The sequence below is a fragment of the Dromiciops gliroides genome, chromosome 1 (assembly GCF_019393635.1).
Source record: "Dromiciops gliroides isolate mDroGli1 chromosome 1, mDroGli1.pri, whole genome shotgun sequence".
Taxonomy (NCBI): Eukaryota; Metazoa; Chordata; class Mammalia; order Microbiotheria; family Microbiotheriidae; genus Dromiciops; species Dromiciops gliroides.
In genome coordinates this window covers 260757764-260901942 of record NC_057861.1, presented here as the reverse complement: position 1 = coordinate 260901942, position 144179 = coordinate 260757764, and the positions used below count along the sequence as shown (strand labels likewise).

At 36.7% G+C, this 144179-nt stretch overlaps 1 protein-coding gene across 3 annotated transcripts; it reads left to right on the top strand.

The window, feature by feature from the left end:
- Positions 1–38732: 38732 nt before the first annotated feature.
- Positions 38733–133192, top strand: RB1CC1 (RB1 inducible coiled-coil 1). 3 transcript variants are annotated; one of them, XM_043988219.1, is made up of 24 exons: positions 38733–39154; positions 65045–65168; positions 66688–66817; positions 68636–68762; positions 69045–69215; positions 72844–73046; positions 74095–74527; positions 84550–84720; positions 87677–87861; positions 88158–88344; positions 88428–88509; positions 94005–94066; positions 95071–95174; positions 95627–95753; positions 96021–97921; positions 106558–106723; positions 112179–112287; positions 112414–112654; positions 117659–117713; positions 118679–118726; positions 124220–124278; positions 126432–126559; positions 130779–130849; positions 131762–133192. In XM_043988219.1, the coding sequence occupies exons 3-24, from the start codon at positions 66747–66749 to the stop codon at positions 131837–131839; spliced, it is 4779 nt and encodes a 1592-aa protein (XP_043844154.1). In that variant the 5' UTR covers positions 38733–39154; positions 65045–65168; positions 66688–66746; the 3' UTR covers positions 131840–133192. The 3 variants fall into 3 exon arrangements, with proteins under 3 accessions (XP_043844154.1, XP_043844139.1, XP_043844146.1); XM_043988204.1 differs by having other exon boundaries at positions 126432–126568; XM_043988211.1 differs by lacking the exon at positions 38733–39154 and adding an exon at positions 64916–64934 and having other exon boundaries at positions 126432–126568.
- Positions 133193–144179: the final 10987 nt, after the last annotated feature.

Here is a 144179-nt window from a genome sequence, read left to right as displayed (position 1 = left end):
AAGGACCAAATGTGTCCTTAGGTTCACCTGATGATGGGTAAGCCCCAAAAACACACCTCTAAGGAAAAAGGTACCCACCTTGGAGGTTGTCTTGGGACCCCAGGAAGTCTAAATTAGGATAAAAGCTCCCATGAACCTCCCACAAGGAGATTAAGATGAGGAGATAATCTATTTTTTTTTAACCATAAATATAATTATTCTTCCCCCTATTCAAGACACTTATTTCCTTGGTATCTTCCTGTAGCCTCACAGTATTTTAATAAAATTTAGGAAACTGAGTCACTGAGTCTTGTAATTCTTTGGGATGCCTCAAGATCAATTTGATCAATTAAATCCATCTCCCACGTCAGTCTCATGGGAAACACACCTTCAGGGAGCAATATGTTTTGCATAACAACCCAAAGCCAACAGAGAAGGCTGGGGGAGACTGAGAAGAGGTAACACTTGATCAGAATGGAGGCTCCTTTCCTTTTTTTAACTGGTTTAGTTCTTCTTTCAACTAGTTTCAATCCTCAGGCAATTTGCAGCTCTGAGATCAGGCAAGGTCAGATCATAATCAGCTGCATTGAATACTTAGGTGTTTTGAAAAATTCTTACAACATAACCTGAGTTTATTATCTCCTTTCTATGACAATACATTCCTTTTTTAAACTGTTATGTAACATTTCTTGGAAGTAATATTCTTATTGAGTAACTAAGTAACTATAGGACTATATGTTTATTTCCTTTGTTTTGTTTTGTTTGCAGGGCAATGGGGGTTAAGTGACTTGCCCAGGGTCACACAGCTAGTAAGTGTCAAGTGTCTGAGGCTGGATTTGAACTCAGGTACTCCTGAATCCAGGGCTGATGCTTTATCCACTGCACCACCTAGCTGCCCCCTTTTTATTTCATTTGTAAAGAATAACAACAGAATGTGATTTTATTACAACTATGAGATCCTGTGGTTTCTTTAATTAGCATTTAGGCTCCTTGAAATTAGCATTATCAATGCCAAATACTTGTCATAAAATTTGAAAACTGAACAATCCAATATCATAAACATTTACCAGCGACTCAGGAATAAAGCATGCTTCTAGTGGCCTAATTTGGAACCACTAATGAAGAGGTAAAAGTTTGGGAAGGAGAACCTTTGGTAGAATCCTTTTCCCTTTGTCATGGAGGAAATTGGTGGTGGGGGTCCTTAGGTATTCCTCTGTAAAGAATTATACTCTCCTTCAAAGTCCAATTAGAATAAAATGGTCTTTTATTTGGGTGATAGAGAAAGTGACCAAGAAGGAAGTCAAAGACTTTGCCTCAAGGAGAGGAAATGGCTTAGAGATTTTTCTCCTTAAATGGAAGAAAAGCCAAAGCTTTTATAGAGGATAGATGGGGTGACCACCTGGCAATGGAAAGTTCCTTTTGGGGGTGGGGAAAGCTTGAATGAGGGGTGGGATGGGAAAGGCTTGAATGTAGGGTGGTGGCCTCTTGGTCCTGGGCAGTTCAGGTAGCAGCCACGCCTAATAGTCTTATCTCCCAGTGGGGTGGGAGAGGCTTGGATGAGGGATGTTGGTCCTGACTTCTGGAGCTATCTTTGTCCTGGGCAGCTGCTTATCTCCCCCTACTTCTTAGGTGAGTCTGTCCTTCAGTTTTGCTTTTCAAGGAAAAAACTTCTGAGTTAGCCCATACCCATATCACTTTTAAGGAAGGGAGGGAATAAAAAAAATAAACAAAATATCATTATTTTCATTTTTTTCTAGTTTCAGTCTTACATAGAGAGAAAAAAAACAAAGAATGAATAAACAGTAGTTCTTAAGATCTTACTCAGTGTCAAACACTATACCAAATACTGGGCACAGTATTAGTATTTAGTATCAGTCACTACATTCCCTGACCATGAAGAGCTTTTATTCTAATAGTGGGAGACCACACACAAAGGAGAATCATGTCTGGGGTAGGGTATTTTGGTTTGGACAACTTTGTTTCCTTGAATGTTCAACCAAGCTCCACAGTACCTGCTTCAGCCGATTTCATGACTGTTGGGACAAATTGTTCACATCCACTGGGGAAAGTCTTCACATGCTTGGCATAGACACCCCCCTAATTCACCGATGAGCTTGAGACCCCCCTCAGTTACCATGAACCTGGTTTAGCCCATTTGCCAAAATGACTTACTAAGGTGTGTCTGCTGCCCATTCGGCAGCTTCTTGGAGCCATGCAAGATTCTTTGGCTCACTAAGAAAGCAAATGGAATTCGGTTTTATGGTCAGAAGAAGCTATACAAGGACATTCTCAAGGTTTCTCTGAAGAAATTTGGAATTGAATGTGAGATGTAGATGACACTGCAAAGGACCACCCAGTGTGGTGTGCCTGCATCAATGAAGGTGCTGAGCAAAAGAGAATTGCAGTAGTTCAAAAGAAACATGAGTTGTGTAAATTTAGAGACATTTTCATTCCAAGTATTCATATGGATTATTTATGCCTGACCTGTGATAGAGCCTTCCAAGCTCATATTGGTCTGATCTATACCTTGAATTCAACAGAATGATGTCGTTTTAGTCCTCCTCAAGAACAAAGGACAACAACCAACCAATTTTAGTTGGAAAGAAACAAAGGCAGGGCAGCTAGGTGGCGCAGTGGATAGAGCACCGGCCCTGGAGTCAGGAGTACCTGAGTTCAAATCCGTCCTCAGACACTTAACACTTACTAGCTGTGTGACCCTGGGCAAGTCACTTAATCCCAATTGCCTCACAAAAAAAAAAAAAAAGAAACAAAGGTGCTGAATGGAGCCCTATAATGACACAATCTTTTCAGGACCAATGGCAGGATTGATTTGATTAAGGGTCAAGAACTAGAAGGGGAGGGGAAATGGAAGCTGATAGGTAGGAAGAACTTTTCTTCTCCACTGTAAGCTTCACATTTTTGATCCAGCCTAGCTTGTGAATAAGCGAGGAAGCTGAAAGAATACCCTGATCCTTCATCACGAGCTCCCAGAGCAAGTAGGTAAGTCACTGACTACGGTTCGTAGTCAGGACTTCATTAAACTATAAAACTTTAGAATTGTAGAGAGCAGCATGTAGGGTGGCAGTGGATAGAGCCTGGAGTCAGGAAGGACCCAGCTTTGTGAGCCCAGGAAGTCATTTAATTCCTCTTAGCCTCCTTTTCCTTATCTATAAAATGGAGATAATAAGAGCACGTATCATGCAGGGTTTTTTTATGAGGTTCAATTTATATAACAGGTACAAAAAAAAAAAAGATATAACAGGTACAACACTCTGCAAAACTCAAGGTGCAATATATATTTGTTGCTGTTCAGTCATTTAAATCCTGTCCTCTTAGTTGTGAATTCAAAGTTGTTCCTTTTTGTTTGTTTTGGTAAGAGTGAGTTTGCTTTCTGAGGACAGCCTAATAAAGGTACATATTTGGTACTGAATCCTGGCCAAGGCAACTGAATTAAAAAAAAAATGTGTAATGCAATTCTATATTTAATTTGCAGTGTTAGCTATAGAATAATGGAAAAGGGTACAGAGGGTGATCAGATAAAATTTCTACACTATGTATAAACTTTACCTTAACTAAACGGGAAATCTTGTTCTTCAGTCTTGTCTGACTCTTTGTGACCCCATTTGGAGTTTTCTTGGCAAAGATACTGGAGTGGTTTTAGTGTGGGATGGAATTAGGATCAAATTGTGAGTCGTCTCAAAAGAATTACAAGACTCAGTGACTCAGTTTCCTAAGTTTTATTGCAATACTGTGAGTGACCACAGGGAGAGAACCAGATAAGTGGAAAGGTATCTTTTGAATAGGGAAAGAAAAGACAATTACATTTATAGTGTGGATAAATTGATTATCAGTCTCATTATAATTAATCTCCACCTTAGGGAGGTACAGGGGAGGGCCTATTCTAATTTGGAGTTCCTAGAGGCATGAGCCAACCCCCGAGGTGGGTACCTTTTTCCATGGAGGTGTGTTTTGGGGGTTTATGCATCTTAAGGTGAATCTGGGAACAAATTTGGCCTTTTCTGTACATGTCACCTTTTGATTCCCATGTCTTCTTTCAAAATATTTTCGTTTATCAGTTTGAATTTGTATGCCCTGTATGTATATCATTGTTGTAGTTAAGGTCTCTATGACCTGCCTCTTTATGTTCTTGTTATGGGTGCTGATTTATGTGGGTAAGAGAATCTAGCATCCTGACTTGTAAGTTATCCATTAACTGGGCTCTGAATCCTTCTTAGAGCTAATATCTGAATTAGAGCTTGGGTCTTAGGTTTTTCTGTTAACCCCTTTTTTTGCTTCCCACATCAGTTTGCTGTTTCCTTCTCCAGCTCATTTTACAGATGAGGAAACTTGCCCAGGGTCACACAGAAAGTGTCTGAAGCCAGCACAGGGTCTGGAACCTAAGAGGTACTTAATAAATACTTGTACTTCATTTCCCACTCACTGGCTTCCTTGACTTCCATAACTCCAGGAACATCATGCTTTCCACTGGATAAGCTTATTACCAGAAAACCCATCATGGACATTAATCCAGTTTTATACTTAACATCTCAGAACCTTCAATTGCCTCTCCCCTCTGATTGGATTGGAGGGCTAGCTAGTTTCCATTCCATAATTAAATATCATGCCCCCTCAAATATCATGCCCCTAATCTTTGGCAACCCACCCTTCCAGCCCCACTCCTTGTCAGCTTCTTTTTGTTCACTGTCTTGCACATTTATATAGTAAATTGCCTGAAGGCAAGGACCATCTTTTTTCTTATTTGCATTTTGTTGTTGTTCAGCCCTGTCCAACTCTCTGTGACTCCATTTTGTGGGGGTTTCTTGGCAAAGATAATGGAGTGGTTTGCCATTTCCTTCTCCAACTCATTTCATAGATGGAGGAAATTAAGGCAAACAGGATTAAGTGACTTGTCCAGAGTCACAAAGGTAGGTGTCTAAACCCAGATTTGAATTCAGGAAGAAGTCTTCTGTCTCCAGGTCAAGCACTCTATTCACTACACCACTTAGCTGCCCCTGGTACCTAGCTGCTCTTTTTACAGATGAATAAACTGAGACCCAGGGAGGTAGTCTTTCTCAGAACACAGCAAAATAACATCCAAGCTTTGAAAGCAGATCCTCTATCACATCTCATGCTTTTCTCAATAAGGTACATTGTCTAGAAGTGTCAGAGTCTGTTACTCTGGATCCTAGTCTGGTGCTTTTTTTTCCCTCCCAAAAAAGGAATATCGTAGCTAGCATCTTATTTCATGTGGTTTCTCTTCTTTTGAGAACTATTTGTTCATGTCCTTTGACCAGTTATCTATTAGGGAATGGCAATCCATCTGTAACACATCATCTGACTGAGGAATAGGTCTAACCATGCCATTCTTTTCATAATGTCTTTTTTTTTTTTTTTGGTGGGGCAATGAGGATAAATGATTTGCCCAGAGTCTCACAGCTAGTAAGTGTCTGAGATCGGATTTTAACTCAGGTCCTCCTGAATTTAGGGCCGGTACTTTATCCACTGCACCACCTAGCTGCCCCCCACTAGCATCTTATTTCAAAGACTAATTGGGTGCTATTCTATAAAATGCATTTATGATTTATTGCCTGCATTAGACCACATTGTGAGAAATGATTGTAACTAATCAATAATTTGGGGGGAGATTCAGAGCTCTTCTAAAGTTCTTTAAAAGTTGCCTTTTCTTGAAGGACTTCACTGATAATGAGATTACATTGATTCTCCTCATCTTGGTCAGACCCCACCCAACCTTGCAAGGAATTTAATGTAAGGCAGGGAAGTCCATTATGTTCCACTTAAGCTAGGGTAGAAACAGATCCTTTTGTCTAGATAGTCAAGGCTAAGTAGAAATAATTTCTCTGTCCTTGGGGGTCACTCTCAGCCCCACCATTGAAAAGAATCTACATTCTTTGACCTGATAGCCTAAAGCCATGGGTGGTCTGGAATAAGGATGCTTTCCCTATCCAAGAGATACTCAGCCTTTCATTTTAATATAGCCCATGTCTGATCATGTTAACCAATTAATTTGATTACTATTTGATGGACCACCAGTTTTGAAGGGTATATAAACTGTGAGTCCATTGCCATGATTATCTTTGGTCTAAGAGGGACAGCCAAATGACCATCCTTTTCTTATCTAATTTGATTCCCACAACTACCATTCTGGGTAGATTCTATTATTGACCACATTTTGCAGATATAGACATTAAAGCAAACAGAGGTTAAATAACTTAACCTGGGTCACACAAATCAGTATTTCTAGCAGGATTCAAACTTCTGCAAGTCACATGATCTTTCCATAGCTTCTCCTAGCTGCCTCCAAGTTAACAAAATAAAAAACATGGGGAAAAAAACAACACTGTCTTCAGCAATTATGACTTTAAGAATTAAATAAATAGAAGATTGATTGGACATTTGGAGTTCTTACAGCATTGGGGACTTAAGACTGGATGGCATTTAGTGATTAATGAACCTACTGATCTTTTCATTTTCTTTACCCTGAATTCCTATGTAAAGGTGATTTTATATATATTATACATACATACATATATATATACCTACACACACACACATATGTGTATATAACAGTGCATCTGTGTGCCCCAGAAGAAAATTTTGGTCCACTAGACTAATTTCAATGGATAAGCATTTATTCAGCATTCACTACCTCTTATGTGGCAGCACTATGCTTAAGTACTTTTAAAATATCTCATTTGATCCTCATAACAATCCTGGAAAGTAAGTACTATTATTATTTTTCACATTTTATAGCTGAGGAACCTGAGGCAACAGAGGTTAAGTGACTTACCCAGTGTCACACAGCTATTAAGTGTCTTTGATACTGTCGGTCATGAGGACAGGTAAAATTATGTTAAAATTTGGTTGCCTTGAGAAGTTCATCAGTATTGTACAACAATTTCACAATGGCATGCTTGCCCAGGTTCTGGATGATGGGCAATGCTCTCGTGCTTTCCCAGTCAACAATGGAATGAAAAAAGGCTGTGTGCGCTTGCTGCATTTTAGCACGATGTTTTCAGCCATGTTGTCAAATGCTTTCAATGAAGACAAACACGGCATCAAGGTCAGCTACCTCACTGATGGTAACTCTTCAACTTATAAAGGCTATAAGCCAAGAATAAAGTGGAGGGAGTGTTTCTGCATGATTTTTTGTTTGCAGATGATGGTGCACTCTATGTAGCCTCTGAAGCTGAGATGTAACAAAGTATGGCCTAATTCTCTGCTTCTTGTGATAATTTTGGCCTAACAATTAATACCAAGAAAATACAGGTTCTCCATCAGCTAGAACCACATCATCTATAGGTGGAACCATCAGTTACACCAAATGGTGTTTCGAATCCTGTGGATAAGTTCACTTATGCCAAGGCAGCATACTTTCCAGGAATGTATGCATTGATGATGAGGTTGATACACACATTGCCAGAGCTAGCTAAGTACTTGGGAGTCTCCAAAGGAACGTGTGAGAGAGAAGTGGTATTAGACTGACTCCCAAACTGAAGGTCTACAGAGTCGTTGTGCTGACCTACTTGTTGCATGCCTATGAAACATAGACAGTACACTGGCACCATGCCAGGAAACTGAATCGCTTCCATTTGAATTGTCTTAGGAAGATTCTGAAGATCACCTGTTATATGACTCTCTTGAGTTAAACTGCCAAGCATTCAAACTCTAGTGCAGAGAGCACAACTCTGATGGGCTGGCCACATTGTTCAACTGCCAAATGTAGTCTTATGGAGTTATGGAGAACTCATAGAAGGCAAGTGGTCAGAAAAAGTGACATAAGGACACTTTCAAGGTCTCTATTAAGAACTTTGGAATTGATTGCATGACATGGGAGACACTGGCATAGGACTGCTCAGCATGGCGTGCCCTCATCAGAGAAGGTACTGTGCTCTATGGGCAAAGCAGAATTGGAGTAGTTCAAAAGAAATGCCAGATGTGCAAATTTTGAGAATCCACCCCAAATGTTCACATGAACTATCTGTGTCTGACCTGTGGCAGAACATCCCAAGCTCTGATCATCCACAGTTGGACACATTGTAACTTGACTCTAACTGAATTTGAGCAGAGGTCTTCCTGACTCCAGGCCTAGCACTCTATCCTGGAATGTTCTTCCTCAACTCTGCCTATAAACTGAGTTTTCCTTTAAGTCTGTACTAAATGGGAAGCTTTCCCTAAGCCCTATTAATTCTATGTCTTCACTCTTATCTCTTGTATATAGCTTGTTTTGTATACATTTGTCTAGATGTTGTCTCTCCCATTAGATTGTAAATTCCTTTAAGGGCAGGGACTGTCTTTTGACTCTTTTTTTTTTTTATCCCCAGTGCTTAGCACAGTACCTGACACATAGTAGGTACTTAATAAATGTTTACTGATTGTATCACTGTATCACCCAGCAGTCACATTAAGGTAGCTAGGTGGCACAGAGGATGGAGCGCTGGACCTGGAATCACAAAGGTTCCTGAGTTCAACTCCATCCTCAGATATTAGCTGTGTGACTCTGTGCAAGTCTGTCTCTGTTGCCTCATCTGTAAAATGGAGATAACAATTGTACCTGCAACCCAAGGTAATGGTGTGGGTGACATGAGATAATGATTGTAAAGCACAAAACACAATGTAAACACAATGTTGACTATTATTATTATTTTTTGTTTTTGTTTTTTTGTTGTTTTTTTGTTGTTTTTTTTTTTTTTGCAGGGCAATGGAGTTTAAGTGACTTGCCCAGGGTCACACAGCTAGTAAGTGTCTGAGGCTGGGTTTGAACTCAGGTCCTCCTGAATCCAAGGCTAGTGCCTTATACATTGTGCCACCTAGCTGCCCCCAACTATTATTATTATTATTACTGGAGTCAGGAAGACAGTTCAAATCCATCCTCTCACACTTATTGGTTATGTGATCTAGGCAAGTCACTTAATCTCTGTCTGCCTCAGTCTCCTCAAGTGTAAAATGGGAATAATAACACCTACCTCCAGGGGTTCTTGTCAGCATCAAACAAAATATTTGTAAAGCCTTATCACATATTTGGCATATAGTTAGCCCTATATAAATGTTTAGCTCATAGTAATAATACTACTAATAATAGTAGTAATAGCAGCAGCAGTAGTAGTAGTAGATAATGACTTAGAGATTGAGTAGGGAAGTAGAAGAAATTTTCCATGAAGCAATATATCTAGTCACCTGCACTGATAAATTCATCTATCCTTAAAGTTCAAATACATCAGTGAATCATTTAAGTGTAATATATATATAATAAAGCACGTTTCATTAGTTCTAGTTTTCACTTTAAGGAGTTATTTTGGGGGTTTATCCCCAAGGAAAAGGCAGCTTTAATTACTACTGTCCTTTATACTTTGAGTTCTGTAAAATAAGGTCTTGAGCCAATGCTTGGCTTGCAGAAATTTTTTTTGAGGGGGTGAGGCAATTGGGGTTAAGTGACTTGCCCAGGGTCACACAGCTAGTAAATGTCAAGTGTCTGAGGCAGGATTTGATCTCAGGTCCTCCTGAATCCAGGGGTGGTGCTCTATCCACCGCATCACCTAGCTGCCCCTGCAGAAAATATTCTAAGGTAGGAATAATTTAGTTTCAAAAGGCAGAGCCAAATATTCTTTAAGTATTTGAGTCATCTATATATTCCTACCTAAAACTTTTCCAAACCAGAATTGTCAAGGAAAATTTTATAATTGTATAAGACCATAATTTCCCAATGTCTTTTTTTTTAATCTATCCTTTTGTACAAGTGATAACTGTGGTTCAAGAATACAAAAAACACTTAGTAGATAAAGGATTGCAAGTTATAAACTTAAAATATGATTTAATTTCAGCAATAATATTATCTCCTTTGCTTTTACAACTACAAAAGAATTAGCCTACTGAAATATCTCATTTAGTGAGTTACTATTCCCAGATGCTCTCAAAATATAGTTCCACAGAGAAATGTCAAGTATGATTACCTTATTTTTCATTGGAATGGAAACCCAATTTATTGATAGAGGGTCAGTCTCAGAATCAGAGACCTGTGTTTTAATCCTATGACAAAATACAGTTGTGTGACCCTAAAGCAAGTAATAAGCTCTCATATAAAGATTGTAAAGTCCATTGATGGCAGGAATGATTTATTTTGGTTTTGTTGTTGTTGTTACTGTTGTCATTTTAACTTGAGAGCCTGGTAGGAAGGAAGAATAATTTCTTTATATGAATGTATCCTATACTTAGACAACTTGGTCCTAGTATTTACTAGGTTACTGTTGGGGAAGGACTTGTTAACTGCTCCTCACTAAGGTCTTTCTTTGAAAGGGAAATATGATTCTTTTAGAGAAATGGTCTGAAGAACCAGCTTAAAAATTTCCCAAAGCAAATGTTAACATTATTTGTGACCGTTTGCTTGGTCTTTCAAGTTGACTATTGAAGGAATCCATTCCCTTTTTGACTGTTTCCAGGGTTGGTAAAAGGTGAAAGTGGGAAATAATTACTTAGCTGGGTATCTGAAATAATTTTAGCAGTTAAAATTTGTTGCAACCCTGAAACAGTCATTTATTTCTAGTCTGCCTCTTAAAATAAAGTCAGTTTGTGGGGCAGCTGGGTGGCACAGTGTATAAAAGCACCAGACCTGGATTCAGGAGAACCTGAGTTCAAATCTGGCCTCAGATATCTGACACTAGCTGTGTGACCCTGGGCAAGTCACAACCCCCATTGCCCTGAAAAAAAAAATAGTTCAATGTGCTTTGTATTATGTAGTCACTTAGTTGATCAAATATCAAGAAAACAAGTTCTGACAAGTCTCTTAGGAAATATTTGTCTTGGAAATCATCTTTCTTGTAGATTACTCTGCCTGTACTAATGTAGAAAAATATCTTTGGAAGAAAATACTTTTTGAACATAGTTCTAGCAGAATAAGAACATTATTTTTTCTGAGTCAGAAATATTTTCAGGCTTTATCTAACTTCCAAGTGGTGATACGGAAAATAGTTTATTTTGGAATAATATAATGGATATTATATATGGAATATAATGGATAGAACAGGACTTTTCCCCATTGTTTTTTGGCTGCTTACATTTTTTGGAGGGAGCGCCCTCTGGTGAAAATATAGTATTGCATGAATTTCCATGTAGCATTTTGGATAATGAAACTGCAAAGTTTTTCTCATAGACCAATCACAAGATTCAGAGCTGGAAGGTAATTTAAGAGGTCATCTATCCCAGAACTAAGGCTAGATTGGAATATCCAGGACATGGTTTAAGAGCATCAAAATTTAGAAGAGGTAATAATCACACTTCAACTATATAGAAACTATAGAGCTTAGCAAGCTAGTTAGCAAGAATAATTAGGTAAAATAGGAAACTTACAAGTTGAGGCTTCCTTCTCATGTCCAGTGAAATCCTCATTAGTCTAGTCTAGTCCTGCTATCTATAGTCTCTATTCCCTCTTCCCTAGCAGCATCTTGGAGTTATCTATAGGTAGGTCTGTACTACCACCCCTCTGATTCCTCACCCTCATTTGAATTGAGACAGTATTTCATGTCTGTTTGCTCAATAGTTATAGTACTTATCCAGTCCAACCACTGCATTGACCACTTCTGAAGTAGATTATTCTGATAGCAAGAGCTGGAAATTTCCATGGGCTGGCTCAAATGGAAGTTTTTAGGGGGACCCCTACCAGTCTCCCTTCTTGGGACACCAGCAGCAAAAGATGGAGTGCTCTTGGTCAGAGGAAGGCTTTGCTCCTCTTCTCACCTGAGACTAGAGATCAACAGGGCTTTGGAACCGATAGAAGTCACACCACCTACCCCATACTCCTTATCCTCAGGTATTACAGCAGAAGGGGAGGTTGAAGGAAATTGAAGAGTGGAGGATGACTAGAAGGTTGCATTTATGGGTGATTTGGAAGGATGATGACATCCTCAGAAATAGGCACTTTGGAAGATGGTAGGGTTTGGGTGTGGGAAAAGATAATGAGTTGTCTTAACTCACAAAGCTGTTGTGAAAAAAATACTTTTAAAAACCTTAAACCACTATACAAATATTATTACATGTGCTTCCAAAATATATAACTATTAATTTAACAGTCAAGAAACACTAACCATGACCATTTGAAAAGGAACCTTGATATATTCTGGCTATTTCTATGCCAGGGAGAAAATTAGTTGAAAACACAAGATCTTGGTCAAATTATTTACTACCGAGAAGCTACCTTAAAGTGGTGGCTGAGTTAAAAAAAAAATTGGTTGTTTTTCCTGTCCTCACCATTAATTCACATTTTAAAAAAAGGAATGAAAAGTAAAATTCTCTATCTCAGGGATATATGACAATTAATGAGATAATATGTACAGTACCTGATTCCTTCATGCAAATGATTAATTATAGCACTGTTTTAAGTATATTCATAATGCTAAGGATAATGGTAACAGATTGACAAATATATGAAGTTTAATATCTATTAGGTTAATTGACTGAAAGATTTCTGCTAAAATATGCCTGAATAATTTGGAGACATTTGTGGAAATTCTCTGCTAATTAAAGAAATGGCATATATTAGAATACAACTTAATACAAATGTGACTAGACTTGAACAAAATATGAGGCCTGAAAAATCTATCATTTCTATTAGTAAACAAGGAGATATAGCCTATTTACAGATTTTTCAAAATATACACAGAAACATTCTAGATGTAATAACACAATTAAATATAGTTATTAAAGATTTCTTCAACTCCTACTGTGTGCAAGGCACAGTTTGTTTTAGTGATTTATATGTGTGTCATTTTCCCACTAGATTTGAGCTGTGTAAGAGTCATCCCCCTTCCCCATGTATCTCTTTTTCTCTCTTTCTCTCTCTCTCACTCACTCACACACACACAGACAACTTAATAACCTTTAATAATAACCTTATTATCCCCCATTTTACATATGAGAGACTGAGGCAAACAGTATTAAGTGACTTGCCAGAGGCAGCTAGGTGGTGCAGTGGATAAAGCACCAGCCCTTAATTCAGGAGGAACTGAGTTCAAATGTGGCCTCAGACACTTGACACTTACTAGCTATGTGACCCTGGGCAAGTCACTTAACCCTCATTGCCCTGGGGGAAAAAAGTGACTTGCCCAGGGTCACACAGCTAGGAAGTGTTTGAGGTCACAATTTTCCCCCAATTTATACACTGCACCACCTAATGCTTAGTTGCTCTGGCAAAATAAAAACAAAATTTTTATCTTTGTAGTTTTTCTTGTGAGCTGCTACCCATTTATCTAGGGTGGGACTTAGACAATGAATGGGGCAGCTAGGTGGTGTAGTGCATAGAGTACTGGCCTTGGAGTTGAGGACCTGAGTTCAAATCTTACCTCAGATACTTACTAGCTCTGTGACCTGCTTTATATCCCAGTTGTCTTAAGACATCCAGGGCCATCTGCACTCATCCTGATATATATCTCGTCACCACTTAAATCAATTCAGTGCAAGTCATGACATCACTGGGATATCATGGTCCTCTTTGAGAACAAGGGACAAACAAGAACTTGCCTTTCCAGCCTGGTAAAACCTCCTATGTCTTGTGCTTTTTAAAGAATCCATATACACATTCATATAATGAAGTATTAGAGGAGGACTTACTGAAGTTCCACTAATACTACTTTTACCAAAACTGAAGATACATATTATCTACATGCAAAGTATATGTAATCATTCATGCCTTCATAATGTCAATGTGAAAAAAATTCTCTATATTTAGACCATGCAGTCATCTTGAGTGAGAGGTTTTAATTCCCCACATTTATTTAAATATAGTTATGGTTACATCATTAAATGTCACTACTCTAAAATGATATAGTAATAGTTTCCATGCCAAGAAGAGACACCAGTGTACAATTAAAACTAAAAACATAGTACTTCCTGGCATGTTAGCATGCATGACATTACATAGGCAAAAAACCAAATCCTTGTTTAAGTTTGAGAATCTATTTTTCACTCAAAGAATTATTTTCCAATTAATTCTATTATTCTCCCTAACAGGTTCTACCTTTTTGTTGTTTTTCTGTAATATAAGCAAACCTCTCTGGTTCTCTTGTGGCTCCAAAGAAAGAAAGAAATCTATTTTTTTCTAAACAAGTCTTTTTCATATTCTGATTATCCTTCACCTGGTGGAAGCTTTTCAGAACAGAGAACATAAAGAACCTTCTGCAGAGCATGATGGGACTTGCTGCAGCCAAAGCCTAGAAGCCCTTTCATAGTGAGCTTTCCCACTGGGCTGAAACAGTATTCAATGTAAACAGGCATGATGAGGAATATTTAGCAACTAGAGCACAATGAAATCCCAGCCTTAAAAGGAACCACATAAGTTATGGTGTACTAAATTCACCAGTTGTTTCTCTTGTTATTCGTTGCTATGTTTATTGATTTTTGGGGGGAAGAAATATAACCCAGAACTAAGGTAGTAAATGGTATTAGTGTAGATTAGGAAACTTTCAGTCCTTTATTCCTGACTTTCTTCAGTCAACAAGCATTTGTTTGAGCTCTTACTATATGTTTAAAGGCGCTATGCTAAGCACTGAGAATACAAAGAAAAGCAGAACACAACTTCTGCCCTCAAGGAGTTAACATTTTAATGGGGAAGACTCCATACAAACAACCACGTACATATGAGATATATACACAGTGTAAATGTCAAGTAAACTCCATAGGAAGGCTCTAGCATTCAGGGGGCTAGGAAAGGCTTCTGACGGAAGGTGGGTTTTGAGCTCAGTCTTCTGGGAAGCCAAGGAAGAACATGTCTGGCATGGGGTGGGGGTGGAAAGCAGGGAGGTCAAACAGAAAAAAAACCAAACCTGTAGCTTCAGAGCTATGTTGGAGGAATTGCAAAGAGGCCAAGATTGATGGAGTATGTGGAGGGGTGGAAAAATTGGAAAGATGGGACTCTTAATTCTTAAGGTACCGGATCTACATTTAGCCTAGGTTCGTCATAAATGAAATGTATCAAAGATGATTAATGGCATTTGTAAAATGAATTTGTTGATTTGGTTTGCTTTACTGTACTTTACTGGGAAGGAGGAATAAGGGTATAGTGGTATGATTTGGGGAAAAAAGAGCATCAATTAAAAACAAATTTTTTAGACATACAGAAGGGAGTTCAGAAGGGAACACAGACATACATGCAGGACCATTTTTGTATAATCATGGTAAATTATGCCTATGCATCAATCTATAGATAGATAAGACAACCCGTACTAATAGATTCACAAGAAGATATACAATCCTTTTTGTACACAGAAATGATTGTTGATGTTTGTTAAATTTGTAATTTTTTAAACTATCAAAAATAGTGAACTTTCTGGGCATCGTTATTCCCAGTAATTACATCTCTTTGGGGGAAAACCTTTTATAGACCAAATTTGCCTAGCCCAAACAGAAAAAGTAGACTAGATTAGCTTCCAGTGTGTTACTGAGAACTGACTCTTTCTGCTTTTCCAATCCCACACAATCTAGTTTTTTGTTTTTGTTGTTTAGTGAGGCAATTGGGGTTAAGTGACTTGCCCAGGGTCACACAGCTAGTAAGTGTCAAGTGTCTGAGGTGGGATTTGAACTCAGGTACTCCTGAATCCAGGGCCGGTGTACCACCTAGCTGCCCCCTTGTAATTCATTCTTTCAGTTTTGTCCTCCTCTCTCCTTACCCTGTCCCTCCTCAAAAGTCTGTTTTGCATATATTCTTCCCTCTTTGAACAAATTCAGATGAGAGTGAAGTTCCTGTTACCCGACCTCCCATTTCCCCCTTTACTGTAAAAGCTTTTCCTTTTGCACCTCTTTTATATGAGATGATTTTCCCCATTCTTCCTCTCCCTTCTCCCAGTACCTCCCTCTTACCATCCATTTCTTTTTTGAGGTCATCCCAAAATAATCAATTTATTCCCATGATCTAGTTCTATGTGTAGTAGGGGATAGGTTTAATTGATCAAATTGATCGTGAGGTGTCCCAAAGAATTACAAGACTCAATGACTCAGTTTCCTAAGTTTTATTAAAATACTGTGAGGCCACAGGAAGAATTACCCAGGAGAAATGTGCCTCCAGTAGGGGGAAGAAAGATGGTTATATTTATAGTGAGAAAAGTAGGTTACCTCTTCATTATCTTAATCTCCTCCTTAAGGAGGTACATGGGAGGTCTTATCCTAATTTGGACTTCCTAGGGTCCTAAAACAACCTCCAAGGTGGGTACCTTTTTCCTTGGAGGTGTGTTTTTGGGGTTTACACATCATAAGGTGAACCAGACACATTTGGTCCTTTCTGCACATGTTCCTAAAGACATGCTTAAACTTGTCAGACCCAGAGGGTCTCTGTTTTTGATATCTCTTTAAGATCCGGTTTCTAGGTGTCCTATCATCTAGGAATATTAATGGCTATTAATGGTTAATGGTCCCTGGTTACTGTGTGTTGATGGTGAGGGTTGATAGGGACAAACCCTCTTGGTTACTGTAAGAACACAAACCTTAGTTTCTCTGTTCACCCTTTTAGGTACTATTGATCTTAGGTTATCTGTTTTATTTTACTTTTGCTTTTCTTTTTTGATCTTAGGTTATCTATTAACCCCTTTTAGCTACAATTGATAGGTTATCTGTTAACCCTTAGGTCTTTGGACTCAGATCTTAGGTTGTCTTTTAATCCTTTTTAGCCTCCTCCATCATATATAGAATTTTTCTAACTGCCCTCATAATGATAAAGTTTTTAGAAGTTACATATGTCATCTTTCCATACAAGAATATAAGTTTAACTTTTACTGAGTCCCTTGTAATTTCTCTTTACTGTTTTCTTTGTTATACTTCTCTTGAGTCATATTTGAAAGTTAAATGTTCTATTCATCTGGTTTTTTGTTTTGTTTTTTTAGACTAGGAATTCTCTTTTTGTTAAATATCCTTTTTTCCCCCCTGAAGGATTATACTAAGTTTGCTGTAATTTTAGCTCCTTTGCCTTCTGAAATAGGATATTCTAAGCCCTCGGATCCTTTAATGTAGAAGCTGCTAAATCTTGTTTTATCCTGACTGTGGCTACATGATAATTGAATTGTTTCTTTCTGGGTGCTTGAATTATTTTCTCTTTGACCTAGAAGTTCTGGATTTGGGTTATAGTATTCCTGGGAGTTTTCATTTTGGTATCTCTTTCAGGATATGATTATTGGATTCTTTTGTGAGAAAATAATTATTAATAATGGATTTCTTGGAGGACCCAGGGATGTTTCATAGTGCTTTCCTCTCCCACCCCCATCCCCACCCCAAAGTCCAGTTCTCAAGAAAAAAAAATCTTATTTGGGACAAACCAAAGAGAACAAAAGAAATGGAGATATGGAATAGACTCATCTATCTCAGTGAATGACTGATGGAATCAAACCACAACTAGATAACGGACTTTGCCTTAAGCAATTTGAACTGGCTCTTTTTCCTGATGTCATCTGTAGAGTTCATTTTAATGTGGACCACCTTCAAATCATTTCATCCAATGGAATTGAATGATCCTAACCAATTCACTTTGATCAATGCATAATGACCCACCTCTATCTAAAGAGAATAAAAATCCCTGAAAGAGGCCAGGAGCTCTCTTGACTTGGTTCTCTGACTTCTAGGTCTTCTGGGTCTTTGAGTGCTTTTCTCTTGCTCATGCTAACTGCCATGCTGAAGCTCTCTCCCTGCTTTCTCTACCACTGGATATGAGACCATGAGAAGTTAGGGAAACACGTGGTCAATTCTTTACTGGCATATATTCTCTTCTCCCTCTATTCTACTTACTTGGTGATTTCATTAGCTCCCAAGGATTCAAATACCATTTCTGCTGATTCTCAGATCTATCTTGCCCCATTCTCTCTGCTGACCTTCAATCTCACATGACCAACAGCCTTTCAGACATCTCACACTAATTGTTGAGTAGACATCTTAAATTCAATATGTCTAAAACAAAACTCATTATCATCCCCCGATAAACCCTACATCACTCCTGCCTTCTGTATTACCACTGTAAAAGGCAACACCATCCTCCCCATCCCTTGGACTTGCCTAGGAGTTATCCTCAACTCCCCACTATCTCTAATGCCCCATTACAATCTGTTGTCATGGTCTGTGCATATCCATGTATGATGTTCCTTTCCTTCCTGACACTGCTACCACTCTAGTGAATGCCCTCATCACCATCATATCTCATAGCTTGAATACTGCAATAGCCTGCTGCTAGATCTGTTTGCCTCAAGTTTCCCCCCTCTAATTCATCCTCTATTCAGCCATCAAAGTTGATTTTGTTAAAGTATAGGTCTGATCATGTCACCTCCCTACTCAATAAAGTCTAGTGATTGAGGCATAGGAGAACAATGCTAGGTGTCATTGCTTTCAAAGTTCACCCAAATTACTATTTGACAATCTGTTATTCTGTGGTTGAAAGCTATCAGTAATAATTAGTTGTTTTGGATTTTTAGTACTTTCTCATAATGAGATTTTTTTTTATTTGAGACTATAAATAGTGATAAGTGGGTATGATAAGTGATAAGTGGGTATGGTCTGAAGTAGGTCAAACTTAATACTTAATAATCTTTACAAACATGATAGGATCATTATCAAGATCCATAGCATTTTTAAAAGTGTAAAGAATCTGACTCACAGTGACCCCTAGTGTTATTTTTAAAGAATGCTATTTTTATTTCTCAAAACTTGGATACAGCAGATCTATTTTCAAATTGACCTTTACCGTGTTGGACTACAGTTATACAGTAGTTCAGGAAGAATCTCCTGGTGAAACTAGTTAGAGTTCCCAATTGTAGCCAGTCATCCCACTGCCCTCATTAGGATAACTGGTTTTGGGACAAGAAAACCCTTTGAGAAAAGATTGATAGAAACTTCATCCCTTTGAGGGTAAGAAGAGAATTTCATCACTTTAAGCACTTACAATCAAGTTTAACTTAAGTAACTAAATGATTTTTTTAAAGTATTGTTAATAGTTATTGAATTTTATTCACTTCAACTTTCTGTGATATATTTACAAATCAAACATACACTTTTAAGTGATGTAATCATCCAATAGTATTCCAAATACTTCTATCCTGTTTGTACCTTTCTCCAGTTAGGAAATTAGAAACAACAGTATCAAACAGGAAGGCAAATTTAATGGATAGAGATCTAGAGTTAGAGAGACATGGGTTCCTTTTGCCTGATTTTTATTAGCTATTGACCCTGGGACAATGACTTAAGTGTCTCTTAGCACCCCAGAAAACTTTCTAATACTATTAAGAACAATTGTTGATCTGTATTGGCCAAAATAATTTTCTCCCTTGGAGTTCGTTATACTTATGAAATCACAAGTCTTAGACACTGAAAAAAGTAATTAATTGCTCACATTTCTATAGCACTATGACTAGCAAAATGCTTTCTACTTCACAACTCTAAGGGAAGAATGTAAACATTATTTTCATTTTCACTTACTCAAGGTCACTCAGCTAGTAGTAACTAAAATAAAATATCATGATTCTTAAGTCTAGGGCACACAGTAGACACTCAGTAGATACTTGCTGAATTGATCAGTGAAGGGGTTGCCAATAAACATTGAATAACAACAAAACACTTGGCAGTGCAGTAAAAACAATGCATAAATAAAAATCAGTAGTAATCTGTTGTGAACCAATTTGTAAAAATTCCAATTGTCACAATATCAGCTATTATCTCAAAGCCATATGAAAAGTAGAAGGTAAAAAAATTCAGAGCTCATAAGTGGCTAAGTTAGTTGATGTGAGTTAGTTTAAAATGTATTCTATCAGGACCTATTTTTGACATCCATGGAAAAAATGGTGATATAATAATTTTAAAATTAATATCTATTGATGTTGACATCCCAGATAGAAAACAATTCTTAAAAACTGGCATTCTCCTTACTAGCTGTGTGACCCAGGGCAAGTCACTTAACCCTCATTGCCCTGAAAAAAAAACAAAGAACAAAAAAAACCCAAACAAAATGGTATTCTCATGTAATAATAAGGAACGAATCTGAGGAAAACTCATTTTGCACCTTAGGACATTTAATTCTGGACATGTTAGTATCAGCACAAACAACTGTAAAGTGTAATGTACCATATAGAATCTATAATTAAATCTCTATCTTGCCCAGTGGGCACAGAATCTAGCAATGTGGTTTTCTAAACTTCGGAATCCCTGAATTGACAGCGATTTGTTTTTATGACTGGTTTATATGATCCTTAAATAGGGAATGGCTGCAGGAAGGCTTTGACACCAGTTTACCTCAGTTGCTCAACAGATGCCTGAAATTTTATAAATCGTAAATATTAACATAACAGGAAAAAAGTATGCATAGTCTTCTGTTTGAGGAGTTGTGGTATAGTGGAAAAAGTATTAGGAGACAAAAGAAAAAGTTAGGAAAGACAGGCCCAAATCCTGCCTCCTGCCTCAGATACTTCCCTGCCTGAGGACTATGAATGTTGCTTCTCTGAATTTCAGTTTCCTCTTGGGAACAATACCTATCTGTAAAACATTTGGTAAACTTGATCTAAATGACAACACCTGGGGCAAACCTAGTAATGACCTCCTTTAAGATTAGGATTCTTAACCTGGGATTTGTGAATTTGCCTAAACTTTTTTTTATAACCTTTACAATGTATTCCGTTTGCTATATATAAAACCAATGAAATCCAGTAGGAAGAGATCATCTATCCAAAATAACTAAAGAAGCTATGGAATCAAGATTCATCATACAGGACTTTATGAATCAACAGTCATTGTGATAAGTGCCTCTTTTTGTATCCCTAGCACTTATCATAATGACTGGCACATTACTATGCACTTAATAAATATATAACCTGGATATAAAAGATCATATCATGAAGTCAAATGATCGAGCATTAATTTAATACTTACTAGGTGCCAGGCATTGTGTAAAGTCTGATTACAAAAACTGGCATACTAAAAGACAGTTTCTGCCCTCAAGAAGCTTACATTCTAATGGGAGAAGACAAAACAAGAAGATGAAAAGTTGGGAAGCTGGGAAGGAGCTGTCCAGAGAGTCCTGAGTGGAGCTAGAAGAAGAGTGAATGGGGTGAATATGACTAGCTTGGGTATTTCCTTAAAATAGAGGTTTTAGAGGAACTTACCAATCAAGAAGGAGCCATAGGAATGGAAACATCTTTTAGGGTGAACTGCTGGACATGGTGGTAAAAGCATCTGATCTTTAGCACACTGTAGGGTATATCTTTTACTTTTGTGTGTGTGTGTGTGAGGCAATGAGGGTTAAGTGACTTGCCCAGGGTCACACAGCTAGTGTCAAGTGTCTGAGGCTGGATTTGAACTCAGGTCTCCCTGTATCCAAGGCCAGTGTTTTATCCACTGCACCACCTAGCTGCCCAGGGTATGTCTTTTATCACACCATTCTTCCTAGGCACACAATTTTTAAAAATGAGGAACAAGGAAGAAATTACCTTTTGGATCTATAGTTAGGGGAATGTGTTACAACAGAATAATGCAAGATAAACTAAACTTGATTATATGTACAAACAAATAATGTAATAAAAATTAGAGGGAAAATAGGCAACTAAGGGGAAAATCTTTGTAACCAGGTTTCCTCTGTTAAAGGTCACGCAAGCTATGTATATCACACATAGGCACTGGACTCAGTATGGGTTTGTTTTGCCACCTTTTCCCTCTCTTTCTCTGAGTGGCTCCTTTCCTCTCTGCCTCCCTCTCCCTCCAATCTTTTTTGGGACATCCCTTTTACCTCTGCACCCCCCCCCCCATGCATTTATTTCATGGGGCTTGGTAGTATGGAGGGATCCTACACTCTCTCATTGCTCCCTTTGTCCTGCCAACCCATTTCTTCTTCCTCTTTTTGGTTTTTATGAATATATTTATATGGAAGGAATTAAGAAAAAATTGATTTCCTCCTCTCCTTTCACTTCCCCTCATCTTGTCTGCCCTACCCCTCCTCAATGAACCTCAGCTTCCCAGAACACTTGTATATTGTTTGTTTGAGGTTCCTGCTACCGTAACACAATATTTAATTGAACATACAAATGTTTGCTGGGTGTGTTCACTGTAAATTGTATTTAATCTGGGTGTTTTTGTTGTTTTGGGGGTTGTTTGGGGAGTATTTTATTTTTGTATTGTTTTTAAATATAAAAAAGCATGTGTCGAATATATATGAACTGATTCAAATTTATAAAAGAAATTTGTCATTTGTCAAAGGGTATGAACAAGTAGTTTTCTAATTTTCCCACTTAATAGTATTTTATTTTTTCCAGTTACATGTAAAGATAGTTTTCAACATTCGTTTTTTAAGATTTTGAGTTCCAAATTTTTCTTCCTCCCACTTCCCCAAGACACCAAGCAATCTGATATACATTATATATGTACAATCATGTTAAACACTGAACAAGTAGATTTTATCATAAAAGTATTTTATTACTTTGCAGTTACATGTAAAGACAGTTTTTTTGTTTTTGTTTTTGTATTTTTAGTGAGCCAATTGGGGTTAAGTGACTTGCCCAGGGTCACTCAGCTAGTGTTAAGTGTCTGATGCCCGATTTGAACTCAGGTACTCCGACTCCAGGGCCGGTGCTCTATCCACTGCGCCATCTAGCTGCCCCATAAAGACAGTTTTGAACATTTGTTTTCATAAGATTTTTAGTTCCAAATTTTTCTCCCTCCCTTCCCTCCACCCCCAAGACAGAAAGCAATCTGATATAAGTTATATATGGATAATCACATTAAACATATTTATGCATTAGTCATGGTGTGAAAGAAGAATCAGAACAAAAGGGAAAAACAGAAACAGTATGGTTCAATCTGAATTCAGAATCCATAGTTCTTTTCTGGATGTGGAGAACATTTTCCATCATGAGTTCTTTGGAATTGTCTTAGATCATTGTATTGCTGAGAAGAGCTAAGTCTATCACAAATGATCATAACACAATGTTGCTGTTACTATATACAATTGAACAAGTAATTTTCAAAGGAAGAAATGTAAGCTAATTGAAAGAAATGCTCTAAACAACTAATGATTAAAGAAATGCAAATTAAAGCCAACTTTAAGGTTCACAACTATCTATCTGGCAAAGATGACAAAAAGAAAAGAAATATTGGAGGGACTGAAAGAAAACATGTATACCTCCACTGTTGGTGAAGCTGTAAATTGGTCCATCCATTCTGGAAAGCAATTAGGAATTATGTCCAAAAAGTTAGGAAACAGTGCATATCCTTTGATCCAACTAGACTATGCCCCAAAACAGTCAAAGAAAGAGGAAAGGCATTGATCTATATATACAAAAATATTTAAACCAGCTTTTCTTTATGGTAGCCCCAAACTAGAAACTGTTAGGAAGTGGTTAAACAAATTGTGATATATGAATGTAATGGAATATTACTATGTGATTAGAAATGGACAATTTCATAGGAAATCACAGACCTCTGTGAAGTAATACAGAGTAAAGAGTAGAACTAGAAGAATAATTTCTACATTGATGACAATATGATAGAGAAAAACAACTTAGAAAGAATTTAGAATTTTTAATAACACAGTGATAAATCAAGAATCCAAAAAAATAAAGATTAAATGATATCATTTACCTACTAGGAGACAGATAATTGAGCTTAAAATGCAGAAAGACACACACATTTTTGGACATGAGTGATTTGAGAATGTGTTTGCCATATAACTATGTGTGGTGGGCTTTCTTGTTTCTTATTCTTTTTTTAAACTTGTTCAGTTGAGGGAAAGGGGGGGATGTGTGGGAAGGCAAATTATTTTTTAAAGGATATTTATGTTATGATATACCATGTTTATTTCAAAACAACTGTGCATTGGTATTGCTCTGAATTAAGAGGCAGGCACCAAAAAACCCCACTTACAAAGTAGAACAGTGAAAATACTTTGCATTATCTTCTAACTAATTTAAAAAAAAAGCATTTCAATGCACTGCTGTGCGGACTTGCTATTGATATTACTGTTGTTGGTAGTGAATGGGAAATTGTTGGTTTTGTTGTTTTGTTGTTTTAATGTATTATGTACAAAGGATTTAAAATGGACACCATTTGTATTGTAAATTATTGAATCACTAAAACATTCAAAGACATGTATCCAAGGAAGATTTAAGGGAATAAAACAATTGACAAAAAAAAAGGTTAAAGAATGCTTTAAAAAGCTAGAACATGTATTTATATGCTGTCTTCATGTCGTGTCTTTTTCTGCAGAGCCTAAATTTGTTTTAAGTATTTTGGTACTTTGACTGGGCATGCTGGATGCTGCCCAGACTTTTATGTTTGGTCTGAAGAGCTGCCAGCAAGGCTCCCCACAAATGGGTGGGGCTGATGGTGGGATGAGTAAGAAAAGGAGTTGCCTAAACTGACTTGTCTAGGGAAATTCTTACCTCCACCCCTGCCCCAAGACTTTAAAAGCCTTGAAATGGAGAGGGCTCCAAAGAAATGGGTTCAAGCATCAGGTCCCTTTTTCCATTTTCAAACTGGAAATTTTAAAAAATTATGGTCATATGTGAAAACTCCATCCAGTGCCAACAACCTATCTTTGTCAAGTTGCTAGGGTATTAAGAGATTGTGTCTTGCTTATAGGCACACAGGAGATATGTGTTGAAAACAGATCTTGAACCAGGTCTTCTGAAGTTCAAGACTATCCCTCCATCCACTTTGCCATAGCCTCCCGTAATACTCATCCTTGGGTTTAATCATTCTTTATCTGTAGAAACACTCAGTGTAGTGACAGATCAGGGTAAATAATGTAAACAATGTCTCATTCATTTTCTGATTCAATTAGCCTCTCCCAGCTGCTGAACATCACCACACCCAAACTTTATTTAGTAGCTGAGTCAAGAACAAATTAGGTCAGTTGGCTTGGTTGTAAACATAACACCCCAGTTATTTTCACATCTTCTGTTTAACCAGCTTGCTATCAATAGTTAATTAATAAATATTAAGTGCCTTTTATGTGCCAGGCACTATGCTAAGATACAAAAAGAGACAGAAGACAGTCCTTGCCCTCAAAGATCTAATCTAATCAGGGAGACAACAAGCAAACAAATGTGTACAAATTGTTGTTAAAGCTGCTAGGTTGTGCAGTGGATAAAGAGCCAGGCCTGAAGGCAGGAAGACTCATCTTCCTGAGTTCAAATCTGGCCTTGGAGACTTACTTGCTATGTGACCCTGGGAAGTCACTTAATCCAGCTTGACTCAATTTCCTTATCTGTAAAATGAGCTGGAGAAGGAAATGGCAAACTACTTCAGTATCTCTGCTAAGAAAAACCAAATGGAGTCATGAAGAGTCAGACACAACTAAAAAATGACTGATATAAAGTATGCAGGATAAATGGTTGGAACAATTCATAGATTCACCAACAGTGCCTTAATGTATCTATCTTTCTAATTTGCTGGGCATAGATTGAAACCTCAAGAGTTGCTTTGAATTCCATTTCTCTTATTAGTGATTTGTTGCAATAATATGATTACTACTTAGTGTACAATTCTTCTTTTGAGAAAATGGTTTTTATGATTTGATCATGTATCTATTGTAGAATGGTTCTTGATCTTAAATGCTTAGTGTTAGTTACTTATAAATCTTGAATAGTAATACAATTTGGTTTAAATATTTTTCTCTTATTTGATATTTTCTCTTTTTATTCTATTGGAGGGAAGCAATAAAAATTGTCTTATTTGGTCCTTTAATTTTTTTTATTATTAATTAGAAAGTTATCAGCAAATACACACATTTCCATATACAAAGGCCAGAAAATGAAAACTGTACTTAAAACTACTATATACAGCTTGTCCCTTTAAATATAAATTAAATGAAACGTGGTGGTAATAATATTGACTAGTCTGTTTATATTCCCCTCTAAATCCCATTGTGGTCTTCTATGTAAAATGTTTCAATGACCTTTCCCATGTCCCAACCCCTCCCCCACCCCCTTTTCCTTTTCCTTGATCTCAGGGGAAAACTCCTGGGGTTTCAAGAAAAGTTCCTTGACCTCCCCAGACAACTTCTGGGGTAACCGGGGCCCATAATACTCCCATAACAAATACTATACTCCCACATTCTCTTCCCCTTGTCAGAAAGGCCCTCTCAGACAGGTGTGTGTGTGTATATGATCATTCATGAGTGGTCCAATGTTGGGGGTGGGGGAGATAAGAGAAAAGGAGAAGGAAGTTTACTCCTGCTGGTGCTTTTTTTCTACTCAGTTAACCCATGGGGTTAAGGTTGGGGGGAAGGGAATGAAAACATTCTATATTATTAACAAAGTTTGGAGACAAAGATGAGTACCGTCTTTATAAAGTGTTAACTTTGAGATGTCTCTAGGGTGTCCTGTTTGAAATATACAATAGGCATTTGGTGATGAGGGACTGAAACTCTGATACTGGGATCTGATATACAAACTTGTAGAAAAATGGTAATTAAATCTATGACGTCACCGAGAGAAAGAAGAGTTGAGAACCCTGTCACAAAGCTTGGGAGAAAACACACTTAGGGGACATGATATAGACAAATGATAAATTGGCTAAGGATGTTGAGGATTGGTCAACCAAGTAAGAGATCTAGGAAAAAGTATCAAGGAGGAGAAGGTAGTCAGCAATGTTAAATGCAGTACAGATGTTAAAAGAAACTGAGAAAAGATAATAGTAATAACATTTGGCAAAAAGAAACCACTGGTAACTTTGGAGAATGTGGTATCAATTGAGTGAGGTTGAAAGCTAGAATTGCAAAGGATTGAGTAAAAAGACAAGAAGTGAACACAATGGGTATAGACAGCTTTTTAAAAAATGTGTAACAAAGAGCTGATCTTCTTACAAAGTACCATCACTTATTAATTCCTGGTATGTCTACCTCCCAGGCTTCTATATATCATGTTAGGAGGAGAAATACCTGCTATATATAGAGAGAAGGCTAGTTTCTTCTAAGAATTTTTCTGAGGAAGAGGAATGATGTAATTAACTGGAAAAGAGAATAAGAATACAGCCTCTATCTTCGAGGAACTTAAAATGAAGGTTGGAAAAGGGAGGCTGTAGAATAAAATTTGTAGATAAGTAAATGTAGGATGACAGATTTAGAATTGGAAGAGACTTTAAAGCCCATCTAGACTAGATGAGGAATCAGGTTCAAAGAATTTACTTCCCTCTTTGAACTACTTACCCATTTCCATCGGGTGAATGTGTGGGAATTCAAAAGCTGGTTTCTCCTGCTCCAACTAAAACACACTTTCCTACATCAACACTATCCTTAACAAGTCATAATATGTCGAAAGCTCAGTGTCCTCATTTATAAAATGAGCTAGTTGAAGCAGATGATTTATAAAGTTCCCTACAGTTCTAATAATCTGTTACTACTGAAATACTAATGATGATCATTTCCTTGGAAAATAAATTTAATGTCATTAGTTTAGGCAATCCAAAAAAGACTGTACTTATTTTTATGACAAGTTCAATGTCCTATAAAAAAACCGTAATTTGTCATCCCTACTAACTTGGCTTATTTCAAGTTAGGATTGTTTTCAGCGCGAGCTGAAAGTGCCTTTTAGAATTTGCTGCCTTTATGGGCTTTCTACTTATTTGTTTTATATAGATTTAACTTTGGAATTAGTCAATTTTCCTAAACACAATAGAAATCAATTTTTAAAAAGATGCCATTGCTATAGAAAAGACTGAACTAGTGCCAACACACTTGACAAATTTAATAGAGCACTTTAAAGTTTATTAGCTTTAAAAATCCTGAAGGGAACTCTCAACTCTGTTAACCTCACGCAGAGAAACAGCTGCTTGTGAAACAAAAAATGAAGGAAATATTCTATGGGTTTGGAGATCTCTGAGAAGAGTATTAAACTTATGTCTTATTAATTAACAAAGAAGGGGACTTTTCTATTAGGATAAATAGTTTGGGTAAAGCAAGAAATTGGAGGCATTGAGAAAATAAGTTAGCACAATTACAACAGTTTTTTTCCACTAAATACATATTCTGATGTCTTACATGGAAGTTATCTTGGGTTCTCAAAGGCCACACCATTAGCTTGGCCAATAAGCAAATTTTTTTCATTGGCATCTAATGGAGATGGCCTAGTAAAACAGAAACAGGGACACAATCTATATCCATAAAGGGAATACCAATACTGAATTACATTTTTTTTTTTGGTGGGGCAATGAGGGTCAAGTGACTTGGCCAGGGTCACACAGCTAGTAAGTGTCAAGTGTCTGAGACCAGATTTGAACTCAGGTCCTCCTGAATCCAGGGCCGGTGCTTTATCCATTGCACCACCTAGCTGCCCCCAATTACATATATATATATTTTTTTTTTTTTAATTATTACTATTGCAGGGCAATGAGGGCTAAGTGACTTGCTCAGAGTGACACAGCTAGTTTCAAGTGTCAGGCTGGATTTGAACTCAGTTCCTCCTGAATACAAGGCCCGTGCTTCATCCATTGTGCCACCCAGCTGCCTCTGAATTACATATCCTTAAAGTAATTTAAGGTTATGCACTGGCTGTCTGCCAGTTCTGGAATGCTCGACCTCCTCACTTCTTCCTCTTAGACTTCTTGGTTTACCTCAAAACTCAGCTCAAGCACCATCTTCCAAAGGAGGTCTGTGTCTGCTTTATGTGTCTTGTAATTTGTTTCCATTGGTAAAATGTAGTTATCACCCTGAGGGTAGGGATTCTTTTTGTTTTTGTATGCCAGTGCTTCACACAGTGCTTGGTACACAGTAGACATTTAATGTTTGTTGATGACTTAAGTATTTTATGCGTAATACATTTTTTTCTTTTGATTTTACTATGTTGATTGGGGGGTGGGGTCAAATTATTAGCTAGAATGGAGGCATCAGTGAGTTTGGAAAAAAGGAATTTTTTGTCTAATATTTAACAAACATACCATAATGTGGGTATTGGTAACCTTATTTTTACTTTTCTTTGTGTCAGTTATATAGATCATTGTCTTTCTTACAATATAAATTACATGTACAAATGTCGAAGTCCCTTTAATTTTTTTATTGAAATGTTTTAACACTACCAACATTTTCCAGTGTTTTGCTCCTCCCCTTTATAACAAAGCAGAGACACTGTGGAGTGAGGGGGGTGGGAGAATAGGTCAGCAAAACTAACCAACACGTTAAAGTCTGACATTACATGCAAGCTCTCTTTCTTGACAGGGGAAAGGCCAAGGTAGTCTCTCTTTATACTATTCAAGGAATTTTGTATGAAATATTGATTTATACATGGGAGACATTGCCATATTTCAAGGTAGTGTTTTACATTTGTCCAATCAAGGTCTTGAAGTCGACAAATACAGTAGGGTTCGTTGTATACTCTTTTTCAACCAACTGTGATGATTTGGCCTACTGTGGACTATCTCTGAAAGGGTAACTAATACCCACATCAAGGATGCCTTGACGTATGTGTAGATCATACCTATAAAAAAGTCATGCGAATGGAGTAATAGGCATACTTATTATTGCTCTTCCACTTCATCTATAAAGACTGGAGATCTGAAATGTTAGGATGCAATTGTGGTCACTTTACTAACCTTTTACAAAAATCTTTGCAGATATGGGAAAACTTAGATAAAGGTTTACAGAATGAAGTAAAAAGCAAAAGAAAAAACCCCACATAACTACAATAATGTAAATATAAAGAACCATAAGATGCAACTGAACACTTTAATTATTATTACCAAGCTTCATCCCAGAGAAGAGTTGAGAATATGCACCTTTCTCCCTCCATTGCAGACTTAGGGGACAATGAGTGTGGAATATTGAATACGTTGACAGACATGTATTGAATGTATTGACTGGTTAGAGTGCTGGTTGGCTTTGCTGGCTAATTTTTTTGAAATATGGGATTCCAAGAGGCTCAGGTGAGGAAGGCATGCTTTCCAGGAATGGGGGACAGACAATGTGAAGACATGGAGGTAGGAGACACACATAACATGTGTGGCACTGGCTGGAACAGCAGAGTATGGGGAAGGAAGCAAAGTACTATAACAAGATGGGAAAGCTAGGTTGGAGTCATGTTGTGAAGGGCTTTAAAAGTGAAGTCAAGTACTATACTTTCAACATTTTTTGTATCCATCAGTGTCTATCACGGTCCTCCTTAATTCTAGCGCTTTCTTTTTGCTTACTACCTCCAGCTTATCTTGTATAGATCTTGTTTGTACAAAGTTGTTTGCATGTTGTCCTCCCAATTAGAGTATGAGATCCTTGAATTCAAGTATTAGGGTTTTTCTTTGCCTTACTTTGTATCCTTAGCACTTACCATAGTATCTGGCAAATAGTAAGTACTAAGAGCTCGTCCTGATGCCAAGTCCTGTGCCCCAGCATACACAAAGTTGATTTTCAAGACATCGTGGTGAATGAACAAGACTAGGGTTAGAATAACGACTTCACATGGAATATAATGCAAACTGTTTGCATTATAGAACCACTCAGCCTCAGGTGGCTTCTCTAAAAAATGAGTATATCTACAGTATTTACCTTAAAAAGCTATTCTGGGGTCAGCTAGATGGGGCAGTGGATAAAGCATCAGCCCTGGATTCAGGAGGACCTGAGTTCAAATTTGACCTGAGACATTTGACACTTACTAGCTGTGTGACCTTGGGAAAGTCACTTAACCCTCACTGCCCCCACCAAAAAAACAAATAAAGCTATTCTAAGCATTTAACAAACCTTAAAGCACTTATGAGTAGAAATAATAATAATAATCTCTTTGACCCTGTTTCCTAATCAGTGAAAACCTGTAGGACCTACCTCACTGGTTTGCTGTCAAAGAGATTACTATTATTTCTACTCATATATATATAACTTAGCTTAACTGATGAAAGCTGCCATTATAATTAGCTTCCATTGAGAATAAAGCAGGAACTAATAAAAGCTCCATAAGATAACCAATAAAGGCAGCTAGGTGGTACAATGCATATTGTTCCTGTCTTTGGAGTAGAGAAAACTCATTTTTCTGAGTTCAATCTAGCCTCAGATACTTCCTAGCTATGGGATCCTGGGCAATTCACTTAACCCTGCTTGCCTCAATTTCTTCATATGTAAAATTGGCTGGAGAACGAAATGGCAAACCACTTCAGTATCTTGGCCCAGAAAATCCCAAATGGGGTCACAAGAGACACAACTGAACAAAACCACACACACCAAAAAACACCCAAAAACCTGAAGGCAGTGCTATCAGTGCCTATGGGAGACAGAGGGAAGTTTTATATGTTCTGATATTTAGAAGTCTCATAGATAAAAAGAAGTAAAATAAGACTTCCTAATGTGGTAAAGTGTCAGAAAAAAGAATAAGCATTTCTACAGTGCTTAGCATGTGCCAAGCACTTTTATTTTTTTATTTTTACAAATACTATCTCTTTTAATCCTTGTGTTATGATTATCCCCATTTTACACTTATGGAAACTGATGAAAGTTAAGTAATTTGTTCAGTTACATGTCAACACAGTTACTAAGTACCTGCAGCAGATTTAAACTCAAATCTTCCTGAAGGCACCACCAAATGTCAGAGGAAACTGGGAAACAGGGTTTGCATGATTGTTGGTGCTGATTTTACCAGACACCAAGTATTCTGGTTCAGTGATCTCAGATTATTTATCCACAGGCCTCATCCTCACAATCTTTCTTAATTTATGAATCACCTTTCTTTTTAAGACTATCAAATTATCTAGACTCGGATTAAAGATGTTTCAATGATTTTAAAATGATGTGCACATGTCAACTCTATACAAAGTGCATGGTTAATTAAACAAGGCATCAACATTTATGGTATTTATGGTATGCCTTAAGTATGTGCAGAGTTCTAAGTGCTATGTAGGAAATATAAAAGAAATAGAGGATAAAATTCTTGCCTTTGAGTTAACAATGTAATCAGAAAAAAATTTTAACTGTTATCTACCACAATTATGCCATAATATTAGTCTATCAACCTGATAACTCCATATGCGTAAATATGTTTTTTGAAGATTGTAGCTTTTTCCCCTTTTAAAGTAAGCATAGCCTTGGTAACACAGTATTAAAAATAACAAAATGAAAACATCTATATTTTTTCTGTTAGTTTTGGCATTTAAAAATTTAATCCTACCTTTTTTGTTCAGGTGTGTTTTGTTTTTCAAGAAGTAAAAAACCAAAACAAAAAACCAAAACAAACCAAAATCCATTGCATTAAGAATTATTTAACAATAAACTGCTCGGGTTTGGCATTCAATGGTAACTCACTACTACTAATATAGGTACCATATAAATGTCTAAGCAAATAGTACACTTCAATCTCCATTCAGATTCCAAAGTATATATTTTTTCCTGGATGAAGAGAGCATTTTCCATCATGAGTCTTTTGGCATTGTCTTGGATCATTCTATTGCTGAGAAGAGCTAAGTCTATCACAATTAATAATCACACAATATAGTTGTTATTGTGTACAATGTTCTCCTGATTCTGCTCACTTTCCTTGGCATCAGCTCATGTTAACTCTTTCCAGGTTTTTCTGAGAGCATCTTGCTCATAATTTCTTCTAGCATAATAGTGTTCCATCACATTCATATACCATGACTTGTTTAGCCATTGCCCAATTGATGGGCATCCCCTGAATTTCCAATTCTTTGCCACCACAAAAAGAGCAGCTATAAAAATTTTTGTTCATGTGGGTCCCTTTTTTAAGATCTCTTTGGGATACAGATCTAGTTATACTTTATCTTAACTGAAAGTTTTTGAACAAGTAGGGACATAGTCCAAACATGTTTCGAGGTTATTTTGGCAGCTGTGCAGAGGATGGGTTGGGGTTGAGTTTAGAAATTTCAGTATATAAAAGAAAGAATAATGAAGGTCTGAACCAGAGAGATGGCTTTAAGTGGAGAAAGCGATGCAATAAGATTTGACAAATGAGTGTATATGGGGGATGAAGGAGAAGGAATAAAGGTTGACGGAGGTTAAGAACTTGGGTGACTAAGAAGATACGGTATCTGAAAGAAAAAAAGGGAAGCCTGCAGGAGGGGCAGATTTAATTATATGACTTTTTATGTTTAGATTATAATGCAGAATATCTAATCAGTTTTATTTTTCCTCTTTGGGATATTCCCATATTTCATATTCATCCGTCCAAATTGTATGAAACTTGGTAGATGGGAAAATTTAGTCCAGCCTTTAGTTTATCAATACAAGATCAGATAGTTTCAAGGCAGCTTAGAAGTTCCCAGATGCCATTAGCCCTACTCATTTGGAATTCTCTGGCTTAGGAATGCATATCTTTTATAACTACATACACATAATGATACATTTTAATATACTTCAAACAGTAAGATCTGAATTTTTAACCTAACATGCAGTCACAAATTTTCTAAAAATCCTTTGTTGTTTTAAAAAGCAGTATTTTCATTAATCTTGTTATAACATTGCTATTCTACCTAATGGCAGGGCAAGACTAGAATGTTTTGCCATGGACTATTCAATAAGTCCTGTTTAGGGGAAGCCAAATATTCTTTACTATACAGAGTATGATCATCTCCATCCACTTTTAGGAGTACTATACAGTGTTTTAATTAGGCTGAAGGTGTTTTTTTTTTTTAATGCTATAGAGAATTACTTCCTAGGAATATATTATTAAAATGTTTAGATATTTCACACACAAAAAGGAATAATAGCATACCTTCTTTTTACTTCTTCCACTGAATAAGTGAAAACACGAAAAAAAAAAGGACATAGCTGGTGTCTCAGTTTGATGTTTAAATCTTTTGGGAGACAGTCAACAATTGTCTTTTTGATGGTGTGACTGGAAATTTGTGATGCTTCTCAGCTCACCAGATTCAATACTTTAAATGAACTTTGAAAATAGCCATTTGTAAGTTATTATCATTAATTATAGCTATATGTGGCATGTATTATACCAACAAAGTATGGTTGTTGGAAGCTCTGAAACTATTAGTTTAGTGATTTCATTAATGTCATATAGCAACCTCTAAATGACACATGACTACATTTAACAGCTTAAAATAGCTGTGAGCATTAAAATAAAGTCACAACACACCTTGTTTCTAGTAAAATGTGAGGAATTTTTATTGATTCTTTGAAGATATATTTATACAATCTACACTGTTTAAGGATTAGAATGGTACTAGTAAAGAAACTTGGAGCAAAGATTCTAAGACTGAATGAATAGGTTGAAAGATAGTTCACACCCAGCAGTTGTGCAAGCATAGATTGTTTTTGAACTTGGTAGCCTTGTTCTGGATTTGAAAGGACAAATCTGTCACAAACATTGTATTGCAATGATTTGGTTCATGAAAATTGTTTATCACTAAACATTAATTATTAGATTTCACTGATGAATGTCTATTACGCATTGTATTAAAATCATAGCTAAATTTTCTCTTTAAAAATTACATCAGTATTCTTCACACAGTAAATGCTTAATATTTACTGTACTTAATACGTGCTGAACCATATAATGACACATAGTGGTAGAGTACTAGTAAATTTTCAATGGCTTCCCATTATAAGTTTGGAGAATGATCACATGTATGATATTAAACCTGGTTCTAAGTGTAAATACTGAAGTCAAAGATGTTTCATCACAATTACTGGGTTTGTGGAAAGGTTCTGGATCGATCATAGCCCTTGAAAGTACAATATGGCACTTATATCTATCTCTATTCCCTTCCAAAAGAGCCATCTTTTATAACAAAAAATAGGAGAAAAAAAGTTAAGCAAAACAAAGCAAGGTATCAGTAAAATTTGACATTACAGACAGTGTTCGATATCCTGTCTCTCCCGCCGCCGTGATAAAGAAGGAAGGAAGGTACATCTTCGTCTCTTCTTTGAAGTTAAGCTTGTTTATGCTAATTTATCAGAATTCAGTTTTGATTGTTTTGCTATTATTTGGAAGTATAATACTGTTACAAGTAAATCTTGGAAAAATCCTTAATGTGGGATGGGAAATTAAAATAATCATTGCCACATATAACATTTTAAGGTTTGTACTTTGCACATATTATTTGACCCTCACAATAACTCTGGGAGGTAGGTATTATACCTATTTTTATAGGAGTGCAAACAAACTTAGAAAGGTCAGATGACTTTGACTATTAACATAACTAGCAAGTAGAAAAGGCAAGATGTGAATCAATTCTTTATAAATCCAATATTCAATCTGCTAGAAGATAATGCCTGCTTCTTAATAGGGAGTGTGATAGATGGGGCAGTTGCACTGAATAGATTTTACTCTAAAGACTAGTGATTTTCTGCTTACCATTTCCATCTCTATCCAAACAAGACTTGTCTGAGTAGTTTGTCATATTTCTAACAAAAATCTTTATTTTCTTCAGATTCTGAGCCAAAGCTTTCTTTTTAATCCTAACCTTTATTTCCTGGCATGCCCTTTTGCAATATTTCAATCTTTTCTTCTGCTTTCAATTGTGTTCTTTCTGACATCTTTGTAAGCAAGTGACATCTGAATGCTTAGGGTCTGGATAGAGTGCTGGACCTCAAATTAGGAATACCTGAGTTTAAATACTGATTGACATTTACTTACTGAGTGACTTTGGGCAAATCACTTAACCTGCTTGTAAAATGGGAATAACAGCGCCTACTTCCAGAGTTGTTGTGAGGATCAACCTAGATAATATACATATGCATATATGTATAAATATATAAAATGCTAGCTATTATTTTTGTAGCTTCATCCATTCACCGGACCCAATCAGTTTGAACACTGCACCACTTGTGACAGATTTGAAGATGATTATTCGTGGTAGATACAGACAAAAATTTTCACTGGGCATTCCCCTTTTCTGAATTCAATCAGGTAGTCTCACACTTATTTTTATCAAATTAAACATAAAATTTGCTCTTTATTGACCTTTCATCCAATGCCTTTTCAAGACACTGCATAAATTCTCCAACTCCTCACTTGCCTCTTTTTGAGTCTATTACTCTGCATGTAAGTACATTTGAATAATTCACAACATTTGACCTTGGAGTCTGTTTTAGCTTTAGCACTGTAATTACAGGTAAGAGAAAATCTCAACTTTTGATGAAGCACAACCCTATCCAGGTTCTTATGTACTTTCTTTTGAGGACTAAGTATAAAGATTATATACAATAGCCTTTAATCATTTGATGTCTTTTTTTGTTTGGGTTTTTTTTTTTTTGGTGAGGCAATTGGGATTAAGTGACTTGGCCAGGGTCACACAGCTAGTAAATGTCAAGTGTCTGAGGCCACATTTGAATTCAGATCCTCCTGACTCCAGGGGCCAGTGCTCTATCCACTGTGCCACCTAGCTGCCCCTGCTGTCTTTTTTAGTGAGGCTTCAAGAGGTTGAAATGACAGTGAAAGGTCTGGAGACCAAGTTTTTATCAGTCAGTTTTTGTCAATTAATAGCAGCTCAAGTAGTTGCACTTGATTAAAATAATTCTAAAAATACCCCAAAAAAGATAGTCATAGATGAAAAATCTTATTTTAAAAGCTGGCAGACCAGTTAGCTAGGTGGAACAGTGGATAGAGCACTGGTCCCTGGATTCAGGAGGACCTGAGTTCAAATCAGGCCGCAGATACTTGACACTTACTAGCTGTGTGACCCTAGGCAAGTCACTTAACCCCAATTGCCACACCAAAAAAACCCCAAAACAAAACAAAAAAACCTGTCAGACCCAAAGTTTTGAACTCCAACTTGGACAGTCCTAACACTCCAGTGCAAACAATACAGTGGAGCTGTGGTGGAAGCCTAAAATATGTTCCTACAAATACTGGTTAAGAATAAATGTTTAGAGGGGCAGCTAGGTGGCACAGTGGATAGAGCACCAACCCTGGAGTCAGGAGGATCTGAGTTCAAATGTGGACTCAGACACTTGACATTTACTAGCTGTGTGACCCTGGCCAAGTCACTTAACCCCAAATGCCCCCCCCCCAATAAATGTTTAGTAATCGCAAATTTTCTGTAAGTTGATTACTATTTTCTACACGCTTATCAAACCTATATGCAATTAAATATAAAGATTGCTGGATTATAGGATCACAAATTTAAGAGCTAGAAGACACCATAAATAATTCTGTAGTACAACTCTCCCATTTTATACTTGAGGAAATTGAGGGCTGGAGAAATTAAGGGACTTGTCCAAAGTCACACTGGTACTAAATAGCAAGAACTTGGATTTGTACCTGTCTTCTGACTCCAATTCTGGCTGGTTTTTCCACTCCACCAATACTTAAATGCTTTATGACCTCACCAAACATGACCCAGATCTCTGAAAACTCTCTCCTTGTAGCCAACTGAACATCTCCACTGGGAGATCACCTTTATACCTGGCTGAGGTCACTACCCTCTTTCTTTCTTTCTTTTTTTTTGCGGGGCAATTGGGGTCAAGTGACCTGCCCAGGGTCACACAGCCAGTAAGTGTTAAGTGTCTGAGGCTGGATTTGAACTCAGGTACTCCTGAATCCAGGGCCGGTGCTCTATCCACTGCACCATCTAGCTGCCCCACACTACCCTCTTTCAAAAAGGCTTCATTTAGTGCTTAGCACAGAACCTTAATTGTGTTTAATAACTTAATTGGAAAGGAATTTGGCCAAGTCCCACTACCACCAATTCCTTTAGTTTGGTGATAATAGAATATCCTTATAATGCCAAATGGGTAAAGTTATGTTCATTAATCAACTTATTCATTCATCAAGCATTTAATATGTGCAGGGCACACACACATACTCCTTATTCTCTCTCTTTTGGTAATAATTAAAACTGCTCCTCTTGCAACCAAGTGAACATCTCCAGCTGGAGATCACCATTAAGACAGGTGATATTTAGATGAGGTGTTATCCTATTTCAAAAAGTCTCAGTTTAGTGCATAGCCTACTACTTAATGACATTTAATTTAAAAAAAATCAGAACTGAATTTGGCGACCTCCAAAAATAAATTTACTTCCTTTGGCGAAAAAGGATATCCCTATAATGTCAAACGGACAAATTATGCTCACTAAATAATTAATTCCTTTTTTTTCAGGGCAATGAGGGTTAAGTGACTTGCCCAGGTTCACACAGCTAGTTAAGTGTCAAGTGTCTGAGATCGGATTTGAACTCAGGTACTCCTGACTCCAGGGCTGGAGCTTTATCCGCTGCGCCACCTAGCTGCCCCCTAAATAATTAATTCTTATTATTAATTTGTGCAAGGTAATGAGTAACACTTTTTAGGGAAGAATCGGTCTCTTAACTTCAAGGACTGCTCGGTCTCAGATCCTGCCACATCTAAGTCCCCCCTTCCCCCCAGTTCCTCAAGCCCGGGGCCTTCCTTTCCCCAAGGTGCCTAGGATTAGAGGTTTACCAATTTTAAAGGTCTCAATCCCTGGGTGGTGGAGATCAGGGGAGTGGGCGGCCGGCCTGCTGGGAGGTCCAGGAGGAGCATGAGGAGTAAAGGGCGAGGAGGGGCGGCGGAGATCCAGGAGTTGGGATCTCTCCCTCACCTAGGGCTGATCTCAAAGCGGGAGGGGACAGGCCCAATCGACCGTCCCCACCATGAAGGTCAAATGCACCAGGTAGAACGACCCCGCCATAGGCGTGGCTCAGGCCCCCGCCGTGAGTCCCAATGGCAGTGCCCGGGAGTTGCGGGGTGGGCAGAAACCAGCCTGGGCCCGAGGTTTTACGGCGGTTGGGAGGCGGAGTCACCCCGTTTAGCGTCGGCCTCGTCAACTTCCGACCATGCGCGATGACACCTTCTAACCTCTCTGGGTTTCCGATGCCCGTCTCTATGGTGTTACTCACAACCCCCTCCCCCCGTCTTAGCCCGATCAGCCCTTTCCCAGCTTGCACCGCGGCGGAAGAGACATACTCGACAATAACAAACCGAACCCCGGCTGTGGCGGCGACCAGGGCCCAGCGGTGCCCCCGACCTGAGAAGCCGCCTCAGCCACAGGGCTCTGAGCGAGCCCCGACTGTGCCGTCTGTCGGTTGCGCTTGTTCTAGACGAGGAGCTGGAGGGCCTGGCAGCGCACCGCAGGCTGTCCTCAGTGGCCTGAACCCCTCCCCGCCCGGAGCCCGGCGGGGCCCGGGGGGAGCCGCCGCCGCTTGTGTCGGTTAGCAGCGCCGAATGGGCGGTTTGGAGCCGCCGCCGAAGGACTAGGCGGCGGCGGAAGATGGTTCCGGGGGCCGCCGGGGCTGCCCGCGGAGGAGGAGGCGCTGCCGCCGGGTAAGAGGGCGCCTCTGCCGCCGACCGCCTTCCCCCCTCAGCGGGGCAGCTGCTGCCGCCGCCGCCGGGGCTGCTCGTCCCTGAAGCAGAGCACAGTCGGGGGAGGGGGCGCGCACTGGGGTCCCGGGGTCCCCGCCGTGCAGCCTCCCACCCCCGGGGGGGGGGCAGGATCCCTAGGGCAAGGGACGGGGGTGTTGCTTGGACCCTCATCTGGCTGCTGGGCTTGGGCAACCCGAACCGAGCACTGGCCGCCCTGGAAACAAAAGCGGTGAAGTCGTGAATTTTGGGAGGAGCCGGGGTTGTCTGATGCCTTACGGGACAAAGCTGACATTAGGGTTCTCGAAGCTGCCTTGTCTGTGGATCCCCCTTCCCCCAACTCTGCCACTCGGGAGGAGACGGCAAAGTTGTGGGGAAAAGGAACGGATGGCAGGGGAGACCCTCCCTGGTAGAAAGACCTCCCACTCCTTCCTCCCCTATGGGTGGGGAACTGAGGGAATGATGTTTTCATCCTGTAGGAAATGCAAAGTTGATCGGTCCGGGCTGAATGAAGCCCTGCTTGGGCTGTTGGGAGAGACAGCCGAGTCTTTGTCCCCTTGGAGTGAGAGGGTCGGTATAAAGTTACTTCTAGGAATGACTCAGCCACTCCGCACATTTCCACCTGCCCCCACTAGTACTTTTTTTTTTTTGAGGGATGGGGGAAGGTTGGAGTGGATATTGGGTGTTTTCACAACTTATCTGGTAGATGCTTAACTTAATATGAGAGATGACAGTCTTTTAAGGGTGAGCAATCTCCTTTCTTCCACTTTTTTTTGGGTGTCTATGCAATGTTTGCAGTTTACAATTTCGTAATCTGTGTTATTTCCCTTCATGACTCTTACAAGTGTAGTTATGTCAACCGAAGTCCGATAGGCCTCGGTGTCAGGGGGTAATGTGCCTGCTCTTGATAGTCATGCTGCCTCTTCATATGCTGCGAGTGGTAATGTTTTGTTCAACTTGACCGTCTAGCGTGCACTGATTTCATATTAAAAAGTGGCTGGCTGGCTGGCTGTCAATAAGTGCTGCTCCTATTTACTCTTTTCTAGGTTTTCACCTGTAGCTAACCGTCACATTGTTTTCATAAATAGATACAGAAGACTGATTAATATTGAGATTTAGAAAAGTTTTTAAAATATAAATTATATCAAGTAACTTAAATTGTATTTAATAATTATAACAAGCATTCTAAAAATGACAAGAGACTGTTGATGCATCAGTCCACTAAATGCACCATTGCCTAAGGATTAGAGATTCCCCCCCCCCCACATGTTGTAATGGAATAAACACGTATAAGCAAGTTCTCTTTGTATTTTTATTTTTTGCTTTTGTGTATAATGGATTAGGCTAGCTTTTCTCCTAATAAAGGTCTTGAACAAAGTAGATAAAAAATTCTTAGTTGATTTTATTAAACATATTAGGGGAAAATAGGTTTATGTACTTTGTATTTTAGAGATGTTTGGAACTTAGTATTTGGGGTATTGACTTAAAGATTTAGTTTTCAGTGATTTTAGCAAATTTATGTTTTAAAATCTATAGTCGAATTTGTTGTATTTGGCTCTCCAACTATGTATGTTTAAGCAGTATTTCAAAAAATGTAGCATGGAAAAATCTATGTACTACTTTGCTGAGTTGTAAGAAAAAAAATATAAGCTAACAAACAAGGGGGATCAGAACGCATGACAGCATTTTGAACTTTTGAATCTGATTTTCTAAAAGGGCAAGGAACACAAAACCTTTGTTTCTGAATCCCTACTTCATGGCCTAACATGCAAGCTTTGCATAAAGAACTGGATTTGAAGTCAGAAAATCCTGATTAGAGTCCCCATCCTGCCCACTTACTTGCAAAGTACAAATTACCTTTTTGGGCCTCAGTTTTCTTATCTGTAAAATGACATGGCCCTAAGGTTCCTTCTAGGTCTAAATCTCTGATCCTATGAACTTTAACATAAATTCATAAGTTGATAAAGCATGGGCCCTGGATTCAAGGAGTACCTGAGTTCAAATCCAGCCTCAGACACTTGACACTTATTAGCTGTGTGACCTGGGCAAGTCACATAACCCTCATTTCCCTGCAAAAAAAAGAAAGAGCATTTTAGGCATGAGCCAGAGAAAATGTCCTGTGAGGACACTATTTGAAGAGTACTTGTGTATAGGCAATAAGGTGTCAAAAGACTGGAAAGGTAAGAGAAAGCTAGGTTATGAAGGGCTTTGAATTATTACGGGAATTTTTTATTTCTTTTTTGATTATTTGGGACCCAGGGCCATTCCTCCTGACCAAAACATGTCCCATGGGACATGAAAATTTACTTAGAGGTTTAAATGTTCCTTAGGTAATAAGCCAAATTAAGAATCTCAGTTGCCCCTGATTCCTTTGTAGTATGTAAAACCTTCTCCACCTGCCTATTTTCTGAGTCCTCTAAATGTAATTTAGTCTGTAATCTGATTTAGTTTGCCTTTAGAGTTTGCCTAGGTTTGTTTCCTTAGAGGATGTATAAAATTATGACTTTAAATTCATTTAGCTTTTATTGAAGGAAGTATGGGATCATGGATCTATCTTTAACTTTTATGGCCTAAGAAGAATGTATGAGATTGCAATATGCAAATGAATTATTTCTGTCACTGACATAATTTTGCCTATTAGAACCCTAGGATCAGGTTTTCTCTGAGGCCTGAACCTATGCATGAAGGTAATAATAAAATCTGTTTTTACCTCTGAGGTAATTTGTGTTGTGGTAAATATATATTTGGCATCAGTTACCCACCCATGAACTTAGAGAGGAGATTCTCCTATAAAAGAATGCTAAACCCATGGTTTTGTATTTGATCTTAGAGGCAATAGGGAGCCACTGGAGTTTATTGGGGGTTGGTTGACCTTATTGGACCTGTGCTTTTTTTAGGAAAGTCATTTTAGTAGCTTAGTAGAGAGGGTGGATTGGAGTGGGGAGAGATTTGAGGTAGACATACCCACCAAGCTGGCTATTGAAATAATGAAGAAATGAGGTGAGGACCTACACTGGAGTGATAGCCTTGTCAGGGGAAAAAGGAGGGTTTATTTGAAATATGCTGCAAAAGGTAAAGTGGGCTTTGACAACAACTTGGATGTGGGGGGTGAGAAATGGCAAAGATTTGAGGCTGAAACCCTAACATTGTGAGCCTGAGGGACTCAGAGGATGGTGTTGCCCTCAGTAGTAATTGGAGAGGGTGAAGGTTTAGAGGAAAATGAAATAAATTTTGTACTTAATGTATTTAAGATGTCTATTGACCTTCCAGTTTGAGATAAAGGCAGTTAAGAGATATGAGATTGGAGCTGGATTGGTAGATTATATTCTGTTCTGTTTGCATAAGAAAACGACATTAGGATGACTGAACAAGGCATTAAGTGATAAATACCTTAAGAATGGTATGATTGTAGTGTTGGATTGTCTTTGAAGGAATTAAGGGAGCTTTGTTTGTGGCCCTTAAGCTATGACTTGAATAGGTAGAATTTTGATTGAGAAGAGGTTAGGGAGGACTTTATGGGTGAAAGGAGTACCACTTTTAAAGCCTCCTGAGGCTTCTTCTGTGGGCAAAGCTATGTGCTAGGTGCTGAGGGAGATAAAAAGGTGACTAAAACACCTCAGCCTTTAGTCATCTTGGAGGCATGTTCAGGGACTAGTGAGTAACCTAGCCCAGGGCTTCTTAAATATTCCACTCAAGACCCCTTTTTGCCTGAGAAAATTTTATGAGACCCTGGGTATATTGATATATAAAATAGGCATACATAGCCTGTTACTGTAGCCAACTTTTTTTGCCACCCCCACATTCTGTTAAAGTTTAGGAAGCATCAAGTATGTATTGTTGGAAAAGTAGTTTGGGGTCATGTTGCAGGAGGGCATAGACTATTCGGTTGAGCTCTTTTCTACTTCATTCCAAGGATCAAGGAGCACACTAAAAATTTCAAATAGATCTGGGTCAGAGTGATCCCGATTTAATTATTTTGAGATTTTTTATATTGTTTTCATGTGTGTGTGTGTGTGTGTGTGTGTGTGTATGTATGAAACAGATACACACACATAGCTGCTGTTCAGTCATTTTTCTTTTTTTTTTTTGCAGGGCAATGGAGGTTAAGTGACTTGCCCAGGGTCACACAGCTAGTGTCAAGTCCAGTCATTTTTCATTCAGGTTCAATTTGTTTTTCATTTATTTCATGATCCCTTTAATATTAAGATTGTATGTCCATTTACAGTGTATTGTGGAATATAATATAATCTGCATTTCGATAGGCAGAATATGATGAGTATTCTAGAGCCCTCTGCATGAGGCCTGTATTCCCTTTGCCCTGCTTTAAAAGATATGGATAATGAGGTTCAGTTCAGTTTTTTTAGTCTTGTTCAACTCTTTGTGACCCCTTTTGGGATTTTCTTGATAAAGATACTGGAGTAGTTTGCCATTTCCTTATCCAGCCCATTTTACAGATGAGGATACTGAGGCAAACAGGTTTAAGTGACTTGCTCTTGCTTACACTAGATTTGAACTCAGGGACATGAGTCTCCTGACTCCAAACCAGGCACTCTTTATCAACTGGGCCACTTAACTGCCCATACTACATACAATATGATACAAATTGTGCCAAGTACTGAGCTAAGCCCTGGTTGTTGAGTTAAGTCCTATGGCTACAAATAAGAAAAAGAGAAACTGAAAAGGGGAGGTACCTGGAGAGGATGGTACCTGAGGCAGGGTCCTGTTAATATTGGAGTCCCAAGAGAATCCAAAGAATGCAGTTGGTAAGAATTGGCTAGCTCCTGAGTTCTCTTTAAAGCTTTTAAGCTTTGAGAGGAGTTTTGTGTTCTGCCTTCCAGCTCTAATCAGAGGACCACTGGCAAATAAGGATTCTCATAAGATGTGAGTTAACAAAGCTGATCTTAGTTTGCTGATGGCAGAATCCATAGTATAACTGGTGGGAAATGAAGAGTTGACTGGGCTTTTGAGTCCTTTTAAATATAGCTTCTATCATTGTTATTGTTACCACAAAAAGTATTGCTCTAAATACTTTTATGTATGCAGGAATTTTTTTGTTACTGACCTCCTTGGGTTATATACTAGTAGCAGTGGATTTTCTGGAGTAAGAGTACGAGTAGACATTTTTGTCATTCTCTTTGCATAATTTTGAATTGGCTTTCCAGAATGGTTGGATCAACTAAAATTGTACCAAAACCTTTCCAAAATTTATTTTTTCCATTTTGTCATCTTTCCCAGTTTGATGGTTGTAAGATGAAACTTTAGGGTTTGTTTTGATTTTTATTTCTCTCACAATTAGTAATTTGGAGTAGTCTTTCTTATGGGTGCCAATAGTTCACAGTTCTTTTGAGAAGTGGTCATATTGTTTTTTTTCAATCAGCAAAAACTCACCTTAATACTATCACTCCCACCCTATAACCTTCATCTCTTTTAATCAGTTAAGAAAGAAAGAAAAACAACCCCTGTTACAAACATATATAGTCAAGCAAAATAAATTTCTGGTTTGGCCATGTCCAAAAAATATGTCTGTTTCATTGTTTACTCTGAGTCTTTCACCTCTGTATTAGGAGTTAAGTAGTATGTTACATTTTTATTCCTCTAGAGTCATGGTTAGTTTTTACTCTGATTATTGTTCTTAAGTCTTTTTCAAAGTTGTTTGTCTTTATAATATCATTGTCAATATTATTTATGTTGCTTACTTCACTCCCATACAAATCTTCCCAGGTTTCTCTGAACTATGTCCTTCGTTTCTTAGAGCACAATAGTATTATATACATTTATATACCATAACTTGTTCATCCATTCCTTAATTGGTGGGAACCTCCTCATTTAACAATTCTTTACTGCTACTGAAAGAGCTTTGAATATTTTTGTACATCTTTTGATTTTATTTAGGACTAATTACCCCTTACACCTAGTTATTCACCCTGGTTTAGGTGCCAATTAAAGAAATAGTCTTTCTAAAACACTGTTTATATCTGAAATGTTAAATTTCTGCAAATCTAATTAAGGATGTAATATAAAAATCAGGCACAATTTTGGGCTTGAAGAACTGACATTGCAGACAATACTGACTTAAATACTTAATAAGTGAATAAGTAAATCATTTAACCTCTCTGAACTGTGGTTTCTTTTTAAATCTCAAGAATTGAATCTACACAACTACACAGACCTTTGGCGGTAGAATGAGATAAAGAAAGAACATTGAATTTTGCATCAAAGGATCTTAGTTTGAATTTTCACTCTGCTGTCTTAGACCATGAAAAAAATCTCTAAACTTCCCCTACACCTTAATTTGAAGGGGTTGCATAGACCTCTAATGCCCTTGCTAACTTTAAATCCTTTGAGCCTGTGGTGAAGGTTGATGCCAAGTCATCAATGCCCTTAAGTACTTTGATTATCAGAATTAAAGGACGACAAGTTATTCTTAGTCATAGCCAACTTGAGCAATTGACCTGAGAAAACTACTGTTAGTCTGATATATTTTTTTTTGTATTGGGCTTTTTATACTTTTTCCAATCACTGTAAAACGTAGTCACCAACTAGTTCCTCAGATTATCACAAATGTTATAAGAATCAAATTAGTTACATTTCTCATTTTTTAAAAAAAATATTTTTATGCCCTAAACTTAATAAATGCCAAAGAAATGACCATTTACATATACAAGGTAGAACACAAAGAAACTGAATATTTCCTACCATGTTTTTAGACTGTAAAAAAAATTAACTTAATCTGTAAATTTCTAACTGTGTGCTATATGAAAAATTATATCTATATGAAAATTATAACAATAAGAAAAATTATAAGTTAAGAATTATGATTGGGCCATAAGTCCCTTCATGGTTGCCATTCAAATGTAAAAATATTTCAACTTACTGGTGGGCCTAATCTGTGGATTTTGACTGGCTGGCTATCTGACTGCTATTAATATAATATGGGCCATTTATAAAATCCCACGCTGCCTCTCAGACTGATAAGGAAAAAAGGATTAAAATGCCTCTTTTAATTAAAGCAAATATGGGGTTTATTTATAAAAATAAATAAGAGATAAGGGTAAAGAAATGCAAAGTTATACAACCATTTTTTTTCCTTCACTCCAGCTCCCCTGTCTCACTTTCACTGCTCTGCTCCTTTCTTCTAACTCCAAGCCTTCTTCACTTTATTGACCCCCTACCCCGAAAAGCCCTTTAGCATCCTTGTACCTCTGTCATCTCTCTTCCTTCTTGCTAGCTTTCTCCAACTCTTGTCAGCCATGGTGATGAACCCTGAAAAGCCCCTTACTCCATACTCTGTGAACCCCCTTGTGCTTCTCTCACCGACCCCCTTTTAGCATCTCTCACTCCATACTGTTGCGAACCCCCTGGCATCTCTAGCGTCTCTTTTCTCACTGACCTCCCTCCTGGCATCTCTACCTCTCTGGTTATATCCTCAAATCTCCCCTCAAACCTTGGGCTCCCTGCGTACCACACCCAGGGCTTGAGAGACCCATGTCCCCTGCTGCACACCTGTACTGGCAGGGCAAGCCCAGGATCTCCATCAGCCTGGCCTTTGTTTCCTAAGGCCCACAGGGCTTCTCAGCTCAGCCACTGAAGCTGAGGGGGAGGGGTAGCTCTGCTTACACAGAGAAAAACCCTGAGGGCCTAAGGCTTTTTTTTTTTTTCCAGGGCAATGGGGGTTAAGTGACTTGCTGCCAGGGTCACATAGCTAGTAAGTGTCAAGTGTCAGAGGCCGGATTTGAACTCAGGGGTCCTTCTGAATCCAGGGCTGGTGATTTATCCACTGTGCCACCTAGCTGCCCCCTTGCCTATACATTTTTTTTTTTTTTTTGCGTGGGGCAATGGGGATCAAGTGACTTGCCCAGGGTCACACAGCCAGTAAGTGTCAAGTGTCCGAGGCCGGACCTGAACTCAGGTACTCCTGAATCCAGGGCCAGTGTTTTATCCACTGCGCCACCCAGCTGCCCCTTGCCTATACTTCTTTTTGTTTGTTTGTTTGTTTTTTTTGTTTTTTAGTGAGGCAATTGGGGTTAAGTGACTTGCCCAGGGTCACACAGCCAGTAAGTGTTAAGTGTCTGAGGCCGGATTTGAACTCAGGTACTCCTGACTCCAGGGCCGGTGCTCTATCCACTATGCCATCTAGCTGCCCCGCCTATACTTCTTAATGAACTTCCTATTAAAAAGTTTCAATGACTCCTTTTCTTTCCTTCATTCCCATTTTACCTAGTCAGGCCATACAGATCCACTCAGTGGTCAAAGTTTAAGTCTAAAATTATATGTTTCATTCATTACCTTGAGTCCATTATTTCTCTCTCAGGAGGTGGGCATACTTCCTTAGGACCTCTGGAGACCTGGTTGTTGTTTTGATCAGAGTTCTTAATTTGATACTATTTACAGTGTTGTCAGTATGTGAATTATTCTTCTGGTTCTGCCCACTTCAGTCTGTATCAGTTCATAATACCCAAGATTCTCTGAAACCATATTTTGTTATTTTGTATAAGAATTTTTTTATATATCTATGTGCCACAATTTATTCAGCTATTCCCCAATTGATGGGCACTTCTTTCTTCCCTCTTTACATTTATTTGCATTTTTTCCTTTTAATTTCCCTTTGAGAATCAGGAAGTTTATTATGCTTTGGACTTTTCCATTCCACTTATCTTTCCTCTAAACCTCCTTTCTCCTTATTCCCCACCCACTTCACTGCTAATACTAATGCATTTCTGTATTAAATTCTTCAGGTTTTGCCTGTCTTTGTGTACATCCTTTTATTTGGTTCAGAGTACAGTAAGGTCTATCAGATAATCAGCTTCCTTCAACCCTTTCTCCATTCCATATTCTTATGTACCCCATTTATGAGATAGTAAGTTCTACCCCCTTCTACAAGTATATTCCTTATTTTCTTGTTCAGTTATTCAGTACAGTTCTTTGTAATTCCATATGGTTTTTTCTTGGCAAAGATACTGGAGTGATTTGCCATTTTCTTCTCTAGTGGATTAAGGCAAACAGGTTAGTGACTTGCCCAGGATCACACAGCTAATGTGTAAGGCTCCATTTGAACTCAGGTCTTCCTGACTCCAGGGCCAGCTCTCTATCGACTGAGCACCTAACTGCCACATATTCCTAATATCCTCACTTATTTTTCCTCTTCCTAAAATCTTCATAACAAAATCAGTCCACATCTAGATCCTCTGTTTTTCTTATTTTATTCCCACAGTGCCTGTTAAAAAGCAGTAAGGTTCTGAAGGGACATTTGTTTCTTCTCTTCCTACTAGAATGTCAACCTTTGATTGTCATATAGCCCCTTCCCAATTTCCCAAATTTCCCTTTGTGGGTTCCTCTATAGTCTTTTGATTGTATTTCAGGGTTTTCTACTCAGCTTTGATCTTTTCATCAAGAATATTTTGAATTCCCCTATTCTCTTAAACACTTTTTCACCCCCTTACTTAGAATTTTGCAGTTATTCTAGGTTGTAAGTCTTCCCCTTGCCCCATTTTGTAATATTCCAAGATTGCTTTTATAATAGAAGTTACCAGGTCTTCTGTGATACTGATGGTGGATCCTTTAGTACTGGAATTCTTTCTGGTTCCTTATAGTATTCTATTGACATGGAAGCTTTGTATTTTGCTATGACTTTTCTGGAAATTTTCTATTCTATTTTTACTTTGTCCTTTGGTTATAATATATGGACAGTTTTCATTTTTGATTTTAGGTTTTGGGGGGTTGTTTTTAAAATCATAGTTTTCAGGAAGTTTGAACCATAAATTATTCCTCATCTCTCAGGTAATAATAGCAGCTTACATTTTCTTCTATTTTTCAGTCTTTCGATTTTGTCCTAAATATTTCTTAATGTTTCATGGAGTCTTTGATTTGTTATAGTCTAATTTTCAGGGAGTCTGTTACTTGGGTATTTTGGTTAAATTTCTTGCCTAATTTCCTCCAGGTGTTCATGTAGTCCTTGTAAAAAACAAAATTGGGGCAGGTGAGGAGGGGGAGTCTCTGTAGTTGTTATGGAGATACTTTATCCTTCCATGTTGGATTTAATTCCTTAAAATAGTTGTGGGGGGAGCAGTGAGGGTTAAGTGACTTGCCCAGGGTCACACAGCTAGTGTCAAGTGTCTGAGGCCAGATTTGAACTCAGGTCCTTCTGACTCCAGGGCTGGTGCTGTATCCTAGTTGTTGTCTTCTTTAGCATTTCTCCTTTCAGTCAAACTTTGATCCTTGCTGAGCTTTTGTACTGTATTTGGGGGGGGGGGCAGGGTAGTTAGGGTTAAGTGACTTGCCCAGGGTCACACAGCTAGTAAGTGTCTAGTGTCTGAGGTTAGATTTGAACTCAGGTCCTCCTGAATCCAGGGCCAGTGCTTAATCCACTGCACCACCTAGCTGCCCCTTTGCTGAGCTTTTGAATGTGGTATTTGGTCCTGCTTATTTAACTGGGTTACTTCAAGAGTCAGAGGTATCAAACACTGCCAGTGCAGCCCCCCAGTGACTGCCAGATCAGAATAAAATGTAACTGGCAAGTTCTGAGCAAAATAAAATACAGTCAAACATAGATAATGTTAATATGTGATTTTCTAAGTCAATATATGGCCCACAGATTCCTTATGTATGGTTTAATGGCCTGGTTTCTATTAAAATTTTTGACACTTTGTACTATTCTATACATCCTGGGGTTATTTGCTTTGCCCGTTCCCCCATCTTTGAGGTACAGAATGCTTTTTCTAGGGAATCTTCTGCTCTTGTTGCCTGTAGATACAGAACCTTGAAGCCTGCAGTTTCTGGTCTTGCTGTTTGGTCGCTGTCTTATTTGCCTGAATTGGGCAGGACATGTGATGAACTAATTTGCTGTTCTGAGTTGCAAAACATCATTTAACTGTAGTTTTTGGACTTCATTATTTAGCTTAAGTTTTTTTTTTCCCCGCTAATTGATTTTTATTGGAGTAGTTGTATGGATGAAGATCTTCAAGTTAGACTAGTTTGGAATATGGAATGCATGAATGGGGCATAATGTGTAATAAGTCAGGAAACATATGCCAAAGCTAAATTGTGCAGAGTTTTAAATGCCAAGCTGAGTTCTATTTTATCCAAGAGGCAATAATGAAGTACTACAAGTTTTCCAGAAGGGGACTGTTAATGGGCCACATTGTCTGCTTGGGACAAGCTTTGTCCTTGACACATTCAGGGCTTCCTATATACTCTGCAAATAAGGTAACTCAAAAAGACAAATTCAAGGGACCCATTAGCATTCCTTAACATTAGTGATAATGTCTGATCCATCCTTCAAAAATATTTTTATTGACAATGTTTTTTATGGTTTTATTGTTTTTATATCACTTTCAAGAGGCATCCCTTAATAACAAAGGTGTGGGGGGGGTGTTGTTTGTATTTTTGTTTGTTTTAGAGAAGAGGGGAAAGAGGAAAAATTAATGGGAATTTTTTTTTTTACTGGAAATGTAATGCCCCACACCTATGGATTCCAAACTCTGCTAAGGGATGTACAGACATCTTCTCTTATCTCCTTAGGCCCCATTCCTTTTTCTTTTCTTTTCTTTTCTTTTCTTTTTTTTTTTTGGTGAGGCAATGGGGTTAAGTAACTTGCCCAGGGTCACACAGCTAGTAAGTGTTAAATGTCTGAGGTAGTATTTGAACTCAAGTCCTCCTGAGTCCAGGGCCAGTGCTCTATCCACTGCGCCACCTAGCTGTTCCAGTCCCATTCCTTTTTGCCCCTTACCTCCTGTATGCCTTCGAGAAAGTCACTTAACTTCAGTGCCTTCCTTCCTTGACATGGGGCTAGGGACATATCAAGGAATTAAGGGACTATTTAAAGTTTAAACTGGCCAACTAGATATCTGGAGGGATACACCTAACAAGTAGGGGGACATTGAATTCTTCTGACTTTCCTGCTAAAGTCAGTTGGGCGTGGCTACTGCCTGAGCCAGGAGACATAACTCCAGAGGTCAGGAATATCATTCCAAAAGAAAAATCCCCCTGACTCACAGGAATCTTTCCACACCCCACCCCCAAAAGGAACTTTGTATTGTCAGGTGGTCACCCTCTACTCTATAAAAGCTTTGGCTTCACTTAATTCATAGAGAAAGATGTCTCTAAGTCATCTCCTCCCCTTGAGACTGTCTTTGACTTCCCACTTTCTCTAGCACCCAAATAAAAGACCATAATTCTTTACAGAGGAATACCTAAGAACTCCCCTGTGACATTCCGCATATATGAGGGGTTAGACTAGATGACCTAAATGCCCTTGGAACATATGATTCTGTGATCCTAAGAAATTGAAGTTGGTTTTGACTTTGACAGTGAGATAGCATTCAAGACAGCCTTATTTATGCTACCTCCCGCTGCCCCATGGGGTGGGATCTGGCAGAAACAAAGATTCACAAAAAGGAACTAGGTGTATTTGGAAAGTAGATTTGCTCTTGATTGTGAAGATCAAGAGGAAGGACTTTATCCAATAAGAATCATAGAGAGGTGACTGACATTATGAGTGGTGAAATTAAATCTGACAGTGATGTTCCAGATGGCCTGCATAGAATAAAGATAGAGTCAGGGAGATTGGGAGGTGGTTTTTATAATCTAGACCTGAATTAGTATGTCTTGTGGAAAGGAAGAAATGGATTATGAAAGGCAAATTTGTAGGATTTGGTTAGGTGATTTGATCCTAGTACAGAAATCATAAAACCTGTACAGGAGCTTTTGGGGGTAATTAGTAAAAGTCTACTTTAAACAGAGTACTTTCCTATCCATTACCTTGTTGGGTTTTACAGCAGAACCAAAACTCAGGTTTTAGGGCTTTTGGCATCCCCTTAAAAATCTTTTTTATTATGAATTTAACAAACATCAACAAATAAACATTTCCATATACAAATAATAGAGTATTACATGAAACCACAAAGCTATAATGTAAAGTTTATTTTAAAGAAATAAAGATTAAATTTAAGATTGTTGAGCAATGTTGCCCTGCTTAAATGTGTTCTCTTTTCAATGTTCTGTTCATTTCTTAAATTTTGTTTCATTGACATCCTTTTATTTTTGTATCATTATAATACTCTCTCATTGTGGCAGCTGGTAACTCGGTGGACCTGAGTTCAGACACTTACTAGATGTTTTACCCTGGGCAATTCACTTAATCTCTTTACCTCAGTTTCCTCATCTGTAAAATGAGGATAATAATAGCACCTACCTCGAAGGGTTTCTAGGGGATCAAATGAAATAATATTTGTAAAAAGCACTTGGCACATAATCTGTGCTATATAAACGCCTACTTTAACCCTTCCCCTTCTGAATAAAAGTCCTTCCAAGAAAAAAGCAGAATAAATTCATACATTGGCCGTATCTGAAAATGTCTCATTTTAGTCTCACAATTCAGTTCACTTTACTTAAAGCATTTTTCAGAATAAGAGTTGGAAGCACCTTAAAGAGCATCTAGTACTTTTATAATCCCTTCCAGAGCAGACCCAACAAATTGTCTTTAGTTCTTTGCTTGAGGACTACTATCTCCCAAATCTGTCACAAAATTTTTTTTCTTGGTATGTATTAATCACAAAATTAAAATGAGCATTCCAATATACAGAAAACTAAAAATGGATACTTTTGTTAATTTAAGTTTGGGTGGTTTATATTCTTACTGTTTGTCTTTTTATTTCCTCTTAGTTGTGAATTTCATCATGTTCCTTTTATATTTCCATTTCAGTAAGAGTAAGTTTGCTTTCTGAGGACAGCCTAATAAAGGTGACTATTTGGTTCATGAACTTGGGCCATGGTAACTTAAGAATCAAAGGAAAATGTGACACCTATATTTGGTTTGCAGTGATAGTTGTAGAATAATTGAAAAGGGCATAGATGGTGATCAGACATGGTTTCTATACAATATATAAACCTTAACTAAATGTGAGATCCTGTTTGGTTTGTCTGACTCTTTGTGACCCCATTTGGGGTTTTCTTGGCAAAGATACTGGAGTGGTTTGCTGTTTCCCTCTCATTTTGCAGATAAGGAAACTGAGGCAAACAAGGTTAAGTGATTTGCCATGGGGCACACAGTAAGTGTCTGAAGCCATAGTTAAACTAAGGAAGATGAGTCTTCCTGACCTGAGACTTTGTACACTGTGCCACCTACCTGTCTTTAGGCAATCCTTATAGTGTGGATATACTGCTGCCATGTGGACTGAATCCTATCAATCTTTTGGGGGGGGGGCGGGCAGTGAAGGTTAAGTGACTTGCCCAGGGTCACACAGCTAGTAATGGTTAAGTGTCTGAATCCAGATTTGAACTCAGGTCCTCCTGACTCTCAAGGGCTGGTGCTCTATCCACTGCACCACCTAGCTGCGGCACCACCCCCCCACCCCCCAAGCAAACCCAATCTTTACTATCACAATTGACTGTAGAGAATACAAAGTCCAGCTGTTTTGGAAATTTTCTTCCGTGAATGTGTCTTTTTTATTTTTATAAGTAAGTTTTTATTTTATCATTGATTATGGGGAGCCAATGTGAGCAGTGTTGAGTAGGTAGAACCAATAAAGCTGAGTTCTAAGGGATGAATGACAAGAGTTGAGAATGACTCTTACCTTGAGAACCTGGCTAATTGGAGGCATGGTTACACTTGGCAGAAATAGGGAAATTAGGTTAAGGGTTGAGTTGGGGGGGGGGGAATAATGAATTGTTTAGAATTGTTGAATTTGAGTTGCCTATGGTACATCCAGATAGAGATGTTTGAGAAGTAGTTGAACTTGTGGGTCTCTAGTTCTGGTTAGAAATGGATTTTATATATAAATTATACATAGAATTAGGAATTGCTTGCATAGAGGTAATAGAATCAGTAGTTGTTGTTGAGATCACAGGGTAGAGTATGTAGGGAAACAAGAAGGGCCCCGGACAGAATTTACCTACACATAGGAGATGGGATATAGGTGATAAACCTGGAATGGTTCAGCCCAACATGATGGAAATAAACCATGACAGAGGAGAAACTGAAAATGTGGCCTTCCATGAAGCATCATCGTATTTTTTGAAGGCTATAGTTGATTGAATTGGTAGTTGATGGTGTCTTTCAGTAGCCTCTTGATTTTTTTTTTTCTTTTTCATTAGGTTCTCTCCAAGTCTCCTGAAAAATAACTGGGTTCCTTTAAAATCGTTTTAACTCTACCTTAGATTTCTTCTCTGAATTCCTAATTAGTACAGCTTTTCTTGATTTCTGCATCTTAACTGTCATTTCCACTTCCTTTTAATAAAGATTGGGTAATGTAGTGATAGAATCAAATGTGGTAGTTCTGTTATCAATAATGGAAAAAATTCCTCTTGATACACTGACATATTGGTTTTATGTTGTGTCTTTGTTGTCTCTCAAATTTCATACATAAGGGCTCTTGGAGTGATCAGAATTAGCTGAGCATGCCAGACTAAAGTCTCATTTTTCCCTTCTACTGCTTTTAGCTATGAGGTATTATACTATTTATTGTCTCGTGTTTTCCTTCCTCAAGAAAAAGCACAACCAAGGTGGTTGTGTACACCTATAAATCCCTGCCAGAAGACAGGCTGAGAAGGTTGATTTCTTGAGTTCAGAAACTAAGTGTCAATATGGTGAACTCCTTCTGGAAAGGAAGTCCACAAAGTTGCTTAGGGAAGGGTTATCAGAAATGGCGCAGGTCAAAGCAGCTCTGCTTATCAGTAGTGTGAATTACATCCATCCAGACACAAATAGGGACATCCAAATTCTTAGAAAAATAATTAAAAAAAATTAAAGCATAAAAAAGAAAGATTGAATTCAACAAACATTAAGTCTCTACTATGTAAACTGCAGGCCTCAGGGTATAAAAAAGAAAAAGTGAAAAACAGTCCCTTCCCTTAAAGAGTTTACATTTTTACTGTGTGGGGAGTGATAACTCCATGTAAATTGTATACATGTGATAATTTGGGGAGGCTGGAGAGAGGGTTAAGTAAGGTGAAAGTAGTGGGATTAGGAGGTGGCTCCTGAGTTTAGCATTGAAGGGGGAAGTTAAATCTAAGATTCAGGTGAAAAAAGGAGTGCTGGGTACTTCATGAGTTTCTGTAATATAGTCTAGGAAGTTATATCTAGGAAGCTTGGAAAGGTGGTCTGGATCCCAGATTGTGAAGATATTTTAATACCAACATAAAAAAGTTTGTATTTCATCCTAAAGTTAATTAGGAGCCATTTTAATCAGTATACTCCTACCAATTCTTTTCTCTCTTTTATGGCTAACTCTTTGAGGAAGCCATTTATTAATCCTTGCCTGCACTTCCTTTCTCCTTATTCTGCTCTGAGTTTTGACTTCTGACCTGTTATTCAACTGAAACTGCCCAGTTTTTTAATTGCCAAATATATTGGGCTTTTTTTATCCTCCTGTGGCTTTTTGGGCTTTCCACCTTGACACACTGTATACTAATTCCCCTAAAATTCTGTCAGATTTAAAAATTCCTATTCTAAGTTATGAATGTTCACCTATCATTTTTTCTATGGCGTTTTTTCTCACCTATCATTTTCATCAAAGAAATGAAAATCTTTTTTTCTTTAGATATCTTCCTTTTGCCTTTTATTATTAAATTTAGCATTCATATTCATTCCTGCTTTCCAAAGTTTCCAAATTTTACCATTTGAGAGCAATGGGGCAGAATATTTCTCATAGGACCACAATCTTTATCATTACTGTCCTTATTTGCTCTTGTGTTATTTATTTTCAATTTGTGCCCTCTGTCAATTTTATGAAACACAAAAACATGTCCTTTTCCCAAAAATGAAAAAGGTAAATTCTAAGAAAGAATCTGTAATTTATTTGATGTTTTATGCCTTAGAAATAGTAGTGATATTTGTTTGAATTTTGGATTGGTATGACAGTCCCACATGTATTGGCCTATACTTTGAATTATTTTTCTGTCCTTACATGTGGGCCTGTCATAGCAAGAATGAGGGACAACAGATGGAAAGCTTAGATACTATAGTGGGCCTAAGAAAATGTTTTTTTTTTGTTTGTTTTTTTAAATAGGAGTAGCATGTTATGAACAAGAATTGCACAGGATAAGAAATAACACCTAGGTTGTGATCATGAATCCATGGAAGAATTGAAATAGAAGATTAAGATTACAAAACCAAGTTTTGTTTATATTATCTGCATTTTGGTTAATAACTTCAGTCTTGAGATCTTTCCAGATTAGTAAGAAGAAAATTAGATAACCAAAACCAGCGGGTTATATCTGTATTACTGATTAATAAGAAGTAATAGCTTGCTGAAGTACAAATGGGGAGAGATAATTTATAGGAGAGCTCTAACTAGTGTTAGCAGACTATGCTTCTGATAGGAGGGCCAGGATTTTTTATTTTTTTGGTGAGGCAATTGGGGTTAAGTGACTTGCCCAGGGTTACACAGCTAGTAAGTATGGGCCAGGCTTTTGAGAGAGGATTTTAAGAATTCTTTTAAGATGGAGCTAAAAGTTCCATAGGTTGAGGGGATTATGGTAAGACTGAAGTTATAATTTAGAGGCTAATCCTATCATACTGCGCCCGCACGCTGCCCCCGGCCCCCCCCCCCCCCCCCCCGTGGGGCTTTGAAATCCACATTCTGCAAAAAATAATAGTAATATATGGATTCATCTTACCAGTCCAAGAATCTATGGATGGACCCCCAGAGACCCTCAGATAGATTAGGTGGAAATCAAAGTACAGGCTTTTCAGGAGACCAGCAGGATAGGAGAAATGACACTAGGTAAAACAGCAGGGGGAAAATTACCTCAGGCAGAACCTACAGCAGAGGAGGTCTTTAGTCACTTGGCAAAAGACAGACAGGCTAAACTCAGGTGTCCCTTGAAGGAGGACCTAGTTTTGGCCACTATATTCAGTCAGTACTAGTCATGTTCTGCCCATGCCATTCAGTTGTGGAGATTTACTGGAGCTCAGCTTTGTGCCACCCTCTTCTCTCACTATTATTATTTTCCCTGGTTAATGAAATGAGCAAACCAAAGAAAACTTTGCATACCAGGAGGAAATTCTTTGAATTGAGAGAAGTCCATAGGACAAACCTATAGAATAGTGACTACAAATAGTCCAGCAAAGTCTGGGGGGGGGGGCCCTAGCAACAGGGATTTGTAAGAGTACCTGGAACAGATGAAACAAGAAATGTATAATGTAAAGGCTAAAGAAGAAAGAGTAGCCAAGGAAAATTAACATCTTAAAACAGACAACGAAAAGCCTCACCCAAGAACTGAATGACCTGAAAATGAAAATGAGTTAGACAAAAAGAAAAATTTTAAGGATCCCTGGAAAAAAGCCATGGACAAACAAAATAGATTCTAGACATCATATTTCTTTTTCTTTTCTTTCCTTTGGAGGCAATCAGGGTTAAGTGATTTGCCTAGGGTCACACAACTGGATATCTCATTTCAAGAAATCATGAATGAAAACCATCCAGACATTTGAACACTTGGCCAAAGTAAGCATAAAATCTGTTGTTGGTTTTTTTGTCCTTGTTTTCAAAGATCATGATATAGGAAGGTGATGTCATGACTGGCAGTGAATTGAATTTTGGGGGAGGGGTGAGGCAATTAGGGTTAAGTGACTTGCCCAGGGTCACACAGCTAGTAAGTGTTGTGTCTGAGGCTGGATTTGAACTCAGGTCCTCCTGAATCCAGGGCCTGTGCTTTATCCACTGTGGCACCTAGCTGCCCCAGTGAACTGAATTTAAGTGAAGGAGGGCCTCTCAACTTTCAGAGTCAGTGCTCTATCCACTTTGCTATCTAGCTGCCCCATATAATCTAATGAACACATCCTGAAAGAAGCTCCCACTATGAAAATTCTTAGGAACTTCATAGTGTGACAGTTGGAGTGATGCCCCCTGCTGGAGAGATACTGTAGGAAAGCTCTGCCATGAGGAGAAGAGAAGGCGTCTTGAGGGCAAGCCATGTGGCTTGGAAGGTGTCAGTTCCTTGGCGACAGGAAGTGACGTTTGCTCATGGGTACTGTCGATCAAAGCTACCAGCCAATAAGCTTGTTGTGGGTAGACGGGATGTTTCCAGTTTTCACCGGAGGCTTGTGGGACTAAGAAGGGGTGGTGCTCTCTCTCTTCAGGACCTCATGGGGAGTGGAGCAAAAATGCTGGCTCCCTGAGATAGATAGGCCCCTTTCTCTCTCCTCACCAAATTCTTAAGCTCCCTAATACATGCTTAAAAGTCTAAACTCTTGCTAAAGCTTCTAATTTATTGATGATTTTTAGACAAACTAGCTAGAATTTTAGCCACATTACAGACAACAACTATTCGTATGGTGTCCACGAAGTATTCAGATGGCAACAATAGCCAAATCCAGAGCTTTCATGTTAAAGAATACTTCAAGCAGCAATAAAGTCCAGGGGCGGCTAGGTGGCGCAGTGGATAAGGCACCAGCCCTGGAGTCAGGAGTACCTGAGTTCAAATCCGACCTCAGACACAACACTTACTAGCTGTGTGACCCTGGGCAAGTCACTTAACCCCAATTGCCTCACCAAAAAAAAAAAAAAAAAGAAAGTCCAAGTACCAAGGATTACATAAGACTTAGCAGCTAATGCGTTAGTATAGAGGAGAACTTGAAATACAGTATTTCAAAAGGAGAGATAAACGTTTACAACCAAAAAAATAACCTACAGGTTATTGACAAAATTAAATATAATTTAGGGTGGGAGAACTTTTAATTGAATAGGAGATTTCTAAGAATTCTTATTTAAAAGATGATAACTGAGTAGATATTTTGAAAGAAATGCAGGCACAAAGAGAAGCACAGAAAGGTTCACATAATTATTTATTGAAAAAGAATTGGCATGGCTTGTTTATAGGGGAGAGGGGAAAATATAAGTCTTATGAACCCTAATATCTTTGACTCACTCAGAGGAAGTTAAAAATGACAGTCTGAAGGTGACTTGTGTTTTAATGGTTTTAGAAGACAAAGATGGGAGGGGCAAAAGACTTGTGGAGGTAAAGGGGCAGAAATCACTAATAAGAGGTTCATAAGATGAATACTATACAATCATGGGGGGAAGGGGAATTGTGCCCTCCATTTTCTTCCCTTTTGTGTGACTTGGAAAAAGGAAAAGGGAACACATTTAATCCCCATCCCATACTCCCTCAAAGACAGATTTTAGTATAGCACTATATCAAAATTGAAAAGGAGATATGAGGGGACAGAGACTAAGGAGGCACAGAGGGGAGAGATTCTAGCAGAGAGGTCAGGATAAGTAAGGGAATAAGTTAAGAAAGCAAACTCAAAACTTGGAAAGAAGAATTGGTAAGGATAAGAGAAAAACAACATACAACATTGCTTACCTGATACTGATCTTATTAGAATATTTATTAAGGGGCAGCTAGGTGGCTCAGTGGATAGAATCCCTGGTCTGGAGTCAGGAAGACCTGAATTCATCTCTGGCCTCAGACACTTAAACTCTGTGACCCCAGGTAAGTCACTTAACTTCTTTGCCTCGATTTCCCCATTTGTAAAATGAACTGGAGAAGGAACTAGCAAACTACTCTAAATCTTTGCCAAGAAAACCCCAAACTGGGGTCGTAAAGAGTAGGACATGACTGAAAAAGAAGACTGAATGACAACAAACATTTAGCCAGGAACTGTGCTAAGCACTGAAAAGGCCATTAAGAAAGACAATTCCTATCAAAACAATCTGGTTCTGGCTAAGAAATAGAGAGGTAGATCAGTGGAATAGAATAGATAGAAATTACACTATAGTAAATGATTCTAGTAATCTAGTATATGATAAACCCAAAGATCCAAGCTTTTGGAACAAAAACTCATTATCTGACAAAAATTGCTGGGAAACCTGAAAAACAGTATGGCAGAAACTAGGTATAGACCAACATCTCACACTGTATACTAAAATAAGGTTCAAAATGGGTACATGATTTATACATAAATGTAAAATAGATCATTTTGATTATATAAAGTTAAAGAGCTTTTGCACAAACAAAACTAATGTAACCAAGATTACAAGGAAAGTAAAAAAACTGGGAAAGAATTTTTGAAACATATCTTTGATAAAGGCCTCATTTCTCAAACATAGAGAACTGCTTCAAATTTGTAAAAATACAAGTCATTCCTTAATTGATAGTCAAAGGATATGAACAGGCAGTTTTCAGACAAAGAAATCAAAGCTATCTATAATCATGTGAAAAAATGCTCTAGATCATTATTGATCAGAGAAATGCAAATTAAAACAACTCTGGGGTATCACCACACACCTATCAGAATGGCAAATAACAAAAACAGAAATTATTGGATGTTGGAGGGCATGTGGGAAAGCTGGGACGCCAATCCATTGTTGAAGTTGTGAAAAGATTCAGCTGTTCTGGAGAGCAATTTGGAACTATGCCCAAAGGGCTATAGAATCATGCATATCCTTTGATCATCAATACCACTGGTAGGTTTATATCCCGAAGACATCCCCCAAAAGAGAAAAAGACCTATTTTTACAAAAAAAAAATTATAGCAGCTCTTTGTGTGGTGGCTAAGAATTGGAAAGGAATGCTCATCAATTGGCTAAACAAACTGTTATATGATGGCGATGGAATATTATTATGCTATAAGAAATGAAAAGCAAGATGATTTCAGAAAGGCCTGTAAAGTCATGTATGAAATGATGTGAAATGAGCAGAACCAAGAGAACATTGTACACAGAGACAGCAATATTGTTTGATGAAGATCTGTGAACGACTTGACCATTCACAACAATACAAGCATCCAAGACAATCCCCAAAGGACTATTGATAAACATACTATCCACCTCCAAAGAAAGAACTGATATTGATATAACAGACTGAAGCATGCTATTTTTCACTTTTTTCTTTTAATCAAGTTTCCTTGTGCAGAATGACAAATATGGTAATGTTTTGCATGATCATACATGTATAACACATTTCTGATTGCTGCCTCAGGGGAAGGAAGGGGAGGGAAAGAAGGATAAAAATTGGAACCCAAAATTATAAATAAAGTTTATTATTAAAAGGAAAAAAGACAGTTCCTACCCTTTAGGAGCTTACAGTCTAACGGGGGTTAGAAAATACCCAAAAGGAAGCTTAAAAGCTGAGGGGTAAGGGCACCAGCAGGTACCAGTGAGGATATCTCTTTCCCTGACGTTCAAATCATGCAGAGCTGAAGATGGAAAGTAGAGAGTTACCTGGAGAGTCCCGATCCAGCCCTCTATGAAGAATAACTTTAGTAGAAGTTTATTGTTCTACCCTCCAGCCCTCCAAACAGAGAGGAGAGGAAGCTGAGGCACTTTGTAAAGTATTGAATATCCAAAGCATAGTCATGTTCCTTAGAGTTAAAACCAAGCATAGTTGTAGATGGAAAGTGGAGAGTTAGCAGTTTTTAGTGAAATTCCCTTTCTTTTACCACCTCTTTTTAAGGGTGGGAATCAAAGAGGACTTTTTCCTTCCTGGAGGGAAACTCACAGTCATAATTGCGTATGTTAAGGGGATGAATTCATACAATAAACAGAAGAGGTTAGCAGAATGTATTAAAAGGAAGACTCCAATAATCTGTTTATAAGAAAAAGAAATAAAATACAAACATTCAAATACAGTTATTTAGTGAAAGAATGTATAAAAGAACATTTTAGAGGAAGATTGTATCCTATTTCAGATCTAGACAAATCTTAGCAAAGTAGTTAAGAACCTGAATTTAACAAAATTAGAGATGATAACACTCTGGTAATTACTGAATTACTCTCAGCAGTGCATGGTACTTTTACAAAAATGGACCAAATACAAAGGGCTAAAAGATAGCACAAAAATTTAAAAAGAAGAAATGCTAAATACATATAAAATTTTATAATTTGTTCTTTGATCCACCTGTTACTTAGTTTCTAATTACTCTTTCTTTAAGGGTATTTATTGAAGGCAGTTAGTTGGCACAGCGGGGCTTCTTAAACTTTTTCCACTAATTATTCCTTTTTGCCTAAGAAATTTTTAACATAACTCCAGGTATATAGGTATAAAATAAGTATACATAACCTTTTCCTATTGTGAAATTTTTCATGACCCTCACATTCAGTTATTCAACCCTCATATGAGTTCTTGACCCACAGTTTAAGAAGGTAGGGCACAGAGGATAGAGCAATAGGCTTGAAGTCAGGAAGACCCCTGAGTTAATTCTTCTACAGATACTCACTAGCTTTGGTACCCTGGACTTCCTGTCAGCCCTAGGTTCTTAAGGTTCAAGAGATGATATTTGTCAAGTACCCTACAAAATAATGAGTAAAATAAAAATAGCTAAAATGACTTAAAAAAGAACCAAATTACTTCAAAGATGAAAAAACTCATAATATTTGAAGAGGAAATAAAGAAAATTATCAATCTATTTTAACCAATTATGTTAACAGAACTGATAACTTAGAGGCAATGGATGAATACTTCTAAATATATTAATACCAATATTAGCATATTAAAAAGAAAATCCAATCAATATTCTTTTTTTGTTCTTCCCATTTACATTGCTATAGTCCTTGTGTGTTTTCTTTGCTTTGTCTTAGTCCGTTTAAGTCTTCTCTGTGATTATCATATTTGTTATTTCTTACAGCATAGCAATATTCCATTACGTTTAAGTAGCACAATTTGTTTATCCATTCTCCAGTCAATGGACATCTACTTTGTTTCTATTTCTTTGCTACCAGAAACATTGTTGCTCTATAAACATCTTGGTGTATTTGAAGGCTTACTTTTTGGAAAAGTCATTTAACCTCTGCCTCAGTTTTCTCAGATACAAAATGAGTATAAAAAATAACACCCCCCCAGAATTTTTGTGAGGATCAAATAAGATAATATTTCTAAAGTGGTATATCTAGACTTGTAATGTAAAATGCTAGCTGTTGTTGGTTTTGTTATTATTAGTGACATGGTCAGATTAGATCACTTTGGCAGCTGAATGATGGAGAGAATGGAGTGGGGAGAGACCTTGGGCAGGAAGACCAACTAGCAAGCTTTTATAATAGACTCAAGGGTAAGGTGATGACTTTACTGGGGAGGTGACAACATTAGAGGAGAGAAGAGAGAATTCTGTTAGAGGTGTTATGAAGGTAAAACTGACAGGCTTTGGCACCATGTTAGAAATGGGGAGGCAAGGGTATATAGTCTGAGTGAAGAGTCAAGAGTGGTGACTGGGATGATGGTGTGAACATAAAGGAGGAGACGTTATTAAGTGATGGTGATAAAAAGGGAGACTGTAGAGGTGCTGATTGGAATCAAGTAGTATTCTTATTCAACCATAACCATTATGGTCATAAGGATATAAGTAAAATTATAACCAGTCCTGAAAAAGGTGATTGTGTCTTTAGATACTGTGATACTGTGTTTTTAGGTGGAGCAGGTGTCACTAAGAGCTAGAAGATTGGGGGAGTGGGCAGTTTTCTTGTATTTCTTGCATTATGGTGTTCAGATGTTCTTTTGGGGGACCTATGATTTTTTTTTTTGTGAGGCAATTGGGGTTAAGTGACTTACCCAGGGTTACACAGCTTGTAAATGTTAAGTGTCTGAGGTTGGACTTGAACTCAGGTCCTCCTGAATCCAGGGCTGGTGCTCTATCCACTGTGCTACCTAGCTGGCCCAGGGACCTATGATTCTGAACACTGGCTAGTGCATCCTGTCTTCAAGATTAATATGTGTGCTTGCATAGAGATCGTATTTTTTTGCTTCTTATTCAGTATTGACCCTTCTGTGTATTTGCAATTTTCTTTGGAGACATTTACCACTGTGGACTCAACTTTTCCTCTTTCTGCTGTGTAGGCCATAAATTCTTCTTTTACAGTTCTTATTTCTCTACTGTTGTGTACTCTTGGGAGACTACTGGGTTCTTTTAATCATCAGATATTGATTATTCATAATATTCAGGTGTTTGGACTCATTTAGTTGCTCTGGAGTTAGTATTGCCTTTTGTTATTACTGTCTTCCCTATTGGTTTATCTTCTTGTGCTCAAGATTTTTCACTGTTTTCTTCCTTCTGAGAACTTTGGTAATTAAACTCCCTTTTTTTCTTTATTTTCCCCATATTAATCATTTTCTCACTCTTCCTTTGATGATAGTTCTCCTTTGTTGAACTAAAAAGCTGTCTCAAAATGCCACCTCTGACGGAGAATTCACTTTTCACTTGCCTTTATCTCTTCCCCACATAAGTTCTGGGAGGACAAAACTGGGCTCAGTTGGATTCCAGTCCTCTTTCTTTCAGGCCTGATGGAGCTACACGCACATTCTGTTACCTTTTCCCTCTGTTTCTTAGGTCTCTGACAGCACACATTTTGCCTCCAGCGAGAGCATACTTCTTTTGCTTTCCTATACTTCCACTTCCTCCTCAGAAGGGGTTAAGCAAAGTTGAGTTGTTATTTATTGCCACAGAATAGTGGGATGAGAGCAAGGCTAGGGGATGTGCTGATGTAGACTATATAGCAGCAGTAAGTGAACTGCTGAATGGATCCTATAAGTTAGCCTACTCTGCTAGAGAGGCAGCTTGTTGGTGATAGGATGCTGAATGATTGCATTTATTGAGTTCTTGACTCATTAAGGTTCTTGTTTTCTTAGACTGGATGCACCTGCAATTGCTTAACTCTTGCCCATAGAGATGTTTGAGAGGTCATGAGGATCAGAAAAAATGTTTAGTCCTCCTTGTTTGTCATGTGACCTGGAAGTCTCTGGTGACTTACAAGTATTACAGGTGTCTTTGCCTAACATAGTAACTGGAAAATTCTTAAAAACTGATTTACATTAGGTAAGGAGCTGTGATGACTAGCTTGCCCCCTAGAATCTTCTACAGAGATATGGACATTGGGCATATGTGGTGTTTCTTAATAAATGAACCAAAAATATTTTCTTTTCTAGGTCACCAGATTTCATTTTGAACAGTAATGTCATTCTCTTGCCAATATCAAGCAAAGGAAGCGTACACCAGTTTTTAGTCTCTTACAGTTAAGAAACGTGGTAGCCCCTTTAATAGTGCCTGAAGGTAAGTCTAAATTTTAATTTTATACATAGTATTTGGTTGGCATATAAATAGATTTTTTTGTTTTATTTATCTTAGTTTATCTTTAACTTAGAGACATTTATGATAGATTAAATTCAACGAGGCCAGGAGCTGCTTTATTTTCTTCCCATTCCTAGACCCTACATAATGCTTTGCAACTGACTCTGTTTAGTGAATTTTTAAAAACTAAGTTGTTAAATATTTTACTTGCTGTAATAGAAACATCATTATTATTATACTTAGAGCTGGATTAAAGTTATATGTTCCACTGGGTTGTTTTTTTTAATAGTTACAAGGAAACCTTGTTTAAAAAAGGTTTAATTTCCCACCACTGTATTCATTCCCCTTTACTCTCTCTTGAGAAACAAAGGGATGACATAAACTAATCTATACTTTAGGGAAATTGTTATTAATTCCTTAACAGTCCTAGAGGGGTCCCTTCTTGAACCTAGAGAAGACCAAGCTATTAGTTTGATTTATATTACTTCTAGGCACAACACTAAGTTCTGGGGATATTTTTAAAATATTTTTTTAAATGGTAGTTAAACACAGCCTCTTCCCTCAAGGAGCTTGTATTCTAATAACTTGATAAATACAAGATCTATGCAGAATAAATGGTCATCTCTGAGAAGACATTAGCCGTAGAATGTGAAAGGATAGACTCTTGTAAAATATGGTACTTAAGCTAAGACTTGAAGGGACCCCAGGAGATGGAAATGAGGAAACAGCATTTCAGAGATGGTAAAATGAACAGAGATATATGCAGTATCCTGATATAGGCACTGCAGGTAGACTGATATAACAGTATCATAGAATGTGTAGAGGAAAGATGGCAAAGGTCAGGATTATGAGGAACTTTAAATGACAAAGAAATGAGATTTTATTTGATCCTAAAGGTAATAGAAAACTATTGAAGCTCACTGAGTAAGAGTATTTGTATATATGGTATATAGTGAAAATATAGTAAAAATTCATGCTGCTGTGTTACTTTATTTTCCACATAACAGTTTGCCTTTCTGGCTGTATGACTACCATGTTCTAAACTTTTGTGTTAAATAGTTCAGTATTAATCACCTTGGGGTGTGTGTGTGTATGTGTGTGTGTGTGTGTGTGTGTGTGTGTGTAGATATGCTCTAATAATATGTTTTTTCTCAGTGACTGTGATATATGTATAGTTTTATTTTTTTGGAAATATGGCTAATATGGGAATGCGTTTCACATGCTTTCACATGTACAATTGCTTACTTTTATATTGCTTTCTCAGTGGGTTTGGGGAGAAGGTGGGAGGGAGAGAGAATTTGGGACTCTAAAGTTACAAAGAAAAGAATATTAAAAATAAATGTAAAATTAAAATGCTTCTTAAAAACTACTTAAAATCACTTAGGTGTCAAATTCAATGGCCTTTTCTCAGTCCTCATTCTCCTTGATTTCTCTATAGTCTTTAACATGGTTGATGGCTGCTATATATTAAAATTAGTCCCTGTTTCTAAATTCTTTTTAGTTCTTAAATGACCATATCAGAGGGAGAGACATAAACTCCTAGAATCCAGAGAAATCATCATGAAGTTATATGTATTTTTGGTCAACACTGGAACCACCCTGACATTTGACACTGAACTTGCAGTGCAAACGTGAGAATATTTTACTGACAGAATTCTGCGTGTGTGTATGTGTATGTAATAATAAAAGAAAATAGTAGGTTATACATAAATGCTTATTCCCTTCTTTTACCTTTCTCTTAGTGTTCCCCCTCCCCCCAATCCCATTATTGAATAAGAGTATGCTTGGCAGGTATGAAACCATTCGTTTTGTTTTTTTTAAATAAGTTTAGCACCTAAAGTTTCCAAATCACATTTTGATGAAGTATGATAAATTTTGCTTATGGTTTGTGAATGCTTTATTTTAATGCTTCAAAAAGATGTAATTTCATTACAGTTTCTTAAAACTTTAGAAGATGGCTTCATGAGTTGCTGCTATGGCCAAAAAAATTTTAACACCTGCTACCAAACAATATGGTCATGAGTATACTGTATCTACCTAGCCTGATACTTGTAAAGTTGATATTCAGTTTATTATTGGACCCAACTACTGTTTCTATTTTGGGCAGACCTATAAGTGCCTATTTGTAGGTACTTCAAGAATTCATTACCGCATTGATTCCAAAAAGAATTGAGTTCACTGAAAGGAAAGGTATGATCCAGTAGCCTAAACTTCTATACAGGAATTTAGTACAGGAAAAATGGGAGGGTCACCAGAAGTAAATTATTAAGACATTAGAAAACATTTATGGTGATGAGAAAGGAGAGAGTTGTATCAAGAGACTTGTAGATGTACAGGGAACCAACCAACTTAAATTTTAAAAAGAGCTGTACAGAGGATGGAAATGCTAATAGGCATGAATACAAAAATGGGAAATGGTCCAAAAGATGAGGATTGTGAGATGAACTGATAGCAAGGAAACATACAGGAGTAAAAAAAATTTTTTTAAAAAGCTATAGTAGGGGAACTAGGAGGTTTGAGATTGAGATGTCTGGGATAATCATAAACAGTCCGTATGGAGCAGAGATACCCAATTCCTATTTTGTTTTTTCTGCCAAGGAGATTAGAAAGGTGTAATCAGAAATGATTAATGGTGAGTTTAATAACTCGACACATAAGACTATTCTCATTTGACTGTTCTTTTTACCTAGTCCAGATATAACCTAATTCAGATGCACTATATCTTAGGATATTGGAAAAACCCAAACCTTTAGATAATGCTAAGCCATTGTTTGTGATATTTGAAAGATCATGAGGAATTTGAAAGATTCTAAAGGACTGGAAAAGGACAAACATGGAGGATTAGGGGAAGAGCTGGCATGTTAGAACCTAGAGGAGCCCAGATTGAGAGAGACAGGCTACAGATTCAGTATTATAGAATCTATTTAATGAATAGAATCTTGAAAAAAATTAGATTGGTTAAATTTTAGGTTGTTTATGAAATTCCTCCCCCCCCCCAAAAAAAAAAAAGCCAAAAGGATTGAATTTTTGAGAAATCGACTACAGAGTAGGTTTGGAGTTGTTCATTTCCTGAGTGCCCCCAAATTAAAGCTGGCTTAATTGTCATAGACCATTGGAATCAGTTTTGTGGTATATTACAATTTACACCAGACTTTGAGGAGATCTTGTTATCTTAAAGTAAATAGTTCTTTGTTGTTAAATTTAAAAAGATGTGATTGCTTCATGAGTTCAAGATTTTTACTGAAGATAAATTTTTACTTGTCAGTGTGTATGTAGTAACTTGTAATTGTTATAATATGATTTGTACTTTTCTGAGACTTTACAGTTTAATAAAACTTACCCTAACTTGAATTCTGGCATAAATCACTTTACATTTTATAAACTTTATTTGTGAAAGATAAACCTCTGTCATTGAGGCAACTATGAAATAACTGTTATTTTTTTCTTAGTGTGGCAGACCTTAAACATGCAATCCAAAGCAAATATAAGATTGCAATTCACCAGCAGGTACTGGTAGTAAATGGAGGAGAATGTATGGCCTCAGATCGAAGAGTATGCACTTACAGTGCTGGGACAGTAAGTATATACCTGTGTTCTATTATACATTTCATTTGAGAAGAAAACACATTAGAATCTAAAAATTCTTAGACTTGGATCCTAGATTATTTTGAGGCGAATAAAAGATATTTTTGTGGCAGTATAGGGAGTTTGGAAGAAATAAAACCAAAAGAAATACTTTATGAAGTATCCATATGCTAGTAAACCATTTGGTTAGCAGTCATACAATCATAATTTTAAAGTTGGGCAGGACTGTGAATAATGTATTTGAACTTTAATATTATATTGTTTTAAATACAGGACACAAATCCAATTTTTCTGTTTAACAAAGAAATGATCTTATGTGACCGGCCGCCTGCTATTCCCAAAACAACATTTTCAGCAGAAAATGACATGGAATTAAAAGTTGAAGAATCTCTTATGATGCCTGCAGTTTTTCATACGGTAGCTTCAAGGACACAGCTTGCAGTGGTAAGTTGTACACAAATACCTTTCGAGCTTTCTAAATAGTTTCTACTTTTTGTATCTACTAAAACTTTTATTTTTAAAAAATATTAGAATCTTTTATTTCTACATTACTTAGATTTCTCCCTATAACCCTTCCCCTTCTTAGAGAACCTTCCCACTTAACAAAGATTTTTGTTTAAGAAAAGAAAAAAGAAGAAAAAATTAGCAAAACTGATCAGTACACCAAAAAAACCTGAAAATACATGCAGTGTTCCACACTCATATACTCCCCAACTCTGCAAAAGAGTGGGCCCCAAGTTGCTTTTTCCTGTCTCTTCTTTAGGGCCATACTTAGTTTTTGCAGTTTTACAACACTCATTTATGTGGTAGTTCTTTCCATATTCATTATTGTAATCATTGTGTATATGTAGATTTCTTGTGAGGCTTCACTTTGTATCAGTTTGCTTCTTTCCATGCTTCTCTGTATTTATCATAAATTCATCACTTTTTACAGCCCAGTCATAATCTATTAAATTCATGTAACATAGTTAGCTTAGTCACTCCCTAATTGATCGACATCTACTTTGTTTCTAATTCTCTGCTACCACAAAAAGCATGGGTATTTTCTTTTTATCCCAATCACCTGTTTTCTCTTTTGGATGGACCAATCCAGATTTCCACTGCCAATAATTATTTCTGTTGTGCAGGACATAAACTCTACTATTTTGTTCCCTTTAAACTTCTTTCAGGGTTTTTATTTCTCTTAAACCTTTTGAGAAAATTTGCTGATATTCAGTTCTCTCTTGGGAAACCGCAGAGTTCTCTGTTTCATCTGGAGTTTTTATTTAGAGATATTTGAAGTCATTTAAATGTCTTGGTACCATTTTCCCCTATGTCAGTATCTTGCCTGTCAATTTATTCTATTTGTGATCTAGTTTTTTAACTGAGCTATCTTCTTCCTGAGATCTTTGGTTTATTTTTGGTCTTTTTATATTTTTATATCTTTGGTTTATTTTGGTCTTTTTCCCTCATTCTCCTACCTTTCATTTCCTGACTCATTTTTCTTTGATGATGAGTCCCCCAAAAGTTGTACTAGAGGATGTGTCTCTTCATCCTCCCACTTTTCCCCAAGTGTCTTCTAGGGGAATGGAGCTAACTCCATCTCAGTTCTAGTCAGTCCCTTTTCCTTCATGCTTAGTACACAGTGGTGTCCTGACCTAGTTCTCTTTGTTCTTAATTTGCTGGCTAAGCACTGATGCCCCAGGCAGAACATGCTTTTGCCTTCCTCTGCCTCCCCCTCTTATGAAAGTGGGTGGTGGAGTTCAGGTCTACTGTGTCTTGCCGCACGATGGTAGAGTGAGGGCAGGGCCAGGGTGTGCTGGTAGAGACTATAGCATGCAGGGAAATTAGTGAGTATATCCTAGAGCACAAGCTAGTGGGCCAGGTTATACATCATATGTGGACTCATGACATCACCTCTGTAGGCTTTTTTTTCCTTCTTTTTTTTTGGGGGGGGGCAGTGAGGGTTAAGTGACTTACCCAGGGTCACACAGCTTGTGTCAAGTATCTGAGGCCGGATTTGAACTCAGGTCCTCCAAAATCCAGTGCCAGTGCTCTATCCACTCTGCCACCTAGCTGCCCCCACCTCTGTAGGCTTTTTGGTATTTTTGACCAGTAAAGATAGCTGGAATTGCTCATAAATTATATAGTATTTTCTTTAGGGAGTTTTTTAGAATTAATTTGAGAATTGGAAAAGATGTAGGACTCTACATCTTGTCTTTGTAGATTTTTTAAAAAATCAGTGACCTTTTCGGGGTGTATATCTGTAGTGCTGATAGTAATTAGAGATAAATTATTATGCCATTGTAGACCCCCCCCTTCCTTTCATGCTCCTTCAACATTAATTCTCTAATTCTCTGATACTGTTAGAGAGTCTTAACCTGCGATTTTGCTTTTTAATAATTTGATAATTATTTCAATGTATCTTTTGTAATTCTATGTATTTTATGTTAGGTATTTAAAAATATTTTTTTCTGGGAAAATAGACTTTACTAAACTGCTAAAAAGGGTCTGTAATATGAAAAGAATTAAGAGTACTTATTAAAAGTTGCCAACTATTTATATTGAAAGAGGTTTTCACACCTGGAGTTCCCTTCACTTGATGAAATGAAATAACAGGTCCAGAGCCTTACCTCTTATGTGTGTGAGAGAGATATACACACACACATAAACATACATATACACATACTTAGTTTTTATGTTTCAGTATATTAGTAGTTCTGTGAAGGAATCATGTGGGCTTACATAAAATAATTTTAAAATGAAGATAATGTGTAAAGAATTATAGTTTATGTTAATCAATGCAAGGATGCTTAACTGAAAAAATGCCATGAATAAAATATTTTGACTGTGGATCTGGAGTTATTTGCTTTTTGTAGTCATGAGGACTAATTTAGTATTCTAGGATTATGGAGTGAGTGAATGAAGCATTTATTAAGCTCTTACTATATGCAAAGCATTGTTGTAAGTGTTGAGGATACAAATAGTAAAGTCTGCTTTTAAGGAGCTCACATTCTAACAAGGCATGGAAGGTTTCAGCTGGAGATCATATGGATAAGCCCCTTGGTCCTTAGAATATACTAGTAAAGCAGATATTAATGCCTTATGCCATTTCTATTGATAAAATGATAGCAGTTTGTGATGAACTATTTGACATTACCAAGGACTTTGGTGACAAGAACTTTCTTTTTTAGGTCTTCACTAGTTATGGCTGTTTCACCTGCAGGAACAATTGCCAGGCTACATCTCCTTAGGGTTTGCTTCCCAAGATAATGATTAAGGGCACTGGGCTAGAAGTATTGCTTTGTTCAAGGTCCTGGGTTCAGAGATTTAGGCTGTCTTAGGGGTCACATATCAAGAGCAGGAGGGAATGTCAGTCTCAACATCCTTCTTTACAGATGAGGAAACTGAGACCCAGGGAAATTAAATGACTTACCCAAGATGACACAAGCACCAAACATTAAAGATTATTTGAATTTATCCTAATACTGGTGCTCTTTCCAAAATTGTAAGGACATTCACATTCTGTATGTATTTTTTGTTGCAGCTTTCTTAAAAAAGAATCATAGGGGGCAGTTAGGTGGCACAGCGGATAAAGCACCAGCCCTGGATTCAGGACACCTGAGTTCAAATCCTGCCTCAGACGATTGACCCTGGGCAAGTCGCTTAACCCTCATGGCCCTGGGCGCCCCCCCCAATTTAATTTATTTATTTATTCATTTATTTTTTTGGGGGTGGGGGGCAAGGCAATTGGGGTTAAATGACTTGCCCAGGGTCACACAGCTAGTACGTGTCAAGTGTCTGAGATCATATTTGAACTCAGGTACTCCTGAATCCAGGGCCGGTGCTCTCTCCACTGTGCCACCTAGCTGCCCCCAAAATTATAGTTTTTAAGAAGTTTGTTTTGACTTATCCATTCTGAAGCCTCAAGAAAAACACATTCACAGCTCCTGTTTTAGTTGCCAGAAGGGAAATGACTACCATTGATCATTGCCTTCTAAGATCTCCTATCATTTCCTTATCTACTTGGGTAGTAGTAGGTCATTTCTAAAACTGATTTGATCAATATTTATATTCATTTTTTTCCACATAGGAAATGCATGAGGTTGCCAAGAAACTTTGTTCCTTTTGTGAAGGTCTGGTCCATGATGAACATCTGCAACATCAAGGCTGGGCTGCAATAATGGCCAATTTAGAGGATTGTACATTATCTTACCAAAAACTGCTTTCCAAGTTTGAAAGTGCTTATTCAAATTATCTACAGTCCATAGAAGATATCAAGTTGAAGCTTACACAGTATGTCTGCTATTAATACCTGTAGAATTGAACTAAGTCACACAGTTTTTATTTCGTAATTTTTGTAATTAAATTTAATTACTTGAATTTTTTCTTTTGTAGTACTTGTGCCAAGTAAAGTTTCTTAGGTGATTAAAAATGTTTCGATGGTCTGTTTTTTCAGAATTTTAAGAAACATTCCCACAGTTATCCTGAGAAATAAGATAAATAATATGCACATCTTAAAAGTCGATGCTTACTTATGTAACTGTAGCATACTTTTTTTTCTTAACCTTTCCCTTCTCAACTGAAAGGAAGAAAAAGCTTTTATTTAAGAAGTTTAATAAAAAGAAGCACTTCTTGCCCACTGATTCAACATGCAGAAATATGTCAACATTTTAAGAAATTTTTTTTCTGATAGTTTAAAAAGCAAGATTTTTTTTCTCATTAAGTAGTTCTACCACAAGTAAATTTGGTAGTGATATAAAGTTATTCTTGGGCGGGTTTCTTCCATAATTAAACTGTTTGAGAACACAAAAGTGGAAGATTGTTGGCTAATGAAATGAGTAGTATAAAAGTGACAGCTATCTGTCTTCTTAAAAAACAATCTTTTCAAGTACTAAATTTTAAGCCTGATAACACATATCAGTCTATGCTATATATGTAATTATATGGCAGTTATATAGAAGCTGAAATTTTGTAAGTGAAATAATATTTTAAATAGGATGAAGTGGCTCTTATTTAAGATATCTTGTAGTGAATCTTATCTAGAATATATAATCTCCCATTTTATTAGTTTTTGTGTTGGGTATTATTAATCTGGATTTTCTTAAAGTGGGTTTCCTTAATATCAGATTTAATTAGTCTGGTGACTAATAGTCTACTTTACTATACTGTACTAATTATTTTTCCATTTACCAAATCAGAATGTCTGTTGCATAAAGACATATGTGACTTTAAAGTCATCTAATATTTTTTTTCCAGTGAATTCACTTAGGTATTCACCCCTATTTGAATTAGTGCATTTTTGTGTCTTTTCTTGTTACTGACAATTCACTTATATTTTAAGTTTAGGAACTGCGGTTTCAGTAATGGCCAAGATTCCACTTTTGGAGTGCCTAACAAGACATAGCTACAGGGAATGTTTGGGAAGACTTGATTCTTCTCCTGAACATGAAGGAAAAGAAACAGAGAACAACGAGACTGAAAAATCATCAGAATTGGTGCTTTATCCTGATATGCCTCGGGGGACTAACAAATCTTTGTTAGCCTCATATTGCAAGTCAGTGGAACATTCAGCCCTGGACAACACAGATCCTGAAAATGGCAAAGAAATTAGGGAATCTTGTCAGAGCACTATCCAGGAAGAAGAAATTTCAGTAGAACCTAAAGAGAGTGATTTGCCTTCTTTCAATGTTTCTTTATTAGACTGGATAAATGTTCAAGATAGACCTAATGATGTGGAATCTTTGGTCAGGAAGTGCTTTGATTCTATGAACAGGGTAAGTAATCTTTTTGTTACCTGTACATAATAAAATTATTGCTAATTGTAGTCCTACTGCTTCAAGGAAAGCAAAAATATCAACAATTACAAAAATGTTAAAAATTGCATTTTAATCACAAAATACTACACTGTTTTAATCTCACTATCATTTTAATAGTATATAACTTTTAAACCCTATTCCCCTTTTTCATTTATCTTCATGTAAATTTCAGGTACTAATTAATTTTGATAAAACATGAAGATTATGAGGGGGGGGAAAAAGGAAAATTACTTTTTGGAATACTGCTATTTTACTTTGGAGCTGTGGAATCTGAGACCACTGCTTTCTGACACACACTGAGGATTGGGCTGGCTCTTTCTTACTTACTGCCACTTATAGACCAAGCAACCTCTCCTTTTTTTTAAGTTTACTTTTTATATACTTATTTCCATTTAATTCCGTGAGAAAGCAGGAAGCCTAAAGTAATTGGATCACAATTTTCCTCTCTGTCTCTTCTTTTTCTTGAATCTTTCTCTCCACATTCACACATTGGCATCAACATTCATATCCTTTCAATTTTTTTTTTTTAGTGAGGCAGTTGGGGTTAAGTGACTTGCCCAGGGTCACACAGCTAGTAAGTGTTAAGTGTCTGAGGCCGGATTTGAACTCAGGTACTCTCGACTCCAGAGCCGGTGCTCTATCCACTGCCCCTCCTTTCAATTTCTGAACCGAGGTTTATTCTTCTTCCCTTCCCCCACTCCTCCAGTCCAGCTTCCTTCTACTTCTTTGTTGTTGAATAAATACCACTGATGAAATTTCTCAACTGGGCCCATGTTGCATAGTAGTACTCTTATCCTTCACTGATTGACTTTTTACCACGTTCCCCAAAAGAAGCATTCCAAAATGTTTCTTCTCTCTCTAGGCCTACTAGGCCTCATTTGCCTTATACTCACTACTCCCTCCTCAACATATAAATTGACCTCCTACTTTATTGAGAAAGTCAAGGTCATCTCCTGTCAGCTCTTTCATCTTCACTAGTCTATCCCTCATCTTTATTTATGTTACCCCTTTTCTTTTCTCCAGTATCCAGGGAAGATCTGTCCCTCATCAAGGTAAACTCCTCAACTTTTTCTCTTGATCCCATTCTTTCCTGTTTCTTGCAGGAGCTTATACCTTTGATCATTGCCTCAATCCCTCTAATTTTTGAACTGTCTATTGGCTCTTTCCTTGTTCTTTCCTTTATCCTTTGGAAACCTTTATTTTATTTTGTCATCCCTTCATGATTTTGTCCTATGTCTTCCATCCAACTCAATTCCTTTTGAGATTGAGAAAATAAGGGGCAGCTAGGTGGTGCAGTGGATAAAGCACCAGCCATGGATTCAGGAGTACCTGAGTTCAAATCCGGCCTCAGACACTTGACACTTACTAGCTGTGTGACCCTGGGTAAGTCACTTAACCCTCATTGCCCTGCAAAAAAAAAAAAAGAGATTGAGAGAATAGAACATCTCTATACTTAAGAAAAGGAAAGTGAATTGAAAGGAGGGCAGAGGAGGAAAAATGAAAAGATCAGCAGGAAATTGAGGAGAAAGGTAGGGAAGCTGGAATAGAGTGAAGAGGGGACCTCTTCCAGATGGACTGACCCATCCAACTCAATTCCAAAGAAGAATTCTTCCTAGAAAGAATTTTCTGTGCTCACTGCTTCTACATTTTTTTTTTAAGTCACTCACTTCATAATCCTTTACCTTAATCTTTTACTTAATCTTTTTTTAAGTTACTCACTTCATAATCCTTTACCTTAACCTTTACTTTAATCAGGTTAGAAATCCTTTTTCTATCCTGAAACTATTTTCTCCAAGATTACCCAGGATCTCATAGTTGCCCAGTTGAATGGACTTTTTTCTGTCCTCATTCTACAACATCCCTTCTCCTTGATGTTCTTTTGACATCAGTGACACTGCAGCTTATCCTTACTTATCTATGTCTCTATGAGATTTGTCCTCTTTCCTTACTTTATACTTAATTACTATCTTTATACATAAGACAACTAAATCCATTTGCAACTTTTTCTTCCAAATGTCAGTCCCTCATGACCAGCTGAATAATAAGCAATTATACCTGAATGAATGTACAGTATCAGACTTTATATCTCTTAAATATAATTTTTATCTCTTTTCCTAATCTGTCCTTCCTCTAGACTTCCTTATTTCTAATGTGGATATTAGAATCCTTTTAAGCATTCAGGTTCGTTAACTTTAGTGTCTTGGCTTAACAAGAAATCAACAAGAAGTCAATTCTGGTTCTTATTAACTGGGAAGAACTGGTCGCTGAAGTGGAAGTGATGGGTACTTTTGCAAATAAGGGGCTCCTTTTTTCAGGAAAAAAAATATAGGTCCCATGGCATTCAAAAGGGATGATAAACCCAAATAAGGTGGGAAACTTGAAAATTGAAAAATGAAAATATAATTGGAAACAATTAGAGTGAAAAGTGAAGTCTGGAAGCACAGTATGCATCAACCAACTTAAATATAGAAATGATAGTACAGAAAGTGTAAGGAAAAGCATGTAACAGAAGATTTATGTATTAAAGTATGTTTCAGTCTTGGGAGAATAGTGCTATGAATGTAACTCAGAATGGGTTCTACATCTTCCCTCTGAATGATCACCTGACCATACCCTTGGGGATATTCAGCTTTAGAATTCCTACCTTGGGGTTGGAGTTACCCTTATTAGAGAGTGCTCCTCATGTTCTTCTGTACATAGGCTGTCCTCAGCCATGCTTCAATATATCTTGATCATTTTCCCCAAAGTCCCTTCCCTCTTATTCCTCCCCGCTTCCAGTTTTAGAATCACAAATCAATACTACCATTGATAGTTGAAAGAGTATATCTGGACTCACTATCCCCATGGCTTCCCAGAGCATAATTTCCTTGCCAGGCCATAAATATTTGGACTTCTCCATTCAAATGTAAGCTTCTTGAGCACAGAAATTTTTTCACTTTATATCTCACATAGTTAACTGCTTTATAGATAGCAGGCACGTAAATGTCTTTTCATTCAATTTATTCAGCACCAAATGGCAAGAAAAGTATAGAATAAAAGATTTACTTTTAAGTTATTTTGAGCAAAACCAGATAGCATCTCTGAATATGGTGAACATAGTGATGATACTTGACAGGTGAGGGAAGATAGAATTACTACTTTTTTCTCTACGAATCCCCTGTTCCCACACCATTTGGCAGAAGACCTGTGGCATTTTCTGTGAGCTAATTCTTATCCCCTACTTTGATACACTGATATCCCCTGAAGCTACACCCTACAACACTACTTCCCTGGCTACTGCCACTAGGTAGTTGTCTGTCCACTGACTACTTTCTGCTTAGACCTGCACACTTCCCACTATGCCAGTCAGCTGCTACCTCCATGTTCCAGGAATAGAGTGCTGTCTTTGATCCAGGAAAACTGTCAGTTCTGGGTCTTGGGCTATACTGTCTTGTGCTGGGCCAAGCATTGATGCTCCTGTGCTGGGACCTGACTCTGTCCTTTTATATAGAATGTTTCTGCTGACCTGTGCTTGTCAGAGGCACTTGGGTACTGTGGCTAGACTCTATCATCCTGTCCTGGGAGCCAGGGTGCTCAAGTCCATAGAGTCACTGTCTGCCTGGTGTGTCATAGTTAAAGAGGTCAAGAATGGCCATATAGGATAGTTCATTCCCTCAGAGCTTGATTTCCTGTTGAAATCAGTGGTTATCTTCAATGTAGGATATTTTTGCTCCCAGTTGGCACCTACTGGAGGGACCCAGGAGGTGCTTGGCATCTCAAACTGCCACCATGAGTAGAAATGTCCTGATTTGCAATCTCAGTCATCCTTCACCTTAAAAAACATTAATATATTTTAGTTTTACATCACAAAAATTTCTCCCAATATTTCTTCTTCTCTCCTCCAATAGCCATGCCATATAACAACAACAACAACAAAAATGTTTTATAAAGTAATGGTTTAAAAAAGGCAGAAAAACAAATCTGACCACTTCATTGAAAAAGTCTAAAACATAAGTCTTCTCCTATGCTTATGGTATACTTACAGACCTCATCCTTCTGTAAAGGAGTGGGATGGGCAGCCCTCACTTTTTAGTCACTTTGAATTTCACCTTTGCTTTCTATCTTGCATCCTCCTTCTATACACTTATCCATCCACTACCCTAATTCAGACCTTTATCTTGCCTAGAGTTTTGCTGTAGCTTTGTATTTGGCCACTGACATAATTCTTTCTACAATCCACAGAACTCTCAAAATGTTATTCTTTTTTTTTTCTTTTTCTTTTTTTTTTTTTTTGTGGGGCAGTGGGGGTTAAGTGACTTGCCCAGGGTCACACAGCTAGTAAGTGTTAAGTGTCTGAGGCTGGATTTGAACTCAGGTACTCCTGACTCCAGGGCCGGTGCTCTATCCACTGTGCCACCTAGCTGCCCCAAAATGTTATTCTTTTTTTTTTTGTTTTTTGTTTTTGTTTTTGTTTTTTGCGGGGCAATGGGGGTTAAGTGACTTGCCCAGGGTCACACAACTAGTAAGTGTCAAGTGTCCGAGGCCGGATTTGAACTCAGGTACTCCTGAATCCAGGGCCGGTGCTTTATCCACTGCGCCACCTAGCTGCCCCCCAAAATGTTATTCTTAAAGAACAGGGTTTTATCATATATTCCTCCTTAATAAACTCCATTGGCTTTTTATTACTACTAGGACCAAACACAAACTCTTCTTCCATTTAAAAGCACTTGCTGTTCCTCAAATGTTAGTTTACCACTTACGTGCTCTGGTACCAGCTCTTTCCCTTATGCTTGAAATGTGTTCCTATCTCATATTTCTTGGAAGGCCTAATTCCTTTTAGATTTCAGCTTTAATGTGACCTCTTACATGAGACTGACTTACTAGCAAGCAGGCTAATGGGGTAGTCCAGCTGTGAAGTGATGAGGGCCTGAACTAGAATGGTAGTCAGAGGAGAGAGGGGGTTGTATTTTGCCAGATGTTACAAAGGTGAAATCAACTGGCTGTGGCAACTGATTGGATATGGGAGATGGGTTGCCGGGAGTAAAGCTTGTGAGAAATTGAGATTAAGTCCTCTGTTGCTAGCCTGAGGGACTGGAAGGATGATGTTGCAGTCTAGAAAAAAAGGAGAAGATAGATGGGAGGGAGAAGGATTTGGGGAAAGATGAGTTCTGTTTTGGACCTGTCGAGTTTAAGATAAATGGATAATATTTATTAATCCCTTTCAGAATCCTGGTCCTTATTTTTAAAAGTAAAAATATTTTTTATAATTCCATCTCCATCTCTATTTTTTTCAACTAATAAACTATTCTTTCTATTGACCATTTACATTTTCTGGATTTGAAGAAAAACCTGTTTTAATTTGCTTTTCTCCTGTGGATGACCTGGAGCAATTTTTGTTTAAAAATTTTTTTAACCACAATTTTTATTGATTTTTTAAAAAATTATCCTCATTTCATAATTTATCTGCCCCATCTTACACAGAGAGCCATATTTTATAAAAAAGAATAAGTGTTGGGGGGCAGCTGGGTGGTGCAGTGGATAGAGCACTGACCCTGGATTCAGGAGGACCTGAGTTCAAATCCGACCTCAGACACTTAACACTTACTATCTGTGTGAGCCTGGGCAAGTCACTTAACCCCAATTCCCTCACCAAAACAAAAAAACAAAAACGAGAATAAGTGTTGGGGAGAGTGGGGAAGCAGTTTGATAAAACTGATATGTCATACAAGTCTAAGAATATGTGCCATATTTCACACTTCTCTGTAAAGTATGTAGATATGCCTTTACATATTGATTTTCCAAGGCTCTTCTTGGACATTATAATATAATATGCATAAAACTACATTCAGTTTTCTATTTTATTTTCTTTCCATTTATCTTATTGCCTTGTATTGTTTTCCTGCTTCTTCATTTTGCATCCCATCATACAAGTCTTCCCCCATGTTTCTCTATATTTTTCATATTTGTTATTTCTTAACATTTATGGACCATAATTCATTTAGCCATTACCCAATTCATGATAACTTTTATTTGTTGTTTGCTACTTCAAAAAGTACTGATATAGGGGCAGCTAGGTGGTGCAGTGGATAGAGCACCGGCCCTGGAGTCAGGAGTACCTGAGTTCAAATCCGGCCTCAGACACTTAACACTTACTAGCTGTGTGACCCTTGGCAAGTCACTTAACCCCAGTTGCCTCACTAAAAAAAAAATTAAATTAAAAAAAAAAAAGTACTGATATAAATATCTTTTCTATATATTGTGCTTTCTGTCTTTTACCCTGAACTATAGTCCTAACAATGCATACCCCCAGGTCAAAATAGATATTTTTGGGCATAGTTAATAATTTATAGTTGCAAAATAATGTTTTAAAAATTAAAGATGTTTTAGTCATTTTGTTTTATATCTACTTTAATGAGCTTCAGAATGTTATGGGGATGTATTGCAATTCTGTAAGTTAATTATCAAATTTAGAAATGTCCTGAGACATCACTTTTCATTTTTAAGTGAAGTCTTTGTGCCCTCATACCACTTTTAGAGCTGCTTAATTAAGTATAACTGTCATTTGAAAAACTTACTTTTAGTTCTTGTGATAACATACGTAGAGATATCAGCTTTCAGATAATAAGTGTCTATTTTGGTGACAGAAGGTACAATTAGTCTTAGAACCATGTTTATTTTTTAGATATCTCAGCTTTTGTATTATACCCAAGCAATTTAAACAAATTGATTTGAACTTGGGGTGCATTACTGCTTTTAATCCTTTGTGTAATCATTTCTGATATATTTTATATTTTAATTTGAACTTAATATTTTAGATTAGAGTTGGCTTAAGAAAGCAAACTTAAACAGCAAGCCTGTAGCATAGCATCCTGGGTCTGTATTTATTGAATTTTGATATTACATAGTTAATAACTATGAGTGTGTTGGCAGAGAAAATGCCCCAATAGTGGAAATGATTGTGAGATAATTTCTTTATGGCCTAACAATATGTTATATCATATATATATATCATGTCATGTCATAATATATTAAAATATTTAATTTTAAAGCATGTTTATTCAGTATCCTGGGACATTAAAATATTTCAAATAAAGCAATAAAGTCCGAACTACTACACTACTCATACTTTGGCTACTGTCCCTTAACCCTGTCCATCATGATACTTTTCTTAGCATAAGCTACATTGGTCTTAACAGTCTCTTTTTTATTTATGCCTTTCCAGTTAGTTTATTAAAGCTGCCTGCTTTTCTTCAGAGTACACAGAAACTGGGTCACCTACTGTGCTTCTAATAAGAATTTGAAAGCAGCATTTTCTGTAGGATATTGGGTTTACTGAAATGACACATGGCCTTTTTCTATATTGCTAATGACAGTATTTACAGAGTAGATACAATGACTCTGGGTCTTTGTTGCTATTTGCCACATTATTGTTTGGCCCACAGATTTCTACAGTGATGTTATGTATCAGTTCTGTTTTTACCTTGTTTATTTTGACCTTTCCATGAGAGAAGCCAGATTTAGCATAGTTTGCCACTGTATTAAGCATCTCTTTAAAATTTATTTCAAAAGTAGTTTTAAACATAGTATAAATAATACCCCAACTGATGAATGTTCAAAGGATATGAAATTTTTTGATGAAGAAATCAAGATTATATATAATCATGAGAAATATTCTAAATCATTTTTGAACTTTTTTTGGGGGGGGCAGTGGGGGTCAAGTGACTTGCCCAGGGTCACACAGCTAGCAAGTGGCAAGTGTCTGAGGCAGGATTTGAACTCAGGTACTCCAGAATTCAGGGCCGGTGCTTTAACCACTGCACCATCTAGCTGCCCCTTTGGTTTTTTTGTGTTTTTTTTTTAAGACTACTTTTAAATGAGAATATTTACATTAACCAATGGATGTATCCACCGCGCCACCTAGCTGCCTCCTTACATTTTTTTATGTCCTGTACTGTCCCCCTTTGTTTCTCCTTCAGCTATTCATCTCTAAAACATTTTCATAAAAACTTTGAGAAGGACCATTTGTAAATAACAAATGATATTCATAGGAAATGATACTTGCTGGTGATGCCATAAATAATTTTTGATTAGAGAAATATAAACTTAAATAACTTTGAGATATCATCTTACACCTATCGGATTTATAAAATAACAGATAGTCTTTTTTTTTTTTTTTTTTTTGGTGAGGCAATTGGGGTTAAGTTTTGGGGTTAAGTGACTTTCCCGGGGTCACACAGCCAGTAAGTGTCAAGTGTCTGAGGCTGGATTTGAACTCAAGTCCTCCTGACTCCAGAGCTGGTCTATCCACTGTGCCATCTAGCTGCCCCAGATGCTCTTTAATTAGGGAATGACTAAACAAGTTGTGCTATATGATTGTGATGAAATACTGCTGTGATATAAGAAATGATGAACTGGTTGATTTAGAAAAACTTGGAAAGAGACTTGATTGTATGAAGGAAGATGCTATCTACCTCCAGAGAAAGAACTGACAAATAAAATTATACATAGTATGATTTTACATATGTCTTTATGTATATATGTGTATGTGTGTGTGTGTGTGTGTATACACACACACACATATATATGGATATTTATGGATATATTTGCATGTGTTTTTGTGTTTAATTGTAGCCTTCATGGAGAGGGGGAGAAAAAATACAGTAAAAAGCTCACAGCAGTATGGGGCAGCTAGGTGGTGCAGTGGACAGAGCATAGGCTCTGGAGTCAGGAGGACCAGAGTTCAAATCTGGCCTCAGACACTTTACACTTACTGGCTTGTGTGACCCCAGGCAAGTCACTTAACCCAAATTGCCTCACCAAAAAAAGTCAACCCAAATGTTAAAAAAAATAAACTTTAAAAACAATACGTTTTAATAGATGAATAAACCAAATATCTTTTTCCTCTAGCTCTACCTATAGGATAACCTTATTTATTTCCTCAACAGGTCTTTGTTTTTTTAGTTTTAGAACAGACTTGAGATCTCAGATCCAGAAGGATTTAAATAGTTTGATTCAACATAGATTAAAGGCTGATTTCTCTAAGGTAGAGATATCAAACACATGGTCCACAATACTCTGTAGTGTAGTCTGAGTAATATTGAGATGTAATTGGGAAATATTTAATAAAATAGTAAAAATACAGTAAAACCTAGATAATGTTATATTTCAAAACTAACAGATGTGGTCCCTGGACATCTTTCTGTATGAATTAATGGTCCCTATTTGAGTTTTATACCACTTCTTGTTTCCAAACTATCGCAGTATCCAATTTTTTTCTTTTTCTTTTCTTTTCTTTTCTTTTTTTTTGGTGAGGCAATTGGGGTTAAGTGACTTGCCCAGGGTCACACAGCTAGTACATGTTAAATGTCTGAGGCCAGATTTGAACTCAGGTCCTCCTGACTCCAGGGCCAGTGCTCTATCCACTGTACCACCTAGCTGCCCCAGTATCCAATTTTTTTAACCAAAATTACCCAACTCCACATGTATACTATTCATAAAGTTATCTCTATAGATAATTTTATATAAATTATGAGCTAAATTTTTTTTTTTAAAGCACACAGCAGAGAACAAAAGAAAACCTAGAATGGAGTATGGGAAAGTAGGGTTGCTTTGAAAACAATGTGTAGGATTTACTACATAGGTTTTCGTGAAATGGAAACTTACTGTTTTACTTTGAGTCTTCTCTTATGTTCTACTATGTACATAGAAATGTTCTTTTTTTTCCCCTTGTATATTTAAATTCAAAATGAATTAAAATTTTTTTTAAAAATAGTGTGAATGGGGGCAGCTAGGTGGCACAATAGAGTAAGCACTGGCCCTGGATTCAGGAGGACCTGAGTTCAAATTTGGCCCCAGATACTTGACCCATGGCAAGCCACTTAACCCTCATTGACTTATTAAAAAAAAAAAAGTGTGAATATCATCATTTTCGGGTGCATGTGGATTATTTTCTTAAATACTTCAGAAAGTCATTGAAGCATTTCTTTGCTATTGTCTTTTAGCTTGATCCAAGATTCATTCAGCCCTTTTTGGTAGAGTGTCGACAAACTGTTGCCAAACTGGATAATCAGAACATGAAAGCCATTAAAGGACTTGAAGACAGGCTTTATGCACTGGACCAGATGATAGCTAGCTGCAGCCGACTGGTAAATGAACAAAAAGAACTTGCTCAGGTAATTACATCCCTCATACTAGAAAAGAAAACTTGTAATTGTTCTCTATAACATCTTCACCATCATCAGAGCATTCCTTATATCAGTAAGTGATCATATATTATTGTGATCTTTTAATGATGGATTAATGATTTAATTTAACTTTGATAACTAAAGTAAAATCAATATAAAAATGAGGTGGGTTTTTTTTGTTTTTGTTTTTTTTGGTTTGGGTTTTTTGCGTGTGTGTGTGTGTGTGTGTGTGTGTGTGTGTGTGAGTGAGGCAATTGGGGTTAAGTGACTTGCATAGGGTCACACAGCTAGTAAGTGTGTGTTAAGTGTCTGAGGCCAGATTTGAACTCAGGACATCCTGACTCCAGGGCCAGTGAGTGCTCTATCCACTGCGCCATCTAGCTGCCCCAAAATGAGGTGTTTTTAAAACAAAAAATGAGGTGATTTTAAGACTACTTTTGTTTTTTGTTTTTTTTGTTTTTTGTAGGCAATGGGGGTTAAGTGACTTGCCCAGGGTCACACAGCTAGTAAGTGGCAAGTGTCTGAGGCCGGACTTGAACTCAGGTACTCCTGAATTCAGGGCCGGTGCTTTAACCACTGCGCCATCTAGCTGCCCCTTTGTTTTTTTTTATTTTTTTTTTAAGACTACTTTTAAATGAGAATATTTACATTAACCAATGGATGTATTCGTTGAAGAAAGCTAGGACAGGTTTTGCTAACCTAAAAGTGGCTTAAATATTGAGTTTCATGATTATATTGGTAATAGAAATCTACTTGGCTTTAAGGTAATCAGTCATTTTTTTGTAATATTGCCAGCTGTGTTTAAAATAAGTTATTTCATAAACCTTTAGGAAATTCTTAAAAAACTGGAAAAACCATATGGTTTAAAATATTGGAGTTCTGACTGATCATATTTTAAATGCAGTCCTATATCATTACATTCATTTCTGACTTTCATATTTTAGAAAGGACATTGCCAGGGGCAGCTAGGTGGTGTAGTGGATAGAGCACTGGCCCTGGAGTCAGGAGGTCCTGAGTTCAAATCCGGCCTCAGACACTTAACACTTAGTAGCTGTGTGACCCTGGGCAAGTCACTTAACCTCAATTGCCTCACTTAAAAAAAAAAGGAAAAAAAAGAAAAGAAAAGAAAGGACGTTGCCAGACTAAAAAGGCAACCCAGCATGGTGAATGTTGGGTTGGTCTTGGAGTCAGAAAGACCTTGGTTTGACATCTGCCCCTGACACTTACAGACTCTGTAACCCCAGGGCAAGTCAGCTCTCTAAGATTCTAAATACACATGAATTGGTAGAAGGAGTTTTTACACTAAGATTTGATGAAATCACACTTTTAGATCTAGGGGAAGAAAAGAAAGACCGCTACAATAGGCATCCAGGAGAAGGCAACTAGGATGATAAACCATGTTCTGATGAATTGTAGAAGGGACTTAGATGTTTAACTGTAGGATAAAGGACCAAGAGGAAACTTGATAGCCATCTCTAAATACTTGAAGTGTCATCGCATAGACAAATAGACAGATGGACAAAATAAAAGCAGATTTTGGTTGGCTTTCTAACAATTAGGAGTATATAACTGGAGAATAGGATATAATATCATTGATATATCATTTCCCAGTCAAATCAAATAATCAGTCTAAAAGAGAAGCATACATTTTAAGTTAAGAATTAGTTTAATGATCTGAGAGGGGTTTATATTAGGGAATCAGTAGAGTTGAGTTGTGGAGTGACATGTTCAGAACTGTGTTTTAAGTAAATTACCTTCTTAGTTACATGTAACTAATAGAAACTAATACAGTAGTCCTGGTAAAAGATAATGAGGTCCTGAAATATAATGCTGGCTTTGTGAATTCAAATAAAAAAGTAGGTGTGAGATGCCTTGTGGAGGTAAAAATTGACAAGATGAGGAAACTTAATGCATTTATGGTTTCCCCAGAACAAAATACTATAGAGAGTAGCCTTAAAGAATAAAAGGTAAAAATAATTAGAAATTCATAGGAAACAAAATCCAAGAAAGAAGCTAGTAGAGGGCCTCAGGCAAAGGGGCAAATGTGATCTTATTGTGAGTCTTGGTGGAATGAAACCTTCATTAACTAGACTTTGGTTCTGACACATTGTGATGTGTGCCAATCTAGTGAAAAGAACTGGATCGTAATCCTGGTGTTGCCACTGACTTAACTTTATGATTATAGTTAAGTTACTCACCCATTTTGGACCTTACTTTGATTCCCTTTAAAATTAAGAGGTAAGGTTTGAACTTGAAATTCCAGAAATTCATTTTTAACTTTAAAATTAATCTGATTTGTTCAGTCTCATACCATACCTAAAGTTTTATTGAATATTATATATGTGTGGTTTTTAAATTGTATTTGTGGGTATATGTGTCTATATTTCTTTGACAAAAAAAAATAAGAAAAGATTTTGTATTAAGGGTATGGGAACCCTGCATCTAAAAAAGGATACACATCAGTTCATGAATGTAGGAGAATATAAGTTCCTTGAGCAGGGATTGGTTTGTCTTTTCATTTTCAGCACCTAAAAGAGAAGCATACATTTTAAGTTAAGAATTAGTTTAATGATCCGACTCACTGAGAAGTGAATAATGTTGATAGATTTCACTTTATTTCTTCATTGTCTTAGCTAAACACCCTGACAGATTTATCAGGCATAACACTTATACAATAACTTGTTTCAATGGCATTCAAGGGATTTGAGCCACCTTAATCAAGTGGCACTTATTAACAAAGAGCCTAATAAATATAGAGTTTAATGAGTACTTGCTGTATTAAACCAAATTCTGTTTTTATAAAATGTTTTAGTTGAAATGTATATTTTAATTCTTAAAATATAGATAATTTAAATTTGTTTTGAAATTTACTTAATTTTAGTATTTGTACTAAATTAAAAATTTTGATATATATACATATAAATGAAACATTTTCTTTTGAAAGGGATTTTTAGCTAATCAGAAGAGAGCTGAAAACTTGAAAGATACTTCTGTGCTACCTGATTTGTGCCTGAGTCATGCAAATCAGTTGATGATTATGTTGAATAATCATAGAAAACTGTTGGATATTAAACAGAAATGTACCACTGCCAAACAAGAACTTGCAAATAATCTACAAGTCAGATTGAAGTAAGTGATTTCTAGTATATTTCTAATTACAAAATTTTATTTTATACAACTTGTTTAAAACTTCCTGATAAAAGGAGTTAACAAATTGCTGTCAGTAATATATTGTCCTACAAGTTGATTAACCTGCAACACAAATGAAATTGCATTTTCTCAAGTACTGAGCTAGAAGAGCTACAGTTTTTTATGTCTGCTTTTTCTATGTCCGTTCCTAAATTTATTTGGTAAGATCTTTTGGTAATAGATGTTTTGTCGCCTTTTAACCTGTTAATATGCTCACATTTGCCATTTATCCACAGGTGGTGTTGCTTTGTTATGCTTCATGCTGACAAAGAGGGAGAGAAGCTACAAGCTCTGCTCCGCCTTGTAACAGAGCTGCTAGAACGAGTCAAGATTGTAGAGGCTCTTAGTACAGTACCACAGATGTACTGCTTAGCTGTTGTTGAAGTTGTAAGAAGAAAAATGTTCATAAAACTCTACAGGGAGGTAAGCAGGTTAGATTACTTATTAACACATGAGACCTGAGGAGTTGATGGACTACATTAATATGTGTGTATTGCTTTTTATAGTGGGCTGGTGCTTTAATCAATGATGGAAAACATTTATATGAGGCAGAAAAGTCAAAAAGGGAATCTTTTGGAAAATTGTTTAGTAAGTATTCTTCATTAATAACTTTATTGTCTGTTTTAATGTTACTTTTCTGATAGTCCAGAAGGTTTATAAAATAAGGTGTTAATATTTGGATGTTTGAATGTTTGCTTCCCATGGAACATTTGAAATTTCTGTCATTTGAAAATGTACATTTACAAAATCGTATAATTGATTCCTTTTAGCACATATAATTATATATATGAATTATCCAAATAAAGATAAAAGTAGGAGCTTTTTGGTTAACATTATTTTTGGGTACAGGACTAATGTTGCCTTTAGAATGATAATTAAAAGGAAGTGTTTTCATGTAGTTCGTGTTCTTCTCTCGTATTATATCATTGCTAAAAAGCAGTCATCAGCCTCTGGGTAGGCTCTTGTAGAGGTAGGGATCTTAATTGATAAGACTGTTCCTTTTTTAAGACAAAAATTATCTGAAATTTTGTTTCCTTTAGTTTTGTCATTATACAAATTAATCTTCTCTTCCTTACTGAAGCCAAACAGCAATAAGTATAACCCCCTCCCACACTAACTACTGCTAGCCCCTCAAGTATTTGAAGACACTTTACAAACTTGTTCTAACTTTGTCATCCCTAGTTTTCAGGACTCTTTTCCATGCTTATTTTTTCTGTACTTATAGAAGTTTAGAGCTGTAAGGAACTAGACCCTCCCTCAAAAAATTCTATTCTTCCCTAAGTAATTTGTGTTCTCAGTCAGTCAGTCAGTCAGTCAGTCAGTCAGTCAGTCAGTCACACACTCACTCACAATCTTCTTATTTCTTAAGCCACCCACAGCACCTCTAACTTTTACCCAGTCAATTGAGAACCAGTTACATTATACTAAATCCCCAACCCCCATTCCAAATAAATAAAACCTACCTAAAACAAATGGTACATTCATCAGACACTCTCCCATTTCCTCTGTCCTCATCTGTTGCCCTTCATTCTAGTCTCAGAAGAGGAGGTACCCATTCTCTTATCCAAAGCCAGCCCCTCTATGTGCTCTTTATCCCATCTTGAGCAGATTGCCTCAACTGTCATCCCTACTTTTTTATATTCAATCTCTTCCTGTTAGCTTCTCCCTAGCTACCCACAGACAAACCCTCTATATTTAAAAAATCATTCACATGATCCTACCCATCCCTGTTAGCTATTATCTTGTATCTTTCCTCCTCTTCCTGGCTAACTAAACTCCTTGAGAAAGCTGTGTGTTCTTAGCATCTCCATTTCCTCTCCTTTTATTCAATTCTTTCTGGAATCTGGATTCTGACTTCATCATTCTTCTGAAATTGCTTTCTCTAACATTACTATGGATTTCATAATTGCTAAACCTTTTCTCAGTCCTTTAGTTTTGTCCTTGAACTCTTTATAGCATTGACACTATCCACTTTCTTGTGGATACTCTTTCTTTGTGTTTTTGTGACACTGCTCTCTCTTGGGTTTATCATTCTGACTTTGCCTTCTCAGACTACTTTGGTGGTTCTTTACTAACCTCGAGTGTCCCCTCAAGGGTGCATCTTAGTCCTCCTTCCCTTCCTTCTGCAACACACTTTTTTTTTTGGTGGGGCAGTGGGGTTAAGTGACTTGCCCAGGATCACACAGCTAGTTGAGTGTCAAGTGTCTAAGACTGGATTTGAACCCCGGTCCTCCTGAATTCAGGGCAGGTGCTTTATCCACTGCTCCACCTAACTGCCCCCTTCCCTTCCTTCTGACCAAGATTTCATTTGGTTGTGTCATTAACTCCCTTGGGTTAATGGTGAGACCCATTCATTTTTCTAGCCCATGACCTATCTTTGGAGCTTGAGTCTTAAATTACCATTTGCTTTCTCAAACATCCAGAATCGAACATACCATCTTTCTCTCCCTCCTTCCCCCAAACCTTCCTCTTTTCCAAACATCCCTACTATTGTCAGGGTTATTGTTTTTCTTTCTATCATCCTGGGATCATCCTTTATTTCTCACTCATACTTCCTGTATATATCTAGTCTGTTGTCACATCTAGTTTATACCTTCACAACATCTATGGAATTCATTTCCCATTTTCCAGACAAAATACAACCATAATTCAGTCCCTCATCACTACATGGACTTTTGTGGTAGTCTTCTAACTGGTCTCTCGACTTCATAAAATCTTTCCCTTACTCCAATCTGTCTTGTCAATGCCATTTTTTCTAAAATATACATCTGACTGTCATCCACACCCCTCTCCTCCATTTACATTCTCCCCCCTCGACCCCCCCCCCATCTCTTGTTCAGTTCGCTCCAGTTGTTTCTATATGTTGCTTCTCAGATATAATAGTATGAACTCCTGCAAAGCTCTTATAAGCTGGCCCCTTTCTACCTTTCTACCTTTCTAATCCTACATTTAACTCCTCCTCTCCACACACTGATTCATTAATGCTAGCCTACTTACAGTTTCTCAAACATGGTACTCTGTGTGTTCATCTTCTGTCTGCTTCTATTCCTGGAATCCCCCCTCCCCTCTATCTCCCTTCACTTTTTTTTTTTTTGGTGAGGCAGTTGGGATTAAGTGACTTGCCCAGGGTCACACAGCCAGTAAAGGTCAAGTGTCAGAGTCCAGATTTGGACTCAGGTCTTCCTCAATCCAGAGCCAGTGCTTGATCTACTACGCCACCTAGCTGCCCCTCCCTTCACTTCTTGAAGGAAGCCTTGGCTTCCTTGAAGACAGCTCAAATCCCACTCTTGTTAGGAAGTCATCCTAGAAATGCTAAGGCTTTTTCCTCTCATATTGCTTTCTGTCTACTCTGTATATACCTTGCATATTATTTTACGTATTGTTTCTTCTATTAGTTTATGTTTCCTGGGACTTTGGACTGCTTTTTCTTTTCTTTGCATCTTATTTAACATATGGGAAAACCGAGTCTAAGAAGGGCCCATTAATTGCATATGATCACAAAGCCAGGAGCAGAACTCTCTCTTTTCCTTATTTCAATTTATTGATCTTTTTGCTTCATCTACCTCCATATTATCGCATTGTGGGGGCCAAATTTAATATATGGAGAGTCAATTGGGTGGATCGCCAAAATATTGGGGTCCCAGAAATAATGAGGGACCTCTAGGTTCAAAGCTCCCTCCCCTCTGAACTGCCTTTATAGATATTTCTCCCAGACCAATAAGAAAGGAGCCTAACAGCCTCAGTTCCACAAATGAATCAGGTTTTTATTAATGGGAATAAAGTAAACAGCAAAGGTGAAATTAATAAAATCAAAGACAAGGGAATAGGGGAAAAGAAATACGGATAATCCTCCTAGCTCTAACCTAAGTCTATTCAAAAGAGCAGAGTTCGTATTTTAACTCACCACCTGAAGCTCAGTTTCAATGGAAAGAACAGCTTACAGCCAGGCTTGAAGGACTTGTCTGCTGCTACTGCTGCTACTGCTGCTACTGCTGCTACTGCTGCTACTGCTGCTACTGCTGTTACTGCTGCTCATGCCACCGGGAGGAAAGATAACTCTGGAAGAGCAGTGAGCTCCCTTCAGCAAGCATTTAATCTTCCTCCCCCAAAAGGGGAGGTCCTTCTAAAACTGCCTATGGAGCGTGGTTTCTCCTTCTGACCTCAACAGCATAAGTCACTTCAAAGCAGGCCAGGTGTAGCCTCTCCCAATGAGTCAGCACGTTATCTATCTTCCTTCCATATCTTCTGTATCAGAATCATTAGCCACTTATTATTGGCCTAAGGAAGTTGTAGTGGTGGAGTATTAGACTGGAGTCATAAGTTTTTTTCCTAATATAATCAGGTATTTATTTCAAATAACCTTTATGGGTTTAAAAGAACATAGTTTATCCATTTAATTATATATATGCATGTGTGCATGCATGTATGTATATATAGTTGTTTATAGAACAGCAAGGTAAGTTATAACACGCATCTACTCTGTTTTCAGCCTTTACTATTTGGCATCCAAGAGATAGTAGGTTGCAGATAAACTTATAAGAATTTGGTCTTTTTAATGTAAAATTTATAGTTTTTTTCACTTCATGTGACACATTCCTTTTTTTTTTAAGTGAGGCAATTGGGGTTAAGTGACTTGCCCAGGGTCACACAGCTTGTATGTGTCAAGTGTCTGAGGCCAGATTTAAACTCAGGTCCTCCTGAATCCAGGGCCACTGCTTTATCCACTGCGCCACCTAGCTGCCCCGTTTTTTTTTTTTTTTCATTTTAAAGGAGACTTTGATTTATGCTTTGAAAAATTGATTCATGTTAGTAGATTGTTACTCTAATTAGAAAAATGGATTTTGTTTGCATTTCTAAAATAAAAGGATAAGATAGGTAACTTAGTAATCAGAGGTTTAATTTATCCATGATTGTTTCTAATGTTCTTGAACAATGCAAACTAGTTTGAATGATTTGTTTTGAAAAACAAGAACTATCACAAAATCCTAATTTAGAATTGGAAGGGATCTCAGAAGTCACTTAATCTAATGTTCCTTCAGAAGAATTGCCTTTTAAAAACGAATTTGTGTAGCTAGGTGGTACAGTGGATAAAGCACTGGCCCTGGATTCAGGAAGACCTGAGTTCAGATACAGCCTCAGACACTTGATACTTATAAGAATTTGGTCTTTTTTTTTTTTTTTTTTGGCGGGGCAATGGGGGTTAAGTGACTTGCCCAGGGTCACACAGCTAGTAAGTGTCAAGTGTCTGAGGCCTTATTTGAACCCGGGTACTCCTGAATCCAAGGCCGGTGCTTTATCCACTGCGCCACCTAGCTGCCCCAGAATTTGGTCTTTTTAATGTAAAATTTATAGTTTTTTTCACTTCATGTGACACATGTGAGGCAGTTGGGTCACACAGCTTGTATGTGTCAAGTGTCTGAGGCCAGATTTGAATTTAGGTCCTCCTGAATCCAGGGCCCGTGCTCTATCCATTGCACCACCATCTAGCTGCTCCTTCTCATCACTTCCTTTGAGCCATGTTTCTTGTTTTTAATTTTTCAACATTGGTGTGTGTGTCTTTGTTTCCTATTTACTTTGTAGTTAATGTGTATTTTGTTTTTTTGGCCCTTTTTGCTCTGCATCAGTTCATGTAGTTCTTTAAATTCTTTTTATTTCTTCATCTCATCATTTCTTACAGCACAGTAATATATATATATATGTATATATATATATATATATATGTATATATATATATATATATATTCTGTTACATTAATATACCACAGTTTATTTAACCATTTCCCAATTAATGGGTATCTACTTTTTTCCAATTTCTTTGAAGTCACAAGTGGCACCATAAATATTTTAGTGTATATGGGGTTTTCTTCTTATCAGCTAACTTAAGGGCAGGCTAATGAAAAGGTACTTCTCCTTTAATAGCGCTTATGCTAACAATTTAATAAATATCTGCTGGTACTGAATTCCTAGATTTAATTGAGCATATTGAAGTTTTACACTAGCATCTATTTTTCACAAATGTCATAATATTTTGTCTTTCCTTTGTTATTTCTTCTTGTAATCATGTTGTTAATCTCTTCACACAGGGAACTCTTTTTTAAGAAATCGTCTGTTTAGGGGACTTGACTCCTGGCCCCCTTCTTTTTGTGTATGTATGCATTTTCTTAAAGATTAATAAATTCTATATGTTTTAAATCACTACATTTTCAAAAGTACAATTTTGAAAATATTAGGCATTAGACAAGAACCTGATGTGGAAACAGTAAAATTTTGTGAAACAAAAGTTGAGAACTATCTTTACATGTAACGGGGGAAAAATTTATTTTATTTTTATTAATAAAATATTTATTTATTTATTTATTTATTTATTAATAAAAAAATTGTGTCACCTTATAAAATAGTCCCTATAAAACATAATGAACTTTGTCCTCAGAGGCATTTTTTAATTTAGCTCTTTAAAAGATGTGTTTAAAAAGTCAATTGATATCCCAAATCTTAAATATTTTCATAATAGTATTATCAGGATTTTTCTTGGTATTAGAGGGTATCTGCTTTTGGTCTTTTGGAAAACTAAGGAAATTACATACCCTGAATAATGCCATGAGTATATTATGTATGTGTGTGTATGTGTGTGTGTCCTTCTCTCCATATCTATAGATATATATGTATGTATGTGTGTATATCTTTAGACCTATATATAGATCTGTAGATATATTTTCTCACACACACACATATAGATATAGATATATATGGGATAGTATAGGAGTATTTATAGTTATAAAAATAAGATAAACAAGACAAATTAATTGACGAAATACAGGTTGTTTAATATCATTAATTTGTTTGGATAATTTGGATTTGATTGGATAGTGCTTCGGAGTCTTTTGTCACTATGTCACTGGCTATATCACTGATAAAGCCTTTTAAAAATATTGTACTATGAGATCAAAATTAGCCAAGACTTAATGGTGAATATTGCAATTTCTATTTAGAATTAACAGAAAATTCAACTCTTCAATGAAGAGATTTAGGATCTAACAACTTAATTTGATCACACTGACACCCATCATGTGTATTGATTTCTGCCTTTTAATTCTGTTTTTGTCATTCTGTGCCCATTTTACATTTTTGTGTAAATTGTCTTATCCTCAGACTCGAAAGCCTCGGAAGTTTGATGGTGAACTTCCAGATATTTCCTTAACTGATTTGAAGTTTCTGCAGTCTTTCTGTCCTTCAGAAGTACAACCGTTACTCAGGTAAATGGTATCATTATGCTTGATTTTAGGTGTGATCGTCATTGTTTACAATACTAACTTTTAGGGTTGTAGTTAGTAAAACTTTTAGGAAGATATTGTAGGAAAAGCAAAATTACTGTTTCAGGGTCTTTAGTGGAATCCAGTGTATTTCACTGGAGGAATACTAAATTAATTAGGCAGAAATCCAGCTCTGTATGGGAAATAACACCAAGTATAAATCATTAGTCTGCCCGTAAAGAGCTTTTGTGCTCAGGAGTTAAATGTCTAAGTATACCTGCTTAGGTATGAAAACATACTTTACTTTAGTAAAGACCGTATTATCTTAAAAATATTCCTGATAGATTAAAAAAAGGTTTTAATGATCTCATTTATCTAACATGTTTTTAGTTATTTCATTGTCATCATGTCATAAAGTATCATAAATTCAAAATAAAAATTCTTCCTTTCCTCAGGGTTCCATTACTTTGTGACTTTGAACCTCTACACCAGCATGTACTCACGCTACATAATTTAGTGAAAGCAGCACAAAGTTTGGATGAAATGTCACAGACCATTACCGACCTACTGAGTGAACAAAAGGTAGGATTTTTTTTGGTTTGCTATATCTGTAGATAGACATTATGAATATGGTTTTTAGGGGCATCTAGGTGGTGCAGTGGTTAAAGCACTGGCCCTGGATTCAGAAGGACCTGAGTTTAAATCCAGCCTCAGACACTTGAAACTTACTAGCTGTGTGATCCTGGGCAAGTCACTCAACCCTCATTGCCCTGCCCCCTCCCCCACCCCCGACCCCCAATTATATAGTTTTTAATTCAATTCTTTTTTTGTCCTCCTTTTTATCTCCAGGCTTCAATGAGTCAGACATCCCCACAATCAGTTACTACACCAAGGATGGAAAGTACAACAGGAATTACAACTACTACCTCACCTAGAACTCCTCCTCCACTCACTATTCAGGATCCCCTGTGTCCTCCAGTGTGTCCATTGGAAGAATTATCTCCAGATAGCATTGATGCTCATACATTTGATTTTGAGACAATTCCTCACCCAAATATAGAGCAAAATCTTCACCAAGAATCTTTAGATTTAGACTCTTTAGCTGAAAGCCCCGAATCTGATTTTATGTCAGCCGTGAATGAATTTGTAATAGAAGAAAATCTAACATCTCCTAATCCCATAAGTGATCCACAAAGTCCAGAAATGATGGTAGAATCCCTCTATTCTTCAGTTATCAATGCAATAGATAGCAGACGCATGCAGGATACAAATCTATGTGGTAAAGAAGATTCAGGAGACCACGCTTCTCTAAATGTTCAAATGGAAAAATGTAGAGCTGTAGCGCAGGAATCTCAGTTTAATTTGCGAAACATAAAAGAAGACCTCTGTCACTTCAGAACACTTGTGCAGAAGGAACAGTGTGACTTCTCTAATTCTTTAAAATGTACAGCTGTAGAAATACGAAATATCATTGAAAAAGTAAAATGTTCCTTAGAAATAACACTAAAAGAAAAACATCAGAAAGAACTGCAGTCTTTAAAAAATGAGTATGAAGCTAAACTCAATGCATTAATAAAAGATAGTGAAGAAAATGAAAAAAAGATTAAAAAATTAAAAGGAGATTTAGTAGGTCTTGAAGAAGTTTTACAAAATAAAGATAATGAGTTTGCTTTGGTTAAGAATGAAAAAGAAGCTGTCCTCTGCTTGCAAAATGAAAAAGATCAAAAGCTCCTAGAGATGGAACATGCAATGAAGAACCAAAATTTTGAAATTAAAGAACTGAAGCAGTCACGAGAGACTGTGTTGGAAGACTTAAAAAGGCTCCATGTTGAGAATGAAGAAAAGTTACATCTTCTTAGGGCTGAGCTTCAAAGTTTAGAGCAGAGTCACTTGAAGGAACTAGAAGATACTCTTCAAGACAAGCACACACAAGAATTTGAAAAAGTTTTGAATGACCACAAGGTTTCTTTAGAGAAATTAAAAAAGGAAAATCAACAAAGACTTGATCAAATACAAGAATCTCATGCGGTAGTTGTGCAAGAAAAGGAACAACAGTTACAAGAGTTAAAACTTAAAGTTTCTGATTTGTCTGATCTGAGATGCAAGTTAGAGGTTGAGCTTGCTTTGAAAGAAGCAGAAACTGACGAAATGAAAATATTATTAGAAGAGAACAAAGCCCAACAGCAAGAAACCTTAAAGATCCTCATTGAAAAAGAAACAGAAAACTTGCGATCAGAGATAAGCAAGTTAAACCAGAAGATTCTAGATAATAATGAGGACTACCAAATAGGTTTAGCAGAGCTGAAAACTCTAATGACCGTTGAAAAAGATCAATGCATTTCAGAGTTGGTTGGTAGACATGAAGAAGAATCAAATTTACTGAGAGCCGAACTCAACAAGGTAACATCTTTACATCAACAAGCCTTTGAAATTGAAACTAAATTGAAAGAACAAATAGTGGAATTACAGAGTAAGTTGGAGTTGGAATTGAGTGTCCTTGAAAAACAAAGCAATGAAAAAATGGCTCAACAAGAAGAAAAATATGAAGCTATTATCCACAAACTTGAAGAAGACAAAGAGAAAATAGTTATGGATCAAGAACAAGACAGAGAACGACTCATTCAGAAGCTTAATTGTGAAAAAGAGGAAGCTGTTCAAGTTGCCCTCAAAGAATTTGAGTTACAGAGAGATGCTGTTGAAAAAGAACTATTGGAAAAAATTAAACATCTTGAGAGTCAAATAACCAAAAGGTAAGAATTCAGTTGCCTGAAAGTGTTTAAAATTGAAACTAAGAAGTTTATATCTCACTTCTTATGGTTTTTATGTGAATATATGCCCTGAATGTATGTTGTAAATCTTATAAAATTGTGAGTTTAACATTGTTAAATAATCAGTTATATTTGGTCTGAGTTTTGAGTTTTTGTTTTGAGTCATATTCTGTGTAATATCCTTTTAAAAGTAAGAGAATTGGGGCAGCTAGGTGGCGCAGTGGATAGAGCACCGGCCCTGGAGTCAGGAGTACCTGAGTTCAAATCCGGCCTCAGACACTTAACAGTTACTAGCTGTGTGACCCTGGGCAAGTCACTTAACCCCAATTGCCTCACTAAAAAAACAAACAAACAAAAAAAGTGAGAGAATTTACCAAATGAAAGGTGTGTGTGTGTGTGTGTGTAATTGGAATCACAAATTTTGAAATATTTTAATTTAATAATAAAAATATGCTGTAATTTTCCAGGATTATTTTCTCAGTTTGCTGTGAGAGAAATGTTGGCGATAGTCATTTGATTATATAAGTCAAAATTTGTGTTTCAAGTATGTACATTTTTACTGCTGCCTAGTCATCATTAAAGGAGTTTATAATTTTGAGCAATAATGCAATGACCACTTAGGAAGTACCAGTGACATTATCAGGGTCAATTCTCAAGCTTCATGTAACAACAATAACAAGAGCTAATATTTATATGGTCCCTTAAGGTTTTCAAAGGGCTTTGCATAACATTGATTATTTGGTCTCTTTAATCTTTGACATGCAGCCTGCTGTTGTGTGACTAAAGAGTTGTGAACCCAGTGTTGCACAACTGTGTACCCCTGAATTATAGTTTTACCATATTTCAGAGTTTTAGGACTCATCTTAAATATAATTAAGGAGAAAATTTCTTGTGGTTATTTTATAAGGACTTGTGCAAGTTAAAAATGCCAAAAACCCTGGTTCACCTAATCTCAAAGACCTGAAGACTATGGATTTTCCATTTTTGTATGGTCTATCTCCTATGTAGACCAAATAAACTGTATATTTCTCTGAAATAACCCTCAGCATACTCCATTTGATATTGCCTTGACCAATATCATTTTGCAGTAAAGTCATAAACAATTCTAGTCTTACCCCTTTTTAACCCCTTTATAGTCTTGTGGTTACTTTTCTATTTACAACCCTGTTTCTTTGGAACCAACTGTGTCTTCTAATGTTGTTTTGCCTAATGTCATCTTTTTTGGAACCAGTTAATAATGTTAGGCAAGGCATGCCTTTATTTTTGAACTTTAAAATACCATTATCGTATGACATTCATGATTTAATTATCAAAAATTATAGCTGTATGAAATGTATATGAAAAATTTATACCACATCTTTTCATTACTATATGTGTATATATTGATATTTGTACTTAATAGAATAGATAGTATATAGATATTTGAACTAAATGGAATTTATAAATCATCTATATATAGAAAAACTATAATTTATAATAGTGGATTACCAGCTTCTGATGTCTTCAAAGGCATATATTTAAGGAATGTGTTCTTCATTTGTCATTGTATACAGCTAATATTGTTCCATGTTCATTTACTTACTGCTGCATTTTCTTTCATTCTGCATATCAGCCAAATTCAACCAAGGCAAAATTTTCTGGTGCTAAAAATCAAGGTCTGCACAATCAAGGAAAATAACTTGATCCTGTTCTTAAACATTGAGGAAGTGTTTTGAGAAAAAAGAGGGTGACTTTTTGGTTTATTATGTCCTATTCACAATAACATGATCATTTTAAAATTCATACCAGTAAGATATTTTGTCAATCCTAAAAATTATAATTTCTGTTTCGAGTGTTGTTAATAAACCATACAATTCATTTTTTTCTTATAAACTTGAGAACTGGTGATTGTAAAAGGATAATCAGAATCTTTATTGTAATTTTATTAAAGGCTGAAACCTAATTACCAAAGGCAAATATCTCCATTTTTTAGCTGAAAGAGTTAATTGGGAAGATAGCATTTGATTATGCAGAAATTTCATGTTCATTCCTGGAAAATGTGCTTTAAAGTTGAGGTGCCTATGAGTATAGAATTGATTCAGAATTTATATCTAGGACTTAACCAATGTATATTTGTTCAAAAATGAATTTTAGAAGTCATTATGTAGGGAATTTTAAGACTAGCATAGAAATTTAGGATTAAAAAAAATGTTGAAATTGGCCATCTGGAATCAGAAGACCTGAGTTCAGTTACACCTTCCAGCTCTTACTATCTATATAATTTTGGTCAGCTCACTTAATCCTCCTGAGGAGGTCTCCATTTCCTTCTCTAAAACAAACAGTTTGAACTAGATGCCCTTCAAAGTCGTCCTTCTCTCCTCTCCTCCTCTCTCCCCCCCCCCCCCCAGCTATAAATTTGTGATCCTGGGCAGGTCGAATTTTGAGAGAAGATAATGAGGATTTTCTAGAGTAAGTGGAACAAGAGCTAGTCCTGTTGGAGTCACATTTTTTTTTAAAACCTTCCCCTAGCTCTTTCCCCTTATTCCTTCAGCCACAGTAGCCTCCTCTGTAACTATAGCTAAATTGTGTCCATCCTGACCATGTTTGTAGTTCCTATCTAGTCTCTTCTCTAGGTAGACATGCCTAAAAACTTTAATTTTGAGACATTTTATTAGATGAATGCATTTCTTTTTATATATTCATTTATGCCTGTCATCTATTGGGAATAAGGTGTGTGTTTGATCAGCACCCAGATGTTTGAGCACAGGAGACAAAAATGAAATAAGAATACCAAGGCAGTGTGGTGAAAGGGAATAGAGAGAGTTAGGAAGTTGAAGTTAGGAAGATATAGGTTCAAATTTTGTCTCAAACATTAATCAGCTTTGTCCTTAAGCACATTATTTAACTGCTCTTCATCTGGAAATGAGTGATTGGGCTGTCACCTCTAAGGTTCTTTCCACTAAATGCAATTACAAATTCTAGATAAAATTCTATAAAGGATTAAGATACAGTCACACCTCAGAGTCATTTCTCTAAGTTCCCTTTTATTCCCATTCACCACATTAATTCAACCAATACTTCCTTTGATAATAGTAGAAACTAGTGTTTTTGTTTGTTTGCTTTTGCAAAAAGGAAATTGGTAGTTCATTAAGTACAATTTTGGTAGAGAATGGGGACTGGATTTCCACCAAAACGTCTCATTTTTTTTTGAAACATATCATTCAATAATAACCTAACCATAATGGAAACTTAACATTCATAGTTTACAAAGCCCTTTTACACACATTATTTTTTTTTGGTCTTTGGCCTAGAAGATTATGATAAAGACATAAATAAACAAGAACTTCTATATCAGAATCTCTCAGTATGATCTGAAATAACACTAATTAATTCTATTAGAATTCTGTGTCAGATGTAGTCCAAGAGTTTAAGATACTGGAGGTAGAGAAGGTAGCACATTTTCCCATAACAGGCTACCTTTATTGGGGGGCAGCTAGGTGGCACAGTGATAAAAAAGCACAGGCTCTGGATTCAAGAGGACCTGAGTTCAAATCAGGCCTCAGACACTTGACACTTAGTAGCTGTGTAACCTTGGGCACTTAACCCTTATTGCCCCGCAAAAACAAAAACAAAACAGAAAACCAGGCTACGTTTATTCTTAGGTTTCAATGTAGCGTTAATTGGCAGGGTACTGAAACCTACTTCATTAGTTCAAATTTCCAGGTTTCTTTTGTTGTTGGCTAAAAAGATAATGAGAACCATATGTACATCTTAAAAGATTTATGTAAGAACTGTTCCACTAAAGTAAATGAAAACAGCTAGCATAATGTGCAGTAAAATTTAAAGGATGCCTCCTTTATTTTGCACATGCGGTTTCTCCCAGGTATTTTTTAAAAACAATTTTAAATTGATACATATTTAAACTGTATCTTTTTGTTTTGTTTTTGCAGGGCAATGAGGGTTAAGTGACTTGCCCAAGGTCACACAGCTAGTAAGTGTCAAGTGTCTGAGGCTGGATTTGAACTCAGGTCCTCCTGAATCCAGGGCCAGTGCTTTATCCACTGCACCACATAGCTGCCCCTAAACTGTCTCTTTAGAAAATAATTTCAATGTCATAAGTAGTTCATCTAGAAACAACTTAGTCTTAGCATAGTTTATCATTTGCTTGCCACTTATAATTTTGTGACCTTTTCTAAATGATGTTCAACTACATGTTTAAAATGTTAAGAATTGTTACCTAGGTAGTACAACAACAAAAATTGAACTCAACCCCCCCAAGGCTCAAAACCTATCCTCTTCCTAATTTTCCTATTACTGTTGAGGGTATCACCATTTTTTCATTCAACTTGGGTGCCATCCTTGACTCCTCACTTTTTCTCATTCTGTATCCAATCTTTTGCTAGATCTTATCCATTTTACCAAGGCTCCATCCTGGGCCCTCCTCTCTTTTCCTTCTATACTATTTCACCTGGCTATCTCATCAGCTCTCATATATTCAATTATCATCTCTGTGCTGGTGATTCTCTACTTATCTATGCCTGACCTTTCTGCTGAGCTCCCAATATTGAATAACAGAACTGGCTGTTGTACATCTCAAACTAGATATACTGTAGATATCTTAAGTTTAACATGACCAAACCTATTGGTTAGGCCTGTCGATTTTGCCTTGTAACATTATACCTTCTTTCCTCTAACATTACCACTACCTTACCATAGAACTTCATCACTTTTCTTCTGGACTGTTGCAGTGCCCTGCCAGTTGATCTGCCTTCCATAAGCCTTTCACCACTCCAGCCCATTCTCCACTCAGCTGTCAGAATTATTTTCCTAAAGCATAGGTCTGACCATGTCACCCTCCCCCTACTCAATAAATTCCAATGGTTCCCTATCACCTCCAAGATCAAATATAAAATCCTTCAGCATTCAAAGCTATTTACAACCTGGTCCCTTTCTACCTTTCCATTCTTACACGTTTAATCTCCATTTTCTCTGTAATTCAGTCACAGTGACTTCTTTTCTGTTCCTCAAACAAGATGCTCTGTCTTTCAATTCTCATGCCTAGGATATTCTCTGCCTCCTGGCTTCTTTCAAGTTCAGCTAAAATCCTACCTTTTACAGGAAAGCTTTTGTGATTCTCCCTAATGCTGGCGCCTTCCCTTTGATCATCTCTAGTTTATCCTTATATATCTTGCCTGCGCATAGTTGATTGTATGTTGTCTCACCCACTAGACTGTACAAGAATTTTCATTTTTTTATCCCTAGTGCTTAGTTAGCAAAGTACCTGGAACACAGTTGACACATAATAAATTTTTTAATGACTGAATAATAAATAGGATAGAGAACCATATTTTAATTTGTAACATGTAAATAAAATAGTATTCAAAGTGAAAGCACTCTGAATTCTAGTTAGATTATGACAAAGGTCCTCAGTAGGCTTTAACCTATTACCTAAAACCTTAACATAGTTGATGTCTAAAAATAATGGTTCCAATTTTATATTGCTCTTCAAGGTAATTTTGTCAACACCAATTATGTAGAGAGTATTATGCCCATTTTATAGATGCCCATTTCCCACTTTCACTGTACCACTTTGCCATCGTCTCCAAGCAAATGGCATTTTTAAACCATATTTTCCATATGTTACTTGGATTGCCAATAGGGAGGGGGAGCATAGCTAGTAGTAATAGTAGTAGTAGAGACTTTACTATTAAATATTATAACACGAGCTTTTAAGTACTATGAGTACTATTTTTTCCCTGCTTAGAAGCATTACTAGAACATACCACATGACTGGCTTTTCCACCCCTAACCCTCAGAATGAAGTCTTCAAGTCTTGCACAGACAATTAAGAATCTGGAGTATAAGGGGCAGCTAGATGGCGCAGTGGATAGAGCACCGGCCCTGGAGTCAGGAGTACCTGAGTTCAAATCCGGCCTCAGACACTTAACACTTACTAGCTGTGTGACCCTGGGCAAGTCACTTAACCCCCAATTACCTCACTTTTTTAAAAAAAGTAAATATATCAAATATTGGCCTGCATTCAAGTTCTGAAATGTATTCCTCATTAATACAACAAAGTTTATTTAATCTTGATATCCTTTTTAGGATTTCCAGTTTTATTTCTCATATAAATGATGTCCATTATAAAAAGAATAGCTTTAGATATGTATTATTAGTGACAATATTTCATGGAAGGCAGTTTTAAGGGATACCTCATCATTGCTAAAAGAAGGGCTAGGAATGGCACAGTGGATAAAGCACCAGCCCTGGAGTCAGGAGTACCTGAGTTCAAATCCGGCCTCAGGCACTTAACACTTACTAGCTGTGTGACCCTGGGCAAGTCACTTAACCCCAATTGCCTCACTAAAATAAAAAAAGAATCTGGAGTATATACAGATATAGTTTGTGTCTTACATACATTGTTTCTTAGCTCCAAATCAAGTATTATGTATTAGGATAAAAATAGCCAAGAACAAGTGGGGTTTTTTTGTTTTTGTTTCTTAGAAGAACAGATTTTTTAAAAAATTAACATTGTTCATTTAAGACATTTCAAAAGCCACCTGCCCTGCCTGTACTTCATTCATGAACTTGATCATTTTTCATGTGAGTTGTTGGACCTGGCCATAGGCAGACCACAGTAGAATCAGTTTAAAAGATGTCTTCTAAATAGACTTGGGATATTCAATCAAGAGACTGCCTTGAGTTTTGAGAGAGGGCTGTGGCAGTGACCAGAAGTATACAGGAATGCTGACTTCAAGGAATGCCATAACTGACAGGGACTTGAGAGCGGTCAAACTTTCTCGTTTTGTGGGTGAGGGCCTGGAGGTTTGAAAGACCGAAGAGATTTTTCCAAAGGAATGAAAGTAAAACCAGTGAAGGAGATTGTGAAGTACACAACATAGACTTGAATAGGCTAACATTGGCTAAAAATAGCCTATAACAGACTAAAATCATCTTGATTTTAATACAAACTAAACTATCATGCATGGTTTGGGCCACCTTGTGGAACTTACAGGAAGCCACAGTCCTTATCAGTTCAAAATATTTTTTCATAAATGATATAACAAAAGATCCCCCCACCTAACTTTATTAATTTGAGGGGAGTGTCTCTTCTGCCCCTCTTTCCTATAAATGAAGGACATTGAAATATGAAGGGATTTCAATAGAAAAATAGTTCCCAACTTGGCATCTGGAATTGTTCTTTAATTTTTTTTTTTGTTTTAAGTATAATTGGTTTCCTTTGTAATGCTGTGCATTTTACATATTGAAAAACCTTCTGAAGATGGATCCATAGGCTTCACAGACTTCCAAAAGGATTCTATGACACATTTTTTTTGTGTGTTGAAAGGTTGAAAACCTTTGTGCAATCAAGAGGTGTTTAATAACTAGGTTTTTTGTCTCCTGGAAAGAGCATTCACTGAATATTTATTGATGCCTACTCTGTTCAAGATAGAACTCTTATCTACTCAAGAGGATACAAAGAAGATACTTGAATAACCAATTTTACAACAATTATATGAATATCTGCCATTCCTGTAGCTCTTAGAATCTAGCTATGTGGTTATGGAATCCTAGAATTTGAGAGATAGAAGGGACCTCAGCACCCATCTAGTCTAGCCCCATACAAGAAGGATACCCTACTATCATCCTCAGGATCTGCTTCAAATGGCTCCAAGGAGGAGTAATGTACTCTGTCTTGAAGCAAGTCATTCCATTTAGGGGCAGCTCTAATTGTTAGAAAGTTTTTGTGTTTTATTTTTTCTCTCACATCAGACAGCCTAACTTGAGCTGTCATTAGGAAGACCAGAGTTCAAAACTGGCCTTAGATACTCATCTCCATGAACCTTGGGCAAGTCATTTATCTCTGCATCAGTTTTGCTCATCTGTAAAATTAGGTTAATAATAGCACCTACTTCCCAGGGTTTTTGTGATGAAATAATGTTTGCGAAGTATTTTACATACTTTATATCATTTCTCCAGTAGTAAAATAGTAGTATATTGAAAGTAGATAATGCAAATGGCAAGCTTTTCTTTCATGTCTGAAAGATGTAGTGGAATTTGGTCATGGGATCATCACTTACCATCACTTATTGATAAGGGCATTTTCTTGGATTAATATTGTTTATCAGGGAGTTAAGTTTTTCTGTTTGGCTTCACCTATAGGGCAGAATTCTAACAACGACAGGTAGAAATGGCAAACTAGGCAGATTTTGGCAAAAAATGAATTATCATTAGAGCTTTCCAAAACTGAAATGACTCCCTTGTGAAGTAGTCTTAAGGCACAGCCTAGATAGTTACTAGCTGAACATGTTCTAAAAAACATGTTTCAGAATGGATGGTAACTTTCTAGTCCTTTTTCTGTGACTATGCCATAAACTATACCCTCTTAGCTGCAGTGATACTATTATATTATTCATACCATGTCCTTGCAATTGCTTTTTCTGTAACATAGGAAGCCTGATTTCATATAGATATGTTCTTAATATTTACTCTGGCACTACTATGTTTGAGGGGGAAAATTATCACGTATATCACTCTAAATCTATTTAGTTGCTAAGCTACATTAAGATCATTGAGGTATTTAAGAAGGCACTTCACTAAATTAATAGTTGTTCTCAATATTATATTCACTTTTTAAGTCCTCCCATTGAACATACCAGTGAAGATTCATCAAGTTTAGTTGCTGAACTTCAAGAAAAACTTCAGGAAGAAAAGGCCAAGTTTTTAGAACAACTTGAAGAACAAGAAAAAAGAAAGAATGAAGAAATGCAAAATGTTCGAACATCTTTGATTGCAGAACAACAGGTAAAATTGTCTTTCTTTTCTTGGGGATTTGCAGGGGGTAAACAGCATCATGACTAATATTTGCCTGTGTATACATTACCAGCGTTGAGCCCTTAAGACCAGAAAATGGTAATGGTAATATTCAAGAGGCCTAACTGAGGAAATCTTTAGACTTATGTTGGGATAGTGATACAGGACGTTCCTGAAAGATCTACCAAAAAGTTAATTTCAGTTTAGGATTTGAAAGGACAAGATCAGAAGTAATAAACATACCCAAAATGCATACTAATAATACTTAATTTTCTGGTGAATGATTTTGTGGTTGATCAGAAGTTATTCAGTACCTTCATAATAAACTTCATCAGTATACCTACATGTTGAACACTATTCTAGGTACATTGAAATTCCTTATGATTTTCCTGGAAATACATCACATTTTGAGTATGAATTGTTTCATTCTTTGTGCCTGTATCCCCAGTGTCCAACAAAATGCCTAGAACGTTGTAGGTGTTGTTGTTGGGTTTTTTTTTGCAGGGCAATGAAGGTTAAGTGGCTTGCCCAGGATCACAGTGTCAAGTGTCTAAGGCCAGATTTTTAACTCAGGTCCTCCTGAATCCAGGGCCTTTGCTTTATCTACTGTGCCACCTAGCTGCCCCCTGACTCTTTGAGCCCTAATTAAAACATTGGACAGGAATTATGCAATTCAGCAACTTATTTAAATTCTCAGGGTTTATAAAAGATGGGTTTTGACTAAGTAATTTCTTAAGGTTCCAGCCAATTCTGAAATTCTAAATTAGTTGGCAACTTTTATATTTCCCCTACTTTTTACAAGAGTTTTGGGGGAGAGAGGGGGGGGGAGGGTAGAAAATGAAGTAAAGGTAAAGGATATTCAACTTTACCCATAACTACAGTTGTCCCTTCCACATTGCAGGAGTTAGGGGCACAGTGACCCTGAGATCTGCAAAATCCACATAAAATTCTTTGGCTCTTCATATCAGAGAAGGACTTTTGAATTTTTTTCTTTTATTGGGTGTTTACATTACCTTACTGTAAAATTTGGGTTGATATTATGCAATGCTGCAAATATATTTTATGCATTTCTGAGTTTCTAAACTTTTTCTGTGTCATCTGCTGGCCTTCATATGTCAGTTGTAACTTCTACAAAATTCCCCAAAAATTCCTACTTAATTTTATGCCAGCCTTCAATGGGGAAGGGATAATAACTATCCTTTACTGTGGTCGGATGTGTACTGGGCTTGCACCTAGCAGATTTAATTTCATGTCCTATAAGTATGACTTATTGTGTAACAGTGACATGTACCAGAAGTTGCCATAATTATGAGAAGTGAGGACAGTAGAAGTGTCATGTTCTCCCTCCCTAGCCCTCTAGTTGATGTCAGTCTTTGCTCTTTAGATTCCTCAGTCTGTAAAATGGAGACAATAATACTTAACCTTCCTAACTTCCCAAGCTTTTCTGAGGAAAGTACTTAGTAAACTTTAAAGCACTGTATACATTTAAGCTATTGACTAATATGTCTGAAGCCACATAAATGCAGTAGTATTTACTATAACAGTAATAACTAACATTTATATAGTGCTTACTTAGTGCTAGGCACTGTGCTAAGTACTTTAGTCATTCATCATTTTCATTCCCATATTAGATGTTTTAAACTTCCTTAAGGAAAGACCTTTCCTATTGGAAAAAAGTGTGATTTTTATAATTGAAATAGGACAGTATATTTGTATCAACTTCCACAACTTTAGTAAGTTTCAAAAGGAAATTGGCATTTTTATTTGATGTTAATTACCAAATAAGAAAACTCTCAAATGGATCTAGGATCTCATTAGTTTGGTTAATTCCTCCAAGAATGCACATCACAACCCATCAATACCTGTTCCATTCTCTGTACTTCTTTTCTATGTCCTCTCATGAGTTCACCACAGTGGGTGGAGTCCACCCTTGTTGGAGGCCTTCCTTGCTTTCTCACGGAGCACTTGAACTGTATATATCTTTCCTTTCCCTTACTATGTAATTCATCCATTGCCTCTTGCATTAATTTCCTTGATAACATCTTTATTTCTATTCTTTGCAGTTTTCCAGTGGTTAAAATTCACAGCCTGCTTACACCCACAATGTGCTTTTCCATTGCCCTCTGTAGTACTCATTTCCTGTCCTTTGAAGAATGGTGTTCCCTATCTTTCAGCCATGCATCAGTAGAATATTGTTATTAAAGTATATCTTTCTTTCTAAGAGAAGTTTGCAGGCTCCTAAAGGCAATCCAGCTCACCTCCTCCTTTTGTTATACTCTAGGCCCATCTTGTTCATATGTAAAATCAATGCCAGATATACATACTGATCAACAACAATAAACATTCTTTATTCTTTGTGCAGTTGATTTTTCCTGTGTTGATCATCAGGCCAAACTATTTTGAGTAGTGATGAATCTTTTTCCAGGACATTCTGCAGTATTTTAAGGCATCACGGAACCAGTATGATGTTATCTGCAAACAGGAGTATCTGGAGTACCTTATTCTATTTATTTATTCATTTTTTAAAAATAATAAAAGTATTTTATTATTTTCTAGTTACATGTAGAGATAGTTTTCGACATTTGTTTTTATAAGATTTTTAGTTCCAAATTTTTCTCCCTCCCCAAGACAGCAAGCAATCTGATATAGGTTATATATGTGGAGTATCTTTTCTTTTTCTCTTCTCTTCTCTTCTCTTCTCTTTTTTTTATGGGGCAATGAGGGTTAAGTGGCTTGCCCAGGGTCACACAGCTAGTAAGTGTCAAGTGTCTGAAGTCAGATTTGAACTCAGTCCTCTTGAATCCAGTGCTGGTGCTTCATCCACTACACCACCTAGCTGCCCAAGTACTTTACTTTCAATAAGGATCCCTTTTACAATTTGGAATCTGTATTTTATCTCCTTCATCACAGTAGTGAAAATCTTGGGGAAACATACATCTCCTTCCATTATGCCTTGCTTTATATGAACAGAGGGCTATTAAATAGTGTCATTTCTATTGTTATATCTTAGGAATCTTGAATGAATTTTTTTTTTGCTCTTGAATGATTTTGATGTGTGAATGGGATATACTTCATTGGAAGAGAGCCTTTTGTGCTCAGACTTTTTGTTTTTATTTTAATTTTTCATAACTATAAACAAATATCTTGGAGCCTCCTACATCTTTCAGTTGCAAATGGCAAAGATATATGTTCTGTTGTAGATTATTGCTTATGAAAGTGAGTTTGTTTTCTATTAATACCATCATTGAGAATGCCCTCGATTCATGTGTAGACGAATCTAATAAGGATTTTTTGTATGTGTTAAAGTAAGGGATATAGTTTAGTTTTTAAAATTTTTTAAATTTTTGACAGTTATCGATATCTTAGTTATACTGTGGTAATTGGCTCTCAAGATAGCTTGTAAATTGATCTCTTAACATCCTCACAGTTTTGTCACCTGATGTGAATTTCATCTGTATAAATTTGATCCAATCCAACTGCTTTTCTCATCTTTTTTCTCCCTTTTTACCATTTGTACATCCTGCAATGATTGTATTTAATAGTGGAAACAAAAGAAATCTTTGTAGAACTTTTCCTTTTCCCTTCTGTTTGTTGTCTTTCCATTGTCATTCTTAAACACCCTACAGATAAATTTGTTTACTCTTTCCAAGCTTTCTTTAAATTGCTTTTATGCCCCACTATTTTAGTATGAATGAATATAGATGCATGAAAAGCATTTATTAAGCACTACATACTAATTGCTGTGCTAATTAAGCACAAGGGCTACTGTACCTGCCTTCGAGGAACTTATATTCTAAGAGGAGAGACAACATAATGGTGGCCAGGGAAGGGAATTATATAGTCTGGAAACTCACAGAAATAGTGAGGAGAACAATAGGGGGTTCCATGGACAGGCCTTTTCCAAAGGCAATGGTAGTATTGATTTGATTAGAGCTCAGAGCAAGAGGTGAAAGCGTAGAGAGCATATGTTTATGGTGACAGAATAGAATGTGGCCAGATGAAGAGAAGGAAGCTTGGTCCCAGGGGGTGCCAAGGAGAGTCAGCCACTGATGCAGCTAATCATCCATTACCCTATTTTGCAAGATTTTTAAAGTGAGTTTATATTCTGAATTAGTGTTGTTTTTGGCCACCATTTCTCAGTTTAGCCAATTACGTCAAATGTTTGCTGACTAAGGTGCTTTTTAGGTTCTTTTTGTTTTTTTGTTATTTCAGTTGATTTAATTTAAAGATTGAACTTAGATAAACACTTATGCATAGTGTTTATCCTACACTTATTTTTCATTATAATTACTTGTTCAAATTTTTCAATATTGTATTCTTCCAATTATATGACTTTTTTTTAAAACTTATTCTTCTAGTACTTTGTTAATTGTGATCTTGGCTTTTACAAGTCAGTGACCTCTGTACAAACAGAATGTCTCCCACACCAGTTTTTCCTGGGTGCTAAAATAGAATCATTTTAATTTTTGAGATGTTATATGGTGCTCACCATGTCCAGTGGCTACTAATTATTCCCTTGAAGTAATATTCATGATGTAGAGTCTTTAGGCTTCTGTTTATTCTTGGATCTTTATCATTCCTTCTTCCTCACCCATGCTTTCTTACCATCTGGACCTATTCCCACTTTCTGTATTGAAGTCACTGAATATCAATATATATTTAATCTGGAACTTCTTATTGAGTTGTTAATACTGTTTTTCTTTACATCCTCTGTAACCAGTGCTAGTGTGTCAGCTGCAATTATTTTCATTATATTTTTTTTTTTTGCAAATATTCAAAAGATGACCAAATTCCCCATAAAGTGAGATGGTTTTTCTTACCTTTGGTTATACAGTAAATGTCTTTCAACTCTTTTATGCCTCTTCAAAGAATTCCGGTTAGCTGTCTTTCTATTCTTCTTGTATCTTATATAGTCACAAGACTGATATGCTTCATCTCCTCTATATTTAGGTTTATATTTATGTCATATTTATTCAGCAACAAAGCTAAAAACTAGACCATCTTAAAAAACTTTGATTCTTAGCATCCTTTGCTTCTCCACAAAGTCCTGTTCTTATCCCTTAACTTGATATATAGATGATACTAAGCTCTGACATGTTCTGCCTTGTTGAAAAGAATTTGAGTATGACCACAAAAGCAAACTGAGTCTGCTTTCTGGAAACCAAAGTAGTTCAGCATGCAGAGTCTCATTACTGGTAGGTAGACTAGCCAAGCTCATGTCTATTTCTTCAGTGATTGTGGCATAATTGTGGAAAAGAGGACAGAGGATGCCAGGAATTACTAAATATTTTTAATTATAATTAACAACAAATTTGAAGTTTCTCCCATTTATTTTTCATGGCACTTTTTGGTAAAGATAGTCAGCAGTTAAAAAAAATGATGTGGTTTTCTGTCTTCATGTCTAGACTGTTAATTTCAAGTCATTGTCATTTTTTTCTAATCCTAGACTAATTTTAACACTGTTCTAACAAGAGAAAAAATGAAGAAAGAAAATATAATAAATGATCTTAGTGACAAATTGAAAAATACAATGCAACAACAAGAACGAGATAAAGGTTAGTTCTGTTTATTCTAATAGAATATTTGAGATCACTTCTATCATGATCTTTTGGTTTAAATTGAGAGAATTGTTTGAAATATAATCAGTGTTTATTAATTGATTGTTTTTACTCTATGTTCAGATTTAATTGAATCCCTTTCTGAAGATCGAGCTCGTTTACTTGAGGAAAAGAAAAAACTTGAAGAAGAAGTAAATAAATTGCGTAGTAGCAGTTTTGTTCCTCCACCATATTTAGCTACAGCCCCTGAACTTTGTGGTGCTTGTGCACCTGAACTCCCTGGTGAAACAGACAGATTAGCTTCAGAAATAGCAGATGAAGGAAGAACAGATTCAGCAATGGAAACAAGCATGATGTCTGTACAGTGAGTATCCATCAGCGTGTATGTATCCTACAACATGGCTAAACTCTTTCTTGTCTGCCAACCAGAATTTTGCAAAGGGTTATTTTAGGGCACAGTGTGTAGCAAGGAGAGCATCTTGTAAGTTATAAAGAAAGGAAGGCCATATTTTAGCTAATGATACAAGGAAGATTGCAAAAATAATTACAAGCCCCGTGTAGTTGAATGTTTTATCAGCTTACTTCAATCTAGAAGACACAAAAAGGTTAACATAACACAATTCAGACATACATTGGAATTAACTAGGACTGGGGATATTAAGGTAACATATTGGATTTCTATCTAGTAGAGTCAGCAACATTTATTCAGTCTTATACTGTGCACAAGGCATGTTTAAACTATAAGTTTGTTATTAAAGGAATTTTTTAAAAGGACATAATTGTGTAAAGCCAAGAGCCCTTATGTCATACAAACAATAATGAGTTATAGATATAGATACACATTGCTATATAGATAGTATTTGAAAGATGACAAAGTCCTTTCCTCATAACAGCCCTGTGAGGTAGTAATTTGTGTATTTTTATCCCTATTTTAAAGATTAGAATTTCCCCATTTTGCTATTTTTGACAAAAATTGACAAAAAGATAATTGACAGTGCAGAAGTACAAATCCTGTCCTCAGATAACATTCTCTTAATCAGTTGTTCACTTCTGAAATCTTCCTTTTTCAAAGCAATCCTTCCCTGTCTTCAGGAAACAGAAGTGATGAAAATTTCCCCTTTCTTTATCTCTGAGATCTTTGTTTTCTTGATAAAGTCTTTTATTTACAAATAGTGCTTTCTAGGTTTCTAATGGCATTATATAATTTGTTTCCAAATTAATTACCTAAAAAGCCAACTGGTCCTATGTTGGGAGATTTCCCACTTTGTCGGGGTCTTTAGCCCAAGAAGACAACGGATCTCTTTACTGTTAATGGTAGGTAAATAAATTGACATCTTCTTATCCTTGGTAGGGATTTTGCGTTATAGTTCTGTCACTGTTGTTAAAGATCATTCAGAGATCAGACAGGGGCTCAAACAAACAGTCCTTTTACTAAAAGTATGTTCTAGTACCCTCAGGAAAAGTAGTTCTTGAGGAAGTCAAAAACAGTTCAGGAAGATAAAAACAAATAAAAGATATCTTTCAAGTAGGTTAAAAGCAGTTGGTCAGGTTCCCTGGGGTTTTAAGAACTCTCTGCCAAAGTCTGAAAAACTGTCTTTATAGTCGTGTCCAAAGCACTGAAATCAGTCCACTTAGGATTACAGGTACCTTAGAGTGTCCCAGGTCTGCAACACAACTTCCTTTCTTGCAGTGATGTTCCCTGGTAGTGTGGGAACTTGGGCTTAATACATGTCTCCTCAGTTCTATTATTATCCTGATCCACCACAGAGTCTCCAGTCCCACATAACTTCCCTTCTTTGTTGGACTCTTATTGGATAGATGATCTCTTTTCTGATAGCATCTGTGGATACTCATCATAAAAAGTTTGGAAGATAAAGCAGTTACTCCTAAAAAGGTTTTCCTTTTACAGGTCTATTCCTTAGCTTCAAGAATTCAGTGGTCTGCTTTCTTCCTTTACCGCTGTTTTACATTCTTGTGCCTTCCATCCTCACACGAGTTGGGTTTTGTGTCCTCATATCCTGTTGTCCTTTGTTGTTTTTACCCTTCCATTTTTTTTTTCAAGAAAGATTTTGTTCACTGTGATGACTTGGAGAGTAAAAAGATTCCTTAAAGCTTTTACCTTCTAGAATGTGGGCTAGCGTATACCTAGAACAGGGCTTTTTAGCCTTGGGTCTGTGAACTTCTTTCTTTTTTTAAAAAAAGTATGATAATTGTACAATATAATTGGTTTCCTTTATTTTTTTACTTTATGTCTATGTGTTTTACGATATTCTGAGAAGGGATCCATAGGCTTCACCGGACTGCATAGGGGGTCTATGATACACACAAAAAGGTTAAGAACCCTCTGACCAGAGTCTAGACAGCAGGTATTTGGCAGTGGCAGAAAAATAAGTGTAGCAAAATATACAAAACATTGGGGCAGCTAGGTGGCGCAGTGGATAGAGCACTGGCCCTGGATTCAGTAGGACCTGAGTTCAAATCCGGCCTCAGACACTTGACACTTACTAGCTAGATGTGTGACTCTGGGCAAGTCACTTAATCCCAATTGCCTAAAAAAAAAAAAATACAAAGCACTACAAATGTCTGCCTTCCATGCTTCTTTGATTTCGAGTCAGAAGAAACCTGGGTTTGAAAACCACAACATATGGTAGTTGTATGACTTTGGGCATGTTAATCTTAATCTGTTTCTTCATCTAAAATGGAATAATATATTATATCACAGATTTGTCATAAATACCAAATGAGATAATGTATGAAAATGTTTAAAAATTCTTCAAGTGCTAGATAAATGTTATGATTATCATCTCAGTTCTCTGTCATTCTTTTTGGTAGCTCTTGGTGCCAACATCATTCCCAAACTGCTTTGGTAAGCTGCCTTTCAGCCTACTTTTAGGCTCCTGAATAAAGCCTTTTTTTGTTCATAGCAGCCTTTCTGCCATTTTTCCTTTGATGAGGCTAGCTTGCTCAGTGCCTTTCATGTGCAATTGAAAGCTTCCTGCCAAAGGCTCAAAATATGCAACATAATGAGAGCACAGATGTACCAAAATTGGTTTTCTTGTGCTTGTTAATCATTATTCCATGTATTTGGTTCTTTATCTTTTAATCATTCTTGGCAGATCATTTTGGTTACTGATTTTCAAGTTATTCTTTACAGTATTCAATGTTTCTCATGCCATGGATGCAGGTCTTTCACTATTCTAGTTCTTGTCTCCTGGATACTTCCCAGATTATTCTTGTCTTTCTCTAACCATAGTGCCAAGCCCTGTACTTTGTACTCCAGTTGAGGTCTAACAAAATATAGGACAATCACTTTCTTATTTCTATAAACTGTGCTTCTCAATCCAGATCAGGATCAGATTCACTCTTTTGGCTCTACTGAAAAGTGCTGACCCACTGAGCTTGTCACTCCAGTTCTTTTTCAGACAAAACTGATTACTCCTGCTCCTCTTTTTTGTACTTGTGAAGTAGTTTTTTTTTTTAAAACGAATGCAAGACTATTGAATTTTCATCTTAGTGCAAAACCCTAGCCTGTCAGAATCATTTTGGATCCTAAACTTTGTATCACAGTATGTTAGCTTTCATACCTCCTAACTTGATGTTCAGCCTGTAAATTTGATGTGCATGCCCCTCTCTCCCTTTATCCAAGTTGTTAATAAAAATAGTAAAGGTGGTTAGTCAACTAGCATTTATTAAGCACCTACTATGCATCAGGTACTGTGCTAAGCACTGGGGTTTCAAATAAAGGCAAAAGATACTCCCTGCTCAAGGAGCTCACAATGTAATGGGGGAGACAGATATTAACAACTACAGATAAACAAGATATGTGGGTCACAGAGGGAAAGAACTAAGATTAAGGACTAGGAAAGGCTTCTTGCAGTAGGTGAGACTTGAAGGATGCAAAGGAAACCAAGAAGTAGTGACAAGAAGCAAGAGAATTCCAGGCATAAATCCTGTTTGGGATTCAAAGCACTTCATAATCTAGTGTCTCCCCAACTGCCCTCCCCCCTTTTTTATCCAAAGACACTGGCCTTTTTGCTTCATCTCCTGCGTTTAGGGATTTTCACAGGTTGTCCCCCAAGCCTGGAATGCCCTCCTTCCTCATCTCTTCCCTCTGACTTCCTTCAAATTCCAGCTAAAAGTGGTTTTTGTTTTGTTTTGTTTTTTAAATGCACGGGGCAGTGAGGGTTAAGTGACTTTCCCAAGGTCACACAGCTAGTAAGTGTCAAGTGTCTGAGGCTGGATCTGAACTCAGGTCCTCCTGAATACAGGGCTGGTGCTTTATCCCCTGTGCCACCTAGCTGCCCCCAATTATTTCCAATTTAAAAGCAGTTTTCTCAAAAGGCAAGGACTCTCTTTTGCTTATCCTTGTATCTTTAGTGCTAACATAGTAGGCACTTTAAAAAGTTTGTTGACTGACTGTAGCCCTAGTGCCTAGCACGTAGTAGGAGCTTAATAAATTATTTGATTAATTGATGTACTTTATCAAATTCTTCATTAAAATCTTGTTAAACTAGATTTTGAACAGGCCATCTATTCCAGTTACAGAAGAACTGAAACCTGGAAGAGTTAAATGACATGCCTAGTAGTCAGATTTGAATTTAAGAAATGCATTTAGTCTTACATGAACTGATAAAGCCATGCTAACTCTTTGTAATCACCACTCATCTTTCTAGATAGTCATCAAAACCATCTCTTTATTGGTCTGTTCATTTGTTTCTTTTCATGGAAACTTCAGTTTACCTCACCTGCTATCACCCAGCTAGCACTGTCACTGACCTAGCCACACTGTGGAAACATACATACATATACATGTACATATACAATGAAAGATTACTGGAATACTACAATTGTTAAAACTTACCACAGCTGAATTCATGCTAGTGCTTTGTATACTAGACATAATCATTCAAAAACAACAAAAGGAAAATTAAATTGAAATAAATGCTAACAGGAAATTCAACTAGTATTAAGATTTAGCCTCTTAAATTTCAGGGGGAAATAGTCATTTTGTCATTAAATTTTAAGCTGTAACTAACTATAGATAGCATATTCCTGTAATGGGATATATGATAGTTAAAAGTAAACTTTCCAAGTGTAACAACAAATTCGTGATTCATTGAGCACTGCATAAGTTTATTATAAACACCAAAACTATTCAGAATTTAGGAAAGTATTTGACATCCTTGTTCTCCACTGTTAAGTGTCTTGTTTAGGTGTCAAATCTTATGATCTAAGTTTTTAATGTGAAACCTTCTTTTGAAAACTAATATTAACAAACTAAAAGAATTTTATAGATGGTAGTTGAAGAGAACATTTAACTTATTGAAATAGAATTATTTCTTCATAAATTCCCTTTTTTTCCCCATAGTGAAAATATTCACATGTTGTCTGAAGAAAAACAAAGGATAATGTTGTTAGAAAGAGTAAGTAACTTTTTTTTTCTTTCTGAGTAAGTAACTTTTAAAAAAACAATCTTAAATTCATGATGTCCACTTTAGAATATACTTGGGTATAAATTAACAGGTTTTATTCCATGAATGTATTTTCATTTTAAAGAGTCTATCCATCTTTGCATTTAGAATTTGATGTTTCATTATTGTTGGTGTTGGTGGTAGTGTGTGTGTGTTTTAAGGGTCTAGTTAACATTTTGAAGAATCCTGTCTCTATTAAAGAGAATAAATGACTTTTAACAACTCAGATAATCTTTGTTTTTGAATGCCTACTAATGAAGCTGTATTTCAGAGAACAAGATCTAGAATCCCTTTTAACAATTGTAGGAAATTGAACAAATACTTTATATATATTTTTAAAATGATACATTTATTTATCTTAGTTTTTAAAATATAAAATGAGAAGAACAGTAATATTTCTGATAACACAATTATACAATTAATGTATCTCAGATAAGAATAAATTTGAATGTTTGAATAGGATCTTGAAGGTTGGCTATGCTTTTCCATTTTCAGCCATGATCAGGGCATTACTTCTATTTGTTTCTTATATTTTATAGCCAGATAAGCACATATCTAATTTTTGTAACATAGGTAGTGTAATTCTTTGTCCATAGACCGACCAGTCATTATTCCTTAATTAAATAAACAATCTTTTTATTTCTATCTATTGAAATTTTTGGAAATCAGACTGGTAAATATTTTCAAATAGAGCATAAGCAGGTATGTCTATAATTGCTTTGTTTCAAGCCAAATTCAGAGCATCTTGAATTTATTTCTGTTGGAAAGTATCGCTGTTGGAAAATAGTCTAAAGAAAAATTTTTGGACTTTATTTTTCTTTTGATTTTAATTCAGCTTTTTTGGTATTCCAAGTATTTTGTCATTTTGGATTCATTATGATATAAGCACAGAAAATAATTTGTCATTTGTTCTACAGACTTTGCAGTTAAAAGAAGAAGAAAACAAGCGGTTAAATCAGAGACTAGTAAGTATTTATTATTTGACATATTAATATTTCTAAAAGTGTCATTATTTTTGCGCTTTTTCACACACAAAGACCACCATCAGTAGTGCATCTGTTTTTGAGTGCCTTGTTTCCAGTAGTTATAATAGTTTTTATATTTTATATTTCTTTGCAGTAAATATTTCTCAGTTCAGAAATACCCACTTCATTCAGGTATTCCACTAGGCAGTTGTGATTAGATATACTCTGTAATTGGGGGTAGGGAAAGGGTCTGACATAGGCAAAACTAAGTATAATCAGTGAATTAATGGAAAACATTTAAGTTTTTATGCTAAACAATATTCTAATTGCTGAGAATACAAGTACCAAAGCAACAACAGTCATGTAGCTTATATTCTTTTTTTTTTTTTTTTTTTTTTTTTTTGCTGGACAATGGGGGTTAAGTGACTTGCCCAGGGTCACACAGCTAGTAAGTCAAGTGTCTGAGGCCGGATCTGAACTCAGGTACTCCTGAATCCAGGGCCGGTGCTCTATCCACTGTGCCACCTAGCCACCCCCGCTTATATTCTTTTTTTAAATATTTTTTATTTTTAAAAATATTTTCCAATTATACATAATTTTTTAAAACATTTGTTTTAAAATTTTGACTTTCAAATTATCCCCTTTCCTCCCACTCTTTAAATGAGGCAATCAAGTATGATATCTGTATATCATGCAAAACATTTCTTAGCTATGTTCCAGAAGAAATCACATAAAGAAAATTAAAAAGTGCTTTAGTCTGCATTCAGAGCTTATCAGTTTTTTCTCTGCAGGTAGATGCCATTTTTTATCAAGGGGCCTTTGGAATTGTTTTGGATCATTGTCTTGATCAGAATAACTAAGTCTTTCACAGTTGGTCATCCTTACAGAATTGTCGTTACTGTGTGCAATGTTCTGTCTTCCCCAGGTTTTTCTATAACCATCCTGCTTGTTGTTTCATACGCCACAGTTTGTTCATCCATTCCTCAATTGATGGGCATCCCCTTAAATTCCAGTTCTTTGCCACTGCAAAAAAAAGCCAATATAAAGATTTTTGTACAAATAGATCTTTTTCCTACCTCTTTATCTCTTTATCTCTTTGGGAAACAGAACTAGTAGTGGTATTTCTGGGTCAAAGGGTATTTACAATTTTATAGCCCATTCATTGTCTGTTTCCAAATCGTTTTCTGGAATGGTTAGACTAGAAGAAACTGATATTCTAATACAAATGATAAATAGTAGAATGGTAGCCAGGACCAAATATTTTGGTTGGAAAAGTCAAAGAGATATTGAGTCAAACTGTAGCAGAATAGATCTATATACCCTTTCTAGTAGCATTGACAATTGTTTTGATTATGGTTCCAGACATGAAAAAAAGGAGAAGGTCAAAGGTACATGGCAGCCAACAAGCAGATGACTAGGGAATGAATCAAGTGTTGCTAGAGTTAGACCTAAATATATTAAGTCTTTCTGGAGGAGGAGACTTGCCAGTTTTTGAAAGAAAATAATATCAACAAGTAGAGTTGTAGAGAGAGTGTGTTGCAAACATTGAAGATAACCTATTTGTGTGCATGGAAGTTGGAGAGCACAAGATAAAATCAAGGAAAAGGCAGTAGTCCAGTTTTCTTAAAAGTTTTAGAAGGGTTGTGATATACATTGGTAGAGTTAGATAAGGCCATCTGAGTTAATCATGGGCCCTTAAAGTATTAAAATATTGTTGCCATATGTGTACACCATCCTAGACAGGATGATACCAACTTGCCACTAATTATTAAATTGTAATGTTAAATGATGTATATAATAAAACTCACAATTTGTTTTACCTAAAGTATTGGACCCACCACAGCTGGTAGACCTACATACATACATAAACTTATAAACACATATATACAACATATGTATATAATTAATATACTTTATAGAGAAGTTCATATGCTCCTGATACCCTCATTTAATCTTTTAATTCATTTAATCATTTAACTATTTGTGTATATGTATGTAATTTCAAAGCTTTTAAAAATGTATATTAAGTAATTTCCAATAAAATACTGTTTCTAACTAATATTGACTAGAGAAACATTTAAGCCTTATATGACAACCACTGTGCTAAGCAGTGAGGATACAAATTCTAAATAATCTCAATTATAAGTCAGATAAGTCATCCACAGAGGAGAAAAGCAAGGTCCAGAAAAGTTAAGTAATCACATAGGTGAGGAAATCAATTGTATACAGATGGAAAGAACCCACAGAATCTGAAATAAATGCGATCTTACCAGCATCTAGTCTAGCCCAGGGGATGTGAGCCTCTTCAGAGCAGGCTCTTATATTAATTCTAGTCATAGCTCCAACACTTAGCACATAGTAGACCCTTAATTTTATCCATCATAGAAAACAAGAGAAATATGAATTATAGAATGTTTTCCCCAAAGTAAAAATTGTATTCTTTGACTACTGGTTTCAATTATAGCCAAGTAGAAGTTCTTTTGCTATTCAATTTAATGACTGGAAAGAAGATTTCATAGGATCATAGATCTGGACCTGGAAAGTGGAAGTTGTCTACTCTAATTTTTTAGGTGAGGAAACTGAGGTCCAGGGCAGTTAAGTGATTTGCCCAATATGATGCAGATAGTAAGCAACAGAGCTGGGATTTGAATGCAGATTGTTTGACTATAGAGCCAATATTTTTCCAGTACAATTTCACCATTCATATAACCCATTTCTAAAGTGCTTGATAATTTTTCTTTTCTTCAACATTACAATTTCTTTAGAAAGTATTTTTGTGTTTTAAAGTGAAATTTAAGCTCAGTTTCCATTTAAGCTTTCACAAATTCCAAATTGAAAGCATCTCAGAAGTATAATAAAAATACAATCTTTCATATATGCTATCACAGAAGTCTTAGTATAGTTTGTTTTTTGTTTGTTTTTGTTTTTGTTTTTCAGGGCAATGAGGGTTAAGTGATTTGCCCAGGGTCACACAGCTAGTAAGTGTCAAGTGTCTGAGGCTGGATTTGAACTCAGGTCCTCCTGAATCCAGGGCCGGTGCTTTACCAATGCACCATCTAGCTGCCCCCCTTAGTATAGTTTGTTTTGTTTTTTTTAATTTTTAGTGAGGCAATTGGGGTTAAGTGACTTGCCCAGGGTCACACAGCTAGTAAGTGTTAAGTGTCTGAGGCCGAATTTGAACTCAGGTACTCCTGACTCCAGGGCTGGTGCTCCATCCACTGTGCCACCTAGCTGCCCCCTTAGTATAGTTTTAATCTGTTAGAGCTATGGAAGCTTAAAACTTCCCAAGGGGGCAGCTAGGTGGCACAGTGGATAAAGCACCGGCCCTGGATTCAGGAGTACCTGAGTTCAAATCCGGCCTCAGACACTTGACACTTACTAGCTGTGTGACCCTGGGCAAGTCACTTAACCCCAATTGCCTCACTTAAAAAAAAAAAAAAACTTCCCAAGGCTTGTACAGTGCCCTGTAAAGCAGATTTTTCCAAGTGCTTTATGGTATGGGGCAGCTAGGTGGCGCAGTGAATAAAGCACCGGCCCTGGATTCAGAAGGACCTGAGTTCAAATCTGGCCTCAGACACTTGACAGTTACTACCTGTGTGACCCTGGGCAAGTCTCTTAACCCTCATTGCCCTGCCCAAAACAAACAAAAAACCCACCAAAAAACGAAGTGCTTTCTGGTATCTTATTTGATCCTAACAGCCCTGTGGGGTAGGAACTATTACTATCCCCATTTTATTTCATGAAAAAACAGAAGCCAGAAGAGGTTAAGTTAAAGCCCAGGATCACACAATTAAAAAGTGCCTGAAGCAACATTTGAACAGGTTTTCCTTGTTCCAAATCCAGTGCTCTGCCCACTGTTCTGTCCTGGGGTTTACTGCACTTTTTTTCTTAATGTCTCTTGAACTTTTTTTTTTAATCTTTTAAAAATTTTTTTCTCAATTACATGGAAAGATATTTTTTGAGTTCCAAATTTTTCTCCCATCCTCCTGTGCTTTCCCCCTCCCGAGGCCAGCAAGAAATTTGATATAGGTTATAATTACTATCATGTTAAACATTTCCACATTTAATCTGAACAAGAGGAAAAAAAACACACAAGAAAAGAATAAACAAGAACAATAACCAAAAAAAGCAACAAAAAATGAAAATTGTATGTTTCAGTTCTGCATTCAAACGTCACAGTTCTTTTTCTGAGTGTGGAGAGCATTTTCCAACATAAATCCCTTGGTATTGTCCCATTGCATTGCTGAGAAGAGTTAAGTCTGTCAGTTGATCATCACACAATGTTGTTGATACAGTGTACAATGTTCTCTTGGGTTCTACTCATTTCATTCAGCATCAATTCGTGTAAGTCCAGGTTTTTGTGAAATCCATCTGTATTCCATTACATTCATACCACAACTATAAATATTTTTGTACATGTGGGTTCTTTTCCCTTTTTTATGATCTCTTTGGAATATAGACCTAGTAGTAGTATTTCTGGGTCAAAGGGTATGCACAGGGTTTACTGTACTTATAATGACAATATCCAAATTGTTAATGTTTTAAAGCCCCAAATCTTGAATCCCAGCAAATTGGAGTTTATTTACAAAGCATGTCAGTGAGGATATTAAGGATCGTCTAATCTTCATTATAAAGAAAAAGAAGCTGATGTCCAGAGAAAGAAAATGATTTTCCCATTCTCACAAACCATTTCTTACTCTGTCAACACTGAAGAAGAAACTAAAAATACCCATATTTTACAAAGACAGGGTACATTAATTCATGAGCTTTGTAAACCAACACTACAATGTCACATGTTTGTGTGTGTGTATATATATATATATATATATATATTCCTAAGACATATATGTATTTTTCTGCATTTATATTTATGTGCATATTAACACGTTAGGATTTAATGAAAATTGATCCTTAGACTTGATGAAGTAGAACGTTTTCAGATTTGTAGGTTAACAATGTACAAGTATTCTTACCTAACAAACTTTGTTAGCTGAATTCCATAATTGCTACGTATATTTCCTCCTAATTCTCACTTTGCAGAATTTGTAGGTCCTTTGCTTCCACCATATGGAATTCCCTCCTTGCCAAAGTTAACCCTTACATGGCTGCATAAATTACATTTATTTAACATTAATTAAATTAAGGAGAAAACTTAAATTTGAAGTGAAGTTTTCAGTCCAGCCTTATTTAAATAAAAATATATTTAACATCTGTGAAAACTAAGGGAAATTGTTGAAGGTAACTATACTAATGTACTCAATGGCCAAGAAAAGTAATTTGAATATTTCACCAAACAGTTGTCATGCTTTTGAATGACTCTTGTTATCAAGAACTTTTAAATAAATGTAATTGTTTAATCAAAATTAAGTGTTTAAAGTTTTTTAATCTAAATTTTTTTCTGTTTAGGTACTTAAATTATTTAAGGATAATAAACTATTTGAGCCTAATCACATTTTATATTCTTTATTCCTTCCTCAATTTTTTTTCTTCCAGATGTCTCAAAGCATGTCTTCAGTTTCTTCAAGGCATTCTGAAAAAATAGCTATTAGAGAGTAAGTATTTGTTTTTGGTAGAGTATTTTATTTATGTAACCAGTTAGCAAATAAAATCTCTTAAAAGTGTCAACTTGTTAGAGAAATAATAGAATTTCAGATTAGTTGGGACTTGAAAAGCTAGTCCAGCTTATACTCGAAGAATGATTATGTCTGTTATTCAGAAAGTTGTCATCCAACTTTGCTGAAAAAACACTCCCAGTGAAGAGAGACCTGCAGCCTCGAAGGACGTGCCATGGATGTTAATCCATCAGTAGATATTTCATTGCCCTTTACTGTACTGTTATGGGCCAGTACTCCACTGAGGCTAGTTTTTAGATTCATTAGTATCTCTAAAAACTGATACATAGTAAGTAATTGTCTCTAATGTCAGTTTCAAAATGTTAAGCATGTGTGCTGAAACATATGTAGCTTACCTCAGTAGTATCTCGAATATAGCCAAATCCTTCTGGATGTGTACATATAACTAGTATTAAAGCCCACAACTGCCTATTGTTTAAAATTTGTTCTCACTTTGTTTTAAGAAGCCTATTCTGATTTCTAGCTTTTTCTAGCTTTTATCTTGACCAGGGTCCTAAATGTTATTTTAAAGATTTTTAACCATCTGTAATTTTAATTTGAAAATGTAAGTGTAATTCTTTCCCATTTTTTATGTCTAATTTATATTTCTCTCTGATTTCAGTTGCAATAGGAAAAAAAAGAGCTCAGAATGGTTCTTTAGTTAGTTATAGCCAGAAGGTTCTGGATGAAGACAAAGAGATGGTTAATAATATCACTTCTGTCCCTTTAAAAATAAGATTTTGTCATGGTTTTTTGGTTTGTGATTTGTTTTGCTATAGTATTTAACAAAGTCTTTTCCTTGTTTTCTGTTTTAGGGGAAAAGTAGATAAGGGTTCCAGAAATAGTGATGCTTTCCTTATTCTGAAATGTTCTAATCATTCCCTGTGATATAAGAAAGTTAACAATCAGCTTAATTTTATTTAAAAAGGGGGAAAAAAGCAGGCCACATAGCATATTTAGCACTGTGTTGGGTGACAACAATCAGTGCTAAAAACCACAACTCCAAAAAAATATAAAGCATTATTCTTGAAGTGCATTTTTTTTTTAAGAGATCTCCTTCTTGAGGCCACAGGTGGCGAGGGAGGGCATGTATAAATCATTGTATTAGGCAAGCCATACAACATAGGTATGTAAGCCAGTACTTCCTTCCACTTCTTTTTCTAAGCAACACTTTTACACCTGGATTGTATTATATTGAAAAAATTGTCATTTGTAACTTTCCTTTGCATATACCTAGGATAAGATATTTTAAAATGGGAGAGGGGAGTTTTACTGTCACTTTGTCTTTTATGAAAGTCAAATTATAGTGAACTTCTAATGGTGCCATAATAATCATTTAAATACCATGTTTACTTATAAAAAATAAGTGGATACAATATTAGAAAAATATGTTTGTAAAATCAAATTGGTTTATTTTCTCAAAATCAGATATTGAATACATACTATATGCCTGGCCTTATGCTAATTTTCTTGCGTAAAAAAGCTTTGGGAGCATGTGGACATGTAGATTTAAATGAAATTTTGAGGATATATTTAGTTATTTAATTAGGTAGTGCGATACAATGGAAACAATACTAAATTTGTAGTCAGAGGACCTGGACTCAAATCTAACTTCTCCTTACTGCTTTTAGTGACCTTGTAGTAACAGAAAAGTTACTTCACCTCTGTGGATCCCACTTTACTCATCTCTTAACTGTAGGACTAAAGAGAATCTCTTAAATCTCAAAGATTCCTTTCAGATTTATAGCCTGCAATTTTATCTTAGGGCAGCTAGGTGACTTAGTTGATAGAGCTCTGGGCCTGGAGTTATGAAGACCTGAGTTCAAATCCAACCTCAGATGCTTACTAGCTGTGTGATCCTGGGCAAATCACTTAACTTCTATTTGCCTTAATCTACTAGAGAAGGAAATGGCAAACCACTCCAGTATCCTTGCCAAGAAAATCCCATGGACAGTATGGTCCACAGGATCACAGAGAGTCAGGAAAAACTGAACGACAAAAATTTTATCTTAAAATCCAAAAATTAGTTAAGTTTTCAAAATGTGGTTGTAATAACACCACCAAGTATAGTAAAAATCTACTACATTTATTAGTTTTCAGGTTGGAGACTTGGTTCTCATTATCTTGGATGAACGTCATGACAATTATGTATTATTTACTGTTAGCCCAACTTTATACTTCCTGCATTCAGAGTCTCTTGCTGCATTGGACCTCAAACCAGGTGAGTGTGGTAAGTGTCTCATTCTTAACTAAAATATGATGTTTTGGGGTCAGTAATTATCAGTTTTTATTTAAAGGATAGCCACTTTTGTCAGAATTGTTAGAATTCTCAAATTTAGCATACCAACTAATTCACTATAGTACAAATACTAATTCACTGTGGTATAAATATTTACCAAAAAAAAGAATGTCTAGTAATAATCTGTATTCAAAATGAACAGTAAATACAGTGTACTGTGTCCAGGGCATTGCAAAACACTGAGATGTTGTCTTTTAGGGAACTCTCAAATCTGGAATTATTTTTTTTTGTCATCTAAGAAAATTGTGTAGTAGAAAAAGCCTAGAAATTAGGAGTCAGAAATCATGAATTGTTGTCATAGTTTGGACTCTATATAATCCTGAGCATGTTACTTAACTTTTCTGGGCATCAGTCTTCTCAGCCAGAAAATGAGAAAATGGTTCAGAGTCCCATCTGATTAGCAATATATGAACAGATATTACAACCATTTAGGATACTTTAGTGTTCTATCTGACAATTCTTTGGGGGGGGGCAGGGCAGTGAGGGTTAAGTGACTTGCCCAGGGTCACACAGCTAGTGAGTGTCAAGTGTCTGAGGCCAGATTTGAACTTGGGTCCTCCTGAATCTAGGGACTATGCGTTATCCACTGCACCACCTAGCTGCCACCTATCTGACAATTTTTAACAGTGTGGTTGTGTGTGTATGTATGTGTTTATATGGTAACTATTAACCAGAATATTTCATTAACTAAACCATTTATTCAACTGAAGTTCTATTTCAGTGCTTCATCTTAGTATAAAAGTGACTACTTTCTTAAAAGACTATGCCAGTCAAGCTTGGTTCTGCCAAGTGAGAGAGGCCTCAAGTACAGGCTTATTGAAGGACCTTCTATGTGTCTGCTGTATGATGATAAGCCTAGCTAAATTCAGAGAGGTTTGGCCAGTAGAGACAGATTCTGTTTTTGTCCACAGCAACTAAGTGCAGTTATCTAAATTGTTGCATCCACATTGATTAAGATAGTAACCCACTGATGAAATCATTACTCTTCTAAAGTATTAAAATGCTCCTTTCCTTGACTATGATGAAGAAAATGTCTTTATTGTATCAGATGCTATCATTTAGTCTAGGGTTGCCTGATTCAGCCTTATGTATACATAATTAGTATAGCTTTATAAATTCCAGGTTCTCCCCACTCCCCCCCACCCCCCGCAACTTAACAGACACTAAATAAATGAGTATTTCCATATATATAATAAAACAGAAAAAAGGATTATTTATGAAACTGTAAATATCTATGTATAACTTGCTTTTTTTTTTTTTTGGTTGTTTTGTTTTGGGTTTTTTTTTGAGAGGCAATTGGGGTTAAGTGACTTGCCCAAGGTCACACAGCTAGTAAGTGTTAAGTGTCTGAGGCCGGCTTTGAACTCAGGTCCTCCTGAATCCAGGGCCGGTGCTTTATCCACTGCTCCACCTAGCTGCCCCATAACTTGCTTTTAAAGTAATAAACATATTAAATAATTCCAACATATAACTTTCAGAGATATCCTGGTTGTTTTCCTCTGCCTTTCTTTGTTTCTTTCTTTGTTTCTTTCTTTGTTTCTTTCTTTCTTTGTTTCCTTCCTTCCTTCCTTCCTTCCTTCCTTCCTTCCTTCCTTCCTTCCTTCCTTCCTTCCTTCTTTCTTTCTTTCTTTCCAGGGCAATGGGGGTTAAGTGACTTGCCCAGGGTCACTCAGTGTCAAGTGTCTGAGGCTGGATTTGAACTCAGATCCTCCTGAATCCAGGGCCAATGCTTTTATCCACTGCGCCACCTAGCTGCCCCTTCCTATGTCTTTCAAAGAAAAAAACAATAAGTAATTGTAAAAATCATGTAACTTTGGCTTTTCCCAGACAGTAAAATAGAGAAAAAGTAGGCATTAAATTCCTCATATTCATAGCCTCCTTTTTGGTTACTCAGGAGTCCTCTGGTAATTTTTGTAGTCTATAACATTCAATTTTCTGAGGACTTCTAAGTTCTTCCCTAGGACTACCTTTGGGAAGATTCCCAGGCTACCAGGAGAGAGGTTCTGTGCTATCATCAATAGAGATTTGGACTATATTTGTAGTCAAGTAGGTAGAGGATTGGGAGGAAGACTTGAGTTCAATTTCTACCTAACAAGTACATTGCTGTATTCAAGTTAAAATCTGGCCTAAAAAGCTCAGTGTGCCCAGTACTGCTGCCTATTTTCCTTACCACTAATATTCTCAACCCTGTTTTGTTCATTGGGAAGACAGTTCAGTGTATGAGGGCCCTTTGAATCTGCCTCTGGAGAGTTTCCAACTTGAGTTATGTTACAACTACTTGCTACCAGAGCAGGTCAAGTTCATAAGGTGCTCACTTGTATTAAGAGGGAATTTCTTCCCTTGGTATTTATACCAGTGAAGTCACAGATGCAGTTTCTAGCCTTATACCAGGCCATTACGCTCAGCTTCCCTGCAGCATAACTGAGACTGGTGGATAAGCCACAAAGGTAGATCCAGAGAGGGCATGAGAAAAAAGGAAAGTAGGGCACTGGGCTTTTAGCCTAGATTTTAACTTCTTCAGTTTAACTTCCAGGCATGGACTGAAGGAAAACTGGGGCAGTAACAAGGGGAGATCTAGCTACTAACTAGCTATGTTCAAGTATCTTCACTTCTTAGGGCCTCTCCTTCATCTGTAAAACAAGAGACTTAGACTAGATAATCTCTAAGGCCTTTTCTTGCTCTAAAATTTTAGAGCAGGGGGCAGCTATGTGTTACAGTGGATAGAGCACCGGCCCTGGATTCAGGGGGACCTGAGTCCAAATCCGGCCTCAGACATTTAACACTTACTAGCTGTGTGACCCTTGGCAAGTCACTTAACCCCCCATTTGCCTCATAAATAAAATAAAATATAAAAATAAAATTTTAGAGCAGAAAATTTACCTAGAATTTAAAATATATATATATATATAAAATCTTCTTTCCCCAGCTAGCAAACTCCCAAGGTTGTATGTATACATTTCCCATTTCTCCCAAGGAGGAGATACTTAAACTTCTCTTCATATTTTATCTCCTCCTTGGGATATTGGATTATCTGATGAATTACTATCATGGGATTCATTGATGTCTTGGTCACTAGTGGTAAAAAGGGGAAAAAAAAGCTTATTTCTTAATTTATAATGTGACAGTGTCTATTCTTTTGTTTCTAGTCCTTTAAAGATGGTGTGAAAGGGCAATCCACTTTTGGTAGGATTGGGTGGAGTAGTGATCAGCAGAACCCTTGTCACTCACAGAAACAGAATTTCACAGAATTTGAGAGTTGAAAGGGACCTCCATAGCCATCTAGTCCAACCTATACAGGAAAGGAAAAATTTCACCATAACACACCCAGCAAGCTTTTCAGCCTCTGTATGAAACCTTCCATGGAAATGGACCTTGCCATCATTCTACATCTACCATCCATTCTACTTTGGGGCAGCTTTTTAATTCATTATCAGGAAGTTTTGCATAACATCAGGTTTAAACTGGCTTGTTATCAGCTTCAGTTATTGGTTTTTGTTTTGCTTTCCAGGGCCAAAGGGGGGGGGTCTAATTATTATTCTTTCTGACAACCTGTCCTAATAGTCAGTGCTCCCTGCCCCTAAAATTCATTCATCTTAAAAGTTTGAGAACAGCGTCACCTAATAAGTTAATATCCCTGTCACTATGAGCCAACACTTATTCAAGAAAGTTGCAGCTTTGCACTTTGAAAAGGGTTTTTCTATTTCCTTTCAAACATATTCTTTTCTTCCCCACATATTTTGGACCTTTCGACTCTAAAAATCCTTTTATTTGCTCTACCTGGCAATCTGGCTCTTGGCTTTTTTTTTTTTTTTTTGTATTTCTTAAGATAGAATCTTCTTGATTTGTACAGTAGGTGGCACTCTTGTCCCATTGTGGAGTTTTTAGATGTAGATGTGCACAGTGTTTTCCATATTGACTTTAATTTAATTTGTTCCATAATCCATTCTAGTTAGGCCTTACTGGTTAACTAAAGGGGAGAGGTAGTTAGTGATAAAATCATTGTCTACAATGGTTTTTGAGATTTTCCTTGTTTCGTGTTATAAATTGATAACTTAAGGATTTTATTTATTCTTTTTAAAGTATTAAAGTGTTTTATAGAAGATTTTCTTTTTAAAATGAAATTAATGCCATAATTTATTAGCTTCAGGTACATCTAGAAGACCCTGGGTACTTGGAAAAGTAATGGAAAAAGAATACTGTCAAGCCAAAAAGGTAAAACAAATTATAGGGCGTGCTATACAAAACATAGAATTAGTAAAGAAAACTTATCATGCTTTGTGGAGAAATTGGTAACAGTCATTTCCCATCCAATTAGAGCATAGTTCCAGTGAGACACTCAGCAAGGTAACCCCTTTGACCGTAACGCTAATTAATGCTAGCAAATAATCTTAATAGGTATGTGCCATTTGCCATAAGTGAGATAGACCAAAGCTTCTTAAAACTCTGGGTCTTGGCCCCCATATAGGGTCATATAACTGAATGTTGTTGGGGGGGGTCACGAAAAATTTGGCAACAGTAAAAGGTTATGTATACCTATCTTATACACCTATATATCTGGGAGCATGTCAACATTTCTCAGGCAACAAGGGGTCATGAGTGGAAGAAATTTAAGAAACCCTAGGATAGACAAGCAGTTCTGTTGCCTATTGAAAGATTAATTCTTGCTTTACTCCTACTGAATCAGTAGTATCTTCTTACATGAAGGGTAGCTTCATAAATTAATGGTAATCATCAGGGAGTTCTGTTTTTATGTAGAAATATTTTCTTGTTTGTCTCCCAAACCTCCCTGAGTGAAGATGCAAAAGAATTATTTCATGGTTTAAAAATAATAGATTTATTGTCAAGAATTTATTTATAATCAGTAGGCCTGTCCGTGTCTTACATTTAATAGCATCATTCATTCTACTGAAGCACCACTGAAGATTCACTCAAATCCTCTGTAATTACTACAGAACTATTTTTTAGGTCACCTAGTATTATGCAGTTCCTCAGTTACTTGCAGTAATAACTCTTAGATAATGTCCTACCTTAACTTGGATTCCACATGCAAGAATTAAGTAGCATGGTAAGAGTACTTGTGTATTTGGTTTGGTTATTTAAAGAAATATTTTTTCTCTCTTTTAGGCACAAAACAGATTCAAGGTTCCTCTGGGTACCAAATTTTACAGAGTAAAAGCTGTGCCGTGGAACAAGAAAGTATAACCCTCACAGGAAATTCATTTCATTCTGTCATATTTTTTCTGCCTTGTCCTACAGTGTTCATCCATCACTCCAAAAATAGAAGGCCATCTTTTTTATACAGAAGTCAATATGACAATATACTTCATTGATGTACAACATTTACTTTTTAACAAATTACATTTTAGAAACAAGAAATTCATCAAATCCCTTGGCTGAATTACAGTTTTTTACCCAGATGACTCTAGAAATGCGGACCAAATTAGTTCTCAAAGGGCATACCCTATACATTGTGGCTTATAAATTAGCCATATTAATTGCCTGTTAAATATACATTAGCTCGAACTTAGATGTTAAATGTTAGTTACCATTATTACCAGCATTTGTCCTTTTGTGAAATCGTTATCAGGATACTTGCTCTCTTTAACACATTCTTTATAATATGTATAAATTCTTCAAAACTATTTAAAGAGGAGTGTCATTGCATGCAGATAATCATATAATTTTCTTAAACATGAGTTTGCCTCTGTAGATAACTACCACAACTTGTTTCATTATTTTTTTTAAATGCCCTTTGATGTTTCAAGGAAGAAAAAAAGGAACCCTACAATTGGATTGACTGATTTTAAGATCAGCCACAGGTGATCAGCAATCTTCAAAGCACTTTGGATGGATTGATCATATAGATTCTGAAGGGAGGAATCTGTGCCATTTGACAGTTTTAAATGTAAACACATGAATCTTCCCAATAACACAGAAGTCTTGTATTAATCTATTTAGAAAAATCATATTGATGAAATTGTAATTCATGGTTGAGTTTCAGGAAAAAAACACTCATTGTACATTAACCATATAAAAGTCATTTAAGTAACAAATTATTGTATTGTAAAAGACATGTAGAATTTTAAAACAATAAAGATTTGAACCTGTAAATGTGTGTGCCTTTTAAAGAAATGGTAAGTTTTTTAATAAATTTGAGTGAATGCTGGAGAGTATGAGAAGATTATTCTGTATCATTACAGCATGGAGAAACACCTGTATTACAGAAATGGTACTCTTTATTTTTTATTACACGGTAAAGCAGTGTTTTCCTAAGAAGTAGAAATGAATCGTGGCAAACTCCCTTTGCTCAGAGAAGCAACTCTTAAGCAAAGGCATTTCAAAGAGTTATTGGGTTAGAGAGGATAGTGTTTCAGTTCTGTTGCTATAGGACAATAATGAAATTATTCATTTGCATATAATATTTAACAGTATTTCTTCATGAGAGTTAAATGGTTTTTTTAAAAATAAAAAGATGTGTATCAGAACAGAAAGCAAAATGGAATAATAAATACAACAGTGTAAAAAAAATTCCTGAGTTTGACAACATATTAATAAATGAATGAATGATTTAAAATGTTTCTATTTAATCTGTCCATGACTTCTTGGTACAAAAGAAATAGCCAACAAACTGTTTTGTATTTATTTGTCTTCATCTGCGAAATAAAATTATGGTGAAGATTTTTCTCTCCTTAAGCCAAAGGAAAGCACAAAAATTGACTAAATTTGGTTGTATTTTTGAAAAGTTAAGAGACAGGTGGTTGTTGCAGTGTTGCATAGATAGATCCCGAAAGAATAAGATTCATAGACTTGTGGCACTAAATTGTATTAGTAAATATGACAGCAGATCCTTCCCTTTAATACTAATGCTTTGACCTTTTAATGTTTAATTTCTTCCCAGTTAACAGCATTGTTCTAATCTAAATTTGTCAGTTTTGCTGATGTTACATTTGAAAACTTGAATGTTGTTCCTTTGCATTAAAGAAAAAAAGATAGTTCAGTGTACTTATATAGATTGCAGTGCATTCACACATTTTCATCCTATGTAGTTCTCGTACCTTTCAATTAATTTTCCATAGATCTATCTGGCAAGCTAGTTCAGCACTCAGGTTCTCTGCCTCTCATTTTGGGATGATGCACCCACCTCTTTATTCATTTCCTTAATGAAATCTTGTGTCCCTTGTTACATGCAAATCACTGTTGGTAATATTCTTTATTAATCACAGTTTAGGTTCTAAGAGATTTTTGCTTCAAAGCATTATTTTTAAAAATACAAAGCAAAATTTAATTTAAATTTAAAGGATCTTAACCATCCTACATGTATTAGATTGGTTTCACTTAATTTCTGAAAACATCTTTAATATTCTATTGAGTTGAGCAAAGAGAACATGGAATATTACAATTAAAGTATTGTTAATTTCTGTTTGCAAATAAGTATAACAAAGCATTCATTTCCTCAGTGCAAGTCAATATTTGTTAGCCTAGGAAGGACTTTGAGGTCATTATTTTACGGAGAGAAAAAGATATTGGTCAGTGTGACTCATGTATGTTTCATATTGAGGTGTTCAAAGAGATATTCTCTTCCAACCTCCATATTTCACAAATGAAGAAAATATCTTAGGTGGAATGTCTCCATCCAAGATGGAACAAGTAACAAAAAAAACCCAGTATCTTATCCTGTCTCCAACCCTAGCACTCCTGCCTAACCAGACAGCCTCTGAGCAGTTTCTAAGGCTTAAGCCCCCAGCAGTGAAACTAAATGACTTATTTAGTTGCCAACAATGTAAATTATGGATGAGAGAGGAGAATGGGGAAGAGAAGGAATGAAATAGGCTGGAAAATGATTATCACCACCAACTGCAACCTGGTATTACTCAGGTTCAATCCTAATTTGTTATAATTTGACCTGAAACACACAGCCTTTGAAGCTCTTCAAAATTGCTCTGTAATGAATGGCAGGAATCATAAATCACTTTTTAAAGCTGTATTTGAGAAAAAAAACTATATAAAACATTCTTGAATATTAAGGATTTTTACGAGTATTGGAAGCATTTGATTTTGGCAGCACAGGGAAATCTGGATGTGGAAAATCTTTCCATCCAAGGCAGTCCAAAAGGAAGTAGCAGATAAGATAATGATGCCAGTTTTATAAAGATTAAATGAACTTGTCTAGGATCACACAGAGGATTTCTGATAAGACATATCCCACTTATCCTGAATCCAAGGCCAGCTCTCAGACTGCCTCCAGAGAAAAGATTTATATACTTATAAAGTACTCATTTTTGAAACACGAGTTCAGGTGAGTGTATCCCAAACATTTTTGGGATGAAATAAGCATTTCTATAGCATCTACTCTGTACCAGTCAGAGTTTTATACATTTTGCAAGCATCTCCTTTGATCCTCACAACTCTGCAAAGTAGGTGCTGTTATCTATATTATAATTAAGGAAATGGGGGCAGACTGAGGTTAAGGGACTTGCCCACTGTGCTGGCTAGACACCTCTGCTTCAGCCTGATTATAGCAGTTTTGAGGACTGAGGAAAAAAGAAATATAGTTCTTTCATTTCAATTTTTGACAAGGCTAAAATGATGAAAAGGTCTATTTTCTGTACCATATGCAGGAATTTTATGTTAAGGGAGACTAATGATAGAGAAACCACCTACAATGCTACTATTATTCCATAATAGTCATATAGGTGCATGGTGTGGGGAAGGCCATCCTCTGACATCCTTTCATATGCCAAATTCAACAAAGATCAAACCTTTGGTATTACCATGGGGAGTTAAAAACTTATAGATATTATGATCTCTCCTGTTAGGAAACTTCAACATCGACTAATGAGAAGTTCTATTTAGAAATGGTGGCTAATTTTCTTAAAGCATGTATATTTTCTTCTGCTGATCTATATTATAGCGTGGTAATTTTGTGTAACTTACCTCAATAAGTCACTTCACAAAGCCCTCTGGGACTTTTGCTTCTTAAAATGAAGGTAGTTGTGCAGAATTTGGAGTTAGATCCATGTTTACCCCAATTTATATTTGTGGAGCTGATTTTTTTGTACCCAAGTACATGACTTTTTCATTTATTTCTGTTGCTTGTCTTATAGCCCAGTGCTCTAGCCTTCCAAGATCCTTTTGGGTCCTAATTTTGTCATTCATTATGTTACCTTTATGTCCCAGCTTGGTGCCATTTGCAAATTAGTAAGCATGCATAGTGCACAGGGCCAAGTGCAGATCTATATGGGGTACCTCACTGGAGACCTCCTGCCAAACAGACACTGAACTAACTCTAAAGAGCTCACCTGTAAATCCATCTGACTATAGCATAGTCTAATTCATCCCTTTCCCATCTTCTCCACAAGAATAGTATGAAATTTTATCAGAGGCTTTGCTAAAAGGGAAACTAGATCCACAGCATTTTCCTTATCTAGTTTAGGAATCCTGTTAACAAAGGAAAAGAGGTAGTCTGATTTGACTTGATCTTGATAAAGCCATGCTGTCTCACTGTAGTGGCCACTTTCTAGATATTCATCTGCGGTCCCATAAGTAATCTGTTCTAGAATTGCCCCAGTAATTGAAATCCATCTCACTGACCTATTATGTTCTCTTCCCTTTTTTGAAAAACAAGACATTTGCCTTTTCCCAGTTATATGGTGCCTCTCCTTTTCTCGGATCTTTCAAATAGCAGTAACAGTGGTGCCAGTTCTTTCAGGACTCAAGGAAATGGTTGATCTGGGCCAAGTTCTCATCCAATCAATCCCAATATTATCCTCTTGAGGGACCTCTGGGTGTCCCCAAACCCATTATTTTCTCACAGTAGGTAAAGGAGGCCATTCTTTGCCTCATTTCTTACCTAGCCTTAATTACTGAATGGGCTTTGCTCAGGCATACTGAGACCTGAGAAAGACCTTAACTTCAAAAGGCCAACATCTTCCATTGCATTCCTGGCCATCTCTAGTTGTCTTGATGTATATCTTGCCCCTGGACCCAGATGGTTCTGGAGGAGAAAGTGAGACTGGTGATGTTGCATAACTCAGTTTCACTTAAATCTAATACACTGTAAGTCATGACATCACCTCCCCATGTCATGGTCTTCTTCCACGAACAAAGGACAAACAACAGCAATATAATATCTAATTTGGGAAAATACATGGACCATCTTTTCCCTCCCTTATCTTTTTTTTTTTTTACTTCAAATTCCTTTAATTAGATTCGAAAGACAACTGTCATATACATACTTACCAACCTTTGTTAGGTGTCAAAGAATCTGTCATCCCAACATTATAAGTAACCTTTTGTATCCTCCTTAACTGTTCTTGATTCTGCTTTTTAAAACAGAAAGTAGAATTTGGATCAGTACCTGTACTTGGAGACTATTCAATTTTTCCCAATTTTTTTTTTCAAATTCTCCCTAAAAATTCAACCTCTGACCTAGTTCACTCATACAAACCTTTCTCCCTACTCAGTTTCTTTTTGTTGGACACTAATTCATTCTCTTTTTTCTTGGTTCTTCTATAGAAGAAAGGGGAAAAAACATCAGTTAACCTATTTATGAAGTGGTCAGTCCAGACCTCTAACTAAAAACCTACAAAACAAAATGAATTCTGAGATCCCTGCAGCCCTTCTGGCCATGAAGCTAAGCATGTGACTCGGCTTTTGATTACTGGAAAACACAGCAATCCCTGTTAATCTACTCTGAGAATCATTGCCCTATCCCTAAATGAACTCACAACTCTTCCCTAAAAGGTAAAAAAAAAATACTAATTCAGCATCATAGGAGACCAGTTCCCACAGGGTAGAGGAGTATATCTGAGCCTGTGACTCTGGTTGGGGCCCTTATCACAATTTCAAGATGATTTTTTTTCCTAGTTAGCCTTACAGAAGGCATAAACATTCCAGGGAAATGGACACTTAAAAAAGCAAAAACAGCACTAAACAGAGGGATGCTAAAAGAGAAAAACATTACTGACAGCGTACCACTATCCTCCCAGTTCCTCAGGCTTGCAACCTAGGTGTCATCATCAACTCCTAACTGTGTCTCTCACTCCCATATCCAATCTGTTACCAAAGCCAGTCAATTTCACAACATCTCAGTACCCTTCTGTCTGGTATTACCACTGCCTTGGTGTAGCTCCTCATTTCTTCATGCCTAGACTATTATAATAGTCAAGTCTCTCAGCACACTCCAGGCCATCTTCCATTTAGCCACCAATGATTTTCCTAAAGCACAAGTATGACCATGTCACTTTTACTCAGTAAATTCCTGTGGCTCCTTATCACCTCTAGGATCAAATAACAAATTCTATCACATGCAAAACCCATCATAACCTAGGTCCCCCTACATTTCTAATCTTATACCTTATACCTACCCACCCCCCTGGTGAAGTGAATAGAGCACTGGCCCTGAAGTTGGGAGGACCTGAGTTCAAATCTGACTTCAGACACTTACTGGCTATGCTATCCTAGGCAAGTCACTTGACCCCAATTGCCTTAAACATCCTAGGCCATCTCCAGTCATCCTGATATATTTCTTTGTTTGTTTGTTTGTCTGTTTGTTTGTTTGTTTTTGCGGGGCAATGGGGGTGAAGTGACTTGCCCAGGGTCACACAGCTAGTAAGTGTCAAGTGTCTGAGGCTGGATTTGAACTCAGGTACTCCTGAATCCAGGGCCAGCGTTTTAACCACTGCTCCATCTAGCTGCCCCCCTGATATATTTCTTACCACTGGATCCAGATGACTCTGGAGGAAAGAGGCTGGTGACTTTGCACAACTCTGCCTCACTTAAATCTAATTCACTGGGGCAGCTAGGTGGTGCAGTGGATAGAGCACCGGCCCTGGAGTCAGGAGCACCTAAATTCAAATCCAGCCTCAGACACTTAACACTTACTAGCTGTGTGACCCTGGGCAAGTCACTTAACCTCACTAATTCACAATTGCCTCACTAAAAAATTAAAATAAATTAAAAATTAAAATAAATCTAATTCACTGCAAGTCATGACATCACCCTGATGTCATGGTCCTCTTTCAAGAACAAAGGGCAAAAACAACAACTCACCCCCCACCAAACACTCTTAGATCCAGTGACACTAGCCTCCTTTTTCTCAAACAAGACACCTTGTCTCCATTTTGGACATTTTCACTGGTTGTCCTTCATACTTAAAATGTTCTCTCTCATTCTCACCTCTTGGAACCCCTGGCTTCTTTCAAATCCCAGCTAAAATCCTATCTTTTATCAGAAGCCTTTCCTAATCTCTCCTTTTTCCTTTTTTTTTTTTTTTTGGTGGGGCAATGAGGGTTAAGTGACTTGCCCAGGGTCACACAGCTAGTAAGTGTCAAGTGTCTGAGGCCAGATTTGAACTCAGGTCCTCCTGAATCCAGGGCCAGTGCTTTATCTGCTGTGCCACCTAGCTGCATCCCCTAATCTCTCTTAATTCTAGTCCCTTCCCTCTATTGATTATTTCCTAGTTGTTCTCTATATTTCTTATTTGTACATAGTTTTCTACCTCATTAGACTACCTTATTAGAACTTATTAGACAGTCTAATAGGTCTCAAGGGTAGGGATTGCCTTTTGTCATTCTTAGTATCCTCAGTGCTTAGAACAGTACCTGATACATAATAGGCACTTAATAAATGCTTATAGACTGACTAACTTGATGGATCAAGGCCTGTGATGCTCACATAGGCAATCATGCAATCAGTATAGGATATGGACCTCTTGAGCTAATTAAGAGACCAATAGTACAAATATAAATACTATTTTCCACATTACCCAAAAGTTGAGTAGGCTACATCCAGAAACAGTAAATTCTCTGTCTCTGTCAGTGGTGTTTTGATGTTATAGAGGGGATTTCTGTATGGATATAGATTAGATTAGAGGCTCCTCTGAAGTTCCTTCCAACCTGAGGCTCTGTCTTTTTGGGAATAAATAATAACTATAGATCATAGGAAAGTTGGTGGAATTTCAAGGTCAACAAAAACGGCTCTTTTAATTATATCAGGAGAGAAAGGAGATTGTTAATGAGTTGTAGAATATCCAGAGGAGAGCAACCAAAGAAGCGAAGGGCCTGAGTTTATGACATAAAAAGGTCAGTTAAAGTAACTGCCAGGAGAAAGGGGCAGCTAGGTGGTGCTGGAGAGAGTGCCAGATCTGAAGTTAGGAAGACTCCTCTTTCTCAGTTCGAATCCAGCCTCAGACTCTTACTAGCTGTGTGACCCTGGGCAAGTCACTTAACCCTGTTTGCCTCAGTTTCCTCATCTGTGAAATGAGCTAGAGAAGGAAATAGCAAACCACTCTAGAATATTTGCCCAGAAAACCCCAAATGAGGTCACAAAGAGTCAGACATGACTGAATACAACTGAATGACAACAAAAGTCAGGAGAAAAGAAGACTCAGAGAGGGAGATAATAGCTCTGTCAAAATATTTGAAGGAATGTCACTTAGGAAAGGAACTGGACAGGTTTTGTTTGGCTATGGAAGAGAGAACCAAAGCAATGGACCTAAGGTGGAAAGAGTCCAACTGGATGTCAAGAAAGACCTCAGACCAATTAGAGCTGTCCAAAAGAAACACGGGTTACCAAAAAAGGGAGTGGATTCTGCCTCCTTGAATATCTTCGAGAAGAGGCTGGACTAGTCCAGGTAGGTTATAGTGGAGATATGGATTGGACTAGGTGGTTGCTAAGCCCCCTCCAACCAGGGATGTGCTGGCATGGAGGGGGGAAAGATGTACTCATAAGAAACTTAAGTTTAACCTGCATTAACATTTTCTTTATCATTTTCTTAAGTCAAGACAACCAACAAAACAATAAATCAAGCCCTGATTTGAAGCAATTGCCAGATTTCCAAGGTATAAATTCTCAAGTGAGAATTTAACAATTGGCTCTCATAAACTGGTACACACTGTCTAAAGCACAACTGTTAAATTCATCCCAACTGTCAAATTCTGAGAATCTGTGTCTTACCCATGGTGATAAAATAGTAAGTTTCAAAGGACACATTTAAACCTAAGTCTCTCAGTGCAAAACCAGTGTTTTTTCCATGACACCTGTCATCTTCACCTCCATATATACTTAACCTTGTTATTTTACTATTGTTCAAAGTCTCACATTGAAACATTCTGGTTTTGTTGTTGTTGTTGTTTTGTTTGTTTTTTTGTTGACGCAATGAGGGTTAAGTGACTTGCCCAGGATCACACAGATAGTAAGTGTCAAGTGTCTGAAGCCGGATTTGAACTCAGGTACTCCTGAATCCAGGGCCAGCACTTTAAACACTTTACCACCTAGCTGCCCGGAAACATTCTGTTTTACAGAAAAACCTGGAAAGACTTACATAAATTGACACAAAGTGAAGTGAGCAGAACCAGGAGAACATTGTACACTGTAATAGCAATATTGTACAATGAACAACTGTTAATGACTTTACTTTTTTTTTTTTGCAGGGCAATGAGGGTTAAGTGACCTGCCCAGAGTCACACAGCTAGTAAGTGTCAAATGATTTTGCTATTCTTGTCAATACAACAATCTAAGACAACCTCAAAGGCCTCATGATGAAAAATCCTTTCTGCCTCCAGTGTAAGAACTGATAGAATCTAAATGTAGACTGAAGTATACTATCTTTCACTTTCTTTGTTGTTATTGTTCAAATTTTCTTCAACAAAATGACTAATATGGAAATATGTTTTACATGATTGCTCATGTATAACCTATATGAGAATGCTTACTGTCTCAGGGAGGGGGAAGAGAAAGGAGAGAATTTGGCACTCAAAAATTGTTTTTAGGGGGCGGCTAGATGGCACAGTGGATAAAGCACCGGCCCTGAATTCAGGAGTACCTGAGTTCAAATCCAGCCTCGGACACTTGACACTTACTAGCTGTGTGACCCTGGGCAAGTCACTTAACCCCCATTGCCCTGCAAAAAAAAAATTGTTTTTACATGTAATTGGGGAAAATAAAATATTATTTAAAAGAAAAGAAAGAAACATGCTGCTTTAGCCAAAATTAAAAAAAAAACTTGTCATGCACTCTATAATCTTTATGTATATGTAAAATGGAGATTCTTTCAAACAAATTCTTAACATGGTGATAATGAGTCTGAACAGTCAACTTTAAACTATGTTGTTTACATACTTGTTAGATGGCTCAAGCATACTGATGGGAAATATGTGGACCAAGCTCCACCTCTTTGTTTCATACACTCCCCCAAATAAAAAGTTATAGTTGTTGTGGTTTTAGAGGTAGTGTGGCTAGGTGATACGAACCCTGACCTTGGATCAGAAGACCTGGGTTCTGGTTCCAACTGTACCACCAACTGTGTGACCCAGCAAATTGCCATAAGCTCATTTTTCAGATAAGCAGTATCAATCCTATGGCACACTTGAGAACGTGCTTTGTAAACCTTCAAATGCTTTATAAAGATGAAATGATTCTTACCAGCAGCCTTAGTTTAAGAGGAAACAAGTTAGGACAAGTCTCAGCTTGTCAGAATACCAGATAAATCCTCATAAAAATTTCCTGACTCTATGGTAACCACAGGTCCTTCCTTTGAATCTCCTAGTAAGACCTCACTGGATCCCAATCCCACTTCCTGGATTCTTTTTAGCAATAGAAAATTTACACGTTTACTACTCAAGCTCTTGAATGGCATTCAAATACAGTGCTTTAAAAATGTTTTATTGATTTTTTTTTTGTGGGGCAATGAGGGTTAAATGACTTGTCCAGGGTCACACAGCTAGTAAGTGTCAAGTGTCTGAGGCTGGATATGAACTCAGGTCCTCCTTAATTCAGGGCTGGTAAATTATCTATTTCTCCACCTAGCTGCCCCTTGATCATTATCATCTTCTTCTTCTTCATATTATGTTATTTATTTAAATTTTTGAGTTCTAAATTCTATCTTTTTTTCATTCCCTCCCTCCCTCCCTTCTCCCTTCCCTGAGGTGGTAAGCAATCAAATACAGGTTATATATGTACAATTATGTAAAACATTACCATATTAGTCATTTTTATATTCTTTTTTTAAAGAAAATCACTATCACTTCCCAATGATTCCTCTTCCTCCCCCTCTGCACCCAAGAAATCCCTCATTTGTAAGAAAAGTACAAACAAAGCAACATATTGACCATGTCTCCTTATGCACCTGCACTCCACCATCTCTACTGAAAGGTAGGAGGCATTCTTCACTTGACTGAAGTTACAGTTGGTTGTTGCATTGATTAGAGTCCTAAAGTTCTTCAATGTCTTCAAGGGTGGTTTTCCTCTATCATCAGAATCACATCAGAATGATCTTTCCAGTTCCATTCAATTATGAACATTCAATTCCATAGTCTTTGAAGCTATAATGTTCCCTTATGCCATTCAGTCTCCTCAAAGCATACTGAGAAAAAGTATAGCAATGATTAATTTATGTTGTATTCATTGTGGTACTCATGCTGCATGGTTAGCAAAGTTTTAATCCCTTTTGAATTCTGTTGTAATATTGGTGTAAACAGAAGTTTAACCATCCCAAGCTTAGAATAAAAATCCAGGTAAATACATTTTAGTACATAAACTTATTGTGCTTAAAAGAGGGTAAAGCCTTTATTGACCATCACATGAGTAACTTATTCCTACAATCTACTAATAGTTAACTGAACCACCTGAAACTTCTGTGGACTGCTGCTATTGAGTGTCAACTAGCCCATTTTTCAGTTGTTTCTGTCAGTCTGTCTGTCTGTCTCTCTCTCTGTATGTATGTATATTTATACATACATACATACATACATACATATATATATATCAGGATCCCATTCATAATTCAGTGCTTTCATATATCTTTTAAAAAATGTATTGATTTGACTAATTAGAAACGATCTTCTAGGGGGCAGCTAGGTGGCGCAGTGGATAGAGCACCGGCCCTGGAGTCAGGAGTACCTGAGTTCAAATCCGACCTCAGACATTTAACACTTACTAGCTGTGTGACCCTGGGCAAGTCACTTAACCCCAATTGCCTCACTAAAAATAAAAAAAAAAAAAGAAACGCTCTTCTAGATATCTAAGAGACTAGCACATAGCCATTAACTTTCTCACTTATGACAACACATTTATATAGCAGCTGTGAGCCCTTTTTTACCTTCCATGAACAGCTGAATTTTGTAAACACTCCCAATTCAGTGTTATTTTTTGAATCATCTTTTCCCATGCATAGATGGATAGGGAATGATTAGTCTTTTTTTTCTCCTTTTATGGGAGTTTTTGGCATGTCTAATATCTCCTTTTATAGTACTTTCCATGTGTGAACATATTCATTTAAATAAACTAAATTACTCAATGTCTGAATTTGAAGACATTTTGGGTACAAGTATTATATATGTGTTTTTAAAACATTTCTTTCAGCTTTCTACTCTTAAAAATTCCAGAACCAATAATATCCACACACACACTCCACCCCCAGCACTTCCCTGGTATTGTGAAAAGAACACTCAATTTGGAAAAGGAAAGACACAGATTCTCACCATAGTTTTGCTATTATCTCTATGACCTTGTCTTCAGTTTTCTCCTCTATTAAATGGGAGGG

Excerpts from the sequence above, each read along its gene's own strand:
- RB1CC1 (XM_043988204.1), top strand. The coding sequence starts at position 66,747 with ATGAAGTTATATGTATTTTTGGTCAACACTGGAACCACCCTGACATTT. Across the intron at positions 84,721-87,676 it reads AACAAAAAGAACTTGCTCAG|GGATTTTTAGCTAATCAGAA; the intron begins GTAATTACATCC and ends TTCTTTTGAAAG. Across the intron at positions 118,727-124,219 it reads AGCGGTTAAATCAGAGACTA|ATGTCTCAAAGCATGTCTTC; the intron begins GTAAGTATTTAT and ends TTTTTCTTCCAG.